This window comes from Ascaphus truei, chromosome 2, assembly GCF_040206685.1.
Source record: "Ascaphus truei isolate aAscTru1 chromosome 2, aAscTru1.hap1, whole genome shotgun sequence".
NCBI classification, from domain to species: Eukaryota; Metazoa; Chordata; class Amphibia; order Anura; family Ascaphidae; genus Ascaphus; species Ascaphus truei.
The window spans coordinates 461,777,551-461,921,729 of record NC_134484.1 but is presented as its reverse complement, the minus strand read 5'-3'; the positions used below and the strand labels follow the sequence as shown (position 1 = coordinate 461,921,729).

Here is a 144,179-nt window from a genome sequence, read left to right as displayed (position 1 = left end):
GGCAAAAAATATGAATCATTAAATAAGAAATGATGTGAAAGTATAAATCTAATACAGCACAACATACTGTACAGTACCTATACAGTATACACAGTACATACAATTTTTACAGTGGTACAATAGAGAAATAACTTACTCTGGGGGTGTTCTGACTCATTTGATTCCACTATCCTTTATGAAAGTTGCAGATGCATTGATTTTGGGTCGTTAACTTGGAAGAACCGGGGACCAGATGGGAAGTGCTCTGAAATGTAAGGCTTTATCCATGGTACTTGGTGATATAATAAAACATTGTATACTGGTAATATGGCAAAAAGGACACACACGCCAATATAGAGTTACAGTACACAGCACAAAAACAGAAGTGATAACATTAGATCCTGGGAAGAATCTTGAGATTGCCCCCCACACATGAACCTTTAGTGGATGCTTAGATATTGACTGCACTTATTCCCTCACCTGCTGTCTCTGTAAGTTTCCATACACCTTAGATTGTAAACTCTCTAGGGCAGGGAATTCCTTTCCTATTCCCTGACTTTGCTGTGTGTATTGTATTATTATAATTCCCTGTAATGTATTGTCTTTTCAAAGTGCCGAGTACACTGTCAGCTTAACTCAGGATATAATTTTCCCGATTGACTTACCCTGTGGCTACTTTACACTGTGATGGAGTGATTCCCCTTCTCCTTAAGTCATAACATAACATGCCTTGTAGCTGGAAATTTCTCGTTTCTGCTGTACAAACTGCTCTAACATATAAAAAGATGCATTCCACCTGGTTCTTTCTATCAATAGGTATTGGTTTTGCTTTTTAGGTCTTGCTTTTTCTGATGACCGGACAACTTATGGGTCTGTTGCAGGGCGTTCAGCTTTCTGCATGCTGTGGCAGGATGATGGAAGTAGCCACAAATCCACTGCCATCCACTCCTGTACTGTCCTGTCCAGTCATGCCTTAATAAAACACTGTATCAAGTTGATGTGTGTGAAACCTGGAAAGTGCATGATCTGTAGTCACCTAATGTTGGTGATGTTATCATCCTTGGGGAAGTGCAAGGTGCGCAATACATTTTTAATAGATTTTTCTCGTTTGTCCAAATGATTGACATCAGTATGTAACGTTGCTGACAGCAACCAGGATACGGACCCGCAGGGCAGAGGTAGGGAGTGATACACTGACCTTGGCCTGGGATCTGAGGCCTGGGATGCAGGTATAGTATAAGGAACAATAACTTTTAACTTTTAGAATGGAAAGCAGTAGTTGAAGGAGTTGGTTCTTATCCCCATTACAGCATGACATCTTAGATACTTTCTCAATCCCTTGTTACTTCTAGTCGTTTTGATGACCATTCTATTGAACAACTAACTATCTTTCCAAGCCTTGTTAAATACTATTGTAGGTGATGCAATCAGAGGTAAAACAAGTAAAGGCTTTTATTCAGCCAAAACAGGGTACCAGCAACATACAGCTTTTCCAAAATACAGTCCAGCACAAGAGTGTGTGTGTGTGTGTGTGTGTGTGTGTGTGTGTGTGTGTGTGTGTGTGTGTGTGTGTGTGTGTGTGTGTGTGTGTGTGTGTGTGTGTGTGTGTGTGTGTGTGTGTGTGTGTGTGTGTATATGTATATGCATACACAAAGTGGGTTTCCCTTTTGCCTGTCAGGGACCCAGACCTGAGATTTGCACATAACCTCAGCAGCTCAACTTTCTTCTCCCAGAAGCAGACAGCGGGCTCTGGCTGGCTTGGCTTGACAGACTTCCCCTGTGCTCGTTAATCACCTGCTTTTACCAGGTATGTGTTAACCCCTCGCTGTCAGAGGTACAACAGCCTTGGCTGGTAATAGGCTTACCCCTCCAACAAATATCAACACATTCAAAAAAATAATATAATTGTTTAATAGTATAAACTTTTTATTCCATTTGATGTAATACTTTTCTATACTGTACATACAGATGTAGCAGCCCTCACTGTTCCCTCGGTTGTGATTAGCATACTACATATTGTGATATTCTGCAGCAACATTTGCATTGAATCCTGTAACTCTGATATTCTGAGTTATAATGTTATTTTCCGGGGAAACAATGCCATTTGCTTTATCTGTACCATTTCATATGATGTTATCCAATTTAATATACCTTGAGATAAGAAACGACAATGGGTCAATAGAGATTATCAGGTGGCAGCTATTGAATTCTATCTCTTAACTTTCATTTGCTAACTTGTAAACATTTTGTAAATTATACTGCACAACCTTAATTTAGTAAAACCATTCTTCACCATTTGCAAGAAATGTTAATGTCTTTGGCAAGATCATACTACTCTATAATTCATAATAAAAAATCAAGTAATCAGGAAACCAATCAGTTCTACAGTAATGAGGAACACGACGTTGCTGCCATGGATCGGACCTTCTACATGTTCCCTGTGGTCAGCTGTTTAATGACAATGCTCGGCTTCTTTCTATATACCGTAAATGCTATATATATATATATATATATATATATATATATATATATATATATATATATATATATATATATATATATATATATATATATATATATATATATATATATATATATAAACCTTGTTAAAAAATGGTTTTGAAGCAAAAGGTGACACTGTGTGCCCATTTGCATGTCATTTCCCAGAATCCCTTGCTGCAGTGGAAGTGCTGTGTGCTGGGTGATAATGGTGAAAGGCGGGGTTGCAGACCTGCCAAAAGACATGCAAATGAGCATACAGGAATATTTGCTATATGCTTTGCTGTGGAGGGTTTGTGTCACTTTTTTTACTCACCATAACTTAACTAAGTATGGTAAACCCCATCCTCATTGCTTCATTGCATAGCTAGTTAATCAACCCCACACAGAGGAGACCCATGAAGGTCGAAACAGCTGTCTGTGGGTGGGTTTTCTGGCTATGCATCTTAACCCTGGCTGTGCTTAAAGCTGTGACCATGCAGCAAGCTTAAGCCTATAGGGAACCATGTATAAAATGGTTATTGAGGCAAAAAGTGACACTGTGTGCTCATTTGCATGTCATTTCCCAGAATCCCTTGCTGCAGTGGAAGTGCTGTGTGCTGGGTGATAATGGTGAAAGGCAGGGTTGCAGACCTGCCTAAGACATGCAAATGAGCATGCAGGATTATTTGATATATATATATATTGATATATATCAAATAATCCTGCATCCTCATTTGCATGTCTTAGGCAGAAGACTGCAGAAGGCAGAAGGCAGTTGGCACACTACTACCCAGGCAAAAACAGACGCTTATCCCATATGAATAGAACAATATGTATATTTAGGGGTCCAGAAAAACCCCTATGAAGGTCCCTCTGGGTGACCGAAAAGTTGGTTGCAGTGCCCCGTGATTCAATACAGTTTTTTGTCTGAAGACTACATGCAGTGTGCTGTCTTTTTTTTTGCTGGACCCCAATCTGGTAAATATACATTTTATATTTATATAGCAAATGGAAATGTAAACCCACCATAACTTAACTAAGTATATATACCGTATATAATATATATATATATAGTGATACCATCACTGTCCTCCAGGTGCTGGAATAGGGCAGCTATGAGACATTCCAGCGGACATGGAATTAATTTCCCCTGAATACGCTACTCTCAGCTGCAGCTAATCAGCCTGATCTGAAGGAATAGGGAAGTGTTTTGAGGCAGAAAGAGAGAGAGAGAGAGAGAGAGAGAGAGACTGCTGTCCCAGAGAAGGGGACAGAGAAGAGTTCTCTCCAGCAAGGAAAGCTGGCACAGCCCCCTAGGCCTGCTGAACTGTGGTCACGAAGCCTGCTGGGACTGCCTGGGTTGTTAATCCCAGGAAAAATAAGGAAGGGCGAGACTGTGCTGAAGCAGGGAATGTCCAGTCCATAGTAATGGAACTACATAGCAGAAATTCTCTGAGTTCTCGTAGGGCCAAGCTTCCCTAGGAAGGACACGAGACCATGCTGAAGCGGGGAAGTCTGCTCCAAACCCTGGACTAACAGATAAGCAAAACCCTTTATTGCTCTGTTCAGAGACTTTATATGATCAGCCATAATAGTACCTGTTTGGTGTGGACCATCTTAGCTGTCCATCCATGTAGTAAGGGTTGAAGCTGAATGTGTAGTTAGTCTCCTAAGAGGAGTAGGAGTTTATTTTATGATTTCATTTTGGCTTAAAGGGACGGTGGGCCTGTTAGTGTATTATTTATCCCTGGACATAAACACCATATAGAGAAAAGCTACGTTTCGTGCCTTAATCTGGGACTAAAAGATGCTACAACGTGGTGTGGGCATCACTATATATATATATATATATATATATATATATATATATATATATATATATATAAACAAAAAGAACGAAGCGCCAGCTCCATTGCATAATACTATAAAAATAGGAGGAATCTTTAATGAAACAGAGAACGGTCACCAGGACCTATACTCACATAGTGGGTAAAAACACAATCAATTGAGACAATCTGTAACCAGCAGCAGGTCAGCACAGATGGATATAGCAGACAGCTTGCCAGGACCAATAGGTAATGAAGTAAATGTTTGATAGGGGAAGTGAGATTATTGGATGCGCAAATTACAGATTGCAATTGTATATGGATAAAGAAGTCTGAGTATGCTGCCACCATGTATTAGATTTACACATGAACCCACAAATGTATGCAGAATAAAGGACAAGGGGCGCAGTTCTAGATTATGAATATTATAAATTAAAAAAATTATTAAAAAATAAGTAGTCCTGATAGTACTTATTTCTACATATTTCCAATCCAATTGTACTCTTCCTATGTGATTATTTATAATATTCATAATCTAGAACTGCGCCCCTTGTCCTTTATTCTGTATACATTTGTGGGTTCATGTGTAAACCTAATACATGGTGGCAGCATACTCAGACTTCTTTATCCATATACAATTGCAATCTGTAATTTTCGCGTCCAATTATCTCACATTATATATATACATACATAAGCATTTATGGTATATATTAATATATATAAAAACATACAGTATATATCTCTCTGTATACATACATATATATATATATATATATGTATATATATACGTGTGTGTGTGTGTGTGTGTGTGTGTGTGTGTGTGTGTGTGTGTGTGTGTGTGTGTGTGTGTGTGTGTGTGTGTGTGTGTGTGTGTGTGTGTGTGTGTGTGTGTAAAAGAAAACATAAAAATGGCCACACTCCCTAAGAAGACAGCTCTGTGCATGTAATGGGTTTTGATAGAAAACTGTACACGATCACCTAGGAGGTCATAATACCAGCACCGGACTCATAATGGTGATAAAAAAAATGCGTGTTATTTATTCCATATAACACCTGACAGCCCCTATCATGTGTTATATGGAATAATAAACACATTTATTGACCTTTCATGCCCCAGGTCCTTATTGATCTTTTTCTGCCTCGGCCCAACACTGTTTCATTGGCAGAACAAAAATCCTGGGTGCTCCATATGTTTTGAAGAGTATCATTTTTTTGCGGGTGGCTTCTTTGCTGCAGGCTTGGCATCCCCTGCTCCCTTCGTCCCAGCCTTGGTGCCCCCTGCTGCCTTTTCTTGGCCAGCTTCTTTCCCACTCTTCTTCCCAGTCCCATGTTTACCAGAAGCATCCTTTTCCCCATCTTTCTTTTTCGCTCCCTCTTGGCCGTCCTTTGCTTGTCCTTTGCCTTTGCCATCCTTACCTTCCCCTTTCACATTTTTGCCATCACCTTTTTCTTCTTTTCCCTCCCCCTTGTTTTTCTCGCCTTCTTTTTTCTTGCTCCCTTTTGCACCTTCTTTTTTTGCGTCTTCTCCATCCACTTTCCCAGATACTGTAGACACTTCTTTTTTCTTAGGTTCTGCCTTCTGAGCTGTAGATATATTTAAAAAAAATATATATATATATATTACTGTAGTTATTACATTAACAAATAATTATACCTCATATATTGCTCTACTTGTAGATTTTCTACAAACACGGTGGTTATGCAAAACGAAGAACAGATTTCAAATGATTACAACCCTTTTGGGATTTTTTATCAGAAAGGATCATTCCTGAGAAGGTGCAGTGAGAGAATAGGACTTTTTTTTTATCAAAGCATAGGGGTGTTTGGAAGGAACTCAACCCACAAATAGGTGAACTGAAGTCCAACACTTTAAAAATTATACCACTTCTTATGAGTTTTCTCTATTTGATGATTTGAAATGTTCTCAAACCGCAAATTATACATAATATACTGTACAGAGTACTGTACTGTACCATACTTAATTATACCCCGTAAATACAGCAAGACATACAGTAGTTACAAATAGTAACTTACCAACGATAGTAGGAATAGCAGGGTGTTTCCTCTGTTTAAATAAGTGAAGAAAGGGAAAATAAAAAGTCCAAAAGATGGCAAAAGTGTAAAATTGTTTATATTTCAATAAAGACCAGATCTGTAAGTATTACACTTCAAGCAGAGCATTACAAAACCTTATCACAAAGGAGTAATCCCAGCACCAAGTGCTTTGTGATAAGGTTTTACAGCAGTCTGTTTGTGAGTGTAATACTTATAGTAATTGATCTTTATTGAAAAATAAATGTTTTTGTGTTTCTTGGTTTCACTTCCCATATTCAGATTGAAGCCCCCATATGAAGAGGCAGCAGACCCATATGAGTTACCTGGACACCAAGAATCTTTAGTGCCTTAACTACAAACAGCACGCAGAATACTATAGGAGTGGACAGGATGAAGTAGCGATCTCTCTTAATCACGTTCTCTGATTCCTAAGTACTCTATCACGTGTATACAGTGGGACAGTAAATAATTTTTTCTCATTTATATTGAAGACTTTAATTAATGTTTTGGGCTCTTTTTCTGAAAACCCTTGTTTTATAATGTGAACGCTTGATCTTTTCTAGAGATGGACAATCCAGTCAAAGTCCGTGTCCCGGAATTCTGCGGATTGTTTAGACCAAATCCATCCCCCACCAAAATGTGCCTGCGGATAGGGTACAAAACGCCCCATTGAATACAATACACACGTGTTTTTAATGAATACAAACTTGAATTTTGTATTCAACCCAAAATGGGGAGAGAGACAGACTTTCAATTTATTTGTGTCTCCGTTTGTATATATATCCCCCTAAAACCTCCCTCTAAATAAATTAGGGAGGCAAGCGTATGCTGCAAAAGGAGACCACCTGAGGTACCCGGCTATGGTGATATGCAAATAGATATGCAAAGTATATTTAAATGAGTCCTATCCCATCCCACACTTCCTAAAATAATTTCCATTGTTCCACTGCTCACTGCTCACACATGTAGCTAATCCAGATATTAGCATATCTCATAGCTATCTCAGGTGTGCTCCACCAGGAACTACAAAGTGCTACATGATAGATATGCAGAATGGTTGCTACGGTATAACAGAACAGGGACACAAATATTCACTGTGACATCTTACAGAGCGCCAGGCACATACTGAATTGAAATACTTTAAAACAAATAAAGTTCTACAAACGGCACAAAGTGATTCCAAATGCTTCCCACAGCACATAAGGTGTTATGGGGTTAACAAGTCTAAGGAACCTTATGAGGAATGGGGTATGGTGTCAGACCCAACAGGATCAGAAGTTGAATCCACACAACCTCTTTTAGTCATGATAACAGCTCTAACAGTGTTAGCTAAACCAGATGATGACTAGCACCACTGTCACAGTATACTTAGTTTCGAGCTCTACTTCTCCTTTAGTGATCATACCTGTACAAAGCACTTCACCCTCTTCTGGGATCGAGAACCATATATAATTAGCAGTCTTCTGCTATGAGACACCTTCTGGTGCAGGGAGACACCTTACAGTCCATTTATTTGACTTGGTTGTAATGTATTCCAGCGCCACAGGTGCTTTATGGCAGAACACTGCATAGTAAATATGGCCCACTGTCTGTATCCTTTATAAGTGTAACGGCTGGACCCCCCTTGTCTGACCCACCCAATCTCACATTGGCCCGTGTGGTCTAACCGGTCCCCATTACAAGGTCGTGTGTGGTGGTGCACCTGCTAGTAACAGGACTCCTGAGTCTCCCGCTTGATGGTATTAGGGGATGTCATCAGGACAGGTAGCTGAGGTAGTGGTTACGAGTCCAACTTACTTCATGTGCAGCGCCTCCACCTCATCAGGATCTATGCTTCCGCAGGGAGATGGTCCTGGTGAGGAACTCCTTCTCGGTGGTGACTGCCACTGCTGAGTAACTTCACACTCACACAGTGAACATGACATCTTTATTGTAGGTTGGGATGTAGCAGACTGCCCCATGCAGCTGCCGGCTCTAGCCGCACATCTCTCTGTGCTGTCCCTTTGCCAGGTACGCCCTCCCGTATTGAAGTGGGATTCCCTTTCTCCTAGGGAGATCACCACTGCGCCAGGTCCCTGGACACAGTGTGGCTTAGACAGACTTGATTGGTCACTCCGCTACCGCTAGTTACTGCACTAGGGTCACAAAAGTATTCCTCCAATCCTTTATGCCGTAGCATACATTTTACCAGCTGCTTCACACAACTGCTGGCTAACACTTGCAACTACTTTGCCACTACACTAACTGACAGTGTTGTGCCCTTTATACCTCAGGGGGCAGGCGCATCTCTGATGTCACTATCCAGGGACTCAGAGCATACAGCCACTCCCTTCCTTACACAGGGCACCACACCAGGGTGTGAGGGTAAACCTCCATAACTACTGTTGGCAGGCCTGTACTCACCAGGACTTACTGCCAACAGGGAAGATGTATGCAGTCATTATTATGCATGGCTACATAAGATTAGAAGTACTAATTCAAGTCACAAGCTTGAGTTGTAACTTTGTTATATTACTTTCTCTCTGCATCTGTTTTATTTGCTGTGCTTCCCCTAGTTTTTAATTGTGTGTGTCAGAACCTGTCTTTATTTAATCTCGCCTGATCTCAATAACTCATAGCCTACTCAGTATATATTATTATTTTGTGCTTGAAGTCCATTCAAGGTTACAATCTACAAAATAGATATCCATGGGAGGTATGCTAGTGTAGCCAGGCTCCCCAGACTCACTCTATTGAATATGTGTTGGAAGGTTGCAGCCGTGCAGGGAGCGCTCTGGCATACTGGAGGCTCCGCAGTATCAGAACGCGATCAGGGCGCCGCCATGTTTAATGCTCGCGCAGGCGCACCCAGTCGCGAAGGTGGCTAGGAAGCAGAGGTCATGCATGCGCGGCCACAGGTTGCAAAGCCCGCGAAGGAGGGACGGCTCCTATAGGGTGGAGCGTTCGGGACTACGAGTCCCAGTAGGCACAGTGAGACCATGTGATGCCAGGCAGCCTATAGGGTGGACAGGATATTGGGAGGAAGGTTAAAGAGTGGTACAAGGGAAGCACGTTGGGAGAACGGAGCGAGAGGAAGAAGGCTCAGGCCCTTCGAGCCTGCAGGTTACACAGCATAGGTAGCAGTCTGTATTCACAAGGAAACAGGGCTACATTTGGAGGTGCTGCTGAGATCTTAGACCTGGGGTGCCCCTTTTATGCACACACACCGCGACCTGTGCACAATGACTCTCCCCTCGCGTCAGTGTGTACGCGACTGGGCGCGGCAAATGCAAACACCCGCCTGCCGCGTGGTGGTTGTAAGTCAAGTACCTATGGCCTTACCCTTAGAGACATTACAAACGGCCCTACGACAATTACCACGATTTGCCAAGACCCTCCTGGTGGACGTTCTTATAGACCAAGACGCCAAGTGGAACATCTTGCTAGTTGATTGTCGCCGAGATTTTGTGGTACTCGAGCCCTCTGTCCCCCAATACCTGCAACTCCCCAACTCCCCTCCCGGCGGAAGCCCCTTTGTCTACCCACTCCGGGACATACCCCCTGAGGGGCTGGGCGATGACCGCCATACTCCCACCTCCGCTCGTTACTCGGCAAGTGAAGCGGGTAGCTGTCGGTCGAATTTCAGTTACCAAGGGTCCAGTTTGTCTGAGGAAGCTGGACTGTGCAGGGAGATGCTACAGAAATTTAATGAAAAGGTAGGCCAGCTAACCGCCCCCCCCCCCCAGTTTGGCACCGCTAGTGGAAGCCCTCTCTGGCCACCCACTCCCAAAATTACCGGAAGCTAAAGGCCTTCTCCGGGACCCTCCCCGTTCCCACAGGGGAAGATGGGATAGACCCATGGAAGGAACACACATGGGGTGTCATGGAAGAATGGTCTTGTACTGACACGGTAAAACGCCAACGCATCAGGGAATGCCTGAGGCCTCCAGCGTCCACTCTGGTTAGCATTCATCGAGAGCAATATCCGGATTTGACCTCTCGAATGATGGTCGAATTCTTGACTGAGGCTTATGGCGAAACCGAGGATGATGGAGCCCTGTGGGACAAATATTATGCCATCAATCAAAAGGACGGAGAAGACTTATCCGCCTACATCCATCGGGTACAGATAGCATTAGGCCCCTTACTTCACCACAAGTATGTTATGGCTTCTCAAATGGATGAGTACCTCCGTAAACAATATCTGCGAGGGTCCAGCCCCAACCATCCCATTGCCAACATGATCCGCGATAACCTCACGCGGGGGAGCCCCCCCTCGTTCCCCAAATTGTTACAGCAAGTCAAGGCTTCATTCTCCGCAGAAAATAAAAGGAACCGTCACTCCCAAGAGTAAGTGAGTTAGTGAGAAGAAGGAAGACCCTCCGGATAAACCCAGGACCGAGCGGTCGAAGTACTCCGGGCGAACCTCGCCTCCTTACAACCGCTGCACCCCGCCGCGGGACCTGTCCTGTTGTAAATGTGGGAAGAAAGGGCACATATCATATGATTGCCGGATGGGAGAACCTCGGGACCGGAGCCCCTCCCCCAAGAAGTTCACGCCTAACGCCATGGTCTGTGGAGTCTACACCGCCAACAAAGAAGCCGGAGCGGCACCAACTCTAACCGGACCCCGGGAGGTCACTGATCCAGACCTGACCCCTAACCAAGGTGGTGAATGTCCCCTGGACTGGAACAATCGGGTGGGACCAGTGGCTCTTATACGTGTACTGGTGGACGGCATCTACTCCTCCGCCTTACTAGACACGGGGTCCCAAGTGACCATCATATATCGAGGGTTCTATGATCAACATCTTCAGAATAGGCCACTGAAGTCGGCCGAACACATCAAAGTGAGGGGGCTGAGCAATAAAGACTACACCTGTCAAGAGAGAGGGGATTTGGCCTGGGATTAACGGGGTTACACCCCATTTGGCCACCCCCTACTCTAATCTGGGAAGCAAGGGGTTAACTGGACTGGGGTCCAGTAATGTGGTTTTTACTTTGCTTCAGCATCCTAATGTATATTCCCCTATAAAAATGTATTGTTTCTGTTCCAGTGTTGCACCAACACATACACTGGGATTGATGCAGGAGGCTTAAGGGGTTAATGAGCTACAGTTTAGGAAAATACAAATATGTGTGGTGTCTTTTCAGAAATATCTGGGCTTCAACAGGCTTGATTGAAGTTGGGTGTGAAAAGTACAGAGGGGGTTTAGTGTACAGTATGTTAATACCTAAATTGCAGGCCAAGGGTATATTGCTGTTAGAGACAGCTAGGACCCAGTCTGGAGCATTGGGTTTGAAATATAGAACCTGTGACAAACGTTCCCTAGACAGGGGGTCCAGCTTCAACGCCTTTCTTGACAAGGTGTTTTATGGGGGTCAGGGGTGCGGTTACAGAAGGCGATATCAGAATGAGTGACCTTATTAAATATAAGAATAACATGAGATGTCCTCAGCTGAGCATGCTAAAAATTACATATGTGTAACCAGGGGACCGAGCCGCAAATAACGATTACAGACACATGATGTCTAGCAGGTCCTAAGAGACAGATATTAATATCTCTCTTAATTTTAGTATTACACGGTAATATTTAGTCTCATTGGGAGCGTCATGCGTGCCGGAATGTATTAATATGTCTCGCGTGCCAGTAAGTATTACTGAACTGAAGTTATGAAGTTACTTAGATAGGAAAAGCAGTTTTTTAAACATCCTTGGGTGGGAGGAGTTTTACTCTGGGGAAAACTGTCAACCTCACCACTGATTTATGAGAGGGGCTGGGTTTAGGTTGTGTTCAATGGGAAATAATTGTATAAGAACCAGGCTCAGCCTATGGCTATTGTCTTTCGTGTCTTGTGTCATCCTGAGATTGCTGTATGAACTGCTAATCAAGATTTTCTGATTATTTCATCATTCCAACTTTAAGTAAGTGCAAATTTTGTTTGTTATTTGTATATCTCATGTGTTCACCTTTTTCAAGGAATAAATTATATTTTATCATATCTAAGCCTCGTTCAGTTCAACCCACTTATATTTTTGGTGTGTATTATTAATTAGCCTGTCACAAAGTTACCGTCACAACCCCATCAATGGTATCGTGACGGTGTCCCTGGAGATTCAGCAGCTCAACACCGGGAAGTCACATCGCATGAACGTGGACGCCCTCGTATGTCCGGAGCAAAAGATCTACCTAAGTACCCCATCATTCTGGGAACTAATGCGGACATTGTGCAAGCTGTTATCCGGGCCTACTTGCAAGAAACGAACGAATTACCCATGTCCAGTCTCCAACTGCAGCTTGTCAAGGTGGACCAGGACCCTTCCCCATCGGTCCCCGAAGACTATGGGCTGTTGTTCTGCGGCAGAGCGGGTTAACCAAGATTCCGCCTTGGGCAATACAGAGGATGCCAGCCTGGTGCGCGTATGCTGAACGAGCAGACACGGAACAGCTCTTTTCACTGGAGAGTACGCCAGAGGAAGATGCTAACAGAGGATACCGGTTAGTGCCTGAATTTCGGGATTGGCCGGTCGCCATCCCCACGTTGCATCTATGTAATGATCCAGAATCTACCACCCTTCACCATGGCCATAGATGCGGAACAAAGAATAGGGAGGATCTACCCGGTCAGTTCAGTAGACGAGGCGGTCCAAGTCAATGCCACCCGAACTGAATGCCCCTCGGCAGGGCTGGATTTCGAATTCAGCTCATCTGGGGTGCCCGAAGAATGGAAGGAGCGATTGAGGGTTCAATTGGAAGGCAGGCGAGATGTCTTCTCTACTGGAGAAATGGATGTGGGGTGCAGTCGCAGTGCCCAGCACACTATCCGAATGAATGATATGACTCCCTTCCGGGAGCGCTCCCGGCGAATCGCCCCTAGGGAGATCGATGATGTACGGGCCGTGCTTCAAGAGATGGAGGAGGCCGGGATCGTCACGGAATCAAGAAGCCCCTACGCCTCACCCATCGTGGTGGTGAGGAAGAAGAATGGGACAGTGAGATTATGTGTGGATTACAGGACTCTGAACAATCGTACGGTTCCTGACCAGTATAACCTTCCCCGCATAGAGGAAATCCTGAATGCCCTCAATGGGAGCAAATGGTTCAATGTGTTGGATCTCCGGTCTGGGTATTACCAGGTACCCATGAGCCCCGAGGATCAAGAGAAGACTGCTTTTATTTGTCCACTGTAGTTCTACCAATTCACTCACATGCCCCAAGGCATTTGTGGGGCGCCGGCCACATTCCAGCGGCTAATAGAGAAAACCTTAGGGGACTTGAACCCCTGAGAATGTCTAGTGTATTTGGACGACATCATCGTCTTTGGCCGAACACTAGAGGAACATGAGACCCGGCTCCTGAAGGTGCTCGACCGATTAGCCCGAGAGGGGCTCAAGTTATCTTTGGATAAATGCCGATTTTGTAGGATGTCTGTGACCTACGTGGGACACATCGTGTCTGCGGAAGGAATAGCCACTGATCCAGCTAAAATAGAAGCCATAGTAAGCTGGCCCTGACCCGATAACGTGGTGGAATTGCGCTCTTTCTTGGGGTTCTGCTGCTACTATCGCAGATTTGTGGAGGGATATCCTCGTCGGGCCAAAGCCCTCAACAGTCTTCTCAAAATATATCCCGAAGACACAGGGCGAAAGGCTACTCCCGCCCGACAGACTTTCGGGGACAAATGGACTCCAGAGTGTGAACAGGCTTTCCTGGACTTGAAGTGGAGTCTGACGGCGGCTCCGGTGTTAGCCTATGCCGACCCCGAACAACCTTATATCCTACATGTGGATGCTAGTCTCAGTGGACTAGGAGCGGTACTGCATCAGAAACATCCAGAAGGATTACGACCTGTGGCCTACATCAGCCTGCAGTCTGACGGCCAGTGAACAGAACTATCCAGTACATAAGCTCGAGTTCCTCGCCCTGAAGTGGGCCATCGTGGATAAACTCCATGACTACCTCTATGGGACCTCGTTCGAGGTGCGCACCGACAATAATTCCCTCACCTATATCATGACTTCAGCTAAGCTCGATGCGGCGGGAAATCGTTGGCTAGCAGCACTCTTCAATTACAATTTCACCTTGAAATACAAACCGGGTCCCCTGAATGTAGGGGCCGATGCCCTATCTAGACGACCGGGGCTGGTTGCAACCCCCAACGACGATCAATGGGAAGAAATCCCTGGACCGGGGATGCGAGCTCTGTGCTGCACCGCAGCCATAGTGAATGATCAAGTAGCCTTCTCCGAATTAAGAGTGGCGGATTCTTTAGGGTGCGAGTCCAAAGCCATCCCGGAAGCCTATAGGGATCCCAGTGGCATGCACATCAATCCTGACAATATCATAGCCTGGAAAGACATGGTGCATTATCAAGTTTGTGACCCGATAGCTGGCGCCATCCGCCATGCTCTTCAGAAAAACCCGTCCAGATCTACTCAAACATGCCCCTGTGGGGGGCATCCTGATGCGAGAGGCAGATAAATTTGAGTTGCGGGACATATTATTATACCGGTTTGTGGAATATCATAACCATCCAAGTAGGCGGCAGCTGGTCCTACCTAAAATGTTACAATATCTGGTGTTGCGATCCCTACATGATGAACATGGTAATTTGGGAGTTGACAAAACTTTTGGACTGGTGCGAGACCGTTTCTTCTGGCCCAGAATGAGAGAGGCAGTGGAGCTTCATTGTCGGAGGTGCAGACGATGCATTCAACGTAAAACGCTACCCACCAGGGCCGCCCCAATGGGCCATTTGAAAAGCACGGGTTCCATGGACTTAGTATGCATGGACTTCCTATGTATTGAACCAGATAGCCAGGGAATCTGCAATGTGCTGGTTATCACCGATCATTATACGAGATATGCGCAAGCCTTTCCGACAAAAGACCAAAAAGCCATTACCGTAGCCAAGGTGCTCTGGGAAAAATACTTCATACATTATGGGCTTCCTCGCCGATTACATTCTGACCAGGGCAGAGACTTTGAAAGCAAACTAATAAGGGAATTACTAAAGATCTTGCACATTACCAAATCTCGAACCACCCCGTACCACCCTGAAGGGGATGCATTGCCTGAACGGTTCAATCGCACTCTACTGGACATGCTGGGCACTTTGACGGGGGTGCAAAAGACAGAGTGGAGTTGACATGTGGAAACGCTAGTACACGCTTACAACTGTACCAGACATGAATCTACCGGATTCTCGCCCTACTTCCTGATGTTCGGAAGAGAGACCCGACTGCCAGTAGACATACGGCTGAGGGTCTCCACTGATGGAGTTCATAATGCCACTCACTTCAAATATGTGCAGAGACTACAAGAGAAACTGCAACAGGCCTATCAGCAAGCGGAAAGATCTACAGAAAAACTGAATGCTGGTAACAAGAGATGCTATGACCACAAGGTCAAACATCGTGACATCCAGCCGGGGGATGCGGTACTTCTTCGCAACTTGGGAGTACCGGGAAAACATAAGTTGGCCGACCGGTGGAGAGGAGTTTATGAGGTAGAATCACAGATGCCTGGCCTTCCGGTCTATCGTATCAAGGACTCAGAGGGTCGGGTGAAGGTATGGCATAGAAACCATTTGCTTCCTATTGCGCAAGTAGGGGAGGAGGAAGCGGAGTTACTAGCTACTTCATTGGATGGACAGACGCCCCAGGGTGGCACAGAAACCGACAATAATATGAATTTCGAAGACCCTGAGGAGGGAACCTCTCAAAGGGGCCCTCAGCAGCGAGCATCTCCCGGTGGAGCTATGGGTAAAGGGCATGGTGAGCAAACGTCCGATACGGTGGTGCTGGAAAATTCTACGTTGTACCCGCAAAGTCCCTGTTTTGTGCCTTTCAATGATCAGGCAGAAACTGTAACTCCCCCAAGGGAAGAGGCCGAGCCTCAGGACTGTGACAGTCATTCTCCCGAGGGAGTGACTGACGAACAATTAAGAAGAAGTCAGAGAGTTGGGCAGCCTCCAATGAGGATGACCTATGATCAGTTCAGGGCACCGCATTATAAGGCTCAGTGGGCTCGCCACCGAGTAAAGTCAGTTATCGTGATGTTCAGCAAGATGTATAACCTTATATAGAGTGGTATATGTGTCGTTACGTATTCATGCATTTTTATTATATAAATCGTTGTACCAGTTGATGTTAGTAGTCCAAGCGGGGGCGTTGGAGTCCACAGGGGGGAGGATGTAGCCAGGCTCCCCAGACTCACTCTATTGTATATGTGTTGGAAGGTTGCAGCCGTGCAGGGAGCGCTCCGGCGTACTGGAGGCTCCGCAGTATCAGAACGCGATCAGGGCGCCGCCATGTTTAATGCTCGCGCAGGCGCGGCGGCTCGTGGAGGTGGCTAGGAAGCAGAGGTCGCGCATGCGCGGCCACAGGTTGCAAAGCCCACGAAGGAGGGACGGCTCCTATAGGGTGGAGCGTTCAGGACTACGAGTCCCAGTAGGCATAGCGAGACCAGTTAGGCCCTGAGTCCCCGTAGAGTGGAGCAGATATAGGGACCGGCCAGAGTCAGGTTACAGATCCCCTTACTTTGCATCGGACTGTTCCTACAGTGACAGTGGCATATTCCACCTGGCGTAGAGGTCTGGGCTCAGACCTCTGCTGCTGTTGCTTCAGTCATCCGGGTGGGATCGCCCCAGACAGTGGTTCCTGTGGTCAGCAGTCATCGGATCCTTTGTGAAGTTCCTTGGCAGGCCCGGGCACCGGAGTGCCCGGCAGGTAACCAACAAGTGCACCAATTATATCACCTATTCATACAGGACATAGTGGCTGCGCAGTCACAAATACATATATCTTACTTGAGGGTGGGGGACATACGGAGTGTGGTTACTGGACACGGGGTGGGATCACCCGGTGGAGGTGGGAGCGTCCTGTGCGACGCAGTAGATAGTGTCTCCTCTAGGGAGGGACACCGGTTGATATATATATATTGCTTATGGTAACTATAGTAAAGTCATTGGTTGTTTTACATGCTGTGTATGTGTGGAGTGAAATACAATTGTCCTGCGAGGAACCACTCCCCCTCTGGTGGGAGCCATCGCAGGTGGAGGTGCTGCACTAAGTACGAGGTTGCTCTATTATTACGCGTACCCCAGGCTCTCCATGGCGGAGGCAAAGGCCCTGCGAGCCTGCAGGTTATACAGCATAGGTAGCAGTCTATATTCACAAGGAAACAGGGCTACACTAGTAGTAGACAGAGTGCACTATTAGCAACCAGCTACTTTACAGTAGCTCACACTGCTAGAACTGCAGCCTAGAAAAGCAGATGTTGTGAGTTCTAATGTTGTTGAATCTGACATCGTTCCAATCATTAGGTTGGTGCCTTAGGCTTATGAACTCTATATAGTTGGTATGGCAAACCTTTTAGGAAGTGTGGGATGGGACTCATTTAAATATACTTTGCATAGCCATTAGCATAACTCCCAGTCGAGTATCGCTGGTGTGCTCCTTTTTCAGCACAGGCGTAAGGATCGGGGAATCACACCGCCCTCCCCACTCACTTCCGCTCCTCGCTCCCGTCTTCCCCGTTCCTGCCGCTGGTAGGGATGCCGCTCCTTCGGGGACCGCTCCATGCGAGGCTCGCGTGCGAGCACCCCTCTCCAGGCTTTATGCCTCTACTTCTGTCTCACGTTCTCGTGCCGACATTGGGGTGCACAGCACGCGTTCGGCGCACATAGGTCCCTCCTCCTCAGAACTTATCAGGAATCCTCATCCCACCTGATTCCTGCTCCAGATTCACCAACCACGTCACTCGCTACTTACGCACCTCCACGCTGCAGGTTCCTCATTGGTTGCTTGCTCCTACTTATGCTCAGCTGCCCCACTGGCAAATTGGCTGAGCATAATTATATGTTCTATTGTGTTCATTGCTTCCTAGCCTCGCAGTCTTGTCTTGCCCTCTTGTTCGCAGCTCTCTTTTATTGACCTGGCTTGTTTTAGACTCCGCTCTTCTGTACTCCTGACCCCGGCTATCTACGACAATCCGCACCTCTTCAACCCTGACCTCGGCATCCGTACAATGACTATTCTCTACTCTCCAACCCGGACCCCGGCTAATAGTACTTGCAATGATCCGTACCTCTCCAACCCAGACCCCAGCAAGTATATAGACTAACCGTACCTATCCAACCCAGACCATGACAAACCTACACTCAAGACACGCCCACGCGGCTGTGGGTGGTGTTTATATCCATCCCCACCTCGGCCCGGAGGGCACGCCTTGTTAGTGGTGAGCACATCGTGACAACAGGCATGTCTACCTAATTTATTTGGAGGGACGATTGAGGGCCCACAACTCTGAGACTCTTGAGATTGGTCCTAAGAGTTTTTGTTTCATTCCGGAAGATGTGGGTATCCCCGTGAGTATAGTCATTTGCACAGAGAAGTGGAATAGTGGTATGTAAGATAAATTAGGCAAGCAGCGGAAAGAGCAGTTAGGAATTAGAATGAATGATACAATCATATACACAATTAGTGAATGTCATACAGCTTTTGATGTTATCTTTGAAGTAACAATGGCAGCAACACAGATCAAAAAATATTAGAATGACACTAGATACAGCATGGTCATTCTTACACCTGGCAAACTGAGAAACTGACTCATTAACATGTTTTCAGGAAAAAGATTCGGCGCACCTCAATAAAACAAGACACAGAACAAAGAAAAATAGTGAAGCCCGTTCAAAAAAGCTTTCAAGCAAATGCCATGGGTGAGATATGCACTTACATGCAAGTGCCTGTGTCCAGGCACTTAAAGGTATCTTTGCTCCTTCTCACTCCTTCTCCACAGCAATAGACAGGAAATAACTGACAGGCAAAACGGAGCTCCTTCTTAAAATAGTGCTTTTATAAAGCTATTTTCATAAAGGTATTTTCTCACAAGAATACAGAGTATACATCAATAAAAAGAGAACCAGTCTGTGTGTGTTTCTTCCCCCTCAGTCACCACAACTCCGCACGCCGTTCCAGCCAGCGTCCCATGTCACTTCCGGTTCTTGGGTGCCACACAGTATCCGGTTCGCCGTCACCCTACGCGTTTCGAAGGAGGGTTCTTCTTCCTCAGGGGTTTTATTTGAGGAGCACTGAATCTTTTTTCCTGAAAACATCATCGTTGGAACTGGGAACAGTTTCTTTATTCATGCAGCACATTAGATTTATTATGGTACATGTTGTTTAGACCTTATCAATATTTGTTTTTAGCGCATCCTAGATTTTCTTGAAATATTAACATGTAACCTAATGTATTGAGACAGAGAAATAATGTATAGAATATATTTTTTAAATAAATGCATCAAACAATGAGCTTCATATTTTGAATGTGACTGAATTGTATTCCTACAGTACTTGCCATATGCAGCTTTTTTTTTTTAATTTAATGGTATTATGGTATATATAGTGGTATATATAATGTTTGCTGGTTGTGTCCTGATTTCACCTCCACGCTTTGTAAGATGTGATGCACATCATTAGAAGTAAAGCTTGTTCCTTGAGACTGAATACTATGAATGGGATATGAAATAATCTACAGTATGTGAATGCTACCGTATGTAACCAATGTGCTATTAGTTAACAATATGATAACAATATATATATATATATTTTTTTAACATAACTTTGAACAATGCTACTAATGCTATACAGTACATTGTTTTGCTTAAATCCTAAAGGAGTTGAGTCATTCTCTTTAGAACACAATGACATTGGAAGTAATTGCTCTATTATCTTTCTGGGAAGTAAAGACATATAATTTTAGGTTGGGATTTGGTGCAGGCTTTGGAAATCTGGGCAGCGTGCACATTTTGTATGCAAACGAAGACACATTTTAAGTTTTTTGTGGTTTTTTTTAAGTAACACATTTAAAGCTATAACAGACAAATGGGGGGAAACATGAACACAAAACTCTTGCTTCAGCCTAATTGGTAACAGACAGGTGCAGAGAAGAGTAAACACCTTCTAAATACACACATGAGAAAGACCCTTCTATAGTTGCGGTCAGTCAACCAAATCTTTGAAGTTACACTAATAGCATGAATATAATTTACATATTGGTAACAATATCTACTTGAAAAGTACTGTATTATGGAATGTTAATATGAATCAAAAGTAACCCATATTCATACAAAATTGTCTGTAAACCTATAGAAAAACAGGTGTGTAATTGGTACAGTATATTATCGCTGGAATTAAAAGCAATTCTTTATTTCAAAATACATACAATAAAATTATTTATAAAATATTATACCAGGAAGTAATACAGTGAGAGTTACCTCCCATTTTCAAGTATGTCCTGAGCACAGAGTTATGATGACAGATACATGGTTACAAATACAAAGTTACATTGAGTGAGTAGGGTTATACATTATGTAAATAAAGTGGCGGACACTAAGTTGCTGTGGCTATTATTTATACAGTGCTGTGCTGTTATAATACAGTGATTTTAAAAGAAGTTCACCCCAGGGGGTAGTATTCTGTCCTGAACTTCCTGGGGCTCTGAAAACTTTGCAAAACAATTGTAGCAATAAAATGATAAAATCAATAGGTGGTTGATTTGTGTGTTTTTGTTCAAGGAATCCCCTCACTACATCGATACCCTCAGTGTGTGGAATAATGGTATATAAACTGGTGACGTCCATTGTCCCCAGTAAAATCTTTGTACGTCACCAGTTTATATACCATTATCCCACACACTGAGGGTATCGATGTAGTGAGGGGATTCCTTGAACAAAAACACACAAATCAACCATCTATTCATTTGATAATTTTATTGCTACATTTTGTGTTGCATAAAAATTATTTCAAGTATGAAAACAATTATTACTTGCAAATCAACGGGACAGCAATGGGGAGTAATGTAGCACCCTCATATGCCAATCTGTATATGCCTGATTTTGAAAACAGGTACATTTACAACACTGTATATTATCAAAAGATACTATTTTATTGTCGGCACATCGATGATTTGTTCATCATCTGGGAAGGTACTGATGATGAACTCATTGATTTTTTACCTAAATGGAACAAATTCCCACACCTGTGCGCTTCACAAAAAACTGGAGCGATAAGCAAATTTCCTTTTTGGATGTCCTGATATCCTTTGATGGACAGGTATTACATACTGACCTGTATAGGAAACCCACAGACAGGAATTCTACGCTGTGGGGATCCAGTTTCCATCCAGTGTCTCTAAAAAATATGCTGCCTTACTCTCAAAAGATAAGGGCAACACGGGTGGTTGATAGACCCTAAAAACTGGATGAGATTAAAACAAGATTCCTTCAGCGTGGATATAAAAAGTCGAATATAGACAGGGCCTTTCAAAAAGAGCCTAGGGACAATCCTAACAGGGATAATGTTTAAAGAATCAACATAGTGAGTAAATTTACCAAAGCCAGCAGATTTATAATAGGTAGTATCAATAGGCATTGGGGGCTTCTACAACAGGATGAAGTATTAAATATGGTATGTAGAGAGAGACCAAGGTTTGCATGCTAAAGGGGCCGTAACTTCAAGGACATCCTGATGTCTGCTGATGATAAAAAACATTACCAGACATCACACTTTCTTCAGTCAAAACCAGGTTGTTATAAGTGCTATGGGTGTACTATATGTAATAGTCTTAATACTGGGGATGAGTTTCGTCACCCGAGAAGTGGGCATAAATACAAGATCAATCAGAGAATCACAAGCACCTCTACCAATGTAATTTATACTATTAAATGCCCTTGTGGGCTTGTATACGTTGGTAAGACTAATAGGATGTTGAAAACACGTTTTATTGAACACCATAGCAAAATTAACGCCAAGAAAGAGGAGACTGCACTGTTTAGGCACTGTACAGAATTTCACCATACAGTGTCCTCATTGAAAGTGAAGAGTATCGATCAGGTACAAAAGACGTTCTCTGGGTCAGAAAAAGACACTGCCCTTTTAAAGAGAAGAGTTATGGACATTTACGCTTGATACCGTATATCCTAGGGGCCTTAATGACTACATCTCCCTGAATAGCTTCCTCAACACTTGATAAATAATGTAGACATCTGATTTAATCTTAGGAGGCTGTGTGATATTAATGATCTTGTGATGCTGCTGTTGCTGCTGACCTTCTTCTCATTATGTCTCCCAAATGTAAGAATCTGTAACTCTTCTTTTCATTTTGCCTTTGTTTTTCACCAACACCTGCACTCCTTTCTGTTATATACTTAGGGAGTGTGTGAGTGTCACTGTGTGTGTTGTAATTCCGGACTCTCACTTTGTTTTTTTTCTCCCGTTTCTTATGCACTACTACATGTCCACTGCCCACTACCTTCAAAGATTCTAAATAAGACACCAAAAGGACAATATTGGGTCTTTTATTACACATGTCTTATGCCAGGACAATTCGTGTACATATTCCCATGACAACGGGCACGTAATAACTATCATGGACTTCGCGGGACAGACGGGCCAATCGGAGACTGAGGATGACGTCACTATGAAGGAAGAGGGACCCGGGTGTGCGCTCGCGCAAGCGCCTGGATGGGATACCAAGATCTCCAGCTGCAGTAGCACTGAGAGAGGACAGGACCAATCGGGAGGCATGTCGGCCCAATGATGACGTCAGTCAGAAGCGACGAGGGCCCGGATGTGCGTGCGCATGCGCATTAGACTGAGAGACCATCGTGGGAGAGACCGGACGATTTTAAAGTAATTTCACCTGGGTTGGGGGCTATAAATAGTGGACATTATGTATTGTGTATTATATCTTCACCTGAGAAAGACCACTTTTGTTTGTTGAAACGTTGTGCTATTAGTTAATACATTCTTTGAAAATCTGCAGTGCCCTGTACCTTCAATTATTTGCTGACTTTGGAGTTTTTTCACTGACAGGGACTCCCCCTGGACCAGGAGCACCGGTAACAGCAAGTATCTATCATTTAGCTTGTGGTGTGCAGCATTATATATTGTATTTTGCTCTGTAAACTTTGACGGGCAGATAAACTCATCCCCTTCTTTCATGCAATGATGGAGTTACATAGTTACATAGTTACATAGTAGATGAGGTTGAAAAAAGACTTCCGTCCATCAAGTTCAACCTATGCTATATTTAGATAACAGATACTTTATTCTAGATCTATACTTACTTATTGATCCAGAGGAAGGCAAACAAAAAACCCCATTTAGGGGAAAAATTAATTCCTTCCTGACTCCATGAATTGGCAATCGGATTAATCCCTGGATCAACATCCTTCCCATGTATACTTATTTGGTATATCCCTGTATACCTTTCCCATCTAAAAAGATGTCCAACCTTTTTTGAACAAATCTATTGTATCTGCCATCACAGTCTCTATGGGTAATGAATTCCACATTGTAACTGCCCTTACTGTAAAGAACCATTTCCTTTGTTGCTGGTGAAATTTCCTTTCCTCCAACCTTAAGGGATGACCCCGAGTCCTTTGTACTGCCCGTGGGATGAATAGTTCTTTTGAAAGCTCCTTGTATTGTCCCTGAATATATTTGTATATAGTATATAGTCTTCCCTGAATATATTTGTATATAGTATATAGTCTTCTTTAAATTTCTGACTATATTTATTTACAGGAGCAAACAAACAGATATGAAGGGAAAAATGTTCCAATAAGGAAAAACATACTGTAAATCACAGGCTGCCAGAGCTGAGGGTACATACTGCCACAGCACTGATCAAGATGGGAGAGCCGGAATCACTTCCCGGAAGAGGGAAGAGAATTAAGATAACCAAGACCCCGGTGGGGAGGGGGAGGAGTAGTTGCTGATGGCAACAAGCTGATAGACAGCACTAGGGATAAGATACAGGGGGAACGAATTGGGGCAACTGCAAGAACATAAAAACACAGAGCTGGAGACAGAACCGGCAGACTAAGACCTGTGCTTGTTGCACATTGCAACCTTTTGAAGAACAGTGTCTAAACTTTATGGACAGCAAGGCCATAGTATTTGGTTTCCAGACTGTGAACTAAGGGTAGCTGATTGGCCCCTTCTCTAACATTTAACATTATATTACTGATTGGGCTCCTTTATGTTATTTTAGGGCACCCACAATTAATTGACAATTGCGCTAGCTGCAAATTGCAACAAAGTTTTGCACAGTGATAGATGGCCAAAAATGAAGTCAAATAACAGCAATTGTAGACACCAGTGATTGATCCTGCAGGTTGTCTCACAGCAACTAGTACATACAAAGTGCTGTTAAAATGAGACAAAAATACACAATTAGTAGTCTTATCAATCTGGAGAAGTCCAGTCGCCATTAGTTGTTACACTCTTGTAACATAATTGCAATTATATTTAGCTCATTGTGAGGTTAACAATTTATCCTCTTGACTGGCTGAGATCTTAGCAAGTTATTGCTTATCTCTGTACCATCACAAAGTTAGCAATTGCTCATTAGTTTTGATACATATAAAAGGGGGGGAAATGAAACCCTAAGGGCCTCATTCTGTAAGCGTCGATAAGGCTGTTTTTATTTAGTGAAGTGTGTTTTTTTGGAGTTTGGTTATGTTTTATTATTGTGTCTTGTGTATTAATGTATTGTGATTAGGGTGCCCATTGAGTGCTATAGAGGCTTATCATTCCCATATTATTATTATTATTATTATATGGGTATGATGTACCACTATACTACTCAATGGGTACAGGGTGGGTATAGTCAGTCCGGGGTGGGTGCTTAGGCCTCCCGGGTTTGTATCGGGTCAGGGTGGTTAACCCCTTAATGACTATAGTGGTTAGTAACCGCTAAGGTGATTAAGGGGTTAGGGGCCCTTTGAATGTCTTTATTATATATATGCTTTCTTGCTACGGAGGACAGAGGGACCTGCTGTTGTGGTAAGAATAACTGTATTTATTTACTTTATTTATGTATGCTAATGCAGTGTTTAATAATGGGCAAATAATCTATTATCCACATCTGGATAATAGTTATTTTGCCCATTACTATACTGTATGGGTTTGGCCGGAGGGGGGGGCGTGTATTGATGTTTATTAAAATGTTTTTTAATATTAATTTATTTCATAGTGTAGATGTGCAGGGGGTCTCCGGAGCTGAACCGCATTGGTTTTATGTCCGGGACCCCCTGCTTCCCGAGATACAAGCCCCTTTATGGGGTGCCGGTATCCCTCTGTATTGAAATGTCCCGCGTCACGTGACCGGTGAGGGTAATAACAATAGCAGGGATATTGCAGCCTACACTGCATTCTCTGGAAGAGAAGATTGGTGCAACAATGACAATAAAGCAGTATTTCCATTGTACAGAAGATATAAATAAAAATCCCCATTGTGACACAATGAGTCACAGACGCTGGTGTTATTGATTGCCCACCACAGTAATGCAATCATGATTCAGTCACCGTAAATACAGCATTTATTTTCTAGGATTAACAATGCTAATAATGTATTACAATATCTCTGTTATACTGTACATCAGCAGACATAAAGTTCATATACTTTCATTCCACGCTATATTATTAAATGTGACTGTACCAATCAATTGTTGTAGTTCAATGTTGTTGTTACTGGAGCAGGTGTCACTTGAAAGGGAAATCTATGAGTTTTTGATATCTACAATATAATAATTATAATGGTTTGTTCTTGCATAGTTTATTTTGCAGACACAGTCTGAGGCACAGGGAGATAAGCTGACTTGCCCAAAGTCAGAAAGAGCCGGGAATTGAACCAGGTCCTCGGCGTCGCACTCAGTGCCAGTATCTTTACTCACTGAGCCCCTCCTTCCCTCAGTTGTTTTTGTGTTTATAGCTTGGCTGTGAGTGCTCATTTGCATGTCATTACCCAGAATCCCATACAGTGCTTCCATTGCAGCCAGGGATTCTGGGAAATGACATGCACATGAGCACAGAAGCAAAAGGTGACACTGTATGCTCATTTGCCCCATCATTACCCATAACCCCTTGCTGCAGTGGAAGCCATGTATGCTGAGAGATATAATGGGAAAGGACAGTATTGCAGACCTCTCTGAGGCATGAGAATGTGCTCACATGTGATATTTTTATTTGCTGTACAGTTTATGATTTATGGATATGTGTATACCATTACTGATATATTTTCCTTTACTTTATCATGTAAAAACCAGCTAAACTTTTGGAGATCTGTCTCCAGTCACTCGTTTCCATAGCCAACCGTCTTTGAGGGAACCCTTTACACAGCCCGGCATTGAAGTGTTACCTTGGGGATGCGGAAGTTTAAAAATCATAAAGGCCATTGACTTTCTGGTGTATCTATCCCCTGAGTTAAATTATTTTTAAACTATGGACAAGTAAGTCCTTTTACCACTCATAGCTATTTTTAGATTGATATTTGCACATACTTCTTAATAGACTAATTTAGTTTGGCAAAAACAGATATTCCTTTGCACATTAGCCAATAATATCGAAAACAAGGGACAATTCAGTCAAGTGTTTCACAAGCTTTTAATAGTATTGGTACGGTATGGAACTTGGGCCATATCAGAACATTTGCACTGAGCAACTGATATATACAGTATAACAAAAATCCTTTCAAGTACATTGGGCTGTTGGAAAATTGCTGAAAGGATATAAAACATTGATATTTATCTTTATACACATTTTAACCTCGGTCTGGTTTTCTCCATTATATCACCTTTGAAAACGTAATATGTATCTTCTCAAAACTGAGGACGTTACTGTGATACGGGGAAAAACTCAGCAATAACATCACCATTTTCTGGAAAGTTGATACTGTATATACATTTTGCTTAGTTTGACCTCAATATGACTATATAAGTGTATCAAAGGAAATACACTAAAGAGTCCCTTTTAGTACTGCTGCGGCCAAGTTTATTCGAGCATTTGCCCGTTCTTGGCCGCAGCAGTAGCCTGGCGCGCGCCCGAGAGTGACGGGCGCGCGCCGAAGCAGCGGAAGAGCGCCCTCCGATCGGGGCGCTCTCCCTACCGCTGCCGGGTCCGCCGGGTCCCCCGTAACCCCCTGCCGCTGTCCCGCGATCGCGGGACACCAGGGCTCCCTCGGGGAGCCCCTGGACGCGCGTGCAGGGGGCGCACGCTCCCGAAGACGCGTGACCGCGCGTCTATGACGCGCGGCACGCCGAGGGGCGGCCACTAGCAAGCCGGGAAATCTCCCGGCTTGCGGTACCGGCCACACTCGAATAAAGTGTGTCGGTACTGTAGGCGCACCGCAGACCTTTATGTAATAAACGGTCAGGGGTGAGATAAATAAATTGTGTGCTTTTATTTAATAAATCGTGGTGTAGTTAAAACAGTATACATTTTGGTTGAATATACTGAGTTAAAAAATAGATGTCTGAGGTCTATTTGTAGTCTACCAAACGTCTCCTTTGGCTCTTAAGTAATTATCTAGTTCGTTGTGGTGTCATATACACAGTAGTCAGATCACTGATTTTATTATCTGTTATTAGGCTCTCTGTTGTGACTGTTGGGGTATGTTTGTAACTCCCGATGTCCCTGCCCACCACCCTGGTGCCTATTGTATATAGGAACCAAACACCTATTTTGCATACAGATAAAAGGTGCTACATAGTTAGTCAGGGGTTATGTACAGGGTCCCCTTCGTGAGCGGGTCAGGTTTGGGGTATGGGTGATCTTCACTTCGTTTTGAGTGTTGGGGTATATTTTTTATAGAGACTCTGGTTGCGCATGCGTCAGCAGGGGCTGTGTTACTGCCAGCCTGTGTGTATATCCCAACTGGGGGCTGGCTGCGCATGCGTGAGAGCGGAGCTGTGTTGCTGCTCGAATCTTGTTCGTGAGTAGCAGACTTCTACTCTGATATTACTAGGTGAAGATAGTTACAGCATGATTTTGATACACATTGGGTGAACGACGCGCAGGTCCTAGATGTTTCTTTATTGTTAGTTGAAATTCAGACTGCGCATGCGTCAGAAACAAGCTGTATCCTTGCCAGCGCCTCGGTGTTGTAATTATAAAAGTTACTATGGTGCTCTTAAGTAAGTAGGAGCCGGGTGGCGCCGTATATTTGGGCTGGATTGAATATTACAGCACTCTTGGGACACTGGCTGCGTGTATATAAGGACAAGATTTTATTGTTGGTTGAGATTCCGACTGCGCATGCGTTAAAGCGGGACTGTATTATTGCCAGTGCTTTGCTGTTATAGTTGTAGAAATTACTGTAGTGCTCTTGAATGCGCAGGAGCCGAGTGGCGCTGTGTATTTCGGCTGAATAGTATTTTGCTGCACACTTGGGAAACTGGCTGCGTGTATGTGAGGACAAGGTAGTGTACCACGTGATGTTCAAAACATCCCGTTCCTGGGGAGATCTGTCAGTCTGTGTGTGTTTCCTGAACCTCCTGCAGCATATACAGAGCATAGCTCAAACTTATACTTCAAAACTTCTAATTATCTATGTTGTTACACCCATTTAAAGAGGTGTTAGCACCGCCATAGGGCAGTGCATTTTGGGGCGAAACTCCGTACTGTCAGCCCCTTCGGGGGAAACACACACAGACTGACAGATCTCCCCAGGAACGGGATGTTTTGAACATCACGTGGTACACTACCTTGTCCTCACATACACGCAGTCAGTGTCCCAAGTGTGCAGCAAAATACTATTCAGCCGAAATACACAGCGCCACTCGGCTCCTGCGCATTCAAGAGCACTACAGTAATTTCTACAACTATAACAGCAAAGCACTGGCAATAATACAGTCCCGCTTTAACGCATGCGCAGTCGGAATCTCAACCAACAATAAAATCTTGTCCTCACATACACGCAGCCAGTGTCCCAAGAGTGCTGTAATATTCAATCCAGCCCAAATATACGGCGCCACCCGGCTCCTACTTACTTAAGAGCACCATAGTAACTTTTATAATTACAACACCGAGGCGCTGGCAAGGATACAGCTTGTTTCTGACGCATGCGCAGTCTGAATTTCAACTAACAATAAAGAAACATCTAGGACCTGCGCGTCGTTCACCCAATGTGTATCAAAATCACGCTGTAACTATCTTCACCTAGTAATATCAGAGTAGAAGTCTGCTACTCACGAACAAGATTCGAGCAGCAACACAGCTCCGCTCTCACGCATGCGCAGCCAGCCCCCAGTTGGGATATACACACAGGCTGGCAGTAACACAGCCCCTGCTGACGCATGCGCAACCAGAGTCTCTATAACAAATATACCCCAACACTCAAAACGAAGTGAAGATCACCCATACCCCAAACCTGACCCGCTCATGAAGGGGACCCTGTACATAACCCCTGACTAACTATGTAGCACCTTTTATCTGTATGCAAAATAGGTGTTTGGTTCCTATATACAATAGGCACCAGGGTGGTGGGCAGGGACATCGGGAGTTACAAACATACCCCAACAGTCACAACAGAGAGCCTAATAACAGATAATAAAATCAGTGATCTGACTACTGTGTATATGACACCACAACGAACTAGATAATTACTTAAGAGCCAAAGAAGACGTTTGGTAGACTACAAATAGACCTCAGACGTCTATTTTTTAACTCAGTATATTCAACCAAAATGTATACTGTTTTAACTACACCACGATTTATTAAATAAAAGCACACAATTTATTTATCTCACCCCTGACCGTTTATTACATAAAGGTCTGCGGTGCGCCTACTAAAAGGGACTCTTTAGTGTATTTCCTTTGATACACTTATATAGTCATCTTTGACCTATCCCTAGGCAGCACGCTTCCTCCATCAAGGGGTATCAGAGCGAGGTTTCCTTCTATAGTATTTGACCTCAAAATGTTTTAGAAATATCACAATGGGGTGTGATAGTAATATTCCCATTACTCAACTTACTTAGAACAAGAACGTTCCCCACTTTTGCAATGTTGAACTTGTATCTAGCAAACAGGAATACAGTAGCTAAAGTAAATGTGGATTGCCAGCTCGTGTAGCCATTAAACATGGGCTGTTAAAATCCGTTTTGCAGAATTTCCCGAGCTTTTCATTCAAAATGAGTTCTGCCGTGTAAAATCCATCGCCAGATTGTTCCAGTTTCAATCCATGCATTAATTAATAAAAATAAATAAAAGTGCCATCTGATCAGTGCAATCCGCTGGTGGATTTTACCAATCCAATCCGTGGATTCCGCAATCCGCTGGTGGATTTTACCAATCCAATCCGTGGATTCCGCAATCCGCTGGTGGATTTTAAGAATCGGCGTGCGGATTGCTGAATCTGCGGATTGGATTCTTAAAATCCACCAGCGGATTGCGGAGTCCGCTAATTGGATTATAGGTGGCTAAAAAAAAAATCCGAAAAAGACGAATCGCCCTTTTTGAGATTGATTGGCGGAAATCCGCGGACCAAAGGAACCGGCCGATAAACGGCTGATCCAAATCCACCCCCCAAAATGCGCCCATCTCTAATAGCATTATGTAGAGATCGGCAAATTTGTTAACATTTTATGTTTCAATTTTTTTTTATTGTTTTAGAGAGACATAACAAATATATAGTCTTGGAATACATGTGATGTTTTAACAGTGTCACTTGTCCATACAACAAAGGTCATTAACAGTTCGTCATCATTACTGAAATAAAATAGTTGCTATAACACGGTTTTTGAATAAGTGTGGTCTGTCTTCTTATTTCCGGTTGTGTTAGGGAAGCAGCCGCTTCCATAGGCGTCTCTCATGGGCTTAACAAAGGAAAGAGAAGAACGGAGAAAAGAAGAAAAAGAAGGGTGGGAGGGGTGGAAGGGGGAGGGGTAGGACGAGCCCATTTGTCTGGTCTTTCTGTATTTATTTCTATGGGGTCCCTAGTTTCCTGGCCATATTTCCCAAATTTTGTGAAATTTGTCAGTTTTCTGGTTCAACTGTGCTGTGAGGAGCTCCATCATCTTTATTTCCCTTAGTCTCCGTAGGACCGTCTGCCTAGAAGGCGCATTCACCTTTTTCCAGGCAGCCGCAATAACACAGCGGGCAGCTGTCATTACATGAGTTATCATCTTACTTTCTGCCGTTCCTAATTCATCTATTGGTTTGGCCAGCACCATGGTCAGCGGTTCCACCTCAACCTCCACCCCTAAGTACTCTCTGATCAATGTTTGTATCATGACCCAGAATTCCTGAATTTTTGGGCAACTCCACCAAATATGAACCATATCTCATTTTTGCCCGCATCCCCTCCAGCACAAATCCGGGGACCCGGGGAAGATCTAAGCCAGCCTGCTCGGGGTTAGGTACCAATGAAATAGAATTTTATAAATATTCTCTTTGATAGTGGTACAGATTGACGTTTTTGCAGCTACCTCCCAAATGTCCTCCCAGTCTTCTCTATCGATCTCTGTATTCAAATCTTCTGCCCATTTGATCATATAGCTATGTTGGGAACAACCCGCTGATCGCGCCAGGCCCAGATATATCTCTGAAATCAGCCCTTTACAGTAGTATCCTTTCCTACACAGTCTTTCAAAATGTGTTAAATCTTTGAATGCCGAATCTTTGGAGACTGATTGCAGGTAGTGCCTGATTTGTTAACATTTTAATACACACCTGCTTAAGGAAGCGTATGTGTAGCTCTGTGGCTGATAATTAACACCTCTTACATAAGTGAATGTAGAAAAAAAGGACAGTGCGCTTCTAGAACTGGGTCACACATGCAAAAGAGGCACTAATTAAGCCTCTATATTCCCCATACTATATATGTGCAAGTGAACATAAGTGCAAATATAAAATAGATATGACCTTAAATGGAGGTGCAGTAGTTAGCGTCTGCAGCCCTTGTAAGGGGTGGCTCAGCACCCCTAGAACTAAGGAAATGAAACCAAAAACACAGCGCACCACGCTAATAGTGAAGTATGAAATATACAAATATATATTAAGAAATTAAAGGTTCTGCGTACATCAAATAAGAATAAAACAGGCAATCAATGTGGCATGGTAAGGGTTACCTCACGCTGGAACTGAGGACCGCAGATCAGAGTCTCAGCAACGCGCTTGCTTCTCATCAGCAGTGGAATCGTCCAGTGAAACAGCATCCACAGGCCTCCGTAAGATCGAACGTAGGTCGCGGCTATTCTCCATACAACAGCATGGGTAAGAACCGATGGTGAAGTCCCAAGGTAAAGTCCAGGTGAAGTCCCAAGGTAAAGTCCAGGACACTCGCCGTACTCCTCGCTTCACACAACGCTGCCGGCGCTTCCGGTTGTGTGACTCAGGCACACCGGTCACTTGCTGATGATGTGACTCCCGCAAGACCTTCTCCACAGAGGCTGGGTGTCAGTCAAAATGAGCGCAGTGTGACGGGAACGGGATAGCAAGCTCACATGGGGAGAAGCACAGATATAGCAAATATACAGCTACTTGGCATTAATCCCAAAACGCGTATGGAGAATAGCCCCGACCTACGTTCGATCTTATGGAGGCCTGTGGATGCTGTTTCACTGGACGATTCCGCTGTTGATGAGAAGCAAGCGAGTTGCTGAGACTCTGATCTGCGGTCCTCAGTTCCAGCGTGAGGTAACCCTTACCATGCCACATTGATTGCCTGTTTTATTCTTATTTGATGTACGCAGAACGTTTAATTTTTTAATATATATTTTTATATTTCATACTTCACTATTAGCGTTGTGTGCTATGTTTTTTGTTTCATTACCTCGTAAATAAACCTTGGCCCCTTGCAGATGTGCTTACAAAAACGCCCTCCTACTGTCTCTGTACGTTCTTCCTACCTACCAATTGTTGCAATATTGTAAGCTCTTCGGAGCAGGGACTCCTTTTCCTAAATGTTACTTTTACTGTACTGTATGTCTGAAGCAATTCTCCCCTTTATGTGTTATTTATATTATTTGTTATTTATAAGATTGTCACGTGTATTACTGCTGTGAAGCGCTATGTACATTAATGGCGCTATATAAATAAAGACATACTGTACATACATACCTACCTACATACATACATACATACATACATACATACATACATTTGCAGGTTTTCTTTCTCCAATTTAAAAAAAAATTCTTGAATGTTTAAAAATATTTTTGAATATCTTTTTTTTTTTTTTTAAATGATATTCTTTACAGTTTCCAACCCTTTTTAATTATTCTCCGATTTTCACATTTTTGGTGGCGTGGTTTTTCTAATTTGTTAATATTCTCCAAAGTTGTATTTCTTTTCCAAATTGTTTTATATTCTCAGCAAATAAAAGCATCACTTGTGAGCACATTGCAATTTGTCAGACAGGTCTGCAACCAGATATCCCCTATTATCTCTTTGCATACATTGCTTCCTCTGCAGCCAGGGATTCTGGGAAATTACATGCAAATAAGCACACAGTGTCACTTTTTGCTTCTGTGCTCATTTGCGTATCATTACCCAGAATCCCTGGCTGCAGAGGAAGCACTGTATGTAAGAGATCATGGGGAAAGGCAGGGTTGTAGACCTGTCAGAGACGTGTCAATGTGCTCACAAGTGATGTTTTTATTGGTTGTATACTGTACGGTGGAGGGTTGTTGTCACTCTTAGTCATTACATAACTCATTTTATATACTTCGAATTTTACCTGTTAGGTTTGTTTTGCAATTTTTTTCATTTTTTTTACCAATTTTTAATATTTTCTTGCGATTTTAAAGAACCACTCCAAGCAACATTATTTATTTGTATTTTTTAAATGGGTATGAAGCTGTGGAGGGGGTGGGTCTCTGAAGACGGACCACGTTAATTTCAGCTCTGGGAACCCCCTTCTTCCCGAGATACTAACCTCCATAGGGATGCCGGTATCTCTCTGCAGTTTAAAGCTTCTGGTCACGCGAGCCAATAAAAAGCCATAAGGGATGATGTCACAGCTTTCTACCTCTAGTCGCCCACATCACGCGGGACATCTAGGCCGCCATTTCTATATCCTCAACTAGCCCAGGCTGAGCTGCTACCGGCACCCCCTTTCGAGGTAACTTTCTCGGGAAGCGAAGGCGGAAATCGTTTTTCCATCATTAGTTAAAAATCCAAATGGCAAAACCAAAACATGATACATCTTTAAAACCACAACCAAAACACGACAAACGTTTGGAACCAAAACACCAGCAAACATGCTGAGATAATAATTGATACAGTCATCGTAGCTTAGCATTGTGAATAAAATGCATTATTATCCTATGTTATGCAGTATTTACTTTTCACACGACCCATATGGTATATTCAGCTCTTTATCTGAAAGTACAGTCTCATTGAGACCCATGGCACTAACACAATTGACCTGCATTTTGTTACTTTTGTATCACCGCACTTTACAGATAACTGTTGCACAAACCAAAATTTGTTTGGGAATATAATAATTGCATCAGACAAATTATTCATATTTATATACAAATGAAACATATACTTTATTTGTGACTGTATTTGTTAATATTACATAGATTGATGCCTTGACATGCAGAAGCCGAGTTTATGCAAATTTATGGTCCCTGTTTTTTGGAAGTGGATTCCCAAAACATTGAGGTCACGTGATTGTGACGTCGCTGCTACCGGAGACGGAAGCGGTGGAGACCTCGTAGGAGTGTGGAACCGATCTTCCATGGAACATTAGTAATAAAAGGCCAATCTATAGCCACTATGTTATGAGGTGCACGGAGTACATCTTAAGGCACCCAAAGGGGGAAGTAGAATAAACGTTATAATAAATAGTTTTTATGACAAACTCAGCGAGTATGTTTTGCTTATTTAACGCCCTCATTGGAACCCTTTGTAGGCACTTTCTACTTTATTATGTTGTGTCAGAGGCACAGATTCTGACATTTACCTATATTATGTTGATGCTTGTATACCAGATAGATGACCTGTTTGGAACCCAAAAAATTGGTCATTTTATTTCAATAAACAATATAATTTGCTGCTTTATACTTATGCCTGCTTTCTTATATTTTGATTATTCACCTATTGACATGGGGATGATTTAATGGCAGAATGTTTTAATATTTTTGTATTCTCACTAAATGGGGCATTTTGGGGGTAAGTAATAATAATTTGCTATATCGTGCTCACATCATATGTTGGTATGATTCCCTCTCCGAATGGTGCTAGAGCCACTAGGACATAAAATTACTTGCCTAAGGTCATAAGGAATGCTATCACTGGGATAGATTTGAAGTGGGTTCACTGGTATCAAAGGCAGTGTTCTTACCAATAAGCTACTGCTTCAGCCTTACATACAGTATGGTTATCAACCTATTAGAATGAATGGACCACCTATGAGTCTTGATACTATTATTTTCTTCTGTAAAATGGAAAGGGAACTACACTGTTCACCTGCACAATGAACCTAATATTTTAGTGGTTTATAGGACACACAAAAAAATACTTTTTTACAACGATAAGCGAGTTCAAGGTTTCCCCTACTAGTCTGTACTAAACAAATCAATGTTGTATGCCTGAAAATAAAAATGAACCTTTTATAACTGTAGCTGTTTATTCTAACCCTCTTCCATATTTATAGCAAAAAAAATAGCAACCATATTTTTGTTACAAAGGTTTACCTTGGCTAAACAAGTTATGCGTTCAGACTTGAACGATTTTAGCATTTCTTCCAAATAGTTTTTGGCCAAAAGGAATGAAATAAATGTTAAAAATAGATTTCTTTTCACACAGTACTCGTAACATGGGTTAAATAGTAGAGGAACGGCACTGTGAGCATAATAAAAAGCTGCTTGGAATTCTTCCAATGGGCACTTTCTGTTTCATTACTTGCCAAATGGTGTAATATTTAGGCATAAATCTATCTCAAACTGTAACAGTTTCAAGTGCAAGTGGATTCTTGTATACAGGAAGCTTTTTTACAATCACTAAAATGAATGTGTTCCTTGTGGAAAATTAGTTACTATTGGGCATTTCTGGAATAGTGCACTTTACATAAGACAATGCAAGGCTTCCCCAATTATTATTCTTACGTATGGGCACAGTTGTGGGTTTCCAACAGATTTAGCGTTCGAGTCATGGTTTGCAATATATTTTCGAATGCAAGAAAACTTCAAGTCAAGGACAGAAAAAGGCTCGTTCTTGGACTTTTGTTTGTTTCTTTGTTTGTTGTGTTTTACATTTTTCTTGTTTTTTCGTTCAGTTTTTTTTTGTCTTTAATAAACTGGGGGAGCTTTTGAGTTTGCAAACGAAAAAACTGCAATTCTGCAAAATGTTTGCAAAAATGTGGTGTTTATTGCGTCATTTTATAAAGAAACAAAACAAATCAAGTTTTGGCAAAACCAAAATGAAAACATAAGTGAAAGTGCCCACCCATAATTATTCTGAGCAATTGCCACTATTAAATATGACTAAATATGTGGGTATACTTTTATCAAAGTGTTACATACAGTAGTAGATGAGGTCAAAAAAAGATATTTCTCCAACCAAATGTTACATTTAGTCAACTGTGATACTCATCTTATATGATATTGATCTGAGAGGGGATATGATAACTATATACAAATATATTCGGGGACAGTTCAAGGAGCTTTTAAAAAAACTATTCATCCCAAGAGCAGTACAAACAGCATGGGGTCATCCCTTAAGGTTGGAGGAAAGGAGATTTCACCAGCAACAAAGGAAAGGGCAGTTAAAATGTGGAATTCCTTATCCATGGAGACTGTGATGGCAGATACAGTAGATTTGTTCAAAAAAAGGTTGGACATCTTTTTAAAAAGGAAAAGTATACAGGGATATACCAAATAAGTAAACATGGGAAGAATGTTGATCCAGGGTACTCCCGCTTACAGTTCTCGGGGCTGCAAGAGCTGTAGCTGCAGTGCAGCCGCACGGGAGCAGTGGAAATTGCAGTACTGAAGACAGTAAGCATTGCAGTAAGTGTTGCTACATCTGTACAATAGATATCATTAAGAAAAGGTTAAACATATTTTTAGAAAGGAAAGGTATACAGGGATATACCAAATAAGTAAACATGGGAAGGATGTTGATCCAGGGAGATATCTGATTGCTAATTCTTGGAGTCAGGAAGGAATTAATTTTTCCCCTTATGAGATATCATTGGGTAATATGTCACTGAGGTTTTTTTTTTTTTTGCCTTTCTTTGGATCAATATACTGTAAGTACAAATATAGGATAAAGTATCTGTCGTCTAAATTTTTCATAGGTTGAACTTCATGGACGCACGTCTTTATTCAACCTCATCTACTATGTAACTATGTAACAGCATATTAATCCAGAGGAAGGCAAACTAAAAACCCCAGTTAAACATTATCCAATTATGTCTCATTAGGGGAAAATGTTATTCCTTCCTGACACCAATAATGGCAATCAGATTTCTCCCTGGATCAACATCTCCCATATGTTCCCGTATTTAGTATATCCCAGTATACTTCTCCTTTCTGAAAATATGTCTAACCTTTACTTAAAGATGTCTATTGTACAGATGTAGCAACACTTACTGTCTCCAGTGCCGCAATTTCCACTGTTACCGTGCAGCTGCACTGCAGCTACATTTCTTGCGGCCCCGAGGACAGTAAGCGGTCCAGGAGGATTCACTCTGTGGAGTTCCATGCTTCTGAGAGGGACCCCAGAGCGGTAATCCTTTAGAGCCATCTGTAGGGAGAGAAATACTGATACCTTCCAGATTAGCTGCGTAGCCGCCAGCAGCCGTGTCCACGTCTCAGTGTTACATGTCCTGTCCATCCCCTTATGATGATGTGGATGACCATAAATGGCTCTATAGCATCCCACTCATGACGTAGACACCCATATAAGGGCATCCGCATCATCCAGGGAAAGGTATTACAAGCTTGCATCTTACCAGGGACATAGCTCCAGGCTGAGAGATAAAGACACGGCTGTAGGCGGCTGTGCAGTTCATCTGGAAGGTGATTACCGGTATTCTCTCTCCCGTTCAAGTGAAGCATTAATGCTGTGGGTGTTCCATGTAAAAGCATGGACCCTCAAAGCATTATTCCTTTTGGTTTTCGTGCTACTCTTGTGGCTGTGGGTTTCAACATTTTTCTTCATGGCCACAAGGCCAGTAAGTTTTGCCACATCTGTATCTGACATCACAGTCACCTTTGGTGGTAAATTCTACATTTTAAATGCCCTTATTGTAAAGACCCTTTTCCCTGCTGCTAAAATAATCTCCTCTCATCCACGATTCTGTCATATCAAGCATTTTTGATATCCAGAAATCCACCCTGTTCCATAAAGAATTGCTTCCTCACATTTCTCCTGATCCCCCCCCCCTTCCATGAATAAGTGCTTTGTCATAATTCCCCTGAGCTTCCTACCCTGTTCCATACAAAAGTGCTTCCTCGTATTTCTCCTGAGCCTCCCACCCAGTTCCATGAAGAAGTGCTTCCTCGTATTTCTCCTGAGCTTCCTACCCTGTTCCCTGAAGAAGTGCTTCCTCGTATTTCTCCTGAGGCCCCCACCCAGTTCCATGTAGAAGTGTTTCCTCGTATTTCCCCTGAGCCTCCCACCCCATTCCATGAATAAGTGCTTCGTCGTATTTCCCCATATCTTTCAACCCTGTTCCATGAAGAAGTTCTTCCTCGTATATCCCGAGCCGCCCACTCTGTTCCATTAAGAAGTACTTCCTCTAATTTCCCCTGAACCTTCCACACTGTTCAGTGAAGAAGTCCTTCCTCGTATTTCCCCTGAACCTCCCACCCTGTTCCATGAAGAAGTGCTTCCTCAAATTTTTCCTGAGCTTCCTCCCGTGTTCCATGAAGAAGTGCTTCCTCATATTTCTACTTAGCCTTTCACCCTTTTCCATGAAGAAGTGCTTCATCATATTTCACCTGAACTTCCCATCCTGTTCCATGAAGAAGTGCTTCCTCATATTTCTACTTAGCCTTTCACCCTGTTCCATGAAGGAGCGCTTCCTCGTATTTCCCCTGAACCTCCCATCATGTTCCATGAAGAAGTGCTTCCTCATATTTCTCCTAAGCTTCCCACCCTGTTCCAAGAAGAAGTGCTTCCTCATATTTCCCCTGAACCTCCCATCCTGTTCCATGAAGAAGTGCTTCCTCATATTTCTACTGAGCCTTTCACCCTGTTCCATGAAGAAGTGCTTTCTCATATTCTTCCGGAGCCTCACACCCTGTTCCATGAAGAAGTGCTTCCTTGTATTTCCCCATATCTTTCAACCCTGTTCCATGGAGATGATCTTCCTCGTATATCCCGAGCCTCCCACTCTGTTTCATGAAGAAGTGCTTCATCATATTTCCCCTGATTCTTTCACCCTGTTCCATGAAGAAGTGCTTCCTCATATTTCTCCTGAGCCTCCCACCCTGTTCCATGAAGAAGTGCTTCCTTGTATTTCCCCTGAGCCTCCCACCCTGTTCCATGAAGAAGTGCTTCATCATATTTCTCCTGAGCTTCCCACCCTGTTCCATGAAGAAGTGCTTCCTCGTATTTCCCCATATCTTTCAACCCTGTTCCATGAAGAAGTTCTTCCTCGTATATCCCGAGCCCCCCACTCTGTTCCATTAAGAAGTACTTCCTCTAATTTCCCCTGAACCTTCCACCCTGTTCCATGAAGAAGTGCTTCCTCAAATTTTTCCTGAGCTTCCTCCCGTGTTCCATGAAGAAGTGCTTCCTCATATTTCTACTTAGCCTTTCACCCTTTTCCATGAAGAAGTGCTTCATCATATTTCACCTGAACTTCCCATCCTGTTCCATGAAGAAGTGCTTCCTCATATTTCTACTTAGCCTTTCACCCTGTTCCATGAAGGAGCGCTTCCTCGTATTTCCCCTGAACCTCCCATCATGTTCCATGAAGAAGTGCTTCCTCATATTTCTCCTAAGCTTCCCACCCTGTTCCAAGAAGAAGTGCTTCCTCATATTTCCCCTGAACCTCCCATCCTGTTCCATGAAGAAGTGCTTCCTCATATTTCTACTGAGCCTTTCACCCTGTTCCATGAAGAAGTGCTTCCTCATATTCCTCCGGTGCCTCACACCCTGTTCCATGAAGAAGTGCTTCCTTGTATTTCCCCATATCTTTCAACCCTGTTCCATGGAGATGATCTTCCTCGTATATCCCGAGCCTCCCACTCTGTTTCATGAAGAAGTGCTTCATCATATTTCCCCTGATTCTTTCACCCTGTTCCATGAAGAAGTGCTTCCTCATATTTCTCCTGAGCCTCCCACCCTGTTCCATGAAGAAGTGCTTCCTCATATTTCTCCTGAGCCTCCCACCCTGTTCCATGAAGAAGTGCTTCCTCATATTTCTCCTGAGCTTCCCACCCTGTTCCATGAAGAAGTGCTTCCTCGTATTTCCACTGAGCCTCCCACCCTGTTCCATGGAGAAGTGCTTCCTCGTATTTCCCATGAGCCTTACACCCTGTTCTATAAAGAAGTGCTTCCTCATATTTCTCCGGAGCCTCCCATCCTGTTCCATAAAAAGTGCTTCCTTGTATTTCAACAAAAAACAAACAAACATGCCCAAACCTACTTCTAATATGACAAAAATACACAGTGCAATACCTATATATTCTCTTGAAAAAGGGTGATTTAGTTCAACCCTTTGGCCAAAGTGTCTTAAGCTTACTGCCACTTCAAGGCATGACCGTTAGCAGGTCCTAACACTCCCTGAGTTAAAATACTTATTTACCTCTATAATTAGGGGAAGAATGATCAGCATTGGATCAGCAAATTGTGTTTATTAGTGTTAGGACCTGCTAACGGTCATGCCTTGAAGTGACAGAAGCTTAAGACGCTTTGGCCAAAGGGTTGAACTAAATTACCCTTTTTCAAGAGAATATATAGTTATTGCTCTGTTGTGTATATGTGTGTTTATTTCCTCCTATTTCTCCTGTGCCTCCCACCCTGTTCCATGAAGAAGTGCATCTCCTTATTTCTCCTGTGCCTATAACCCTGTTCCATGAAGAAGTGCTTCCTCGTATTTCTCCTGAGCCTCCCACCCTCCAGCTTCAGAGTATGTCTTGCTCTAGTACTTTCTCTGAAATATGCTTTCCTACTGTACCTACTGTAGTTGAAGCTCTTTATACAGTATATTTGAACATTTTAATCATATAATGTATCTCCTCTCCCTTTTCTCCTCCAAGTTGTACATAATGAAGTCCTCTAGTCTTCCTTGATAAGTGTTATGATGTAGATCATGCACCATTTGTGTATTCTTCAAATGTTTTTCTTTCTCGGAGGGAAGGTGTGTAGTTTAAAACATGTTGACACCAGCATTCTATTTATTTCTCTGTAGAGCTATATTAGACACAATAGGTATAATAGTGTTTGAGCTCATGCATAAGTGCACATATATACACAGGCTCATAGATGCGTTCATTCTTGCATACACAAACATGCATACATATACTGTATGCATACATATATGCATGCAGACATCCACACATACTGTACATGTAATGAAACCCCTCGTTGTGTATGTACTTACACTTGCCCGTGTGAGTAATGTGATATTACTAGCATTATTCACTCTAAACCTCCCCTGGCTGATCCCCTGCTACATTGCGAAAGTATTTTGTTTAATCTTTTGCTCCCTATACATTGTGTATATGATATTGGGAGGATCCGAGGACCATCTGGACAAGGATTGCCATAGAAGAGTCAAAAGCAAAGACAAGTAAAGATAAAGACAAGACAAGATAAAGATGAGTAAAGACAAGTAAAGATACCTTTTGTTGTGTATTTACTTACACATGGCCGTGTGAGTTTAAGATCTTATATTTGTGCTATTACCTCACCCCCACTGGTCGAGATTGCATATATATTCATATTTATTATTATTCATTATCTAATCCCTTGCTCCCCCTTTTATGTGTTTTTTCTATACTGTATATGTAGTAAGAAATACATGACAGCCATACACCAATAGAGGCCGGGAATCTGACTCTCCTGTCAGCTGCATGCACAGACAGCCAGCTATGGGACATTGAGTCTTCCTAGTCCAACGACGATTGGTGAGAATGTTGGCCCTTCTTGGAGACTTGGCTAGTCTGGACTTTAAGAGCTCATCTGGACTTTTCTGAGTAGCCAGTATGTCAGTCCAAGACTGTGTTATCTGAATGGTTTAAGCTGCTTCCTGTCATAGTACAATAAACACCCTCAGCACAGATCCACTGGGGTCTGTTACTGACTTATGGAGGCATTGCTCTGAGTTAATGCCTTGTTAAGTGTTAATGTGCATCTTCAAAGCTCACTAACGCAGTGTTAAGTGCTGCTTTTGAACTGGAAGAGCATTGTGTTAACACTGTATTGTCATCATAACGCTGTGCCCGGTAAATACTTGAAAAAGACAGGTAACTCTTAGTGTACTATTTCCTGGTAAAACATTTTATAAATAAATAATGACCGTTTGTGCTAATAATATGCAAAAGAGGTGTTCCCCCTAACAACGCAAAGCCACACACATTTGGGACTATACAAAAATAAGATCTCTCTCTGTCTCCACCTATGTGTAAACACAGTGAAGGGACCTACGTTAGTGGAAGCTAACGCAATGCTATGCTAGCTTACCATAGCATTAAGCCTATGCTAATGAGATCATATATGTCGTTTTTTGGGTTATATGTTAACCTCATTGGAACGTAACGCATATGATTTTATACGGAACGTTATTAGCACAGAGTTACCAGACCAATGTGGACCTGGGCCCCATTGCTCTGCAGAGCAAAATGACATCACATAAGTGGGAGGATCTAAACAAAGTTTAACACCTTCCAAGTTTCAGGCAACAACATGAACAATCTTATACATTTCAGTATTTCAATATAATTGTAGCCAGGTACCCTCCGGTCTCCCCGCGCTCCCGGTTTCCCCCTCTCCTTACCCTCAGATATGTGGGGATGTGCTGATTGGGCGACGGAGTCGCCGGTGGCTCCCGCCGCAGGGTGCCGCCATGTTGGGCGTGCACGCTCATGAGTGCAGAGTCGCGCATGCACAGGAAGCAGCGATTGAAAGCTAGGGGTCCTTGCTAGCTCAAGCATGCATAGGGCACCCCGTGGCAGCCATTAGAGTTGCGCATGCGCAGTGTCCTGTGCGCATGCGGTCCCAATGGTAATTGTGCAGCAGAGAGACTACAACTCCCATGATGCTCAGGGAGAAGCTGCCAGGTGACCCACGATAGCCAATGGGATGGCTGGATTTCTTCTAAAGGAAGGAAAGACTGTTGCCTGCTAGGACAGGAAACGGACAGTCAAGACCTGGACCCCGTAGGCGCGGTTGGTCCACGGAGCAGTGCTCCAGGGACTAGGCCAGAGGTTAATCCACCAGGGCCCAGTTAGTTCCCTGAGCCACTGTAGAAGTGTTGTATGTGCATGATAGGGAAAGGCCTTATGAAAGGTAACATTCCATATTGCAATAGAGAGAGAAAGACATGCTGCAGGACATTGCCTGAATGTCAGGGCAGCTTAATAGCTGAAAGGAGATCTGGACTTCATAGCAGAGACGGTTCTATAAGGATCATCCGGCTGGGGATCCCTCCTCAAAGGAGTCAGAAGGCAAGAGTTATTCCTGCAAGGAGCAGTGCGCTGCGTAGCAGGATCACGTTGCGGATTATCCTGGTCAGGACTATGACCAGGAAGGTATATTAAGTGCACCACCAGGCCCCAACACAGGGAAGCGCTATCCCTCACACGTACACTATTGTTTGTGTACTCTTAGGGGTAAAGCGCCCAAGCACATTGCTACAGAAAGGACTGATAGTATTGCAATGATTGACACGTGGGGTGGTACCTGATGAACCTGATGATATAATGCTATTCATGCAGGGGGATGCAATGATGTCATGATAATTATGCAGAAGTTATAGTATATGCTTAGTAAATACTGTTCTTATCCACTGTGTATGTATTTACTGTATATGTTGGTTCTGGTGAGGGAACACTGCCACCACGTTAGGATCCCTCACCAGTGGAGGCACTGCACCGTGTAAAAGTATACCCCAGGCTCCCAGTGGCGGAGGTTCAGGCCTCCTGTTAGCCTCACAGGTGATAGCAGCACGCGTAGTTGTAGTACCCCCGGGGTACCAGGGCTACATAATATTTTAAGATTCTTATACAGTAAGCTGAACTTTTTTTAAGGCATCGATCAAGAAGATGTTACCCAATATCAATGTCAGAGCTGCTTAAAGGCCCTGCTGGCCAATAGGAAGCTGCACCGGATGATGTCACAGCTTCCTATTGGCCCGCGGGAGCTTTGAACGTCGCCATTATATGAACCTCAGCTAGCCTAGCCAGAGCGGCTACCGGAACCCCCTACGGAGGGTCTGTACCTCAGGACGCAGGGGGTTCCGGAGCTGAAATTAATGAGACCCCCTGCTTCAATGCTATTTTTTTTTATCATAAAAACTCCACTTGGATTGCTGCTTTAAAGATATTAAACACTATAAACTAATTACCATGTGCAACAAATTGCATCACCTAAGAGTTTGAACATAATTCAATAAGGTTGATTTACCATTTGAATCTCTATGACATGTCTATAAATTTTAATAGTCGAGATTTATAAACAGTAGCTGAATATTCTGTAACTGATAAATTATATCTGAGCCATTGCTGTATCATAAATGTGATATTATGATTTCACCGCTATGTATTTAAACTAGCAATCACCAAACACTTTATTGTTATAGAATTGGTATTGTGAGATTCTAAGTAGATGCACCATTCTATTCTTGGCAAAAGCAAAGGAGATTGGTGGGACAGCGGAGCCCGTAAAAAATCGAAAACTCACTGGATTGTTGAAAAAATAAAAAAATAAAAAGATTACTGCTCCTTGAGAAAGCGCCTTTTGGCGTGAAACTCGTGGAAGGAGATTTGTGTTTTGTTCGTCGTTTGTTTTGTGTTTTTTAGCATGTAATTAATACATCTTTTTTATTTTTTCAATAATCCGGTGAGTTTCCGTTTTTTTACGGGCTCCGCTGTCCCACCAATCTCCTGTGTTTTTGCTGTACAATCCTTTTGATTGAAGTGACGGGCAGAGGCTATACTGGTCCGCTGCATCTTACTCTTGCTTCAACACTGAACGCTGAAGCCAAGCCAGTTGGATCGGAGACGGTGCACCATATGGAGTAGGAAAAATTCCTCACCGTGAAAATGGGAAACACAGGGAAGAAACTTCCAAGTTTGGTCTTGACTCAGAGGTAAAATATTTACTCTCCTCAGATTACCTACACTGGTCGTCTATGTTCCTCCCTGAATGCTCATCTTTTCTCTCCGCTATTCAACATATTTGGCCATCTCCATTTCTCTACAAACGGATCTGGCAGTATTTTTATCCTCCAGACAGTACCCGACATTAATGCCCATTTGTAAAAATTGGACATTGTATGTCATTATTTATATAGCGCCATTAATGTACATAGCGCTTAATGTTATAATAGCAATATCAGTGCCTGCCCTGGCGCTCGAACCGGCTTTGACTATATCTGCATACTATTTTTAGGTACAATCACCCCGTTTCCTAAGATATTTATTGTTTTATGTGCCGTGTTGCTGATCCCTTTTCGGAAATCAATATGGCTACTTCCTAAGCTTCACTCCAGTGGACCAATGAGAAGCAGAAATGTCATCAAAATATGACATCGCTGCTTCCTATTGGATGCCCCGCTAGCAATAATTATACTGGCTATTAAAAATGTGAATATATGAGGATATGGGGGTGTCTCCGGGTCGAAGAATAGCATAGTTCAGCTGCAGGGCCCCTTTAGTTCTTATTATGCAAAAAATAAATACGTTTTAAAAATGGGAGGATTTCTGCTTTAAACACATTAATTCACAACAAAAAAAAAGTGCTGATTGCAAAGTTTGTTCCTGATTCATTTACTGTATACATGTAGAACTTTGGCATAATGTGAGTGCCATTGCAATCTTACTCTTAGAAATGTAACCATACAAGTCCCTATCATTTAGTTAAATAATAATCGCTAGCCCACATTTATATATAGTGCTTTTTTGACTACTATATGTCTCACTATTAAATTAACGTCCAAAATCACAGATTTCAATAGTGTGGTTGCAGCCGCGGGCAAGTACTGCAAAATGTGGTGTATATTAGAATGGCTTTTCATGTAACCTAATTTATCCCTATAAATTCAGTACTATTTAAGAAAATTATGTGTTATGACCTTTAAAAATGTAGTCTACATATTTATATATTGAACCCTTTCACTATTTCAGGGACAGGAACCCATGACAAACCAATGCATTGCCAATCCCTCGGTAAAGGAAGGTGTTGAAGTATTTATTGGGTACATGTACTGTAGCAGTACGACCCTAACTTAATCTCAGGTTTGGCAGCAGTTAAACCCCCAGGGTTACTTAAAAATGTATCAGTCTAAAAACAGTATCCTGTGCACACTCTTTTAGATTTAGGAAGAAGGGGGCCCAGTGAGAAAAGACACTGACTGTAAGCAATGGCACTGAATTTGAATCAGGGGAACCTGGTGTCAGCTCCTTGTGACCTTAGGTAAGTCACTTTATCTCAGGCAACACAATCATAGATTGTTAGCTCGCCTAGGAAGAGACAGTGTCTGTAACATTCCTATGTGCTGCGTACAGTGCTATACTGTCATTGTGACGTGCTTCAAGTCCCACTGGGAGAAAAGAGCTATGTGAAATAAAGTTGTTATTATTATAGTTAAAAGTGAAAACATTTTTAACTTTACAGTAGTTTGGGAACATGGCAAATCTGTAACTTAGGGGGAATTTGTTGCGTTTGCTTTTATGGCCTGGATTCCCAAAGCTCTGACCAGGGATAATGGATGGCAATCCGACATTAAGTGCCGTTCACTTGAATAGCAGTTAATGGCAATTGTGCTCCAATAACCCTTGTCAGTGCCTTGGGAATCACCCTTTATTTGTTGAATATGTCTGCAATATAAACTTAAGTACAAACAGACACTCCCCCATTACTTTCCTCTCCCATCTTTATTGCTCTGTAATAGAGGCAGGGTGGGCTACGTGAGATGCAAACTTGGTTGACAAATCGCCAGAACACCTCCCTACTCCCTAGTGACTTTCTCAGCAGCTATGTATTAAAGGTACAGATGTAGCCAGCCTCATTGTACCCGCCGCTGTGGTAATCAGCGGAATCCTGTTCCATTTGGAAGAACGGCTCAGCCTGTCCTCGGAGCTGTGGGCGTTTTGCGTGTTATGCCGCAGGACAGCAAATCTAGCTGCATCTGGGTATTTATTGTAGGTATCTACAGGGTGGGCATGTGCAGGGCCCCTGCACTAGGCCAGAGACCCCTTAGGCCCAACTCACACTTAGATTGTGGCTGTGCTAGGGACTTGCCCTTAGATAGGGACATTGCCCACTTAGCACCCCAGTTCAGGGATGCAGCCAGGACACGGCTGCGGACTGGTGATCCGGTGACACCATACTAGTGACTACCTGCAAAGGTGATACACTCCACGCGGGAGGGCACCCCACGTGGAGTCGGACGTCGTCTGACAACCGCCGTCGCTGGATCCAAGGATCCTATCCTTCTGGGTGGCGTTACCGGGTGTCGGAGCACCCGGCAGGTAGTACAAGTGCACCAACTAAAAACACGTTAGTGGGGGCAGCGCTGTCTCACACATTTGGGTGGGAGTTGCTACTCATGGGCACCAGGGTGGTTGGGTGCCCGAGGGCCCCTCAGGACTTTGTCGGACTATATCGCAAATGTGTGGACACTGGGTTGGTGGTTACCTGAGGGCACGGTCATGGGTGACCGGTTGTGGGGAGATGTGTATATATATTTTCAGTATTCTTTTGCATGCAGTAAAACTGTTATACGTACCAGCGTGTGTTATATTGTATGGGGTTCCTGTAACGGTGTTATCCCACATAGTAGGATCCTGTACAGGTGGAGGCGCTACTGATTCCCTACTCAGACACACCCCAGGCTCTGAGCAGCGGAGGATCCGGCCTCCTGTGAGCTGCAGGTAAAGCAGCACATACACCATAACCGCCATATCCTTCAGGGGGTGGGGGAACATGCGCTACACACTGCTACCCGCTCCTTGAGACCTGGTCTCCCGCAGCTCTGCTGATCTGGATTCCCGGGCATTTACCTCTGGTGAGCAATACTATTAAGACGTTCTTTGACTTTCCCCCTGGACACGCTACCAAACCTGATACCCTCTTCCCAGCCAGCGTCCTAAGTGCACACAAATACCCAGAGTATGCAGAGCCTCCTTCATCCCAATGCTGGTATGTAAGGGGTAACAGTCTCTGCATTTCTTTTTAATGACTTGCTGCAGCTGGTTTTAGAACTTCTCCACTTTGCTTAAATCTCTACATCAGCGCGGTTAATGAGGCATTATGCAAACTATCTTGCAAAACAATGTCGAGCTTGTCACGGTGACACATAAAAAGTGAGAAGTTAGATCATTTCCTTCAGGCTTATAGCGAAGGATGAGATTACAATCAAAACTGGAAAATAATTTTGCCGTAAAAAGTGAATTAATCACCATTTAATGGAACCTGCTGTTACCAGCTTCTTTGATAGCATCAGTGTGGAATATCGTTTGTATAACGGAGATCAATTCCCTAGGAGGGGGTGTATTTCTCTCGGGGGGGTCAGGTACTAGGGGTTATTGAGCTTGGAAGATGAACAGTAAATCTTAAGTAGCAAAAGACCATATCTACTATAAATTGCTCTTAATTCTAGTCCTGGAGGAAAATCACTTAATTTGCATTGCAATTTAGATGCTCCTGGCTTACATGTGAGCAGAGTGCAAAATCTGGTCTAAAAATGAGAAACCCCCTAATAATTAGCTATACACGTGACTCCCAATGTGGGTTGCAGTTTGCTATGGTAACAAATTTCTTTTTTTATTTAGAGAATGTGGCAGATACAATATCACATAATAAGTACAAAAAGCATTGGCAAATATGTTATGGCAATTTGTTTAAAACAAGACAAAAGATGGTAGAACGTGCTAAAATGTTCCGGTTTGTGTCCATTAATTTGATTTGCATTTCCATACCTCTATTAATCCTTTGCTGCAACACATCCCAATGTATTATATCTGTCTTGTACTGCTCCTATTTGCACTCCCCAAATGACAGCGTGTCAAGATAGTTACAAAATACTAATGATGTACCGGATACCCGGAAATTACCCGGTCACATTTAAAGTACCCAGAAATTACCCGGAACCGGCCCATGGCGCTGGGACCCGGTGCCGGGTATTTCTGTCCTGCTCTGTTCCCTCTGTCCTCCACTTGGAGAACAGCAGGAGCAGAGCAGCAGAAGAGACTTACCTGCAGCCGGCGGTGGAGGGTGAGGAGGACCACGGCTACATCCTGGTGGCGGCGGGAGCAGAGGAAGACATCCTTCAGCCGGTGAAGTCTTCCAACTTCCAGTGCCCGTCGCTGCTACAGTGCAGCTCTTCCCCAGCTGTCCTCTAGTAAGGCTCCTGCTCCGGTCACATGTTCCTATGCTCCCACTGCCAACAGCTGAAGGATGTCTTCCTCTGCTCCCACCGACACCAGGATGTCACCGTGGTCCTCCTCACCCTTCGCCGCCGGCTGCCGACCGCTGCAGGATGTCACCGTAATCCTCCTCACCCTCCGCCGCCGGCTGCAGTTACATCAAAACTACCTGGCCGAGTAATTTTATTTTTTTTCTCGGGTACCCGGTACCGGTTACCTGGTCATTTTTTTAAACCAGTACACCCCTACAACACACTTGTATAAATGACAGTGTCTTCCAACATCAATTTTATGGCAAACATGCTTTGATAAATAAACATTGCATTCCTCTACAGACAATGCATACAGACACAGCTACATCGTGTAAAAGAGGATGCAAGAGAAAGTTGACACTTTGATAGTAATTTTTAAAATAGTCTACATCGCTAAGGACCAGATCAACAGAGGTCGGTTAAGTCGGGTCTCATAATGTTCATTATTAAAAACAGTACTGGATGTGAGTTTCCCTGAGTTTAACTCTTATACACAAAGCTAATTCTATGCAAAAACAACAGCCAGTGTTTATCTCATTAGCATAGTCTTACATCATGTTACATGACCACAATCTTGCATTAACATCACATAACATGGCTTTATGCATACTGTATCTTAACTAGAGGTGGTGTTACTCCCATACTGAAATATGGGTTTTGTTAGAAAATGGCAGAGGAGTGTGTGAGAGACGACTATTTTTGTACAGTATCAAGTGACCTGCACACCTCCTCAAAAACTCCTTTACTGTATATAACATGTGGAGAGATACCTGTGAACTAAACAGCACACCTCAGATGCTGTGTGTTCGTTTGCATGTCATTTCCCAGAATCCCTGACTGCAGTGTAAGCACTAAAAGATAATGGGGGAAAGCAGGTTGCAGACCTGTCAAAGACATGTGAATATGCTCGCAAGTGATATTTTTCTTTGCTGAGATACCTGGAAAATATACAAATGTAGAATATTCAAAGTACATTCAAGTGATTTAAATGAGCATATTTCCCAGGTATTTTAGGTGTGGTCCCTTTTTTCACAGGTATCTCTCCACGTGTTGTATAGAGGAGGGTTTGGGGGGGTATATAAGTCACTTGGTACTTGGATAGGCATTGTTAGGGGGAACGCCTTTTTAGCATATAATTAGCACCAACAGGAGTTATGCTTAATGAGATGCCCTTTCTCACATGGCAACTGAAAGTTATTGAGCTTGGAAGATGCACGGTAACGCTTTATGAGGTGTTAACCTAGGTTAGCCTCTTCTAAGTCATTTAACAGATCTCTGTGTATCTGGACTTTACGTTCCCAGCTTGTGACTGCTAGTGATCTGTGGGGAGTGGTTGATTATAAGTAACTTTTGGGAGGTACTAGTTTTGTGTTTCACAGTGGTCTCCTCACAATACCCCAGCAAGGTCGGATTTTAGAAATAACCAATGAATTACAAAGCCCACATTCTCCCTTATTTTAGATGTAAATATGACACAGCATCGCGTTGCCACGGCAACGTGATGTCACATGGCGCCAAAATTGCCATGGTAATGTGACGTTGCAGCATCATTTGACGCTGGAGGAGGAGGGTGGCACAAAGGAGAAGGTAAGAACTGTACAAGGGCCCCACGCTCTACCCAGGCAATCAGTGGGGAAGAGAGTGGGGCCTGTATATGGGGGAAAAGGTGGAGATTTGGCGCCCCAAAATGTTACCGTCTTAGGCCCAGGCCGGTCGGGCCTAATGGAAAATACGTCACTGGACACACGTCACATGTTCATGAAATGTAAACGTTCCTACATCTGAATCCATCACATTTTCCTGGTGTTGTGTGCGACAAAAACCTTCTCCCTATATTCTTCCCCATAATAACGATATTAGTGCGATGGAAAACATTTCATTGAAAGTGTTCTTCAATTTGGTGTAGTTACAAGCTATAATACATCTGTTTAGCTGTGCCTCCAGGCACACTTTATATACAGTTCGAATCGTGTTTGGAAATACATTTCAGAATTGACAACCATCCTATATCCTTATGGACTAGACCAAAAAAAAATGTATAAAGAAAAACCAATAGGAAACGCACAAATTATTTTCAATTGATGAACAGGTATTTTCTGTAGTTGTGTTTGAAGAAATCTGTAAACAAGTTCCTCTACATTGAACATGGCAACCAAGATGTAATAATGTTATACTGTGTGCAGCACACCAAATTCACCGCTGTATTTGGAAGATACTAGAAGGTTTAGTGAATACAGAGAAAGGGAATAATATGAATAAGACCCAAAAAGAAGATTTTTTGAGAGTGTGAAAGCAGAGTAACTGGTGCAGTCTCTAGTTCCCATGAAGAGCCATTTCATCTTCTTCTCTTAAAACAGGCAGGGACCTGTGTGGTCTAGACTGGACATGACCAGAAAGGGTTTGCAGACTGTCAGAAGATCCTAGAGTATAGAAGCAAGAAAAGGCAAGCAGAAATAGTCGTTAGAGGAGACAGGGAAAATATGGAGGGGAAAATACAGATGGAAATACAGAGGGAAAATAAGACGATGACAGAATCTTTGAGAGATCTATCACCCTCAGGCAAAGCAAATCAAGTAAATAATCAAATTCTTCTCTCTGATTAAAGTTCTGGGGATTCCCTGATTTCTAACCGGATAGAAGGATTTCTGTATTCACTTTGTTCGCAGGCTGTAATTTTATAATGAGATGTGTGAAATTGTACAAAGATTTAAGGGGGTTATTGAATATCCACCAATATAGCTGTTTGCAGCCAAAAATATTCAGCCCAAAACAGCCACTTGCAGTAGGTAGATACAGAATAAGTCCCTAAATGGTTTATTTTTACCACTACTTTTCATTCTAGAACAGTATATCATAGATATAAACATTTCAAAAAGTGCAAACGCTCCCTAAATCCTTACGTCAGGTATGTTCAGATTACTGTAACTACAGGCACTGTTTCTCCCCTTGAAGATCCTAAATCCTGATCCCAATGTTCTCCTTAATACACCTTATTGTTTGCTAATCAAGTCAGCTAATATAGTCTCGAAGGTCATAAAAGTTCAACTGTAGTTTCTTTGTTCTGTACTGTATTGTGCAAAAATCAAAATGGGACGCAAAAATATAACAGAATTTATCACATAAAATAAATATAATTATCACCCATCATTAGACCTTGTGAAAGTGCTCTGCTACCTTACCAATTTCCTCCCTTTTACCCACTTGGTACTGCATTGCGTGTGCAATGTTGTTACCATTTAACAAGCTCTATACTGTTATGGATCCAGCTTCAAAAGAGTATCTACATTAGCTAGAGCATCTAATGAAAGGATTTATGTTGCCTGTGTAATTAAGTTCCTATGTGGCTCCAGCTAATCTATCTATAATGCATGTGTTATGCGTATTAATGAAAGGAATGAGTTAAAGCAGCGGGGGAGCAAGATTATTCGGGGGGGGCACAGCGGTTGCAGAGGCCCCGCACTCTTCCCCCAAGGCATTTAAATGAATGCCGGGGGATCGCGTGAGGCCACTGCAACTTCACTTACCTTCTCTTCGGCAACGCGTCACCGTGACATGTCATTTGACGCCGCGGGGTCATGTGACGTCACGTTGGCATGACAACGTGACGTCACGTGACCCTGCGACGTCATTTGACGCCGGGAGCCAGAGAGGAGGGGGGGGGGAGGGGGGGGAGGGGGGGGAGGGGGAGGGAGGGGTGGGGGAGGGGGGGGCACTAGCAGGAAAGATTGCGCAGCGTTGAGTTAAAGTTCACCCTGGATATTTCTAACATTTGAGTTCTAAATAGGGTGGCGATGCGGTCGCGGCAAAACAGCTGCTATCAAATGTCAGACTATAGTGGCTTGCTTCCTTTTTCAAGGTGGTACACAAAGCACAACTATATGGTGTAGTACCCTTCATTAGCATATAGAAATAATCCATATTATAGGCTAAAGCAGTAAAATCCCCCCCCCCCAAGAGCCGATCTGAATGATGGCTTTTAGGGTTTTTTTCATGGATCCCACCAAGGCATTACCTATTGTATTTGCAAAATACGCCGATTAAAGTAGGCCCCAGTTCTAACTGCTGACATTAGGGCATTCTATTAATTCGGAGAAATGAAACTGACCACAACTGCAATAGTGATTTTCCAAAGGGAAAAAATACCCTGGCAAATAAAAATTAGAATATCTCCATATATAGATCTCATGGTTCAGATGTTATTAAAAAATAGATGTCAAAATAAAAAAAAAATGAATAGGAGAGATTCCTGCTATAAATGTGAGCACTGTGTAAGTGAATGAGGGTTGAATGAAACCCACATCAAAGTGAAATCACACAGCACTGCAGTGTCACAGCCATATTCCTTGTAAGTTTCAAGTCTAGACTGATACACACTTGTCCTGGAACAGGATTGTGTTTTTTTTCACTACTCTCTGGATGCCAATACACTGAAATTATGCCCTAAAATTAGTTGTGCATTTTCCCCTGTAATGTTATTCCTGTCCCTGTTCAGTGTAACATTGCAACTAATGTATCCTTCCCTCCCTGGTTTGTCTGTTGTCTAGTGACTACAGCACAGACCCCTGTAAGTTTCTCCCAGAAACCCTGTTGTAAAGTTAGTCCTGCGTGTACAGACAAGCTCACTTCCTTTTGGATCCAGCAGTCTGTGAGTACATATATCTTACTGCCTCTCCCATACAAGGCATTCTTAATTTACCTCTCCCCACATAAGCCACTCACTCAAAGTTCCCCTCATCTGTTGTTATTGTTTGTTTTGCAATAAAAGAACAGAAAGAAAGAAGGACTCAGTGTGCATCTAAAGGGAGTGAGTTAACCTGCCTGACCCTACCTCATAGTTACAAGGGGCTAGAGCAGGGGTGCACAAACTTTTTCTCCTGCGCCCCCCTGCCTTGTGTCCCCCAGTGCTGGTGCTCCCCCCCCCCCCCCCTTTGCTAAGTGCAGCATCAAAATGACATGCAGGGTCATGTGACATCACGTGACCAGCGGCATCATTTGACGCCATCAAGCCGCATGACCCCACGGCATCATTTGATGTTGTGTTGCCATGGAGATGCGTCCAGACGCCAGCTGAATCGCGGTAAGTTGGTGTTGCAGAGGCCTCATGTGATCCTCCGGCATTTAATTTTAATACCTTAGGGAAGAGCGCGGGGCCTCTGCAACTGCCCGTGCCACTCCAGAACAATCTCCCGCCCCCCAGTTTGCGCACCCCTTGGCTAGAGGGCCAGAACAACACTACTGTGTTCCAGAGTACAGTATTAACTTTTATGACACTACATATTAAACAACTCTGTACTCCATTATTAGAAAAATAAAAACAACTTTCTTTAAATGGGGTTAAAGTTGCATATGCAATACTGTGTAGGCCTCCTGCTTGGGCGTTACAAGGTATACATATTTACTATATGTGCGTTACTAGCGAAACATACAGTAAATTAATCATGGAGTGCTCAGTGTGTCCTAGAACTTCAGCACATACACATTACTTTATTTAGTAACACATATTTCCCAAAACTAGTAAGAGAAATTGGGCTGAAGAGTTCATAAAGTACATAAGGTGTTACCTCCAGGGATATCCGTCAGCTCGTTTAATGGTGGAACACTTTCCAGTTTGTCGGCATATTCCTTCCCTGCCTGGCGTTGGGCATATCGAGCTTCAATCTCCTTTTTTGTCCTCGGGATCCGGCATTTGAAGATGCAGCACAAGGTGATGACTTTATGAGAGCACATTCACAAATGAAAAAAAAGAAAAGAAAATTGACATATTAGTTCCCAGGTTCAAACAAAGGAGTTACCCCAAAAATCCAGAATTTTAATTTGCAGAAAACAAATGATATTTGAAAATGGTACGACATAAAAACAGGAATTGAATGTCGATATGGTATTCATTTAATGCCATTTTTTTGCAGAGTAAGTGCAGATGTGCAAATGTTATCATCTCTATAATTGTGGAATAAAGCAAGAAATGATGCAGTAAATATTGCATGATATAAGGAGAGTGAAAAAGAAATTATCATGCGTGGCGCTCTAAAATAATTAGTGCATCAACCGTAGGTGAATCTGATAAATATCAGTGCAATAGTGCTCGTGAAAATAATATCAAAATGATACTGTAAATACAAACAGATTATTGAATGCTGCTGTGATCCAGTGTTGGATTGCTTTCTCAATCTCGTAGAATGTTGAAAAGTTTGTGGTCGTTAGGAAGTGCAAACATATGTGGAAAAAAGAATAAATATCTAATAGTGCAATATTGTCAAAGAAACCAGCTATGGTGAAACGCGTGGAGTGACTTTTACACAGTCGACCGGAAATCCTAGGATCCCGCTGACGCAGCATCCGGAATCCTTGAGACGGAACCGCGAGGCGTGCGTTTGGCAGAGGGAAACGATCCAAGGAAAGCAAGAACTGCCCTTACCTGCAGCCGGTGTCGATTGTGTGATCAAACTGCCTGTATTTTCCTTTTACCATGTGAGTGTATACCATCATATACCTACTTGTATATAAAGCATTACAGTCTGCACTATGTCCGGTTCTCTTGACATTTTATGAAGGGTACTAGTGGACACATCGACTCTGGTGCCATCTTCCACCATACTGCAGTCTGTGAATCATCACCTAAAGATACCATTACGTGCACCTATATCTCCTCACATTTGTGAGTATCCGTCGTATAGAACCTAAGAAGAATTGAATTACATCTGCATTTGACAATATTGCACTATTAGATATTTATTCTTTTTTTTTACATATGTTTGCGCTTCCCAACGACCACAAACTTTTCAACATGATATAAGGAGACAATGGATGCGTTAGCGTAGTTTTCGCCTCACGTTAATGGTCTCAATAAAGTCTGCAACATCTATATTGTTGAAATTGAAATATTTAAGTGTTTTGTGCTAGATTCAACAATATATTATTGTTAATTTAAACAACAACTGTACGTTATAAAGTAGTATTTATAAGAAATAAAATAGAGTGCTGTGTGGCGGTTTATGAACAAAATTTAATTCGCATACAGATGTCTTTAGGCGATTTGGACAGTTAAAAATGTGGGCACTTGCTCCTGAAACCACCATAATTCTCCCTTCACACAAAATGTTACTGGTTAACATCCAACTGTTTAAGACATTCAATTCTCGAATGTTTACCCATTTGATTTGCCCAGATCTTCCAGACCCTGAAATATGGATTTTGATGTGGAGAGACAGCTCAGCTCAAAACCCAGCACACCTGAGATACCTGAGAGATATGCTAATAGGAGGCATTACAATATATTATTATCATATCTCTGAGGTACCTCAGGTGTGCTCTTTTCTGATATACAGTACAGATGTAGCCAGACTTATATCCAACCTGCCCCGCGCATGTGCTGGTGAACCGTGGACCACACGTGGAGTGTTCACAGCCAAGTGCAGAGCAGGGAGGCATTCCCCATCGTATTAGAACAGTGGGTTCCCTGCTTCTGAATGGGACTCCCGCTGAGTTAATCATACCAGGCCACATTAGTCTGAAAGAGATGGGTATCGAGAGCTGACAGAATCGATCCCTCTCTGCACATCTGTAACAGGCGATCGCACTGCTTTTATTTTATTTTTGTTACATAGTATTGTACAGTAGCAGGGAGTTTCCGGAGCTGATCCGCATTCATTTCAGGTATCATCTTTACGAACCTGAAACCAAGGCGATAAGGACATACATTGACGAGAGTCTGAAGCAGGGTTTCATTTGTAAGTCCTGTTCTCCTGCTAATGTAGGTTTCTTCTTTGTGGCAAAGAAGGACGAGTCATTAAGGCCTTGTATTGATTACCGGGGTTTGAATTCGATTACTATCAAGAACTGGTACCCTCTCCCTCTGATCACTGAACTTTTTGACAGTCTGCGTGGGGCAACTGTTTTTACCAAACTCAAAGAGGTGCTTATAACCTTATAAGGGTAAGACAGGATGACAAGTGGAAAACTGCTTTCAACACACGCGATGGACACTATGAGTATGCCCTTCGGTTTATGTAATGCACCCGCAATCTTTCACTGTGTACTTTATTTTGGGTTCTATCAGTATTGAGCACTTCTTTTTCACAAAGTTTTTTTCTTCACATTTATATAGTATAATTAGTATACACTGTGTTATTTATCACAATAATATCATTGCACTAATACTATCACTTTATTTATGTCATCGTTCTTTTCAGATCACAGATAAAGGCACCTCCTATATGTGGAGTGAATCTAACACTTCCTTCTTTTAACCTGTACAAGAGTTGATTCTACCTTCCCCAGAAAGTGGTGCACCTAGTCCCTCAAACACTGGTCAAATACAGAGAGAGATTGTGTTCTATTAATTGCCTAATTCCATTGAACATGTGCTACAGCATTTATGACGTCTTGTATCTCCAGAGCAGGAATAAAACTGTAACAAACGCCTACACCAGGTTTATCAAATAAATAAAATTCCATTAGTAGACATTTTCGAGTCTCCATCAGAAAATCAATATACTGCAAAATAAGACAATCGTATAACATTTCTATCCATCAAATGCTGGCTCACTTTGAAAAATGGGGGTAGGGGGCTGGGGGAAAGCAATTACAGTAGTTCTAGTCAATTTCAGAAAAGTTTGCAGAGACTTAAATCTTTATTTATTTAGTTCACCGGCTGGTAATGGCTTTACTTAAAGTCTGTTCCTTTTTTATTTCTTCATATAAAAAATGTAGCAAAATCTAATCATTTGTAAATAATGGTAATTTAAGTCAGGGAAACTGAGGCCTCATATCCACTTGGACGACCTGCTGTAAATACTGTATACAGTAGTAATGGTGGTAAGGCATCTTTGAGATGAGAAAAAACTAAAAACATATAATGACCCCATGTTTCTAATTGCAATGGTTTCATGTTATTTTTCACAAATTGCTTAACATTTAGCACCAATCTGTTTCTTCGTATCTCCTAACCCTCTTCGCTAAACTAACAGTAACATTAGGTCAACACGAAAATTATTAGTAATGTAGTACTCTTGTTTTTATAAGTTGAGCTTTAAATATGATGCAAACAGGTAATATATATCCTCATGCATCTCTTATCGCTCTCGAATAAACTAAACAGAAACACTACAGAACTGTAGTTTGGCCAAGAAATGAATGAGTCATCTAATGAGTTCAGTACACTGTATGTACAAGAGTAACATGAAAGATGGAGCAAACTGAAAATAAAACATACAGGACACCTACAAGCTCATATTAAACCCACAAAATAACCACACATATATATAAGCATATAAGTGTCACAGAGGAGTGCTACTGAGCATGCAATATATATTTAAAACCAGAGACAGAACATAAAACACAGACAGAGCTCAGTGCACATCCAGTGAAACCTATACACGGTACAGTGCCAAAATATATATGTATAGATATCTATTAAATAAAATGGTCTTTTAGTTTAACATTTTGGCTAAATTGTTGTAAGCCCCTGAGCCACTACACGGCAGACCACATCTCAAGGGTCCCTTACACTAATATACATTCTTAATAACCTGTGCATTACCAAGAAGAATGATTTATAATAAATCTGTCAAAATTAGTTGCATAGTTCTAAGTCTGATTGAAGCTTTTATTAACCTGTACATTACCAGGAAAAGCACTCTGTATTAGATTTGTCACAATCACACTGCAAGCAAGCAAGTTCCCCCGAGAGTGGAGATGCTATGGAGTGAGCTTTTAACCATTTAAATGTGGGAGGGGGTGAGCTTCAATTAGGTAGGAGGTTGCCACCCTTGAGATGTGGTCTGCCGTGTAGTGGCTCAGGGGCTTACAACAATTTGGCCAAAATGTTAAACTAAAAGACCATTTTATTTAATAGATATCTATACATATATATACATATATATTTAGGCACTGTACCGTGTATAGGTTTCACTGGATGTGCACTGAGCTCTGACTGTGTTTTATGTTCTGTCTCTGGTTTTAAGCAAACTGAAAATAGCAATCTCTTTCCACTTTTCCCTCTTGGGTAAAGTATATCACAGGGCCACTAAGTCACCCCCAAAATTAATACATCAGTAAATTGGGTGTATGTAACCCCCTCCACCCCCCCTCTGTTGGATTTGATAGAAGTAATGCCAGGGGTTAATAAGAGAGGAGATGCTAGCCCCGCTCAGTAGTGACACAGAGGTGCTGTGTCATAGGGGGTACATAAGTTAGTACAACTGGAGATACCTATTAGGTTAGGAAGTCCTCCTCCTCCTTTACACCCTATTTCAGGTTCTGGAGGAGCCTTTTTTCTACGGAGCCTGAGGAAGCCCAAGAAGGGCGAAACGCGTTGCTACGATCCCTGAGTACTTTTGTCTAACTTGAGCCACCGTCAGAAGCAGGAAGCAGGAGCACAGCACACCATCCGGACGCGGAGAGCTAGCTGCGCACTTGAGTATCCTGCACGAACTTTCTCTGATGTATTGGCTCTTTTAATCATATCCAACTCTTAGCCGCTTTGGACTAAGTGTGATTAATTGTTTTTTAGTTGTTTTCTGAGACGTTTTCCTGCTGGTGTTTAATAAAGATCAGGACTTTTCCATCCTTTCAACTTTGTGCACCATTGTGTGGCTCAGGGAACATTTGAGTGGTTGCAACACTCAGCTGAAGGTCTTTGGTATTTGGAACACCACGGAGGGGAAAAGATACCTATCATAGCCCTTACTCACATATGGCCATGTGAGTTTTATTACCTTACTCACACATCTACTCACCTCCTGTCCTTTCGCCCCCCTCTTTTTCCCTATTTTATAGTGTGGAAATTAGGAAGGGCGCTTTGACAGCCCTGGAGTGAGGTGTAATAAAAGATACCTCCCCCCAGAGATCACTCACGCTTGCCCGTGTGAGTGTACGCAGTATATCTCTGCGCTTTATGATTCAAATACAACCGTCTATGTCATAAGTATATTCTGCTTTATCCCTGACGTGTTTGTCTTTATCTCATTTTCACTCCGAGGACGACATTACAAGCTATCCCTACAGAGAAGACCAGAAAAGTTCCACTTCAGACCAGCGGAGAAGTCAAGTACAAGTGGAAGAAAAACAGAAGGTACAACAGCAAGAGTAAAGATACCTTGATGTGAAAGCATTTACACAAGGCCGTGTAAGTGTTTATGTTATTTTACATTTTATTTCACATCACAGTCATTAACCACCATATTATAGATATATTTTTTTCAGTTCCTCAACCTGTGCTCCCCCTTTTTTGTTCGTTTTTCTGGAGGGAAATCGCTTGATCAGGAATTTTAACTTGTAAAGCAAACTACAAACTCATGCTGTATGTCAATAAACTCTATCAGCTGTATGGGCACCTTATTTCCCTGACAAAGTCACGTGCTGACGAAATGCATTGGACCCGGATGTTCAGATGTATTACATTAAAAAAAAAATACATTATTGGAGTCATATTGATTATTTTTTTTAAAGCTTGATTTTTTTACTGAAGTTATTTGGGGGGTACAGAAAGAAAAATGGGATGCGGGGGAGGGGTACAGAAATCAGAAAGATGGGTGGGGGAGGGGAGAGTGGGGGGGAGGGGAGAGGGGCGGGGTCCATTCATATTACACACATTACAAAGCATGGATTACATAAGTTACATGTCTGACCTTTTCCCTAGAGCACTAGATATGGACCTCTCTCAGAAGATCGAGGTTGTCTCTTAACATCGTGTAGTGGGGCAGTTTGTAATGGCCCGATTCGCCCAGTGGTCCTGGGGCATCCTAGTTTTAATGTCTCCTCCTGGAACATGTTCCCATGGACTAGACTGGACATTATCCTACGCCGGTCTGTACATATCAGGCTCTCTGTATCCCCGCCTTCTAGGAGAATTATAGCAAGATTGACCTGGAAGCTACACCCTGTAATCACGCTGAGAGGATGCAGGGCTCCAAGACATTAAGTAATTCACTGCAAGAATCATTTGCAAAGCTCAGGAGCTTCTTCATGTGGCATATGAAGCTAAGTCTGTTTTTTATTTTAGATAGGGGGGGGATTCCTGACTGCTTCCATATTGCAGTGCGGAGGAACCAGGCGCTTACCTTAAGTATCAGGGTTTCAGAAAAGCGATGTAACCAATGATTGTGGTTAATTCCTATTGATGTATGGTATTTCTTGCGATCCCTTCTGCTACCACCCCTTGAAAAGGGATGATCCAAAGCCCTTTGGAAACGTTGAGACAAAACAGAGTAGGGGGAGCAAGGGATAAGTAAAAGCACAGATGGAACAGATATTGTTGAGCAGTATACTACAGTTGGTATACCACAGTTTAAACCCAGTGGGGGGGGGGTGGTGGGTTGGAATGGTAAATGAATAATCAATAGACGTAAGCTGTATGGTAAATGCTTACACGGCCTTGTGTAAACACCATCCCAAGTTGGTATCTTTGTAATGGATGGTGCCCCTTCTGCAACGAAGTGCAGGGGGGGAACTAGGTAACAATAAATATCAATAAGTACTCACACGGCCCAGTGTGAGTAAAGGTGCAGGGCAGATGTCTTTAAGGTAAACACCTATGACCCCCGTCAGGGGTATTTCTGGGGTGCTGCGCACTCTCCTGCTGGCAGGCAGGAAGTTCAATGCGGGTCTTTTGCTTAATCTTCCCGTTCTGGGTTCCTTCCCCTCCCCGTTTCAGTAGGGGGCGTGGGTGAGGCAAAAATGATATAGAGGGATCAATATTGCTTTTAAAAACATAAAAGTTTATTAGACATAAAATAGGATCCGCAAAAATGAACTCACATAGTATATACAGTTTCCTGGTGCGCTCCCGTGGCTGTGGTTGGCAGTGGTCCCGGCCGCTCTCTACTCCGCGTCCGGAGTCGGAATAGGTGGCTGTTCCTGGCGCGGCTGTGACTGCAAACTGACTTCCTCAGCTACGGAAGCCCCAAAGTTCCAAACTTGATCACTGAATTAGAGCAACGCGTTTCGCCGATTGGACGGCTTCCTCAGGCTCATTCAATGTTTTTAAAAGCAATATTGATCCCTCTATATCATTTTTGCCTCACCCACGCCCCCTACTGAAACGGGGAGGGGAAGGAACCCAGAACGGGAAGATTAAGCAAAAGATTAAGCAAAAGACCCGATTATTATTATTGATTATTCATTTACCATTCCAACCCACCACCCCCCCCCCCCCCCACTGGGTTTAAACTGTGGTATACCAACTGTAGTATACTGCTCAACAATATCTGTTCCATCTGTGCTTTTACTTATCCCTTGCCCCCCCTACTCTGTTTTGCTTCCATATTGCAGCCAATTCGCAATCTTGTCGCCGTAGAGATGTGGGACACAAGCCTTTTCTCCTGCCTAGATAAAGTGTCAGACGGTCTGTTTAGTAGAAAGTCCAGATCTACAGTAAGTCTACTTGCAGGATTTCCTGGATCCATAGTCTCACATTATGCCATAGAGCAGATACCTTCGAGCAGGCCCACCACAAGGGCAGTCTGGGGTAGCCTGGGATAAACCTGGATAACATCAAGGGTGTTAGGTACCACTTCATCAGTACTTTGTATGCATTTTCCCTGATTACCGTGGAGATGGAGCACTTAACTACTGCTAAGAGAATATCGTCCCACGCTGCCCACATTGGTCTTGAAGTAAGAAGCTAAATCTTCCCCCACCTTAGCTCGGGTACTTTTAAGAGGGACTCATTCAGTCTCCATTGAGAATATAGCGGGCGGGTAATTAAGCCTGAGCACTGGACTTCTACTGGGGCATGGTCCGACCAGGAGAACACGTGTATTTTGGCCTGCGAGATTCTGGGAGATTTTGCGAGATTCTGCGAGATTTTGTTAGGGCAAAAGTATAGTTGATTTGAGAATAAGAGCCGTGTGGCGGAGAAAAGAATGTGAACTCTTTGGCCAAAGTGAACAGTTCCTGGTGGACGTTTTCATTAAACAAGGCTCAATGGGGGTGTTTGGGGGGGGGGGGAAAGGGCATGACATTACCTGCTCTGGGATCTTAGGCCTGTGACTCGGCTTGCCATCTGTGGGGGGAGGGCTGGCAGTGTGTGTCCTAGGGGGGCTTCCTAAATGTAAGTAGCTATAATCTGCCACTGACCCTCCACTGAGCTAAAAGCTGTGGCTATTAGTTCTTCTTATTCCACCTCTTATGTCAATGATCGGATCACTATTGTATTTCCCTAGGGGGTTTATGCACTCTTAGCCCAAGCCTCCCTCCCCCTGCACCTTGAATATATATATATTCCACCCCCCCCCCCCCGCGATCACTACCCCCCACAGACTATATGCAATATATTGAGAAAAAACATCAATGTTGAGGTCTCTGATAGGAGAGGGGTACAGTTCCTCCGGCCTTCTCCCCGCCCCCTCCCCACGTCCCGAGAGGAACGCGAGGAGAGGCCTCTTACTCAACAGGCTTGGGTCTCCACAAAGGGACCCGGTGTGGTCCGGTGGGGACCGCACGAGGGGTACACCGGGCCGATGGGCAATGGGGGAAGCCAGGAGAAAGAGTCCAGGGTCACCAACCCCATGTGGGGAAAAAAAATCAAGAGTCAGGCCGGATTGGGCTGGCCCCGAGGTATTCACGCTCAAGGTACTCACGTGGGCCCAGATAGCAAGGCCGCTTCCTGCTCCTGCGTGGTTCAGGCCTTTTTCTGTTGGGCTCTCGTGGAGCTCGCATTTTCCCAGATCTGGGTGAGCTTGCCTCCTCCGCCGCGGCTCCCGGATACAGGCCCTCCAGGAACGTGGGGCCTCCCGCCGGTTCTTTCAGCGTATGAGCCTTGCCCCCCCAGATCACCAGGAGGCGAAAGGGGAAGGCTCATCTGTATCTGAAGCCTCGGTCCCTCAGCACCCCCATCACTGGACTTAGGGCTCTTCTCCTTGTGAGGGTGGTCAGGGATAGGTCCTGGTAGATCTTGAGCTGGATGCCCTCAAAGGTAAGTTTCCCAGTTCCTCTTACCGCTGAGTGGAAGGCATCTTTCACTTTGAAAAAATGGAAGAGAATGATGACGGGGCTCCGATGGTCCTGGGCAAGGCCTGAGAGCCTGATGGCAGAGATCTAGAAGTAGATCGGCTTCCCTCCTCTCCGACAGCATGACCGCCAGCCATCTTGAGATGAAAGCTTCCGGCCCCAACTCAGACTGGCCCCTCACTCTTAAGTTGGCCCCTCACTCTTAAGTTGTTCCGCCGCTAGCGATTCTCCATGTCCTCGTGCTGGTGGGACAGGTCATCCATGCAGTTTCCTAATTCTTTAGTCACTTTCACCCTCTTGGTTCCTAATCATTTCATCTAGTTTTTTTTTCCATCGTGTCGGTTCTCTCCTCCAGTGTGGACACTTCCTTCTTCACCTCACCGATCTCGTTCTTTAGGAGCGCACTCAGGTACCCATAGAGTTCTAAGAAGTCTTGCTAGATATGGACCTCTCTCAGAAGATCGAAGTTGTCTCTTAACATCGTGTAGTGGGGCAGTTTGTAATGGCCCGATTCGCCCAGTGGTCCTGGGGCATCCTAGTTTTAACGTCTCCTCCTGGAACATGTTCCCATGGACTAGACTGGACATTACCCTACGCCGGTCTGTACATATCAGGCTCTCTGTATCCCCGCCTTCTAGGAGAATTATAGCAAGATTGACCTGGAAGCTACACCCTGTAATCACGCTGAGAGGATGCAGGGCTCCAAGACATTAAGTAATTCACTGCAAGAATCATTTGCAAAGCTCAGGAGCTTCTTCATGTGGCATATGAAGCTCAGTCTGTTTTTTATTTTAGATAGGGGGGGGATTCCTGACTGCTTCCATATTGCAGCCAATTCGCAATCTTGTCGCCGTAGAGATGTGGGACACAAGCCTTTTCTCCTGCCTAGATAAAGTGTCAGACGGTCTGTTTAGTAGAAAGTCCAGATCTACAGTAAGTCTACTTGCAGGATTTCCTGGATCCATAGTCTCACATTATGCCATAGAGCAGATACCTTCGAGCAGGCCCACCACAAGGGCAGTCTGGGGTAGCCTGGGATAAACCTGGATAACATCAAGGGTGTTAGGTACCACTTCATCAGTACTTTGTATGCATTTTCCCTGATTACCGTGGAGATGGAGCACTTAACTACTGCTAAGAGAATATCGTCCCACGCTGCCCACATTGGTCTTGAAGTAAGAAGCTAAATCTTCCCCCACCTTAGCTCGGGTACTTTTAAGAGGGACTCATTCAGTCTCCATTGAGAATATAGCGGGCGGGTAATTAAGCCTGAGCACTGGACTTCTACTGGGGCATGGTCCGACCAGGAGAACACGTGTATTTTGGCCTGCGAGATTCTGGGAGATTTTGCGAGATTCTGCGAGATTTTGTTAGGGCAAAAGTATAGTTGATTTGAGAATAAGAGCCGTGTGGCGGAGAAAAGAATGTGAACTCTTTGGCCAAAGTGAACAGTTCCTGGTGGACGTTTTCATTAAACAAGGCTCAATGGGGGTGTTTGGGGGGGGGGGGGAAAGGGCATGACATTACCTGCTCTGGGATCTTAGGCCTGTGACTCGGCTTGCCATCTGTGGGGGGAGGGCTGGCAGTGTGTGTCCTAGGGGGGCTTCCTAAATGTAAGTAGCTATAATCTGCCACTGACCCTCCACTGAGCTAAAAGCTGTGGCTATTAGTTCTTCTTATTCCACCTCTTATGTCAATGATCGGATCACTATTGTATTTCCCTAGGGGGTTTATGCACTCTTAGCCCAAGCCTCCCTCCCCCTGCACCTTGAATATATATATATTCCACCCCCCCCCCCCCGCGATCACTACCCCCCACAGACTATATGCAATATATTGAGAAAAAACATCAATGTTGAGGTCTCTGATAGGAGAGGGGTACAGTTCCTCCGGCCTTCTCCCCGCCCCCTCCCCACGTCCCGAGAGGAACGCGAGGAGAGGCCTCTTACTCAACAGGCTTGGGTCTCCACAAAGGGACCCGGTGTGGTCCGGTGGGGACCGCACGAGGGGTACACCGGGCCGATGGGCAATGGGGGAAGCCAGGAGAAAGAGTCCAGGGTCACCAACCCCATGTGGGGAAAAAAAATCAAGAGTCAGGCCGGATTGGGCTGGCCCCGAGGTATTCACGCTCAAGGTACTCACGTGGGCCCAGATAGCAAGGCCGCTTCCTGCTCCTGCGTGGTTCAGGCCTTTTTCTGTTGGGCTCTCGTGGAGCTCGCATTTTCCCAGATCTGGGTGAGCTTGCCTCCTCCGCCGCGGCTCCCGGATACAGGCCCTCCAGGAACGTGGGGCCTCCCGCCGGTTCTTTCAGCGTATGAGCCTTGCCCCCCCAGATCACCAGGAGGCGAAAGGGGAAGGCTCATCTGTATCTGAAGCCTCGGTCCCTCAGCACCCCCATCACTGGACTTAGGGCTCTTCTCCTTGTGAGGGTGGTCAGGGATAGGTCCTGGTAGATCTTGAGCTGGATGCCCTCAAAGGTAAGTTTCCCAGTTCCTCTTACCGCTGAGTGGAAGGCATCTTTCACTTTGAAAAAATGGAAGAGAATGATGACGGGGCTCCGATGGTCCTGGGCAAGGCCTGAGAGCCTGATGGCAGAGATCTAGAAGTAGATCGGCTTCCCTCCTCTCCGACAGCATGACCGCCAGCCATCTTGAGATGAAAGCTTCCGGCCCCAACTCAGACTGGCCCCTCACTCTTAAGTTGGCCCCTCACTCTTAAGTTGTTCCGCCGCTAGCGATTCTCCATGTCCTCGTGCTGGTGGGACAGGTCATCCATGCAGTTTCCTAATTCTTTAGTCACTTTCACCCTCTTGGTTCCTAATCATTTCATCTAGTTTTTTTTTCCATCGTGTCGGTTCTCTCCTCCAGTGTGGACACTTCCTTCTTCACCTCACCGATCTCGTTCTTTAGGAGCGCACTCAGGTACCCATAGAGTTCTAAGAAGTCTTGCTAGATATGGACCTCTCTCAGAAGATCGAAGTTGTCTCTTAACATCGTGTAGTGGGGCAGTTTGTAATGGCCCGATTCGCCCAGTGGTCCTGGGGCATCCTAGTTTTAACGTCTCCTCCTGGAACATGTTCCCATGGACTAGACTGGACATTACCCTACGCCGGTCTGTACATATCAGGCTCTCTGTATCCCCGCCTTCTAGGAGAATTATAGCAAGATTGACCTGGAAGCTACACCCTGTAATCACGCTGAGAGGATGCAGGGCTCCAAGACATTAAGTAATTCACTGCAAGAATCATTTGCAAAGCTCAGGAGCTTCTTCATGTGGCATATGAAGCTCAGTCTGTTTTTTATTTTAGATAGGGGGGGGATTCCTGACTGCTTCCATATTGCAGCCAATTCGCAATCTTGTCGCCGTAGAGATGTGGGACACAAGCCTTTTCTCCTGCCTAGATAAAGTGTCAGACGGTCTGTTTAGTAGAAAGTCCAGATCTACAGTAAGTCTACTTGCAGGATTTCCTGGATCCATAGTCTCACATTATGCCATAGAGCAGATACCTTCGAGCAGGCCCACCACAAGGGCAGTCTGGGGTAGCCTGGGATAAACCTGGATAACATCAAGGGTGTTAGGTACCACTTCATCAGTACTTTGTATGCATTTTCCCTGATTACCGTGGAGATGGAGCACTTAACTACTGCTAAGAGAATATCGTCCCACGCTGCCCACATTGGTCTTGAAGTAAGAAGCTAAATCTTCCCCCACCTTAGCTCGGGTACTTTTAAGAGGGACTCATTCAGTCTCCATTGAGAATATAGCGGGCGGGTAATTAAGCCTGAGCACTGGACTTCTACTGGGGCATGGTCCGACCAGGAGAACACGTGTATTTTGGCCTGCGAGATTCTGGGGATTAGTCTTGTTAGGGCAAAAGTATAGTTGATTTGAGAATAAGAGCCGAGTGGCGGAGAAAAGAATGTGAACTCTTTGGCCAAAGTGAACAGTTCCTGGGGACGTTTTCATTAAACAAGGCTCAATGGGGTGCTAGGGGGGGGGGAGGGAAGGGCATGACATTACCTGCTCTGGGATCTTAGGCCTGTGACTCGGCTTGCCATCTGTGGGGGGAGGGCTGGCAGCGTGTGTCCTAGGGGGGCCTCCTAAATGTAAGTAGCTATAATCTGCCACCGACCCTCCACTGAGCTAAAATCTGTGGCTATTAGTTCTTCTTATTCCACCTCTTATGTCAATGATCGGATCACTATTGTATTTCCCTAGGGGGTTTATGCACTCTTAGCCCAAGCCTCCCTCCCCCTGCACCTTGAAAATATATATATTCCACCCCCCCCCCCCCGCGATCACTACCCCCCACAGACTATATGCAATATATTGAGAAAAAACATCAATGTTGAGGTCTCTGGTTAGGAGAGGGGTACAGTTCCTCCGGCCTTCTCCCCGCCCCCTCCCCACATCCCGAGAGGAATGCAAGGAGAGGCCTCTTACTCAACAGGCTCGGGTCTCCACAGAGGGACCCGGTGTGGTCCGGTGGGGACCGCACGAGGGGTACACCGGGCCGATGGGCAATGGGGGAAGCCAGGAGAAAGAGTCCGGGGTCACCAACCCCATGTGGGGAAAAAAAATCAAGAGTCAGGCCGGATTGGGCTGGCCCCGAGGTATTCACGCTCAAGGTACTCACGTGGGCCCAGATAGCTAGGCCGCTTCCTGCTCCTGCGCGGTTCAGGCCTTTTTCTGTTGGGCTCTCGTGGAGCTCGCATTCTCCCAGATCTGGGTGAGCTTGCCTCCTCCGCCGCGGCTCCCGGATCCAGGCCCTCCAGGAATGTGGGGCCTCCCGCTGGGTCTTTCAGCGTATGAGCCTTGCCCCCCCAGATCACCAGGAGGCGAAAGGGGAAGGCTCATCTGTATCTGAAGCCTCGGTCCCTCAGCACCCCCATCACTGGACTTAGGGCTCTTCTCCTTGTGAGGGTGGTCAGGGATAGGTCCTGGTAGATCTTGAGCTGGATGCCCTCAAAGGTAAGTTTCCCAGTTCCTCTTACCGCTGAGTCGAAGGCATCTTTCACTTTGAAAAAATGGAAGAGAATGATGACGGGGCTCCGATGGTCCTGGGCAAGGCCTGAGAGCCTGATGGCAGAGATCTAGAAGTAGATCGGCTTCCCTCCTCTCCGGCAGCATGACCGCCAGCCATCTTGAGATGAAAGCTTCCGGCCCCAACTCAGACTGGCCCCTCACTCTTAAGTTGGCCCCTCACTCTTAAGTTGTTCCGCCGCTAGCGATTCTCCATGTCCTCGTGCTGGTGGGACAGGTTATCCATGCAGTTTCCTAATTCTTTAGTCACTTTCACCCTCTTGGTTCCTAATCATTTCATCTAGTTTTTTTTTCCATCGTGTCGGTTCTCTCCTCCAGTGTGGACACTTCCTTCTTCACCTCACCGATCTCGTTCTTTAGGAGCGCACTCAGGTTCCCATAGAGTTCTAAGAAGTCTTGCTCGGTGACTTGGGTGTAGTTTGGGAGCTCCGGCAAACCATGGGGATCCTGCTCCGTGTCCGAGCCGCTGTCAGGGGCAGGCTCCGTGGCCCGCACAACGCGGGAGTCCCCCTGCCTCTGGAAATAGGTGTCCAGGACACTCGGGGTGTTTTTTTTTGTGAGGTGGTTGTTTTGGAGCCATCCTACTTTGTTAAGGGTAGAGTTTGAGTAATTTGGTTCAGTTTTGGTTATGCAGTTGTGCTTAATATCGCTTTTAAGTTCCTGTTGGAGCGGAACACAGCCTTTATGCGACCATCAGCGCCAGGATCCGCACATGAGCCCTGTTATATTGATTTTTTTATCAACATGATCATTTAGATTTTCTTATGATTTTACTGTACTTGTTTCTTCAAATGAAATTGTAGATACACTAAAGCCACACACACACACACACACACACACACACACACACACACACACACACACACACACACACACACACACACACACACACACACACACACACACACTGCAGCCCCCTTCAATAAACACAGACTCTGCAGCCACCCTTTATACCCACAAAGCAAACACTGCAGACACACACACTTCAATAAAATACATTTTGCTGACCTTCCCCCTCTACAACCTCAAAACACACACTGCAGACACAGTTTAATAATGACCTTGAGGTCAGCATAGAGAGAAAAGTCTCCATCTTTGCTGATGACACTAAATTGTGTAAGGTAGTAGAATCACAGCAGGATGTCATTTCTCTCCAGGAATTGGATAGACTGGAAACTTGGGCAGATAAATAACAGATGAGGTTTAATAACGATAAATGTAAGGTTATGCATTTGGGAAATAAGAATAATCAAGAAATTTACATATTAAATGGGGCAAAAGTAGGTCAATCCTTGATGGAGAAAGATTTAGGAGTGCTTGTAGACAGCAGGTTTAGCAACAGTGCCCAAAGTCGTGTAGTAGTAGCTGCAAAGGCAAACAAGATCCTATCTTGCATTAAACACGATATGGATGAAAGGGAAAGAAGCATAATTATGCCCCTGTATAAAGCAGAGGTGTTCAAACATTTTAGTCTGTGCCCCCCTGCCTGCTCTCCCCCAATGCTCACGCCCCCCTTCCTGCTCCTCTCTTACTTTTTGTCCGGCATCATCTGACGTCATCATGGAAAGAGCGTGAACCTCTAAGCACTGTGCCCCCCCCCAGAACATTTTGTGCCCCCAGTTTGTGCACCCCTGGTTTAAGGCAACACCTTGTATTTTGGAGTACAGTTTTGGGCACCACTCCATATAAATACATTATGGAACTAGATATATTTTCATACCATTACTCAAAAACAGCAAGCTTGACCCTACCTGTCTTTCTAACTATCGACCTGTCTCCCTCCTGCCTTTTGCCTGTAAACTCCTTGAACGTCTTGTATTCTCTCGCTTGCTCCATTTTCTCAACACCTATTCTCTCCTAGACCCTCTACAATCTGACTTCCGCACTGCTCACTCCACGGAAACAGCCCTCACTAAAATAACTGACGACCTCCATGCTGCCAAAGACAGAGGTCATTACACTCTGCTCATATTACTTGACCTCTCTGCAGCATTTCACACCGTGGACCACCCTCTTCTCCTTCACATTCTCCAAACTCTTGGTATTCGGAGCAAAGCTCTATCCTGGATCTCATCCTACCTCTCCCATCATACTTTCAGTGTCTCTTCTGTTAATACCTCCTCCTCTATTGATCTCTCTGTGGGGGTTCCACAGGTCTCTGTCCTGGGACCTCTTCTCTTTTCTCTGTACACACTCTCTCTAGGTGACCTAATAACATATTTTGGGTTTAATTATCACCTCTATGCTGACGACACACAAATATACTTTTCAACACCCGACCTTACACCTGCTGTACAAACCAAAGTTTCTGAATGTCTCTCTGCTATATCATCCTGGATGGCCCTTCGCCACCTTAAACTCAACATGGCTAAAACAGAGCTCCTCATACTACCTCCCAAACCTGGCCCTACTACCTGCTTCCAAATTACTGTTGGAACTACGATCATTCACCCAATAGCCCAAGCACGCTGCCTAGGGGTCACACTCGACTCCGCTCTCACATTCGCCCCTCACATTCGAAACATTTCTAAAACCTGTCGCTTTTTCCTCCGCAATATAACAAGGATACGCCTTTTCCTCTGTTGTTCGACTGCTAAAACTCTGACTCAGGCCCTCATTCTCTCCCGTCTTGATTACTGTAACCTCCTGCTGTCCGGCCTTCCTGCCTCTCACCTGTCTTCCCTACAATCTATCCTAAACGCTGCTGCCAGAATCAATCTACTCTTTCCTAGTCCTGTCTCAGCATCTCCCCTCATGAAATCCCTCTCCTGGCTTCCGATCAAATCCCGCATCTCACACTCTATTCTTCTCCTCACTTTTAAAGCTTTACACTCTTCTGCCCCTCCTTACATCTCAGCCCTAATTTCTCATTATGCACCATCCCGACTCTTGCGTTCTTCTCAAGGATGTCTTCTTTCTACCCCCTTTGTATCTAAAGCCCTCTCCCGCCTTAAACCCTTTTAACTGACTGCCCCACACCTCTGGAATGCCCTTCCCCTCAGTACCCGACTAGCACCCTCTCTATCCACCTTTAAGACCCACCTTAAGACACACTTGCTTAAAGAAGCATATGAATAGCACTGTGGATAATCCTGGACACATGATACATAAAGCTTGGCCCCCTGCAGACGCACTTACCAGAACTCCCTCCTACTGTCTCTGTACGTTCTCCCTACCTACCAATTAGACTGTAAGCTCCTCAGGGCAGGGACCTCCTCTTCCTTAATGTTACTTTTATGTCTAAAGCACTTATTCCCATGCTCTGTTATTTATTTAATTACCACATGTATTACTACTGTGAAGCGCTATGTACATTAATGGCGCTATATAAATAAAGATATACAATACAATACAATTTTTAAAACCTTTTAACTGATTGGCTGGCAAAGCCACCCAATCAGTGAAATACGACATCTGGTTGGTCACAGACGAACCAGAAAAGAAAAGGTTTTAAAACTAAACCAAAATAAAACAGAAGCCAGTGAACTGTAACTAAAAATAAAGTGCACTGAAGGAGGAGGTGTCATTGAATAGAAATTAGATGGATACCGAGCAGAGCACCCCGCTTACGGCCCACTGGAACTAGAAAAAGTACAGAGAAGAGCCACCAAATAAATACTGTGGTTGAAAAATCTGATTTATAAGGAGAGGCTAGCTAAATTAGACTTATTTACATTAGAAAAGAGGCGTGTAAGAGGGGATATGATAACTATATACAAATATATTCAGGCTTTCAAAATATTTATTTATCCCACAGGCAGTACAAAGGACTCGGGGTCATCCCTTAAGGTTGGAGGAAAGGAGATTTCACCAGCAACAAAGGAACGGGTTCTTTACAGTAAGGGCAGTTACAGTGTGGAATTCATTACCCATGGAGACTGTGATGGCAGATACAATAGATTTGTTCAAAAAAGGTTGGACATCTTTTTAGAAAGGAAAGGTATACAGTGATATATAAATATATTAATTTAATTAACATCTACCCTGTATATTTGTTTGATTGGGACCTTTCTATCAAATTAAGCTATCCGCTATTGATCTTTATTTAACAACTACCTGGTGTGGGCTGAATAGGCAGACCCCTCCTTTAATTGTTAGTCAAGTGAATGTGTGTTAGAGTATTTAAGTAACTCTATCTTGGCTGTGAGCCATATATGGCTGTGTCATACAGGAACTTTTCTTAAAACAGTCAACTTCAGGTCAGCAACAGGACAGGTTTCCATGAGTTACATAGGCACTTTCACTCAGCTTTCCTCAACAATGAGATTTGTAGGTCGGTCAGCTCTTTTGCAAGCCTTTTTCTACTGCCTAGCACAGAGCTGGAACCTTCTTCCTGCAATTCCTAGCAGTTCTACCCAGGTCTCTTCCCTGAGCAGGATTCCTTTCTAGTGCAGTGTCTCTAAGGCCCCTCCCCATAATGGGAGACTGGGAAATGTGGTTTACCCTTTTACTGAGCTACTGAGGAGAGCCCCAGAGATACTCTGTGGGGAAATCCGATCTGATCTAAATATCCAGATCCCAAATATTTATAACCTTTGTCCCCACCCCTGTTGCTGGCCAGGAAAAGAGAAGGTTACATAATTAAGTCATCTCCTAAAGGGTTGACTTTTCCAGCATAATCTAGAAGAACAGAAACTGGCCAATCACTGATCTAAGTGATGTGCAACACAAGATTGGTTACTTCAAATTAGATACTTGAAATAAGTTACTTACCATTCGCTACAACTAGAGCCTGTAAAGGATTTAACCCCTCAACTCCCTGTAGGGACCAGAAGACTCACTAAGAATATTCCAGCATACCCCACGGTTGCTACATACCAAAAAAGTAAACATGGGAAGGTTGTTGATCCAGGGAGAAATCGTATTGCCAATATTTGGAGTCAGGAAGGAATTTATTTTCCCTCTTATGAGATATCATTAGATGATACATCGCTGGGGTTTTTTGTTTGCCTTCCTCGGGATCAATATACTGTAAGTACAGATATAGGATAAGTATCTGTCGTCTAAATTTAGCATAGGTTGAACTTGGACACTATTGACAAGTATTTGTATATACTGTAAGTGCATCATTTGCTATCGGATTTTGTTTCAGAAATTCAATCTAAAAGGCTGAAACAAGCTACATTTTGTTTTACAAAATGTGTTATATTATTTTCATTAAAACGAAACTATTAATTTGTGCAAATTCTGCATCAACTTGCTCTTCTAAACAAGAAATGGTTTGAATTTGGACATGTTGTTATGCTGCCATCTAGTGGCAAAGCATCACACATTATACGTGCTAGAACATTTTAGCACTTTGGACAGGGTTAAAGTATTCCTGATTTCTGACTATCTCTAGCCTCGTATCTGCATCTCGAGACCTAAAGCCATGAGATTTGGCCAGCAAAACTAGTGCCTCTAGGCACTTAGCTATTGCGACCGCCTCCTTGCTGCTGTCCCTTGCCTCCTTCTGAACCACGGACGTCACCAACGTCATGAAACATTGAGATGTCGTGTGCCGTCACGTTGGTGACGTCCGCTGCGTCATTTGGCGCTGTGGTTCAGAAGGAGGAAAGGGGCAACAGGTAAGGAGGCGGCCGCAACAGCTATGTGACTTCCTATCAGGCCCGAGAGCGCAGCAAAAGTATATGTGGGCGGACATTTTTGCCACCCCAAAATTTTGCCACCCTCGGCCATGGCCTCATGGGCCTAATGGAAAATGCGCCCTGGATTTGGGGGTTTAGTACCAGTAGGGAATGTTTCAATGACCTGCTTTTGTTCAGTGAAACGGACTGCAGTCTATGAAACTGCTGTTAAGAAAATCAGTGTCTCTAAAATAGAGAGACTCTCAGAAAAATCAGACAGACGATTGTCCTGTGTATACACATATAATACAGTTCCCCCCCAACCCCCCCTCTCTGGAGATGTTCTACTGGTTACTGCTTTTTGTGGTGTGGTCATACCTATTAGTGTCCAGGAGAGGTGAGTGGTCCGCGATGGTGTGGGGAACAGGACAGGCTTTTGATGATCTTGATGTTCAACTCGGGGTGTCAGCGCCTCCAGCCCAGTGGGCTCCAAGATTTCCAGAGTCAGTCCCCCACTAGGGCTGATTCCATCCATATCTCTACCCAAATAGACTGAAGGGAGTAGTCAAACACTCACTGCTGATGGGGCTAGCAGTGGTTCTGAGGGTGCCGGCGACGCCATCTTCCTGACGTCATCACTCAATGACAGTCTCGTGAGACCACCAGGCAGGCTCGAATTCGGCGGTGACTGGTGGACTTTTTGCTAACAACTATGCATTTCTCTTCACTTTTCTTCTGGCACCATCCATAGACATAGATGGAGTGGACCAACCAATCCCTCGAGCAATTCATTTGGTGCTTCATCTCTGACACCCAGGACAATTGGTCGGACCTCCTGCCCTGGGCTGAGTTCTCCCACAACAACCTACGAAATGAGTCGACACAGAACTCACCTTTCTTCACCAACTATGGATTCCATCCTTCAGCTCTTCTTACTACTGGTTCCAGTACTGGGGGACAAGCAGCAGAAAATAGGGTTCAGCAACTTCAGGAGTCCTGGGGAAGGATTCAGGACAACCTCAAAAAAGCAATGTCCATGCAGAAGAGACAGGAAGATCAGCATTGTCGCAATATTCCCACATAACCCAGGCCAGAAGGTATGGCTTTCTACAAAAAATATCCGTTTGAAGGCACCCACCGCTAAATTGGCACCTAGGTTCATTGGCCCATTTTCTATTATCGAAAAAATAAATCCAGTGGCCTATCGCCTACGGTTGTCAGCGTAGATGAGGATTCCTTCCATTTGTCACACATCCCTGTTCAAACCCTTCATTCAGGGTCCCCAGTCGCCTGCTCCAGCGCCACCCCCTCAGCCTCTGCTGGTTGAAGGACAGCAAGAGTTTGAAGTGCAGTCAGTCCTGGATTCTAGAATTTTCAGGGGAAAACTCCAGTATCTAGTCCATTGGAAGGGCTTTGGCCACGAAGAACGCTCATGGATCCCTCGAGATCAATTACATGCCTCTAGGCTCACTCGGGCCTTTCATCTGAGGTTCCCTTCTAAACCATCCCTGGGACGCCTGGAGGTTGCCCCTGAAGGGGGGGTTACTGTCAGGATAAGGCTCAGGCCCCGCCTCCTTGAGGCATCCCGCGACGTCACGGGTGATGCGCGTCAGCTACAACCTGCTTTCCTTCCTGCTAATCATAGCCTAAAAGGACTATAATAATATGTGCAACACAGTATTGTTATTATGAGCGCTACACTGGATAGGAGTAATAGTTTTTAAGTTCTGTTCTACTGAAAGTTATTGTAGTTGTTGGGATCCTCACAAGGATGATATGTGCCAATACGTTCAATCAATTTTTTTTTGCATTGTGTGACCAGCGAGTCAGTGATCAGCTGCCAGTTACTACTATTACAGGACAAATTTAATAAGCGTGAGTCAGTGCTGCTTTAATGGGTGCTACATTTTGGAGTATTAGCTTCTGTGTCTCTTCTATTGAAAGTTGTTCAAGTTGACTGTATCCAAAAAGGGTAAGTGTTGTATGTTTATGTAACGGTCAGACCCCCACCCAATCTCATATTGGCCCCTGTGGGTGTAATCTGCTCCCAATTACATGTATGTGTGTTGTGGTGCACCTGCTGGCTACAGGACTCCTGAGTCTCCCGCGGGTTGATAATGGAGAATATCACCATGACAGGCGTCTGAGGTAGTGTTCTGAGTCCTACTCACATTCGGTACAGCGCCTCCACCCCATCAGGATCCCTATGACAGCAGGGAGGAGTATCTGACAGGGAACTCCTTGGTGCATCTTCCTGGGGAATAACTCCAAACTCACTCAGGAAGGATCTCTTGAACCAGGGCATCTTTAATAGCATGTTATATGGCAGACTGCCTATCATAGCGGTCGTACTTAGCCGCTCATTTCTTTGAGGTACTCCATGCAGAAGGTTCCTCCTCTCTTAATTGAGTTGCTCTCCACTTCTCCCCTAAGGGAGACCACCAGCTGTGCCAGGTCCCTGGACACAGTGTGTAATCAGCTTGCACTTGACTCTCTGACAGACAGACTTGAACTGCTGCAGACACTTCACTCAGGAACATAAGACATGACCTAGACTAACTTAGACCTGACTAACTTTAGGCAGTGCTGTGTAATATATAGACTCCAGAAAGACCCACCTCTATGTCACTAACAGTGGACACAAAGCATTTTGTCACTTCCTTTGCTACATATGACACTTCACCAGGGTTTGAGGGCAAACCTCCATGATAGTTACTGGCAAACCTGCCTTCTTTCCAGGATTACTGACAGCATGAGAGAGATCTGTACACCAATTTTAAAACTAGGCTACAATCTCCCCGTGGTGGAACCCAACGACCCGGCTGGGATCTAAATTTGCAGAACCTTCCTTCAGGTAGCACTGCAACACACATCAATTTATGTTAGAATAGAAATACATTATCACAGAACACATAATTTTTACATCAGAAACATAATCACATAACAGCTACATCCTGACCTGCAAGACTGTACTGCTCCTAAGGAGAATCTAATTTAGTAATAATGCCTAGGGTCTGGTTTCTGCACCTGGCAACCTTCACTGTAATGCTGTAAGATCTGGGCGGCCCATTCTCTGGCCTACACTCCATCTTATGAATGAAGATGTTGCGCCCAACACTCCATACCCTCATAAGGTAAGATATCCTCTCCTCAGTTTTGTACGGTGCGTGACCACCTGATTTGGACATAATGTAATCCTCAACAGTCTCCCTCAACCACGTATCCCTGTTATCCTCGATCTCTTGCCTGAGAGGTTCAGGCACATACGGATATTCCAAACCATGAGACCTTTTGTATCTGGCTACTATTGCTCTCTCAGCCCTGCTGATGCGGATAAGTTTCTTATTACCTGCCCTGCCTGGCAGCACCCATGACAATGGTTCTTCAGAAGCAACCACATCATAAAGTATGGACGACCCTCGTGGAGTAACTAGGCCCTTCTGAATATCATACCACATTTTCCTTAATTCTTCTAGGCGCTCCTCATCTGAGTACTCACCCTCATCCCACCAGTGGTCAACGATGTCACTCCTTATTAATATGAATCGCGTACGATCCAACCAGGCCTCATACCCCTCAAACATAGGAGCCCACCATCTGGTTTCTTTCTCCACTGCCTGCTCTTTTACTGCCACTGTTATCTCACTTTCCCCCGGTTCTCCCCCAGAAGACACTCCCAATGTCCCTGTGGACCTAGAGGCTGACCCTAAGTGTTTCGGTCTACATCTTACATTGGCATTGCAATCAATCGAATTCGTTTTGGACGACACCCCAGAGGCAATCATTTCCCTCCCCGATCCCTCATCGGAAGTAAAACAATCCCCCCAGTCAATATTTGACCAAGTCCGTTCCTCGGAAGTATCTCATGACTCCCCAGACAACCCTTGGCTCGATAGGGACCCGGATGAGGAGGTGACAGGGACAGGGGTTTGGGCCATGGGTGAGGGCAGAACAAAAGGGGACTTGTACTGGCGATGCGGCATCACTATCTGCAATTTGACAATACCTCAACCGGTACCAGCGGGTTGCAGGTCAGGCTCCCCCGTCTCCTGGTTCCCAGGCTTCCGCAGGGCCTGCCAGCTCTTGCTCTTCTCTCCTCCAGACGACCTGGTACAGCACGGCGGTCCCGAGGGCACGGCCATCTTCCAACCGGTTCCGCTGTGTCCGCCGGAAGTGACATCATCGATCTCGCGGGACTCAGTACCGCCATCTTGGGTTGGGTTCCCCACCGGAACCTCTTCCTCCAGAACGACATCCGCCACCGGAAGTGATGGTTCCTCCTGCTGCTCCGCTCGGGCCTTGGCTGGGCCTTCCTTCGCCGTCGCCTCCATCGGCACCTGTGGAGGGTAAGGGGGTGTCTCACTGCTCCATCGGCTTGTGATGGGATCTCCCTCTCCTTTCACGCTGCAAGTCGCCACAGCCGTAGGACTCGTCCGCTCCGGTCGCATCAGCGCAGGTGATCGCGGTACATTGGGACTCGGTTCCGCCACGTCGCAGGTAAGTGCTGGTTCTTTTTCCACACCGCTGTAGTGGCCTGCCGGAAGGCGCATCACCACCGATGTGGGGCTTGCTTGCTCCTCGTCCGACGCTGGTAGTGGTACTTCCGCAGGGGACCGACAGCGAGGTTCCGGGTTCTCGCTGTGGTTGTAGGCCCCAACTTCTTTCTCCTCCGTAGCTATCATCAGCAACGATCCCCATTCTCCGGGATCAGCTTTCTCCATTTTTACCTTGGGCGAGGCTCCAGACTTCAGCTTGGCTGTCTCTCCACCCGCCTCCACGGTATGCCCAGGCACAAAGGGCTGCACGGCCCACAGATAATATATGCCACATTGGGGACACCTTGCAGTGGTACTGGCTTCTCCGTCTGGCAATCTGCACTGCATGCACAGGCATCGCAATGTCTCCGTGTCCCCAGCCTTTACTACCAGGAAGCCTCCTGGCAATGAATAGGGGTGCACTGCAATGTCCATCTCGTTCTCAGTCGTACTGGTTAAAGGAGACACTTTGCACAGTGGTCTCGCCTGTTCACCAGCTCCTCTAAACTGAAGGGCAGGAAGCGCACATCCAGCTCCTCCCTCAGCCAACTCGGTACGTAATTGGCAGATACAGGGACCCCTCCCCTTGGTAGATATTTAGGGAGGGTCCCACAGGTTCACTTGATGACCCATGATTGGCTCTGAGCCTGTCACAGTCCAGGAGGGCGCGGCCACAGCTTTCACGCCACTTCCCCCAACAGGGTGGGGTTCTTTATTTCGCGCCAATCCCAGCCAACTCCTTGCATGATTTGCAGAATTTTCTTCAATCGGCCCACGCGGTCTCCCAGGGAAGCGGGAACCGCCATCTTGGTTTGCACGGCCATTCACATAAGCAACTGAGGTAGATACTTGTCTGTTGATCACCGTCTGGCAATCAGGTTCCCCGTCCACTCCGCACATAACAACAATGTCCTCAACACTGTCCTCCAGGGTAGCACCCCGGGATCCTATGCAGGACAAAAACGGCGCAGCCACGGCCTTGGCGCCACTCCATAAAAAAACTAGCCAAAGTCACTTCGGTAGTCTGTTCTTCTGTGGTACACACACCACGTGCGATCTCTCCATCAGACTCTGGCCGCCATCTTAGATTCTCCGCACCGCATGTATCCCATGTATGTCTGACTCATGATACTACCTCAGGCTAGGCTCACTCTCTCTGTGTATGCTGTGTCTACCTTCCTCCAGTATGTGCTCTGTGGTAAGTGTTCTGGTTACTGGCTAGAGTACTCTGGCTTCTCCCATGTAGTACTAGGGCGTCAACCTACTGTTGGCTATCACTAACGCAAATCCATCTCAGGAATTCCTGACCCAGGTTAACCAGGCTATCCCCTCAGTCATCCTAGGACTAGCTGCCTCAAGGTGACCTGAAGAGCTATAGCCTGTCTCCAGACCCACTTTACTCCTCTCAGGGCCCTCGGGTGTGCTTTGTGAGCGTTTTAACACTCCTGACTACCCCTAGGTTCCCGTCCCATCCACAGCACTGACTGGCAGCATACACTCTCCCTGTTTCCCAGTGTGCCTAGCAAAAGCCTGTCCTGTTGATAGGTATCTCAGCAGCGCCTCCAAAAATGTAACGTCAGACCCCCACCCAATCTCATATTGGCCCCTGTGGGTGTAATCTGCTCCCAATTACATGTATGTGTATTGTGGTGCACCTGCTGGCTACAGGACTCCTGAGTCTCCCGCGGGTTGGTAATGGGGAATATCACCATGACAGGCGTCTGAGGTAGTGTTCTGAGTCCTACTCACATTCGGTACAGCGCCTCCACCCCATCAGGATCCCTACGGCAGCAGGGAGGAGTATTTGACAGGGAACTCCTTGGTGCATCTTCCTGGGGAATAACTCCAAACTCACTCAGGAAGGATCTCTTGAACCAGGGCATCTTTAATAGCATGTTATATGGCAGACTGCCCATCATAGCGGTCGTACTTAGCTGCTCATTTCTTTGAGGTACTCAATGCAGAAGGTTCCTCCTCTCTTAATTGAGTTGCTCTCCACCTCTCCCCTAAGGGAGACCACCAGCTGTGCCAGGTCCCTGGACACAGTGTGTAATCAGCTTGCACTTGACTCTCTGACAGACAGACTTGAACTGCTGCAGACACTTCACTCAGGAACATAAGACATGACCTAGACTAACTTAGAACTGACTAACTTTAGGCAGTGCTGTGTAATATATAGACTCCAGAAAGACCAACCTCTATGTCACTAACAATGGACACAAAGCATGTTGTCACTTCATTTGCTACATATGACACTTCACCAGGGTTTGAGGGCAAACCTCCATGATAGTTACTGGCAACCCTGCCTTCTTACTAGGATTACTGCCAGCATGAGAGAGATCTCTACACCAATTTTACACATGACTACATTTATATCTTCACATTAATCTAACTATCAATGGATCTCTGGAACAAACTGCAGATATATGGTGCTGCTATGCGCGCTACACTTGATGGAAGTATTAGCGTCTGTGTCTTTTTCTATTAAAAGCTGCTCTAATTGATTGGATCCTAAACAAAGGAAGATATGTAACACACAAAAATAAAAATACTGCGCCCAAATAAAATAAATTACTACAGTATAACAAAGTACCTTAGCAATATGCAAATATTGTGGGTGGTGGAGGTATAGCTAAAGTAATGAGTGCTGCACCACTACATAAAATAACAATATAAATAGCGGAATGGACAAAACAGACAACCCAACATATAAAACAAGGAAGGGTGGACAAGGGAAAGGGGATGGGAACAGGATAGGCACCATAGGATATAAACCAATAATCAGAAGGTGTTTGCCGATGATAAAATAAAATACATGCAACTTCAGGAAACCCCTACAGCCCCAGGAACAACCTCCTTCCTCAGCAACTAAAATACAGGGGGACAGCGCGGCTGCCATAGTGCAGAAATGTGTATAACGTTTAATAAAAATATTTAAAACGAAATGTGGATTACGGAGGAACCTCTGGCACTACTGCGCACGTGCGGAGGGAGCTTGGTGCGGACGTGCACTCCCACGCCCGATATGGGTGGCAGGAAGGAGCTCTTACTACACAGGACTCTGCAAGCTGTTCCGGTGTCTCCAACGAACCCACGGTGACATCGGTGTACCGTATTTTATGTCCTATGCGCAATTTCTATTTTTATCTTGTGAGTGGCCGTAATCCACATTCTGTTTAAATATTTTTATTAAAAGTAAGACACATTTATGTACTATGGGAGCCGCACTGTCCCTCTTTTTTGGGGGGATTTTAGTTGCAAAGGAAGATATGTGTTTATAACTTCAATCCAATTCCCAGTACTGTATGAACAGTGAGGCCGTGATCAGTGATCACGTGATCGTGTTTTGTTACAGGACAATGTTTTGTTACAGGACAATGTTATGTTGGTGCAATCTAGTGTTGCTACAGAAATGCTATTTTGGACTGTGATATTAGTTTCTGTGTTTCTCCTATTGAAAGTCGTTCTAGTTAATTGTACCCATAAGACAATGATGTATGCTTATAACTTCACATCAATCAAACCACCAGTGGATACCAGAACCATCTGCTATTATTTATGTACCGACAATTTCATTACTTACAAACACTATTAAAGGACACTAAAGGATACACTTTTTTTCCATAAAAACGAAGATATGAACTCTACGATGACACTTTCAAATTGATTAAATGGCAAATTCCCATCATCAAGACTTACAACAGTGCTGCACTATTTGAAGTTAATCTAAACCTATAATTGAACCAATAAGTATTTTGCTATTAATCAAGTAACCAGTCTACCTTCAGCAAGTATTTAAAGTGACTCACTATAGTCTCATGCTGAACTGACAATCATATACATCATTAAATTACCATTCAGTATAGCTCTGGATCTTTTTATCATTTTTAAATTAATTTTTGAGTGTAACAAGTTCAAAATAAAGGTTTTAAATATACAATTTTGATACAGTATATTTTTTCAAAAGTGTCTTTTCTTTGTCTCAATTAGTGTCTCTAATTAGGGAGTAGTCAGTGTCTGTTAATCCACCTATAATGTATACCCACTCCCTAAACTGTCCATGTATTATCCTCTTTTAAAATATGTACCACAAATAATGGCTGTCTGAACTTACCAATACTGCCATTAAGTGAATTACAGGGTATACATTACAAATAAGTTTATCATTATTGGAAGGGTGCACCCATTTAAAGGGATTTTCTTTATATTGCTATGTCTTATGTTCAATATTCAAGTACTCTTAATCTACTGATACAATTATTGTAACTCTTACATCAGCTTTTTCCTAATGTGCTGTGGAGAATCCACTCAGACAATGACCCTAAAAGTTCTCATGATTTCGTTATTGTCCAAATATACGTGTAGCCCTCATACCTCCACCCTAGTGAGATTGAGGTGGGTAGGTGTATCTGACTACTTATCAGTGTGGTGCTGTTTGGCAACCAGGAGGGCTGAGCTTCCGCCACGGGGAACCTGGGGTATGTACTTACACTCGGTGCAGCGCCTCCACTGATGAGGGATCCCAACGTGGTGGGAGTGTGCCCTCACCAGAACAACCATACAGTAAATACACACAATGTGAATGAACAGTATTTACTGAGCATGAACGATAACTTAAATGAAACTCTCTTTGCATAACATCAATACATCAATACATCATACGAATAACAGTGCATCACCCTGAATGCATACCATCCAATCAGCCCACATGTCCATCATCACATCACCCTCAGTCCCTTTGATAATAATGTGCTTGGGCACTTTATCCCTTGAGTGTCCACAACAATAAGGTGAGTGTGAGGGATAGCGCTTCCCTGTGTTGGGGCCCGGTGGTGCACTTATTATACTACCTCCCTGATCACTGCTCTTGATCAGGATAATCCTTGGAACTCAGCAACGCCGCACAGTGATCCCACGTCGCACTGCGCTGCTCCTGGCAGAGATGAATCCGCCGTCTGACTCCACAGGGGAGGGGTTCCCGGCCGGAATGATCCTTTACCACAGTCTCTGCTATGGAATCTGATACTCTTTCTGCACTCAGGCTGCACGGGCATTCAGGCACTGTCCTGCCGCATGTCTCTCTCTCTGATTATAGTGAAGGAGGGCAGTCCCTATAACATACAGTATTCCTCTACAGTGTCTCAGGAGACTAACTGGGTCCCGGGGGTATACCTCTACCCTAGTCCCTGTATGCAGAAGATCTCTTGCTGTAGATACTGTCTGATCCCAGACTCTGGAAGTTCACCACGTGCAACTGGCACTGGTGATATCACATACACTGTGTAACTTAGAAAGCAACCCCCCTTCTTCCTATGAGGGGCCTTTCCCTGACATGTTGCAACTAGCTATCCTGCTCAGCTAAAGTGGAAGCAGCCCTACTTTGGGTCTGTCCCTAGCTGCAGTAACACACTGGTGACTCAGGGTAATCTGGGGCCTGGGGAGGGTATACTCTGGCCTAATGCATGGGTCCCTGCCCTGCACACCTACCTCCTCCCCTGTCTGCTTCCCCACCCTGACTGACTTCCTTCCTGCCAGCCTGCTAATATCCATAACTAAATCCTCCCCTTAATAGGAGGATCCCTCAGCCCTATTGGCTAAGATAAAACACCTGACGGCCTGCTGCTATACCTCCTGGGAAGTGTAGTTCCCAAGGAGGCTCCTGCCTATGGAGACCGCATGGGCGCCTCTCTAATGGCCGCCTCTCTTGTACTACCTGCGCCATCCTAATGGTCGCCGCGCCACTTCCCTGCGCATGCGCAACCTCTGGAGGGCCTTCCTGCCTCTCTGCCTTCTCCTGCGCTTGCTCTGCCACCTCTAAGATGGCCGCCGTACTCATCCGCAAATGCGCAAGGGATCGCGCATACGCGGTCAAGTCCAACATGGCGGCGCCCGCCCGGATGGCGGCACCAACGAGTGGAGAGCCGCTGCAGCCTCCCTGCGCCTCCTGCTGCTGGCTATCTCGCCGCACCGCCCTAGCTAGTCCCGCGGCACCTGCGTTTACGCCAGGGGAAGCGCTGGGAAGCGTACCATAGCCGGGGACCCGCGCTGGTAAGGGGACCAGGGCTATACACGTATCCATCACCAGCACTCACAGTGTGTACAATAAATTATAGAGGAACACAGAGTATTCAGATTTAAAACAGATGTGATGTGTGACATTTTATTAGTACCACAATTATCCACGGGCTAACTTTTTTCTCTCCCAACTACATGGAAATATCTTGACACAACACACATTGATACACATCAGTAAAAACTCAAAGGTTTGGAAGCTCTAATACTGCTAATTCTTTGTTGGTCCACAAATGCTCTGGTGGTAAGTTGATTTCATTGGTTTCCTCCTACGTGTTTGCACATGGAATACAATCTGTTAGATTTCCCCTTAATAAATTGCTACATGTTTAAATCCCCTTGTATTTTTCTCACTGGCACATTAACGGGCAGAGTTTTTATCCTACTGTGGTATCTTATTTTCAGTGAGCATGTGTACATCATTAATTGTAAACTATCCCTTTAAACCATTACATTTGCTTGTAAACGCAAAGCATATGGTGCAGCTTCCTACGCAGGTTATCTACACTAAATCTCCCCACATTGTCCGCAGGATGAATGACATTTCCGTATACGGCATACAGTATATATTGGAGTTTACTCTGGGGTCTGCTTATCAAACGCAGGGCAAAACTGCTACAGAAGACAGCACTACATTTACAGAACGAAATAAAATTAATCCCTGCTGCTTTCAATGTAACCATCTTCTTTAATAAAGCTGCCCTATTTCTTGTATCAAGGAGAGTTTGGCAAACAACATTTCTTTTGAAATGAATAATATTTCATTTATAGTTTTTTTTTTTTTTTTTAAGAAATCCTGAAAGAATACATTAAATAAAATTAATAAAGCCCAATCCTCTGTTTATAGGTGTAGAGTATATTCCACCTCCTCCCATTCCTGTCTAAGGCTACGGCCCCAGTGTCTGCGCTGCACGCGCGTCTGCGAGGCTGGCGGCGCATGTAGCCGAGTCCCCCGGTCTGCAGTGAGCTACAGGGGGGCATGACGGGGGCGCGGCCGTGACATCACCTGGCAAGCTCGCCCTCATTGGCTGAACCGCCGGGGGCATGGCCTAGCGCTCCGTCGAGACTCCTGAACTCAATTTTCTTGAGAGCAGGAGTTTCTGTCAGCGCAGCGCGACGGCCCCCCCATTGTGGGGCGGCTCTTGTCCTTGCAGCGTCCGCCACAGCAGTAGCCAACAGGGACCTGGCCCAACCCTTCTTTCCCTCTATTCCTTTTCAATACATTGGTTCCTCATTTTTCCACAATATTTCTAAGCTGAGCCTTAAGCCCAACTTGACAAAAAAAAGACTAAGAACCATAGTTGCTAAATGTTACTAATGCATAAGACACCATTTCTGAATAGGAGAGGTAAATAAGCACACACATTGTTATATCTACATATCACTATATTTGTCTTTACTATTGTAGTGATAGTTATCCGTTCGCTATTAGTTCTTTCTAGTTGCAAAATAGCTGGCACTTTCTGTACTGTAGGTCTGCGGTCCCAGTCACTGCCACAGCGCACAGTGCGGCGTGCGCTGTGCGTGTATGCACCGCCCCTCAATGGGGCTGGGCCCAGTAGTCACCTTCACGCTGAAGGTGCAGCTGCGTCGTACTGCAAGGTTTTTTAAACTCAATGAAATTGAGTTTAAAACTTGCGATGGAGGCGTGGCCACGCCCCCACCGGCGGTTCACCCAATGAGGGCGAACCAGAAGCGTGACGTAATGGGCACGCCCCCGCAAATCCCCGACCACGCCCCCTCCTGTCGCAAGCTCCCTCTCTCCCCTCAGACCGCAGATCGCGGTTAGCGCTGTGCACGCGCCGCCCCCCCCGCCGGGCGCGCGTGTCACAGACATGACTGGGACCGCAGCCTAACTCTAATTCTGCTGGCCTCTCTTCTAGTGCATGTTGTTGCACTTCAGTACAACACTGGACTGGGAAAACTAAAGTCATAAAAATGGTATCAATATGAGAGGCTGGTAACGCAGGTAGGGATGAGTAGTATATGTTGGTTAGATCAGAGAGATATGGAGACATAGTACAATAACAGACCTATTATTTGGGGGAAAGAAAAATACAGTTTTGAGAGAATGATCTTCCACTAGAAATCTTGATATTGATTAGGAGGTGTGGCCCAAATGCACAACTACTAGGACTCAAATCCCGCAGTATTGTAAAGAATAGTGTGCACAGTACGTTTGATTATTTTCATACATATCTTTATAAGAGTCTTTGCATCGAGCTGTTATCTCTGTGCTTAATAATGTTCTAAACTGACAAACAACTTACTGGGATTTTTTTATTGTTGAACCTTTAGCTAATACTTCACCCCCAGTGGACTGTATGTGTCGGCATCCAGGTTGGCAATTGATTGATTATTACTAATAGGCAAGAATATGTCTTAGACATCATTGAGCCCCGGAAGACAACTTCAGTTGAATGGGCCATAAGTTGTCTTCCGGAACTGATGTTGTCTTATAGAAGAGCATTGCTTATTAAATTTAGGCTGAAAGGCCCAATATATCTCTAAACCCTGTTGTTAACACAGTTAAAAAATCTAGTGATCCTCTTCAAATGATTACAGTAGATCAGTATTTGTAGGTGAATAATAATTCCACTTACTGACTCCTAAAACAAAGATGGAAAAAACCCCAATAACCTGCCAGAGCCGAAGCCCCCAGAATACGACTGTCTCCGATGTCACTGGATCTGGCTTCTTTTTGGGAGGTTCTGTGGGTGCCTAAAAGGAGAAATAAAGGATTTCATTCATGGTAATGCTTTAAAGGGAAATGAATTACAGTAGTATTTGTGTCTAGAGTTCTATAGTCAACAGAGATGTGAAAAAGTTGCAGAGATATGAAACTTCTCCAAAAAATGCCAACCAGTAATGCAGTATAATACAGTATCTTACTGAAAAAGCACCTAGGCACCAGCTTTCAAGAAAATTACACAAAATGTTGCTGGATATTGATGAACAATAGTGAATGTTTGAGAGTATTTGATTAAAAACAAATATATGCATGGTGCCACAGTTATGCTTTGATAGATATAAAGTCGTTCTCCTCCGACTGAGGGAATCAGAGGGGTTAAAACCCGACCCTAGTGACGTTAATAAGTGATTGAGGCTGCAAGGAGAGGGCAAAAGATGGAAGACTTAGACCAAAAAGATAAAAGAGAACCTCCCCCCGCCCCCCCTACCCTCTACCCCCTTCAGGGATTTTGACGGGTTGTGATCATTGGGTATTGTTTGTTGATTTTGAAAAATGAGATGAGATGTAATGTTATCTGTATAATTTGTGTAAGCCCAATAAAACTTTAAGTTACAAAAAAATATATATACACATACATATACACATCAAAAATTACTGTAAGCATTTTTTGGACATACAAATCAACTAGCAGCCATTGATTAAATGCTCTGCTCACTCAGACGTTTCTTTAAAAACATTCTCAAACACAACAGGCACAGATTTGCCCCTCTCCAGTAGTAACATAGGGTACATCTTTACTTAGGTTGGCAATTTGAGCGGAGCGCTGTTTGTCTCGTGAACATGAAAGAAAAAATATATAATAGTGCAGATGGTATAAACAAATGAAGTCTCAAAATAACTCTGCAATGGTGGTACTCACAATTGACAATGTCAATATAAGGCGTATCAGAGACACTTCTCTCTCTGATAGGAGCCCTTTAATGGATTCCCCCTCAGAGTGGTGTTTTGATAGCGTGTCAGGAAGCTTGTTTGTGGTCAGGTTTTAACTCCCAAGATTTATGTAGAAGAAAAGAGAGAACGCACAATGGTATAGTATAGTCTAAATAATGTATTAGCAGCAATGAACAAACATATGCATGATGCACTCACATTTCCAATATGCTATGCGTTCGAGGGAGAGGACAGCTGTAGTAGGAGAGTGCCGGTGTCTCCAGGAGCGGCGGAGCACTTCCGCGTGCGTCACGTGTATCCGCGTCACGTCCTGTGACGTCTCGGGTCGGGGCGGAAGAAGCTGCCCTGTGTGTCCGTCTCCGTGCCAGCACCTAGCTCCAATGTTCTCCCCAGCTCAGTCACCTCCCACAGCAGATCGATTCTACGCGTTTCGCTGTGGCTTCTTCAGGAATCGGACAGGACGTGACGCGGATACACGTGACGCACGCGGAAGTGCTCCGCCGCTCCTGGAGACACCGGCACTCTCCTACTACAGCTGTCCTCTCCCTCGAACGCATAGCATATTGGAAATGTGAGTGCATCATGCATATGTTTGTTCATTGCTGCTAATACATTATTTAGACTATACTATACCATTGTGCGTTCTCTCTTTTCTTCTACATAAATCTTGGGAGTTAAAACCTGACCACAAACAAGCTTCCTGACACGCTATCAAAACACCACTCTGAGGGGGAATCCATTAAAGGGCTCCTATCAGAGAGAGAAGTGTCTCTGATACGCCTTATATTGACATTGTCAATTGTGAGTACCACCATTGCAGAGTTATTTTGAGACTTCATTTGTTTATACCATCTGCACTATTATATATTTTTTCTTTCATGTTCACGAGACAAACAGCGCTCCGCTCAAATTGCCAACCTACCAAAGATCTACCTGGACCTGGACAGTCCGTTCAAAGGGTGTAGAGCTGCTTTTCATTTGTTGTATTTCACATCACTATTATATTCACTTTATATTGGTGGAGGTCATTTATCATATTATATGATATATATTTAAAATATACACATCACTGTCACTTGCACTGTATAGACATTATATTTTTTCACTTTAGTTTAAGAAGCGCCCGGTTTTTATTCTTGTTTCTGTACATCTTTACTTACTCTGCAATAATAAAGAAAACACATTTAGAATATAGAAATGACCCAAAGACATAGCGTTGCCCTGATCCTTTATCAAAATAAGAGAGTACCTGCAGCACTCACAAACAAACAGCTGTGACACTAACAGAGGTCAAACACAAAGAAATGTAATGCAAAGAGAGCAAACAAATCTCATAAACAGAGCATATTACACAGGGCACTGACAAGATGCGACTACAAATGTTTGGGTAGCTGCATCCTGTCAGTGCCCTGTGCAATAAGCTCTGTTTATGAGATTTGCTTGCTCTCTTTGCATTGAGTTGCTGTGTTTGACCTCTATTAGTGTCACAGCTGTTTGTGAGTGCTGCAGGTGCTCTCTTATTTTTGTATCTATCTAGGGTTTAGGGAGACCCTTATACCTGCGTGCACCACTCTTTTTGCTAAAATACAGTACTAGCTGATATACCCGGCGTTGCCCGGCATTGAATTCTCCCGCTCCCCCCCTCTCTCCGCTCCCCCTCCCGCTCAACCCCCCTTCCCCTTTCTCCCCCGTTAACAGCAATCGGGGACCCCCTGCACATGAATGTGGCCCCCGTGTTAATAGCTGGGTTCCCCCCTTCCCCCCGTTCACAGCTCCAGCCCTTCCCCCCTTCACACCTCCGTTCCCCCCCCCTCTCACATGTCCAATTCCCCCCCCCCCTTCAGAGCTCAGTAGGTGTGTGAGTGACTGGGTGGGTTGACTGAGGGACTGAGTGACTGGGTGGGTGACTGAGTTGGGTGGGTGGGTGGTTGGGTGGGTGACTGAGTGACTGGGTGGGTGGGTGACTGAGTGACTGAGTGGGTGGGTGAGTGTGACGATAGGCTGTGTCGGCCTTCCTTAATAAAGGGGGAACCCGGCTGGCTGCCCCTGAAACCATATGGTATGGGCTGAGAGTGTCAGCTCTTGTGTCCAAATGTTGGTTCTCTGTGTTTTAAAACTGCAATGTATTATGTTTGTCCTGTGATTTAAACCCAGGTTGGTGACAAAAGGCAGTGTGAATTAGCATGTGAATTACATGTGAATTAGCATTTCAATGCCCCAGCTCAGAAAGGGTTTCCCAGCCCAAATCTCCTCAATTTATTTCCCTTATAAGTATAAGGTTCCCCAGATTATATTCTGTAAGGAAGTGTACTTGATATTGTGTTTTAATGTTTACTATAAGGTTCTATACAGAAAGCACAGGCATATGGGTAATATGCTGGCTAGTTTGCATAGATTCCATAGTTCAAAGAGGAGAGGCATGGCAGAGGGGGGAAACCATTTGGTGAGCAGGATGTTGATTAAGATGTCTTTGTTCTAAGTAGACACAGCGGAGCTAGGTATAAAACGGCTCTGGATGTCAGAACTGATAAGCAAGGTTTCTATTGGCAAGTTTTGAATTTATCCCTCCTATCAGTGAATGCATCATTTCAATCCCTGCTTTAATTGGCTATTACTCTCCTCAATGATTTAGATAGGAATTCAGCCTATATAAGAGCGTGCTGTAAAAGCAGCTCTCTCTCTCTTTTTCCTGTTGGAGATCTGAAGACAAGCAGCCGCTGGCGGGCCTCTCTCCATGTGCTTCTGTGAAAGAGCTATTCACACCTGGAAGCATGGGGAGGCCTAGCCAGCAGGCTGGATTTCGGTCCAGGAGCCCAAGGTCCTATCAAGGTAAGCCTTTGCTGAACAGGCGCCTTGCAACTAGAAAAGGGTAGATCTCTTCCCCAGACCCCCGTAAGTGTGTATATTCTCTGTTTCTTGTATTTCTGTGTGTTTCCGAGGTCTTATCCGAATAAACCGCAATTTATTTTACTGCCTGTTTTGCCTTGTGAATATACGGAAAGAAAGAATCCCTTTAGTGTGGCACTAGAGAGGTTCACCCTAATTAAAACTTAAATTTTATTATACCTGATTAAAATAAATTGTTTGGAATAACCACATACAAAAAACAAACATACAATGATATTAAAAGACGGAGAGGTGTGATAGGGTGTTTAATGGAGGTATAATTATATATAAATACCTCTCTAATTAATACTTAGTGGACCCTATAGTAAGGGTGATCGCTATACTGGATATGTATAGGTATATATCAGATCCCTAGCCCAAAGCAATGGAAGGAGGGAAAGGCAGATGAATATGCTTAGCTGTTGGATGTGAGACTGAGTATATTTCTGGCTGAGTTGAAGCAGCCACTACTCACTGCACATGGTGTCATTAAATATACTTTTGTAAGCTTTATTGTGACAGGTCTAGTGTGAGGCCAGCCACATTCACTGCAGATATATAGTAGATCAACCCTAAGGTCTGGGTGCTCTTGCTGCCCACGAACGCAGTCTACGAAGCACTCAGACAGTATATCACACACACCTCACCGATGAGCCGACGTCACGTGACGGTGACGTCAGACGTACCCTACGTACGTTTCACCGTAACTGGCTTCATCGGGGGCGGGTTCCTGATGATTAGACTGTATTTTTATAGGGTCCTGTTGCTATAGCAGCAAATCACAGGGCTCCATTGATTGGATCCTTTAATAAGCCTATCGCGCGGCGTCATGCACTGACGCACCCCCCCTGTATGTAGGGGAGGAGGCTGTATTCCTCTAGTGAGCCGGTTTACTATCTAATTGGCTGCTTGGGAAACCCCATAGCCAATCGCGCGGCTCACTGTTTGTTGCTGTTTTGCCTTGTGACTGATCCCTTAAAAATAAATGTGTATTGGGCCTGGTCTCCCGTGACAGGCTTATTTTCTGGTGGCAGCTGGTGGGATCATAGGGCTTTGCACTATAACTTCCTGCGGGGAATTATAGGACAAAGTGAGCTTGTGGATTGCAAGCTCTCAAACCAAGTAGTTTCGGAAAACACGCTATACAAAGCAGGGAATCACACTGTTCAGTGTCACTTAGGTTTTTAGTGCCTGAAAGGAGAAGATGTGGTCCCCAACAGGAAGGTATGTGTCCTGGGATCATGCATCTGTGATTGGCCGGTGTGAGAAGTATGGGTTGCCTACCCACGGCAGACCCATGGCAGTCCTATGCCAGGACTTGGAGTGGCATGAAGCCCGCGGGGCTGACTGCACTCCTGGGGTAGTGGTCCTAGCCACTACCGGCGGGACAGTGAGCCCGGAGAGCGAGCCCCTCAAGAGTGTCTTGGAGGGGGACCTCAACCCTCCTGTGGCTCCCCCTGAAGCCGTTCTTACCACGGTATGCAAACTGCTAACACTCTATGACCGGTTGCGTCCGAACGCGATGGTAAAGCAGAGGATGCAGTTCTGCCCAGTAGTAGAGCGCATTGCGGGACGCATTGCCCTCCTCCCACCTGGGGAGAGGGCTGGAGCAACCTGGGCCGTGGTACTGAGCGCCCAGGCGGCAGATGGTGTGTCCATGGGGGCACAGTCCCAGAAGCGGGTCGTAACCCCCGCAGGAGTGCCAGTGAATCAGGCACTCCCCAGAGCTGACACTCTCCTCCGGGAGAGTTAGCTGAAGGCCAAGGTGGCAGAGGGAGTGATCAGCCACGCTGATGCTGGGGATCTTGTCTCCCTGAAAGCCACTGTACTGGCTGAGGATGGTGCCACCCCGGCACCATGCCTCGTGGTCCCCGGAAGGGCGACCGGTGCTGCGTCCACCCAGATGGTGGAGGGCTGTGTGTCCCACAAGACACAGCCCGAGCAGCAGGTCCAGAACTCCGCAGGTGTGCCGGTGGAGCTAGTGCCATCGGTAGTTGCACCCCCTCTAGTCTCAGAGCAGGGGAGGGAGCAGCTTAGCGCCAAGGGAGTTGCTGGAGAGGGCAGCTGCACTGAGTCCAGTGATGCTGCCCGCAGGAAAGCCACCGTACTGGCTGAGGATGGTGCCACCCCGGCACCATGCCTCGTGGTCCCCGGAAGGGCGACCGGTGCTGCATCCACCCAGATGGTGGGGGGCTGTGTGTCCCACAAGACACAGCCCAAGCAGCAGGTCCAGAACTCCGCAGGTGTGCCGGTGGAGCTAGTGCCATCGGTGGTTGCACCCCCTCTAGTCTCAGAGCAGGGGAGGGAGCAGCTTAGCACCAAGGGAGTTGCTGGAGAGGGCATCTGCACTGAGTCCAGTGATGCTGCCCGAAGGAAAGCCTCTGTGCAGGCTGAGGGTACCACTCTGGTGCCCTGCCTTGGGTCCACCCCAGTGGTGGAGGACTGTGTGCCGGCATGGGCACAGTCAGAGAAGTGGGTCTTAACCCCCGCAGGAGGGCCGGTGAATCGGGCACTCCCAAGAGCTGACACTCTAGTATCAGAGAGTCAGCTGAGAACAAAAGGAGCCGAGGGAGAAATCAGCCGCGCTGACGCCGGAGAGTGTATCCCCATGAAAGCCACCGTGCTGGCTGAGGAGGGCCCCACCCTGGGGCCCTGCCTCATGTCCACCCCAGTGGTGGAGGGCTGTGTGCCGGCATGGGCACAGTCCGAGAAGTGGGTCTTAACCCCCACGGGTGCGCCTGTGAGCCGGGTAGTCCCAGGAGCTGACACTCTAGTCCCAGAGTGTCAGTTGAGTGCCAATGTGGCTGAGGGAGAGATCAGCCATGCTGATGCTGGGGATCGTGCCTCCCTGCAAGCCACCATGATGGAGGAGGATGGTGCCACGCGGGTGCCCTGCCTCATGGCCGCCAAAATGGCGACCAGCTGTGTGCCAGCATGGCCACAGGCAGAGAAGCGGGTCCCAACCCCCGCCGGTGTGCCAGTGACTCAGGCACTCCCCAGAGCTGACACTCTATTCCCAGAGTGTCAAGTGAACACCGATGTGGCTGAGGGAGAGATCAGCCAAGCTGATGCTGGGGATCGTGCCTCCCTGCAAGCCACCATGATGGCGAAGGATGGTGCCACGCGGGTGCCATGCCTCATGGCCACCAAAATGGCGACCAACTGTGTGCCAGCATGGCCACAGGCAGAGAAGCGGGTAGTGACCCCCGCTGCAATTCCTGGTGCCCCCCGATCCAGTAACCCCAGTCTGGGGCAACGTTCCCCAGCTACAGAGAAGACGACCGGTGAGATGCTGTCCCCTGAACTCAAGCAGCCAGCAGCCGTGCAGCAGCTACAGGAAAAGACACAGTCAGCGATCCCTGCAGCCCCTGCCAGCGACACAGCTATGGAGCTTCCAGATGAGCAGCAGTCTACCGCCATCAGGCAGGAGGACCAACCGGTCCACAAAGATTTGTTTTTGCATCCAGGGGTCCCAGGCAATCGGCAGGCGATCGGCCTGGGGGTCCCCTGCAACAAGGTACTTCCTGGGCAGCCTGATAGGGTCTGGCCCAGGCACCGGTTCCCAGAGACAGGGGGACCGGTGATGGTACATAAAGAGGATGCTCTTGTGACCGCAGTCACAGAGAGCCACAGTTGGGCAGTTGCCCAGGCAGAGGTGCAGTCGTCACCGATGCCCACCAAATTTGTTTATGCTCCCCAACATTTGGAGCCCACATGCATGGAGGACCTCGAAGGGACCAGGCAGGTAAGTCAGACCATGCCCGACCAGTGTCCCCATGTGTATAATGTTCCCCACTGTGACCTTTTTTCTGACTGTGTGACAGACAGGGAACTACCGGAGCTCAGTGAGTGGTACCAGGAGATGGTGCAGGCAGATGCTGATTTGCCTGCAGACCATAATAGGCGTTTTGCCTGGGTACCAGCCCCTGGGTCTCCTGCTAGTTCAGAGACAGCAAGGGGCCAGATAGTGGTTCCTTGGAGGTTTAGGGCAGGCTCCGTGGAGCAAGGGGAGACCAGCTCCCCAGCTCGCAGCTCCCCAGCTCGCAGCTCCCCTCTGGGAGTGGAAGCGAGAGGCGTTAGGGAGACCGAGGGTCCCTGCTAAGGGTGAGCCAAGCAGGACCCAGTGTACTGATCGCCCGGTAGACCCCGGGGGTCAGCAGCCCCACCATCAGACTGAGTACAGTGTCTTGATGGAGAGGGAACGGATAGAGAGGGAGGTCAGGGACATACAAGGGTACTATAGGGATTTAGTGACCCACTACAGTGTTCTAACTGACCCCCAGACTAAGGTGATTGACCAGAGGGCAGTGGTGCTGGCAGCCTGGTTCCCAGAATGTGGAGCAGCATTTCAATGTCTGCAGCGGATCCTTGCCCTGTTGAACTTGAACTATGGAGGCAAGGGGTCCAATCATGCTGAAGGACTTAACCAGCCAAATGGACTCCGTTTCTTCCTGGCAACCTCAATTTTTTCAGGCTCAGCAAGCTACCTGATGATGGTGACTGTCCTGGCGCCTTCATAATTGAGGGGGGAGGTGTAACGATAGGCTGTGTCGGCCTTCCTTAATAAAGGGGGAACCCGGCTGGCTGCCCCTGAAACCATATGGTATGGGCTGAGAGTGTCAGCTCTTGTGTCCAAATGTTGGTTCTCTGTGTTTTAAAACTGCAATGTATTATGTTTGTCCTGTGATTTAAACCCAGGTTGGTGACAAAAGGCAGTGTGAATTAGCATGTGAATTACATGTGAATTAGCATTTCAATGCCCCAGCTCAGAAAGGGTTTCCCAGCCCAAATCTCCTCAATTTATTTCCCTTATAAGTATAAGGTTCCCCAGATTATATTCTGCAAGGAAGTGTACTTGATATTGTGTTTTAATGTTTACTATAAGGTTCTATACAGAAAGCACAGGCATATGGGTAATATGCTGGCTAATTTGCATAGATTCCATAGTTCAAAGAGGAGAGGAATGGCAGAGGGGGGAAACCATTTGGTGAGCAGGATGTTGATTAAGATGTGTTTGTTCTAAGTAGACACAGCGGAGCCAGGTATAAAACGGCTCTGGATGTCAGAACTGATAAGCAAGGTTTCTATTGGCAAGTTTTGAATTTATCCCTCCTATCAGTGAATGCATCATTTCAATCCCTGCTTTAATTGGCTATTACTCTCCTCAATGATTTAGATAGGAATTCAGCCTATATAAGAGCGTGCTGTAAAAGCAGCTCTCTCTCTCTTTTTCCTGTTGGAGATCTGAAGACAAGCAGCCGCTGGCGGGCCTCTCTCCATGTGCTTCTGTGAAAGAGCTATTCACACCTGGAAGCATGGGGAGGCCTAGCCAGCAGGCTGGATTTCGGTCCAGGAGCCCAAGGTCCTATCAAGGTAAGCCTTTGCTGAACAGGCGCCTTGCAACTAGAAAAGGGTAGATCTCTTCCCCAGACCCCCGTAAGTGTGTATATTCTCTGTTTCTTGTATTTCTGTGTGTTTCCGAGGTCTTATCCGAATAAACCGCAATTTATTTTACTGCCTGTTTTGCCTTGTGACTGATCCCTTAAATATAAATGTGTATTGGGCCTGGTCTCCCGTGACAGTGAGTGGGTGGGTGAGTGAGTTGAGTGGGTGGGTCAGTGGGTTGGTGGGTGAGTGACTGAGTGACTGGGTGGGTGGGTGAGTGACTGGGTTGAGTGACCTCGGGTGAGTGACTGAGTGTCTGGGTGGGTGGGTGGGTGAGTGACTGTGTGGGTGGGTGAGTGACTGAGTGACTGAGTGGGTGGGTGACTGAGTGACTGAGTGACTGAGTGGGTGGGTGAGTTGAGTGGGTGGGTCAGTGGGTTGGTGGGTGAGTGACTGAGTGACTGGGTGGGTGGGTGGGTGAGTGACTGGGTTGAGTGACCTCGGGTGAGTGACTGAGTGTCTAGGTGGGTGAGTGACTGAGTGACTGTGTGGGTGGGTGAGTGACTGAGTGACTGGGTGGGTGAGTGACTGAGTGACTGAGTGACTGGGTGGGTGAGTGACTGAGTGACTGAGTGACTGGGTGGGTGAGTGACTGAGTGACTGGGTTGAGTGACTGAGTGACTTTGAGTGAGTGACTTGAGTGACTGGGTGGGTGGATGAGTGACTGGGTGGGTGAGTGACTGGGTGGGTGGGTGAGTGACTGGGTGGGTGGGTGAGTGACTGGGCTGAGTGACTGGGTTGACTGAGTGACTGGGTGGGTGGGTGAGTGACTCAGTGACTGGGTTGAGTGACTGAGTGACTGGGTGGGTGGGTAAGTGACTGAGTGACACTGGGTCGGTGGGTGAGTGACTGAGTGACTGGGTGGATGGGTTGAGTGACTGGGTGGGTGAGTGAGTGACTGGGTGGGTGGGTGAGTGACTGGGTGGGTGGGTGGGGGTTAAGTGACTGAGTGACTGGATGGGTGGGTGAGTGACTGGGTGGGTTGACTGAGTGACTGGGTGGGTGAGTGACTGAGTGACTGGGTGGGTGGGTGAGTGACTGAGTGACTGGGTGACTTGAGTGACTGAGTGACTGGGTGGGTGGGTGAGTGACTGAGTGACTGGGTGGGTGGGTGGGTGGGTGAGTGACTGAGTGACTGGGTGGGTGGGTGGGTGGGTGAGTGAGTGACTGAGTGACTGGGTGGGTTTGGGTGAGTGACTGAGTGACTGGGTGGGTGGGTGGGCATGGGTGGGTCAGTGACTGTGTGGGTGGGTGGGTGGTTGAGTGACTGGGTGGGTGGGTGGGATTTGGGTGAGTGACTGAGTGACTGGGTGGGTGGGTGAGTGACTGAGTGACTGGGTGGGTGGGTGGGGTTCGGGTTGAGTGACTGAGTGACTGGGTGGGTGACTGAGTGACTGGGTGGGTGGGTGACTGAGTGACTGGGTGGGTGGGTGAGTGACTGGGTGGGTGGGTGAGTGACTGGGTGGGTGGGTGACTGAGTGACTGGGTGGGTGGGTGGTTGGGTGAGTGACTGAGTAACTGGGTGAGTGACTGAGTAACTGGGTGGGTGGTAGGTGAGTGACTGAGTGACTGGGTGGGTGAGTGACTGAGTGACTTGAGTGACTGAGTGACTGGGTGGGTGGGTGGTGGGTGGGTGGTGGGTGGGTAGGTGAGTGAGTGACTGAGTGACTTTGAGTGACTGGGTGGGTGGGTGAGTGACTGAGTGACTGGGTGGGTGGGTGAGTGACTGAGTGACTGGGTGGGTGGGTGAGTGACTGAGTGACTGGGTGGGTGAGAGACTGAGTGACTTGAGTGACTGAGTGACTGGGTGGGTGGGTGAGTGACTGGGTGGGTTGACTGAGTGACTGGGTGGGTGAGTGACTGAGTGACTGGGTGGCTGGGTGAGTGACTGAGTGACTGGGTGGGTGGGTGGGTGGGTGGGTGGGTGAGTGACTGAGTGACTGGGTGACTTGAGTGACTGAGTGACTGGGTGGGTGGGTGAGTGACTGAGTGACTGGGTGGGTGGTGGGTGAGTGACTGAGTGACTGGGTGGGTGAGTGAGTGACTGAGTGACTGGGTGGGTTTGGGTGAGTGACTGAGTGACTGGGTGGGTGGGCATGGGTGGGTGAGTGACTGTGTGGGTGGGTGGGTGGTTGAGTGACTGGGTGGGTGGGTGGGATTTGGGTGAGTGACTGAGTGACTGGGTGGGTGGGTGAGTGACTGAGTGACTGGGTGGGTGGGTGGGGTTCGGGTTGAGTGACTGAGTGACTGGGTGGGTGACTGAGTGACTGGGTGGGTGGGTGACTGAGTGACTGAGTGACTGGGTGGGTGGGTGAGTGACTGGGTGGGTGGGTGAGTGACTGGGTGGGTGGGTGACTGAGTGACTGGGTGGGTGGGTGGTTGGGTGAGTGACTGAGTAACTGGGTGAGTGACTGAGTAACTGGGTGGGTGGTAGGTGAGTGACTGAGTGACTGGGTGGGTGAGTGACTGAGTGACTTGAGTGACTGAGTGACTGGGTGGGTGGGTGGTGGGTGGGTGGTGGGTGGGTAGGTGAGTGAGTGACTGAGTGACTTTGAGTGACTGGGTGGGTGGGTGAGTGACTGAGTGACTGGGTGGGTGGGTGAGTGACTGAGTGACTGGGTGGGTGGGTGAGTGACTGAGTGACTGGGTGGGTGAGAGACTGAGTGACTTGAGTGACTGAGTGACTGGGTGGGTGGGTGAGTGAGTGACTGAGTGACTGGGCGGGTGGGTGGGTGAGTGACTGAGTGACTTGGTGGGTGGGTGGGTGAGTGACTGAGTGACTGGGTGGCTGGGTGGGTGAGTGACTGAGTGACCTTGGGTGGGTGAGTGACTGGGTGTCTGGGTGGGTGACTGAGTGACTGGGTGGGTGGGTGAGTGACTGAGTGACTGGGTGGGTGGGTGCTTGACTGAGTGACCCTCAACTGAGTGACTGGGTGGGTGGGTGACTGAGTGACTGGGTGGGTGGGTGACTGAGTGACTGGGTGTTGGGTGAGTGACTGAGTGACTGGGTGGGTGAGTGAGTGACTGGGTGGGTGGGTGAGTGACTGAGTGACTGAGTGACTGAGTGACTGGGTGACCTTGGGTTAGTGACTTGGGTTAGTGAGTGACTGAGTGACTGGGTGGGTGGGTGAGTGACTGGGTGGGTGGGTGAGTGACTGAGTGACTGGGTGGGTGACTGAGTGACAGGGTGGGTGAGTGACTGAGTGACTGGGTGGGTGACTGAGTGACTGGGTGGGTGAGTGGGTGGGTGAGTGGGTGGGTGGGTGAGTGGGTGGGTGAGTGACTGGGTTTGAGTGACCTCGGGTGAGTGACTGAGTGACTGGGTGAGTGTTAGCTTTCCCCCCCTGCATCTCTTCCCCACCCCTGCATCTCTTATTCCCCCCCCCCCCAACCCCCTGCATGCCTGCCCCCCTTCATGCTATCCCCAGAGGCACCAGGTGTGAGGCACGGTGAGGTGGCCGTGGCAGCCGCAGCTGCTGGGAGGGGGGAGGACGGCGGCATGGGGGCTGTGAGGCGGGCGTGGCAACCGCAGTACTCGTCCGCCTGCTCAATCACTCACCCGTCTGGCCGCTCCCACGTGCATGTGAGGCGGGAGGCAGCGTGTTGTGGCCGCTCCCCCGCTGTGTCCCGGGCGCTCGCGCCGCTCCCCCGCTGACTGTAGCGGCGCCGGTGTGTGAGCTTGGGGGGGAGGAGTGTGTGTGTGTGTGTGTGTGTGTGTGTGTGTGTGTGTGTGTGTGTGTGTGTGTGTGTGTGTGTGTGTGTGTGTGTGTGTGTGTGTGTGTGTGTGTGTGTGTGACCTTTGGCCCGTCACTCCGCCTCAGGCCAATGACAGGTGTGCGGGGGCGGGTGGCCAAGGGAGCAATCTCATTGGCCTGAGGCACAGGACAACCAGGCACGCATACAACACTTTCAGAAATATATAGATAGACTAGCTGAGAGCCCCGGCGTTGCCCGGGATGTTTGTGGTGTGGGGGTGGCATTTGGGTGGGGAGTGGTCCACGCGGCCCATGGCAGTGTGCGGTGGTACTGCTGCTGTGGCTGTACTGATGGTGATTGTATCGGTGTGCTGATTTGGGAGGGTTCGTTGCTGATGTGGGGGTGTGGATGTGGGGGTGCGGATGTGGGGGTGCCGATGGGGAGGTGCGAAGGTGCCAATGTGTGGGTGCTGATGGTGTTGATGGGGGCTGGGAATGGTGGGGAGCCGAGAATGCCAGTGTGCTGGGGGGGGGTGGGTGGGGGCATGGGATACCGGTGTGCTGATGTGGTGGTGCTGGGGATAGTGTATGTGTGTGTATACGTGTGTGTGTGTATATATACACACGTGTGTGTGTATACATGTGTGTATACATGTTTGTGTGTGTGTGTGTATACATGTTTGTTTGTATACATTGTGTATGTGTACGTGTGTTTGCACCGGGGGAGCGGGTGAGCACCGGGAGAGAGGGTGCTCCGGGGGAGCGGGTGAGCACCGGGAGAGAGGGTGCTCTGGGAGGGGGGGGGAGGGGGGGAGCACCGGGGGAGAGGGTGCTCCGGGAGAGCGGGTGATGTTGAGGTCCCGCGGAGTGGTGATAGGGGGTAGTTCCGTTGTTGCGGGCCAGCGGCCAGGAAAGGGGGGGGGGCGGACAGAGGGTGAGGAGGGGGGTGAGGGGCTCCGGAGCAGCATCGTGCTGTGGATGTTCGGGTGAGGGGGGTGGGGTAGTTTTGGGTGTGCTCCGGGGATGTTCGGGTGAGGGGGGGGGGTGTGATGGAGCATCGTGCGTTGTATGTTCAGCAGCGTGCGTTTGCTGTTGGTGTGAGGGGGGGGGGGGTGATGGAGCATCGTGCGTTGTATGTTTGGGTGAGGGGGGTTGGTGATGGGCTGCAGTAGCGGGAGAGCTGTGGCGTGCGTTTGTAGTGTGCATGAGGTTGGGGGGGGTGATGGTGGAGGGGGGTGCATGAGGTTGAGGGGGGTGGTGGTGGAGGGGGGTGCATGAGGTTGGGGGGGTGGTGGTGGAGGGGGGTGTTTGTAAGAGGCAGTGCGGTGAGTGTTAGGTGCTTAGAAGCATTCCCAAAGGTCACTGAGGGGTGGGACAATGTGGCAGTGGTGTTGGCCAAAGGCCAATGAGAGTCAGTGAGGGGTGGGACAGTGGGGTGAGGGGTGGGACAGTGTGGCAGTGGTGTTGGCCAAAGGCCAATGAGAGTCAGTGAGGGGTGGGACAGTGGGGTGAGGGGTGGGACAGTGTGGCAGTGGTGTTGGCCGAAGGCCAATGAGAGTCAGTGAGGGGTGGGACAGTGTGGTGAGGGGTGGGACAGTGTTGAGGTGGAGTGACAGGCCAAAGGTGCAATGCGATTGGCCCTAGGGACACAGGGCATGCAGACAAACATACAGACATTTCAGAAATATATAGTAGCTATACACACCACACATACATATATACACACCACACATATATATATATATATATATATATACACACACACACCACACATACACACACATATATACATATATACACACACACACACCCCCTGCAGCCCGTTTGTCACACACACACACACACACACACAACACACACACACCCTGCAGCCCGTTTTTCACACACACCCTGCAGCCCGTTTTTCACACACACACACACACACACACACACACACACACACACACACACACACACACACACCCCCTGCAGCCCGTTTTTCACACACACACACACACACACACACACACACACACACACACACACACACACCACACACACACCCTGCAGCCCGTTTTTCACACACACCCTGCAGCCCGTTTTTCTCTCACACACACACACACACACACACACACACACCCTGCAGCCCGTTTTTCACACACACCCTGCAGCCCGTTTTTCACACACACACACACACACACACACACACACACACACACACACACACACACACACACACACAGACACACACACAGACACACACACACACACACACACACACACACACACACCTTGGTGCTGTCTGGTGGCGCCGGGCAGGCTGCAGCCCCATTGGATGGGAGCGGTCACGTGACCGCTCCTCTGCTTCCCCTCAGAGGTTTTTTTTTTTTTTTTTTTTTAATGAGCTAGCAGCCCTTGTTTCCCGCTGCTGGCGGCCCTGATCGCGGCGCCCCTCTAGCCAAGCCGCGGCGCACCAGGGCGCCGCGGCGCACAGTTTGGGAAACACTGCTGTACCTGATTCGGCAGTCTGTGGTAGCAGACGTGAAGGTTTTGATAGCTGTGAAGCGTGGCCCCAGAGCGTTCCCAAAACTCAGTGAGGGGTGGGACAGTGTGGAAGTATTAGGGCATTGGTGTTGGACGCAGGCCAATGAGAGGTGTGCGGGGGCGGGCATTGGACGCAGGCCAATGAGAGTCAGTGAGGGGTGGGACGCAGGCCAATGAGAGGTGTGCGGGGGCGGGCATTGGACGCAGGCCAATGAGAGTCAGTGAGGGGTGGGACAGTGTGGCATTGGTGTTGGACGTAGGCCAATGAGAGGTGTGCGGGGGCGGGCATGGCCTGAGCAGGAGTGACAGGCCCAAGGTCCAATGCGATTGACCCTTGGGACGCAGACATACAGTGATTTCACAAATATATAGTAGATGTAGTAGTGCTGATTGACTCTAGATTCTGTGTTTATCCTTTATAATCTTACTGCTAATTACTACAATCTAGAAAATAAAAGGGTTATCCAACCAGCCACCTAAACATATGTAACAAACTTTCAACAAACGGAAGCACCAAAAGAAACTCACCGGGAAAGTGACTAGTGGTGGGCGGACCTGTCAAAATCCAATCCATGGACTTCCTGCTCTGGTTTATTAAAATCCAATCCACGGACTTCCTGCTCTGGTTTATTAAAATCCAATCCATGGACTTTCTGCTCTGGTTTATTAAAAGCCAATCCCTGGACTTTCTGTTTTGGTTTTGTTAAAATCCAATCTGCACACGGAAATCTGAAGGCGGATTGGGCACTAAAAGATCCGCCCAAATACATTGGGATCCGTTACAGACGGATTTCGTGGAATTCACCATCGGATTTTATCTTAAATTTGTTTTTTTACAAATCTTGATTGGTTTGCGGATTAAAAATATGATTGATTTATGCGGGAGGCAAATACCTATTTTACTAGAGTCTCATGATCCCCCAAACCTGCCTCCAAATAACATAGGGAGATACACCTGTGGAAACAAAAGAGCACACCTCAGATACCTGGGAGATATGAACAGTATATTTAAATGGCTCACAGCCCACACTTCCTAAAAGGATTTCCATAAGAACTATATTAACAAGCCTAAGGCACCTTGTTAGGAATGGGGTAAACTGGTGTCAGCTCTAGGAGTGTGAACAAAACCAGCACACAATTGAGCTGCTCACTGCTGCTCACTGCTGCTCACTGCTGCTCACTGCTGCTCACTGCTACTCACTGCTACTCACTGCTACTCACTGCTACTCACTGCTACTCACTGCTCATCTATAGCACTCTCCCCTGGCTTCCTTTAAAAGCAGGCCGGTTCCACTTCCTGGTTGCCCATTCAATGTTCCTTGTGCACTAAACTGAGCACACCTGAGATACTTGCGAGATATGCAAATAGCTGGATTTGAAACAGGTGTATCTGTACAGAAACAGCATCCTAAGGGTTAACATCTAGGATTGCTTGTAATGTATTCTGTCAGCCCTGCCTTTTGCAATGTTTATTGCCCTGTACAATGGACTTTTATAGCACAGCTGAATTCATTCAGAACCTCTTCAGCCCACATCTGCGTTGCCCCAAAGGTGGCAGCCAAAGGATGCCCCTTCCTTCACTTCCTGCTATTTTACTTCGGTGGCTGCGGGCACCAAAGCTGTTAGACTGTGGGCTCTGCACTCAGTTTGTGTGTGTGTATGTATAATTTTAGTTATATTGGTCTAATGCTAACAGTGTTTGCAGCGCTTTACAAAATGACAATTCAAGGCAATAAGGTAGAAACAATGAGGATAAAAACAATAGGTAAATTACAACATAAGGCATAAACAAACATTACAAAACCAAAGAAAGAGCAAAAATGCAAGCAGAGGAAACTGGCAGCAAGAAACACAGACCGGACACATCAATGTCCATTAAACGAGTTAATATCGCGCCAAGTAAAAAAAAAAATACTACATCTTATTACTGCAATTTTATAATGGAACAAGTCAAGATTCCGGTAATAATTTTCCGGCTGTGATATTTCCCCCAAAGTCGGGATATGGGAATTAACGCAACTGTTAATAATGCGTTAATTACAGCATCGTGATCGCTTTAATAATATTTCTATCATAGGCTTCTGTAATAACTATTATGGGCTAAAGCTGGTAAATTCCAGGCATTATTGAAATCCCTGCTCTCTGATTGGTTAAAATCCCGGGCATTATCCAATCCAATTTTCAGCCAATCAGCTTTCAGGTTTCATTCACAAAGGGAACAAAAGCGCAGACGCACATAGTGAAGTGTGTTAAAAATAAATATATATATTAGAAGGGTAAGATATCTGCGTACATCAGATTAAAGAATAGTAAGCATTTCATGTACAATGACATGTGTTACCCGGCACCACACAGCCACCACTGGATCAGTAGATGTCCACTTTTCTTTCTTTGGGGAGGTAATTGCATAGGAACACACCGCCACGGCACTCGTAACGCCCTCCGCTTGTCTCTCTAAGTCCGGGTGAGACGCCTTCAGAAGTCAGGGCCGTTGGAGCCGCCGCCGGACTTGTTCGTCAAAAGTCCCGTATGCGTGTTGCGACCGGCCGTAAAGTGAGGATGGCCGTAAAGTGAGGGATTACGTCACTCCGATTATGCCACAAAATCACAAAGTCTCAGAAATTGCTTCGGCACGCAGACTGTGATATAGAATATCAAATGGGCTAAATAATTTATCCAGCGCGTTTCGTAGCATGATCTACTTCATCAGGGGTAATTTGGTTAATAAATTCACGGATATAAATACCCTAAAGCCACACTTGATAGGTCAAAATGGAAAAGCACACCGCACCAATCTTTGTTTAAGTTAACAAAGTCACACATATGTGTGAATAATTAAGACCCAGATCTTGTTACAGGGTTAACCTCTGTGCTCTCAATTTAACCCCATCAAGTGAGGCTAGGATAACATTTAAAAATACACTTTTAATTGAACAATTACACATAATTGAAAAAACAATACACAGCTCTCGTGAGTGGAGGCTCAGGCCTCTGTGTCTAACACAGGGGAGCGCCAGCTTTTTCAGCTGCGCCCCCCCTTGCTCCCCCTTGCTCTCTCGCACCACTCACCTTGCTCGGCGGCGTCAAATGACGCCACGGGGATCACGTGACCACGTTGCCATGGAGATGGACATGTGACGTCACTCCGCATGGCACCATGGCATCATTTGATGCCGAGTTGCCATGGTAACGCGTCCCTGCAGCTCTTCAGAATCCCGGTCAGTTAGTTGCAGAGGCCTCACGCGATCCCCCGGCATTTAATTTAAATACCTGGGGGAAGAGCGGGGGACCTCTGCAACTGCCCACGCCCCCCCAGACAAATCTCCCACCACCCCTGGGGGGGGCCGCCATCCCAACTATGCGCACCGCTGGTCTAACAGGTAGCACCAGTGACCGTAATTACCGCTATTTCCCTTAGGGATAGGGAAAGAGTGTTACAACAATTCCCAACATTTCTATTGTGTTCTAGTTACAAATGTGGAGCTTGGCTGACATCTACTGGCAGAACAAGGAAACACGTGCAGTGATGGCAAATGTACACTACCTATAATGTTCAAAATACTATCATGAACTTAAACTTGGTAAATGTGTTCTCATTAAAGTCTTACCCATTGAAAGGCAGTGTCACCCATTCTCTACATCTGTAGCTTTATTGTCTTAAATAGAGTTTGAGCTCCATTCTGTATTGCAGGTAGTGTCCCATGAAGAACTACTGTCAGTTCTGAATAATTATAGTACCTATAGCGCAGGGGTGTTCAACTCCACTCCTCAAGCCCCCCACCCCAACATATCAGGTTTTAAGGATATCCCAGCTTCAGCACAGGTGGCTCAATCAGAGGAGCAGCCGAAGACTGAGCCCTCTGATTGAACCACCTTTGTGGCATCAGAGACTGATTGAGCCACCTGTGCTAAAGATGGGATACCCTGAAAACCTGACCTGTTGGGGGGGGGGGGCTTGAGGACTGGCGTTGAGCGCCCCCTGCTGTCGAGTATGGCTCATGGCAGTAAAGGCATCTTACGGCCAATTCAAATGTTTTTAAATGTCATAACATTTTCAATTGTTCCAATTTACAGTGACCGCTCTGAATTTACGATGATTGCCAAACTTCGTTTTGCCACCCCAATAAAAATGTACTTAATTATCAATTAACCGGATCTATTCACACTTCCATCCTCCCAAAGCACCAATTAGTTAAGGTAGAGATAAGGACAGTGCAGTCTGCCACCACCTTCAGGTGCAAGATTAACAAACATTTCCAAGGTAAACGTCTCCAAGTTATTTATTAATACTTATCTTTACTGATATAATTTTTTTTTTTTTTTTTTTAAAGAATCCAAAAAGTAAATTATTTTGTTTTTACATATAAAACATTTCAAAGCCATGCCTTCAATCAGGTCCTATGCGGGACTGCACCTTCAACCACATTGTTTGTACAGCAGCTAAGGAGAGACGCCAAGATGAATAAAAGTGTTCTCTTGCAATTCTCTAGTGATTCCCTTCCTCAAGGGACAAGCGGGAAATACGGTGCAACCGCTTATTGCACAGTATGTCTTTTGTGCCTCCCTCCCAATGTAACATTTTACAGAGGTTTACAAACCTTGGAAACATGACTTCAGGTCACACATACAAAGATAAGCACTGTTGCAATGGGAGTTTTTGGCTCACGGGTTCTGGCTGGCAAGTAAAGTGTCTTCTAACCATTAGAAACATCATGTAAATATTACAGGGTAAAAAAAAACAAGCAACATAAAAAGTTGGTCTTCTGTCCTTTCATTGCGTTGTAAAGAAAAACTAAAATAATAAAGAAATACTAAGGAGTAATAACCGAAATAGTAAACTGACATGCAGTAATTCTGGATAAGACTATCACATACTGCACCGACACACTTTATTCGAGCAAATACCCAGTATGTACCTGGCAGATACCTGGAATGCGCCGCTCCTCACCTCTGACAAGCCCCGTTGCGTTTGCCTTCCCAGCCTGGGTTCATGCCTGGCTGACGGGCGGCTGATCTGTTAAATGATAATGATTAGGATTTAATAGGCTGCAATGCTTTGCGTGTCTACCAGATGGCATAAATTCATGAATTGTAATGCAGTATATATATATATACTGTGCAGTATTGCAGCCAGCGGGAATAAAATGCTTCAATCCCTGCTTGGAAAATAACCCAATGCACTCGGGCAGAAAACAGTCACAAACCTCAATACACTCGGGTATACCCGAATTCGTGGGACTAGCCGAGCTCGAATAAAGTGTGTCGCCAGTGTACACTAACTGCACCCAATTTAATAAGCTGCTCAGCTGTCTCCCCTGTGCTGGAGAAGGGGGTTGTCCCATGACTTGCCCACGCCTCGAGCTGGACACCTCTCACATTCCCAATAAAGACACCATACAACTTCTTGGGAGAAATTAACGGTCGCAGCTTTATTTCTTACAAAAGATAAAGATCTCATATTTATCCCCAACTAGGGACTTGGACAGATTGCTCCCCTCACATCTACCAGAGCTCAAGGGATACCCTCCGCTCGTGCTCATCTATCCATTCAGTACCTTTGTCTGAATGCACAGAGCCCCCATCGGAAGGTCACTACCACACTAACCGAGCCTAGTCTGGAATGGTACCACCTTCAACAAATTCCACCTGGAAGGCCAGCACCATTACAGCCGCTGAGCCTGGAATGGTACCGTATTCCCCAATTAAAATAATTTCTAGTTCTGCAACCTCCCTATAGGAGCCAATACTGACTGAGTCCTCCTCCCAGAGTAACATTTCTCCTGCCAACACATACCCCAAATTGCGAGAAAAACAAAGCAGAGTCCCGATCTTCCCTTCCAATGCCGACATCGCTCATGCCTAAAAACTGGGTGGGTGGTTGGGACTTCGCTTTAGTAGATCCTAGAATCCAATTGGCTGTAGTACCATGTGATGGCAGACATTTTGTTTTAAGGATGTAACAAACCTCCCTTGAAGATGACATCACATCCTTAAAAAAAAAACTCACATGGTACAGAATCCAATCGGATTGTTGCTGTACCGTCTGAACCTCAAATGTGACATCACAGGCCTTATATAAGACCTGTCCTGTCTCATTCGAGCTTAAAAAGACGACGAGGCAACATCCGAGGCGAGGTTGGTGTATGCTCACTGAGCACAGCTGTGGCTTGAACCAGATGATCCACTCTTCCCCTCCATCTCAAGGACGCTGTCATGTGGAGTTTGACGCTGAAAGACCGGGAGCGGGTGCATTCCCTAACCGGAGCAGATCTGTCCGTAACGGGCAGCAGACGTTCGTTTGGAGTGACGATCAGAGGCGAAGCCTAACCTGAGACCAAAAATCACCTTACAACATACTTGGAACCGGACAATTTGTCCTCCTACGCCGAGAGTGGGTGCCTTCCCTATCGGTGTTATTTCCAGCTGGAGTACGGACACTTTTTCACCTTGCCTTACTTAAAGGCAATTCCTACAGAGAGCAGTTCTTGATTAATACGGGACTATCTGGTAACACTGTATCGTTCTATAGCTGTATTGTTGCCTTGTCCACACTGTTACCTGTTTGTTTTTTTCTATGTCTTTGCTCTACCTAGCACTGTATCCATTTCAAGTGCTTTTTAACTTGTATTCATTGTATGATCAATTGATTTTTATATGTTCTACTAAAATGTAATATGTAATTTTTTTTGCGCTGCTATTTCTTTTATTATTTCCTTGCCCTTGATGTTTTCAACCTTCATTTTCTACCAGCAGCATTCTTTCACATTATAACTAGCGTTTGTTATATTGTCTCAATAACATTGGACATAGACACTATTAGTTCTGAGCGCACCTTTATTCTCTTTTTGGCATTTTCCTACCTCACGGTTTGAGAGGGTTTCAGATTCTTTCTGAATACAAATAACAAACCGTTCAATGGGAACATGCCAAACTTTGCGAAATAGAAGTAAACTCATCTAAGTTACTAGAATAGGCCCGGTTATTGCACGGTTTTGCCCGATCTGGACATGCCCTAGCTACATCACAGTAATTTTCAAAGTTTGATGCAAAGGCCACAATGTGTTTTGTCATCTATAATGGTGGTACAGTATATGTTAAGAGTGCTAGACCAGATAGAAATGGATGAGGGATGGATGGGGGTGTTGCATCTTACACCACATCTCAGCAATCCTCAATAGCATGGAACTGCTTCTGTCACACGGGAGCTCTGATTTCTGGAGTATTCTGTGATGGTATGTTGATGGTTTCTTCTGTAAGTTGCAAACACGTTCTAGTGTGATTTGTGTTCATTTTGCAGCAAATTTGTGCTTAATTGAATCAGTAGGCAGTGCTCTCTTGTTAAGTGTCATAAAGCAGGACCCCGCTTATCCGGTGAAATTGTTAATTCATATTTACCAATGGATTCTCCGCAAGTGCGGTATATGCCAACAGATAGCAGCCTACAGAACAGACCTGGGGAAATGTTCCAGATGCTCAAATAAATATTGGGACAGATCTCTTGTGTTCAAAACAGAGAGTATTTTAATAAATAGAAAGTGATACTCTAAACTAGGGGTTCTCAGCTCCAGACCCCCCAACAGGTCAGGTTATTAGGATATCCCACTTCAGCATCGGTGGCCCAATCAGTGGCTCAGTCTCCTATAACTACTTGTTGGGGGGTGCGGTGAGGGGGGGTCTTGAGGACTGGAGTTGAGAACCCCTGCTCTAAAGTAAAAGTAAATGCCGAGTTAATACAAGGAATTTCGTAGGTTGGAAGTGTCTCCAGTACATTTCAGAGCAGAATGGTTTGTGGCGCCATCAATAGAGATTGATCATTTAAAACAAATGATGTTACTGTACCAGTATGAATACTGTATGCTGTGGTGCGAGGAGTGTTTTCTGGAAACATTGCAGCTACACAGTTCCTATGTCCTCTAAGGTTTCCATATGAAACGCATGAAGTGTTTACACACAATGTTGACTTTATTTTCCTTACAAATGTAACGTTAACTTGCCCTTTAAGACTTGGGTTTGACCTTGAAGTCTGCAAGCAGAAAGATGTGATCATAGTGGCATAACATCTACAATCCGTTGTGTTATTATTTGGCTGCGGTGAGGCTGGGCAGTGAGCTACTCTAGCAATTTGTACATTATTTGAATTGGCCTCCTGAAGCCTAACGAAACAGGTGGTGCTTTTTCTTTCTTGAGTGGCACATTGATACAACAGTTTGGCTCAGAATGCAGCCATAATACTATTCATGGGAAATAACTGAGTCGTATCTGTTATAAGTTTAGTGACATGCATTATTCATGGTGATTTATGGAGAATGCAACATCAGTTTGACACATTTTGCAACAAACTCAAGTGTGTTTTTGTCTTTACTAGAAAATAAGTAAAAAACACAAAAAAACATGATAATAAATCGGGTTTAGCAAGAATCCATCACCAACGATATATGGAAACTTTCATATTAATACAAATGTTGCACTTAGCAGAAAATAAATTTAAATAAAAATGAAACTATTAAAAATCCATTATTAATAAATTAATTCATATTTTTAAATAACATTTCAAAGTTACTTTGTAAACCCGTTATTATTGATTTCTCTGTGTGCTGACCATGATATTTCTTTATGTTCCTTTACACAGACTTCTCAACCGTCATTTTTTCTAAAAATCCTGAACCAGGCAAAATGTGCCCTTCTTTTTAATGATGAAAGGTCCATTTGGGACATGAAATGTTGTTGTCTTTCCACTGTTCTTGGCTGCCACATTAAATGGAGAATTGCATTATGAACGTGTGAGTACAGATCTGCTTTGTATATCTGTCTTAGAGGAGACCTGCACTATGAAGAATGTGTTTGTCTATGTTGTGCTGGCTGCACACGCAGGATTCTCCTCGCCTGATAAACAGTGATGAATTTATGGTGCTCAAGTACATGAAACTATATATTGTTGAAAGGAGAAAAGGCTAACTGGGGAATAATCAATGCTGATAATTAGTACAGACCTATGATGGGGCTCTAGTCACCCTGAAGGTAGGGGTAGGTGCATGAAACACCCTCCTTTACCTCATTGGGCTGGCCTCAGGTAAAGTACTCACAGTAATAAAGCCTCCAGTTGCTATCTCCAGCGGCGTGCAGCTGTATCCTGGTGAGGGAAGTCCAAAGTGGTGTGTGTGCAGCGCACAGCCAAGAAAGGGATGAGGAGCAGGTCTGGCAAAAAATCTTTATTTGGGTTCCATAAAAACGGGGGTTTTTATGGAACCCAAATAAAGATTTTTGCCAGACCTGCTCCTCATCCCTTTCTTGGCTGTGCGCTGCACACACACCACTTTGGACTTCTCCTCGCCTGAAACTGTTTCCCCGCACTCTGGAACTGTACCCTTCCTTTTAATGAAAATGTTTCCAAAGTCCGTAAAAAGAATTTGCTATCAAGTCATTGTGGGTGTCACATGACCCAAGACTCAGGTCACACTCACATTACCCTTTACAAGCTGCCATTTTTGCTCAATTCTAGCAAAAACTTGTGAAACACTCAACAAGCCAAACTATATTACCATCATGGATATTATGGATATTATAATTGTGACTGGTGGTTGCAATGCTGTACACATGCAGGTGGCTTTTTGGGGTCTACATAAGTTGCTGAAAGGGCAAATTTTACAATAAAAGGAGTATGATCCCTCCCACCCATATGGTACATATGGTACATTCAAGACATACACTCAACAAGCCATGTACTCTACTACCAATATGGTTATTATGTTTGTGGTTAGTAGCAGTAATGTAATATTACAACAAATAATACCACTGGCAAGTTAGCCGCTGGCAATAAGGATGATGATGAGGAGGAGAACGGGTGTTAGTGGTTAACACTAGTTGATACTGGTAGTGGTAATAACATCTATTCCATGGGCAGTAGGATGGCACTTGTGGCCACCTGCAACGAATTGTAGTCAGTTAGCTGCAGCAGCAGCTTAAGTTGTGTCAGTCAGACTCTCACTTCTGACTTTCTCTTACTAGATCACCTGCAGCTGTGGCAGCAGCGCATAAAAACACAGTTCTAAGTACACGTGTAATATTAACATTTCTTCAAGGCAGTAAGTGCAAATAAAAGGAGCATGTCCATGCACCCTTCCTCCCAGCCTTACATTACAAAATTGTATGGTTAGGACGTAAACTCAACAATCCAAGTACTGAAGTAACAATATAATTGTGTGTGTGGCTGGTGGCCACGCTGTGCGACTACTGCTGACAAGTTTGGGCCTCCCATAGAATGTAGAAAAAGAAAATTAAATGATGTCACTGGGAAATTAGAAAGATGGGAAGCAATAAGGATAATGCTGATGAGGACGATGGAGGTGGTGTTGGTGGACTGCTGGAAGACACTAGTATACGGTGGTGGTAATATGCTAGGGGTGGGACGGCACTGGGTGCATCAGAACTTCCACACGCACACCCAATGGGCGGTACGTCATGTACACTTTGTGCACTAGTCCACATGTCTGTTGTGAAGTGCACACTCTTACTTTGTTAACTATCAAGAACAATTGAAAGTTATTTCCATACTTCTCATGAAATCTACACTCTGCTCAAGCTTACTGAAGGCTTTCTTAATGAAAACAGGTAGGTTCGTAAAATGTCCCAGGTCTGCAGACTGAGTAAAAACAGGACTATTTGTCCACTTCAGTACCTCTACCACAGTCCCTTCTGTCTTCCCCACTATCACCACTACTTTTAGTTAGGTCAGGGGTGCGCAAACTGGGGGGCGGTAGATTTTTCTGGGGAGGCGCGGGCGGTTGCTGAGGCCCCACGCTCTTCCCCAAGGCATTTAAATGAAATGCCGGGGGATTGCGTGAGGCCTCTGCAACTCTGAATTTACCGTGATTTAGACGCTCTGTAACATGCCGCCATGGCAACGCGCCATCAAATGACGCTGTGGGTCATGTGATGTGACATCACATGACCCCGCAGCGTCATTTGATGCAGCACCAAGACAGAGGGGGGGGAGGGCGCGATCACCGTAGCAGCCAAGACAGGGGGCGCAGCAGCAAACGTTTGTACTACCCTAAGTTAGGTATTGGAACATTATTCTTGAAATTAATTTTCAAATTGTGCCGAGGAATAGATACTGAAGAAACTAGTTTGTGATATATATCAATATAATATTTTACATTGATAGCAATTACAGACTTTCAGGGCTAGGAGTTAAACGTTACTGCAAGGTAGGTATAAAGGAGGAGACCATGTAAATGTCAATTTAGTTTTAAGTGTAAAGTGAATGATGTACAGATCTATATTTGCCAGGTCACATATAAAGAAATCATTAAATTAAATCCAGATTTGAAGTGATCCTCTAAATCTCCTAACTCAATTTGTCAGTACTGCTCTGTTCTCTTTGCTGAGATGGGGAAATTGCTAGCTTTCTAAGCAAGTGAAAATAAAATATTACATGAAACTATGGAATTGAAGCAAAACACTCAATGAGGTATATGAAATGTACCTTATTCAACTGAAATTATGTTATTTGAAACCTTTCACATTACGGTTAAACTTTTCCAGATCCAAAAACAAGTTACACCAGTAATGGTAAAATCGTTTGTTTGACAAGACTAAAACAACATTATATTGCTTTTAGTCTAATTATTTTGGAGAAATTGAATTTACTTCCCCTTTACTGTATGTTTATAGTTAATTCAAGAACCGTCTATAACACAAAGACATCACATTAGCTTTGTAGTTGTACAAATAAGGCAAGAATTGATATAACAGGTTATTTTGGGAATGCAAGATTTCTTTCCACTATTAGTACAGTATGTAATTATATTTCCTTGCATCAATCCATTAGAAAGGACTCTGTATGAGCTGGCATTTCCGTGTAGTGTGTGTCCATAGGCAAACACTGTCAGCTACAATATGCAGAAGTGGACATTATTATTCTATCCTTTCTGTAAATATTTGAACATAAGTATGTAACAGCAAAGCGATGCCGTTTACGGGGGTTATGTATTAAGCTTATAAATAGTAGTCCAAGTAAAGGTTCACTCATGGTAACAGGTTTCAAAACGCCACGGGTACAAAGCCACAGTAGGCCCGCTGGACGCGGAACCCCCGGTGTCATAGAATTAGAAAAAGAGCGCCCCCATCTGCCAAAGATCACACATTTATTGCACAAGGATCAACGTTTTCATCTTTGTCAAGATATTGACAAAGGTTCGCGAGCAGACCCGAACGTTGATCCTTGTGCAATAAATGTATGATTTTTGACAGACCATTGGAGCGCCTTTCTTTCTATTTCTTAAGCTTATAAATGGCGTATGTGTCAAGATTTGTTTTCAATTATTTTTAGCATCATCAGAAAAGGATATGGAGAACCATTATACTGAGTAACACGAGTTAGATATAGTACAAGATGCACAGGTAGGGCTGCCAGGTGTCCGGTATTGAACCGGACTGCCCTGTATTTGGACAGTGTCCAGTAAAAAATTAGAGGTAATACTGGACATGTGTATGTGTATACCGGTATCATCTCTCTGGACATGTATGTGTATACCGGTATTACCTCTCTGGATGTGTATGTGTATACCGGTATTACCTCTCTGGACATAGTGACCGGACCAGCTTGGGGTGCTGCAGGATTATCCAGAGCAGGGCTGTTGCTAGGAGGCTGGGCAGCTTCCTCCATCCTGATTGGCTGCATTACCCAGCAGCAGCCAATCAGGAGGAGTCAGGAGCCTGGGGGTGGGGCCAAGGAGAGGAGGAAACAGCATGGAGCAGAGAGAGGAGTGTGTGTGTGCGTGTTTTGAGTGTGTCACACCTTTCACCACTGTGCCCAGTATTTTTGGAGAAGCCGCCTGGCCACCCTCTGCACAGGATATGCGAATACGCCCCTAATAAAGTCCTGCTGATTGATCGCTGTCACAATCTAATTTTCATTTTTTCATATTTTTGTGACAAATTCAAAATCCAAAACTGATCAAGTCCCCGAATGGACAAAACCTGAAAATCGTTCGAGCTGAAACCAAGAGCAGAATGAAAGTGCACGCTCTTCATCTATTAGAATGGACGAGGCCCTGTGCTGTTGTGCAATCACGAAGGTCAAACCAATGTCACATTTAGATAAACAGCTACCCGGAAAGAGTGTTGTACTGTTTCCTTCTCAGAAAGGATGTAATGATACAACAATTATACATGTAATGAGAGATAATCACCACTCAAGTTAAAACATATTTAAAAAGTACTGAATTTCTCTAAAAGAAAAATATGTAATGGGCAAATCAGGTTGAATAGAATACTAACAAATGCAAATAACCCCTTGTTTGTTGGGAAATTCAAGAGTAGCCTCCGTTAAGATATACTTTCTTGGTTTTAAAATAAAATAAGAGACTGGGGCTGGGAGTCATGAAACCCCACTAAACTGAAGGTAATATCGCACCCATACAAAAAATATGTTGCTCACTTTAACCGCAATGTTATGGCTTAAATCATCAACATTGCGGTAGAAATTGACTGAGTGTGATACACAATTATTATTTTATTTATTTAGAAAATGTTTTACCAGGAAAAATATGTCCTGGGCAAAGCGTTATGACAATACATGTGTGAATTAAATTAACAGCGGCAACATATTCAATGTACAGACATTTCAAGGACAGTTAGAGATAATATACTGTGTGATTATGGGCGCATGTAGCAGTTACAGACCAGGTTAAAATGGTGCTAAAAGAGCTAGAATAGGCTTAAAATGTGTTGTGTTACAAGACTTTACTCAACCCAGTAACCGAGCAGCTTTAAGAGCAACGAATGGCAGCAAATGAGGGGAGGCTAGCTAAATTAGATTTATTGACATTAGAAAAGAGGCGTCTATGGCTGCGCTTATAGCGACGGCGACGCGACCGTCGCGTCAAAACAAATGCATTGTCACCGTTGTCGGCGCTTATAGTGAACGCGACAAAGCGACAGAGCGACAGTGCTACCAAAAATCTGGTAGTCACTGATATTTTATTTTTTTGGCGATGGTCTCCCTTTGCGGCCAATCAGGAGCTTCTCCGTCCCTCTGCTCTCCCCCTTTTCTGACGTCACTGGCCTTGTAGCCAGCGACGTCGCCTAAAATTGAAATGTAACATTCGCAATGGCGACGGGTGACGTCATCGGTCGAGTCGCCGTCACCGGCACTACAAGTGCGGCCTAAGAAGGGATATGATAAGTATATACAAATATATTCTGGGACAGCACAATGAGCTTTCAAGAGAACTATTTATCCCAAGGACAGTACAAAGGACTCTGGGTCATCCCTTAAGGTTGGAGGAAAGGCGATTTCACCAGCAACAAAGGAAAGAGTTCTTTACAATAAGGGCAGTTAAAATGTGGAATTCATTACCCATGGAGACTGTGATGGCAGATACAATAGATTTGTTCAAAAAAGGTTGGACATCTTTTTAGATAGGAAAGGTATACAGGGATATACCAAATAAGTAAACATGGGAAGGATGTTGATCCAGGGAGTAATCTGATTGCCAATTCTTGGAGTTAGGAAGGAATTTATTTGTCACCTTATGAGATATCATTGGATGATATGACACTGGGGTTTTTTGTTTGTCTTCCTCTGGATCAGTAATTAGGTATAGATATAGGATAAAGTATCTGTTGTCTAAATTTAGCATAGGTTGAACTTGATGGACCCATGTCTTTTTTCAACCTCATCTATTATGTAACTATGTAACTATGTAAGGTTGCCGGGGCCAACGACTGCCTTATCACATCCATCACTCATCCAAACCGAGGCTCCACAAATCTGGGCCCCTTTGCTTCTGCCTCTGGTACCATCCTCTGGAATAACTCCACCTTGGAATGAGATAATGCATCAGCCATGTTATTCTCCAACCCCTGGACATGCTTAGCCCAAAAAGAAATGTTCCTCGAAAGACAGAGGAACACTAATCTTCTCAGCAGAAACACCACTAGGGGAGAGATAACCATCAACCTGTTAACAACCTTTACCCGCTCCCGCATGTATTCTGTCATGAACAACACCATTATGTTGTGCAGCAACCCCTCCCCCCCCCCTAATTCTACTACCACCACTACCAAAAAAAAGTCCAAAAGGTCAAATTCTTAACCAATCCTTCTTTGACCCACACCCATGACCTCGAGTGAAAAAATGCTCCAGAACCTCCACGGCCAGCCGCATCCGTAAAATGTTGTAGAAAGCTGTTTGACACTTCGAGCTCCGGCTATAAAGTCCATCCATTGAATGAGTCCAGAAAATGTGCCATCCAACCAGATCATCGCATAGGGCTTTTGGTATCCTAATGAAATTATGACGTTGTGTTTGTTTGTTTGTTTTTACTGCTGCTGAAGCCAAGGCCAACCGATAAATAAAAACCTTTTCCATTGGCAAGACCCTACAAGCAAAAGCCAGATGCCCCAACAGAGACTGAAGTTGCCTCACTGTTATCTTTTTGGCTGACCTCGCCCTTTCAATCTTCCCTCGCAATTCTACCAGCTTGTTCGTAGCTAATCTACAGTACATACCATCTCCACAGTGTCGATCTGAATTCCTAGGAAGGACACATCACATCTCTCACACACACACATACAGTACCCAGCATCTCACAAACACACATACAGTACCCAGCATCTCACACACACAGCATTTCACACATAAATACACCCAGCATCTCACACATACACACCCAGCATCTCACACATACTCACACCCAGCATCTCACACATACACACACCCAGCATCTCACACATACACACCCATCATCTCAAACATACACACCCAGCATCTCACACCTACACACAACCAGCATCTCACACATACACACACCCAGCATCTCACACATACACACCCATCATCTCACATACACACCCAGCATCTCACACCTACACACCCAGCATCTCACACATACACACACAGCATCTCAAACATACACACACAGCATCTCACACATACACACACCCAGCATCTCACACATACACACCCAGCATCTCACACATACTCACACCCAGCATCTCAACCATACACACACCCAGCATCTCAACCATACACACACCCAGCATCTCACACATACACACACCTAGCATCTAACCCATACACACACCCAGCATCTCACACATAAACACACCCATCATCTCACATACACACCCAGCATCTCACCCCTACACACCCAGCATCTCACACATTCTCACACCCAGCATCTCACACATACTCAGACCCAGCATCTCACCCATACACACACCCAGCATCTCACACATAAACACACCCAGCATCTCACCCATACACCCACCAAGCATCTCACACATAAACACACCCAGCATCTCACCCAATCTGTGAAAATGTTAGTTCACAGACCTTTTTTTCAAATTTGGGAAAGATTAGAACAAACGTGAACGTGTTGCAAATAGTTTTGTTTGCTAATTCGTGAACATTATTCTACAAACAAAGATCTCCCCAAAAATTCATTTCCGTGGCGATTTTGAGTTTTGGCAAAAAATGGGCCCATCGCTATTGAATATTGAATATCTAGTTTTTATCTACGGAGGTAAAATATAAATTTAATTTGCTGATCGGGCGGTGTAGCAGATTTATAGTATGAGGCATAATATACAGATGTAACGGTATTTCTGAACCGGCCTGACCCACCCAATCTCACATTGGCCCCTGTGGTCTAACCGGTCCCCATTACAGTGTGGTAGTGTCTGGTGGTGCACCTGTTGGCAACAGGACTCCTGAGTCTCCCGCATGATGGTGTGTGGGGAGGACCCGTCCAGACAGGCAGCTGAGGTAGTGTGCTGAGTCTCACCTAGTTCCAGGGCAGCGCCTCCACCTCATCAGGGTCCCTGCGTCCGCATGGGGATGATCCTGTTGAGGAACTCCTCCGTGGTGCTCCTCTCTGTACATTCACTCCACACATGTACACGAGAGGGTTTGTGATTGAGAACATCTTTATTGTCTGAGTGGGCTAGCTGCCCCTCACAGTAGATATCTAGCTGCTCATGTCCAGTCAGTGCCTCCCTTTAAAAGGTGTATCTCTCCTTAGATAGGGATTCCCTATCCCCGCAGGGATCACTGCCCTGTGCCAGGTCCCTGGACACAGTCTCCTCTTCAGTTACTATAACATAACTAGAACTCTCAGTAACTCAGGCTAGTACTAGAACTTGAACTCCTGCCAGAACTCCTCCTCCACTTATCAGAACTGGACGCAGATCTAACTTTAGACTCAGTGCTGTGCCTTATGTACACTCTGGAAGCTGACACACCTCTGACATCACTAACCATGGAGTCAGAGCATGTGACTACTTCCATCCATACACAGGGCACCCCACCAGGGTGTGAGGGCAAACCTCCATAATTACTGCTGGCATGCCCACAACTTACCAGGCCTTACTGTCAGCAGGAGAGATGACTGTAGCCATTTTACATGACCGCTACACAGAATTAGAGAGAAACGCACATCACTCAAGTCAGCTAATAGACCCCACAGTACAGTATGCATGCAAAATGATTTCCTACTTTCCAATCTGATAACTGAACTTCTAAAGTCTGAGGAAACTGTGAATCTGAAAGGGGTAGAAAAGATATGCTGTAACAACTTACAATGGAGCCAGGCATTATGTGCCAAGGCTTAAAGCTCAGGCTAGTCACTGTAATTATGCTTCATTATGCCTATTGGTTTTTCAACTGAGCAGATGGCTTTGGAAATTAAACAACTTTCATAATTAATAGATGCAGATTAAGACTGCAGAAAGCTCCTATTGTAGACATGCTAGAGAATAGCCTTTAGAATACGTAGCAACGGAGATGCAGGCACCTGTTCTTCTGTGAAAATGATATGCATGAGACATCTTTATGTAACCCTGTTTCCCCCCTCCTCCGGGAAATACACTGATTACTACCTTCGTGTGGTGCTGAAGCATACCTGCTGTTCCAGGAGAGCTGTGTGGCCGCGATTGTAAAGGGCAATAGGACAGGCTTTTGGGGTGGTCTTTAGTTCTTTACTCATTGGTACAGCGCCTCCAGCCGTGATGGGATCCTAGGGGTAGGATATCAGCTCCCATCACTGCATTCAGTCTCCCTCCTGCCCAGTAACTGACACCCAGGCAGAGTCTTGGTGAACAAGCAGCTTTATTTCTCCTTCTGCACAGATTCACTTTACAGAATATTCTCTGCAGTTTCAGGACCTCTAAATGGTGCTCGCCCGGTATCATGGGCTCAATCTTGGTGGTGGTCTCTATGCCAGCCGGCCTAGAGTGAGCATGCTTTCCCCGCAATGGGGAAGACTGATAGCTCCTCCCTTACTCCTTAAGGAGCAGAGAAAGACTCTCTAACTTTTAGCTACTCCCCTTGGAAAACTCTGGAAGGGGCGGGCTCATGGACTATACCCACATCCAAAGGGATGTACACAGGCCATGAGTCACCACCAACCTTCCTTCACTTTCAAGGGAAGCAAAAGGGGGTCACTGGCCCATAGATTAACCTGTTACTGCCTGGAATTTAACAGGGCTTATATAACAGATACATTATGTGGAGAAAGACAGGTACTATGGAACATACCATGTTACAGTACACTTAATATGATTGCAAAGAAAGTCAGGAGGTTGTGGCACTATTTCCAACTGCAAAATGCTGCTAGAATAGGTCTACACACCCTGTGCCCCGCTATGCCTGGCCTTAAAAGATCAACGCTGGGAGTCCCATTTGTTCCCTCGACGTCTGCAATTCAGGCCAGCTCTGACAGTGAGCTGGATCAGCCTTTGAGCTCTGCACACGTTACAGAGAAACCTCATGGACACATACAGTACTCTGGCTTCCTATATAAACCAGCAACATCCCCTTCCTATTGCCAAATCAATATGTCTCTGCCATTATATCCAGCATTGTTGTGTGCGCCATCAGACCTTCCTGAATTTCCACTTGCCTGACAATTCTCCTGATATCCGCCTGCCCTAAACATGGCCTGCCTGACTATATTATTGCTTGCCCTCTGACCTTAGCCTGCTGTGACCTTAGCCTGCTCTGACCTTAGCCTGCTCTGACCTTAGCCTGCTCTGACCTCAGCCTGCTCTGATCTCAGCCTGCTCTGACCTCAGCCTGCTCTGACCTCAGCCTGCTCTGACCTCAGCCTGCATGACCTTCGCTTCTCCCTCGCCCTTTGTACTGTATTTACTGATTCTGCGCTGCAAGTACTCTGGACGCCCAGCCTGTCTCTACGGCCACGCTCAAGGGTCAATCCAGTCCTGCCTGCTCCAGCAATCAGGAAACACCCTTCGTTTTGAGTCTTAAATCATTGGTGCTTAACACTATTGCCCATTTCAAGTTTCTCTCCCCTTTAGTTAAATATTTCTTCTCTCCCCAATTCTCCCACTATTTCTCCATACAGTACATAGTTTTCCATATCCCCTTTACTTTCACCCCCTCTCTTCTCTCCTTCCTTTTCCTTTCTTCTCCTTTCTTCTCAACCCTTTTCATATTCATGCATTTCCCTTCCCCTGTTCCTTTCTCCATTCTAATATTTGTATTTCCTTTCCCCCTTTTTCTACTCCCGTTTCTGCTTCTTCAGCCTATTCCCCACATCCCTTTAATCCCAAATACCTTTCTCCTACTTAATCCCAGTATTCTTTTCATACTATTGCAAATGCCCACCTTTACTCTACTACCCCTCCTCACCATAACCCTTCACTCCATCTTTTCACGTTATTTCCGCTACTCCCTACCACCCATTTATTCTGTATGCCCAAGAGAGGCAGTCGGATGGTTACTTCAGATAAATGGAATATTCCACGACTTCTTCCGGCTTTCCTTTTTGGAATTGTTTCTTGAGTAACAACATTTCCTTACAAGTTCAGTCATGAAATGACTCCCTGAGCTGAATGAATTGTCTCCATTTTGGTCACATCTCCTGCCAAAAATAATGCATAGAACAGTCACAGAAGTAATTCCACTTAAATTGATGATGTTGTTGTGAATACTTTGTAGGGTGTGCTATGAACTTATTAGCGAAACGCAACCCGAACTACAAACATGAACCTCATTCTGAGAGTTCCCCTATAGCCCCACCCTCTCCCAACACTGCCCACAATTTTCAATGTGTCCCAGTGTCTGAAGGGGAAACTACACACATTTCCTCATCAACAATATACAGAGCAATTATACGCAGATCTCTTTCTATTATCTGCAATTATCTTGGCCAATTAGTGGCTTTTGGTCTAATACCATTACATTACATTGTTGAGTAAACTGCTTGTTTTACAGATACACCTGACCTTTCGCTACTCACTGCTAGTATACTAACCGATCCCTGATACCAATCATTGACATTTGATTTGGTAGCACAATCTGACCTCTCTCTCTGTTCTCTGCTAGTATAGAAACCAACCGCTGCCAATCGGCTTCACATTTTTATTCATGCTTTATGATGTTTTTGTTTTGTTTTTTACAATTTATCTGCTAATTTTGAGTTTTTACCATACTTTAATAATAAGCCAAAACTGAAAACAAACAAATTGAGTTTTTGCAAAACCAAAATCCAAAATCAAAACACAGAATTAAAAAAAATAAAAGCAACACCAAAACCTAAACCTCAGTGCAAGTGCCCACCCTTATTATATACAGCAAGCTGTGTTAGGAGTCTAAACATTATGTAATTATAGTGCACTCTTCCGTCTCCGATAAGCTAATGCAATTGCATGCAAGTTATTGCATCATTAACTACAGTATTCGTTACAGTGCTCCTCCTTATTCTGAATTGGGGGAATGTCAGAAAACACAAAGAGATAAAGCTGCTAGCACACAGACAAAAGATATATATATATATATATATATATATATATATATATATATATATATATATATATATAGGGCTTAAATCGAGGTTGCCTGCTTTACAAGCAATAACATTTGCCACTGTAATAATCCTTCTCCTGTTATGGGTTGGAAAAGTGATGGATTAGAGATGATAATACTTTGGAAATTTTTTAGAAAAATATACTGCATTAGAGAAAAAAAAGACATATATATATATATATATATATATATATATATATATATATATATATATAAAAGACCTGAAGAAGAGAGGATAACTCTCGAAAACTTGTCCTATGACATAAATTGTTAGTCCAATAAAAAAGGTATCACCTAATACTGAAGAACTCATTTATTCTGCACTATCGCAACTGGACTAACACGGCTATTTTCTGCTTTATATATATATATATATATATATATATATATATATATATATATATATATATATAGTTAGGAAGACACAAAAAGAGAAAAAAAGAGGGTCTGTTGAAAGCACTCAAAAGTAATGTGAAAATACAAAATGGATTTTATTAGCAACACAGAAAACAAAAGTTAAAACATACCTAAACACATACACAATGAAAACTACTGATCAAAGAAATACAAAATACACATAGATAAACCCAAAATATGTGACAGTTAATAAGCATGAATATAGTAATGCAAATCCAGAGGAAAGAAATTTCCCCTAGAGATGCAAGGAGGATCGGCCGATCATCAATGAAAAATAATGCAAATAACCAATATTACCAAAGTCTACACAGAACCCAGATCTAAACAGAGAATCAGAACAGAATTAAATAATACTGTAAATAAGTACCCTGAATGCTGTACAGCCTAATGATGACAGCTACAACCTGGCAAACATACTGTAATAACCCAGGAAAAAACAATGAGAGAATATCTAGGAAATGCAGAGACTGGGTCCACCATAAATATACAAGAGAGAGAACATGTATAAATAACTCCCTAACGCCAGAGCTAGATGTAACCAATGTAAGCTAAGGCAAACAGAGTGTGTAGTAGCCAAAAGGTTCCGTGAAACATAATGCTGTCCAGATACTTGCTATATTACTGCACAGGGCATCCAAAGGAGAGGGGAGGTCCAGAACGAAAGTTAATATGAGGCAATGCGAGCCCCCGGCACCCCACTCCCAAAATAAGGCAGGCAGCAGTCACGCTGACAGAATAGAGCAGCATCAGCAGTTAAAGTCCAAATGGAACAGCAGTCAGCACAGAGCAACAGCGGGCCACAGAAAAGTGAGTGGTATGGATGCTCCGACGGCCGTTTCGCCGTAAGGCTTCCTCCGGGAGCATGCCACACCAATCAATTTTTCAAATATATTAATACTAACAATTTTAATCTTAAATTTATATCAAATTTTAGTAGAACCAATGTGGAATTTTTAGACCTTGTTATTTATATTGAAGAAAATACTATATTGACCAAAAAAAAAATTAAATCAGTGGACAGCAACAACTATATATTAAACAGTAGCTGCCATCACCCAAGGTGGATCTCTAATGTTCCTCAGGATCAATTTATGAGGATCAAAAGAAATTGCACTAAAACAGAAACCTATGAGGAACAATCAGAATTATTGAAAAGCAAATTTATAGAAAAAAAGTATAGCCAAACAAGTATTAGAGAGGCTAAATTAAAAACAGACACATTTGACAGACGACTTCTAATAAAACCTCCTATTAATTCTAAAACAAACAAAAATATAGACTTTACGACCACTTTTGTGACACAATATAATAGAGAAGCCAACAAACTTATAAAGGCTCTGAACAAACACTGGCATATTTTGCAGAATGACCCTTTTTTGGGAAGTGTATTACCAGTGAGGCCGAATATTGTATTTACTAAAGCAAAGAATTTAAAACAGAAATTAGCGCCCAGTGTTCTCAAAATTAATAAAGAGAGCACACAAGAAACGAACTGGTTAAAAAGCCCGAAAGGTTTCTATTCATGTGGTAACTGTAAAGTCTGTTACTTTTGTTGTAAAGGGGTGAAAGATATTTTCAAGTCTAATATCACAAATGATGAATTTAAAATCAAACAATTCATCAATTGTAATACAAATTTTGTCATTTATTTATTGGAATGTACCTGCGGCTTCCATTATATAGGACAAACTACTCGTGCTTTGAAAGTCAGAGCATTGGAACATATAGGAAACATAAGGAGAAAGGTAGACACACACACAGTGTTCCAAAACATTTTAATCTTTTTCATGCGTCCAATCCAAAAGATTTAACTATCAAAGGTATTGAACATGTCCCCCCTAATTGGAGAGGGGGTGATCGTGCAAAAGAATTAATAGACCTTTTGGATTCACCGCTTAAAAACGTTAAGTCCGGCAGGTTTAAATGCGATATAGAGATTAGTGTTTTTATTTGACTGTGTGTGTTTTCTATTTCTATTTCTATTTTTATTAAGTAATAGATGTTCCGGTGTTAATAATATAATATAGAATGTAATACAGACTCCATCGCGTAAGCTTTGAGGGATATATATATATATATTTTATATGTATTTTATATGTATTTTAATTAACAGCATTATTTTATAAAATATTTTATATATCTATTTTATATATCTAGTTATTTTATAGTATATATATATATATATATATATATATATATATGTGTGTTTATTATAGGTGTTATGTTCTATATGTAGTACTAATGTTGAATTTTTTCTCTTATCTCCCCCACTTTTTTCCTTTATTCCCTTTCTTTATACACTCATATATATATATTTATTTATATTTTTTCGAGTGTCATAACCCCTTATATGTAATACTAGCTATATACTAGTATCTTCTAAAGTACCTAAACCCTTAAAAGAAAATCATTAGTTATTGATAAGTATGGAGGAAATAGTAGTCCCGCCCATTGGCCAATCACAACTGTAATACTCCAACCAATGAGAAGCCGTGAATCATTCCCTCATCCAATCATAACCCTATAGGGGTATATATATACTCATATCTATGACGCAACAGATTGAACTCCTGACGAAGCTTGGAGACAAGCGAAACGCGTAGAGTTGAACTGCAGTAGTCTACGAGTGTATCCAGCACCCCCCTGACCCGTGGGTTCCAATTCTGCGATTGATCGCAACCAGAAGTGATGTAACGGACTAACCGGAAGTGACGCGATGCGATCTTGGGAGCGGGGCTGACGGTGAACACGAGAGCTGCGCATCTTTATTTTTATGTGTCTATGCACATAGTGCAAAATGTGAGTGCAATACTTATTGCCCTGAAATATATATATACATTGAACATGCAATGTTGCACTAAGTGTGTCATCTCTTTCATTGAGGGCCTATCCTGCTGAAGCCTGATACTTCATATCGAGCAAGCCTTCCATACAACATATACTGTACACTGCTGGTATTCTATTGAAAAATTATGGTGACACCTACGCTCCCCACAAGCTTCTTTCTACAATCAACAACAGGAGGAATTGGATCTTCTCCTTGAGGGTTGAGCTGCGAAGTTCACTAATTTATTTAATCACTATTCACAATATTTACACATTTATTTATACGCACTTTTTTATAAAAGGTTTAATTATAATATTGCACCTCTATTAGAAGCGCCTCACAAATTTTTTTTTGCACTTAGCACAGAGCAACAGCGGGCCACAGAAAAGTGAGTGGTATGGATGCTCCGATGGCCATTTGTAAGGAATCCGCTCCGCAGTTTACTGGTTGCCTTACCTTGCAGACGTGTGCAGTCCTGGAGCACCTCTCTTGATGTTTGCTGCAGCCTGGATTCACTCACCAAAGCTATACACACTCCCTCTGGTATCTACTGCAGCTGTGCAGCCTATCACTGCAACCTAGACTTGCATTCATTCATTGGAGCAGTACCTTCACACCCCCCTCCGGGGATTGGCCCGCTGGCCTTTAAGTATTGTCTTCCCATAATGCTCCCTGCCGAGCATAGTCCTTCCTGGATGTCACTATCTGTTCTGCCACATGCCCTCGCTTGTTCCTGTCTCTCATGCTGAAGCGGAGTATTCTCCTTGTTGTCTGCAGCTCCAGGTTTCCTAAGGCCGGCTGCTATATTCACGCAGCGGTCTGCTCCAGTCTCCTGTGTTGTAGCTGAGTACTCTTCTTGTTCACTTCAGCTCCTTGTTTCCTGTGACCGGCTGCTATATTCACGCAGCGGTCCACTCCTGTTCTCCTGTGCTGAAGCAGGGGTTTTCGTCCCTGCGTCCCTCAGCCTCCTGGATTCCTGCACTGAAGCGGATGTTTCGTCCCTGCGTTCTTCAGTCTCCTGGATTCCTGCACTGAAGCGGAGGTTTCCCTGTGTATCTTCAGCTTCCTGGTTCCTGGGGCCTACTCTTTCCCTAATCTAGAGAGGCCGTGTCCTGGTTCCTGCGCTGAGACAGAGGATTCCCTAGCCCGCTCAGGACTCTTGCGCTGTAGCACTGGTGCACCCGTGCAGCAAAGCGGTGTGCTACTCTGGTCTGCCTACCGTCTCCTGTGACCAGTACCATGGGCCATGGTCGTCGCTCGCGCAGAGGCCAACCCCGCGCTCCTAAGCTGAAGCGGGGCTCTCCTGACTACCTGTTGCCGAACTCTTGCCTGAACAATGTTTATCCTGATGTCTCCTGTCCTGACCCTGGCTTCTACAACGACGACGCTGTCTTCTCCAATCCTGATCCTGCGACATATGACTATGAACTGCGCAATCCGGATCAGCCTGCGCGGTCTCAGGTCGGTGCTTTTACAACCCCACCTCAGCCTCGCGGTCCGGTCCTGGTTTGTGGCGAGCAGAACCCTGACACCATTTCGCCGTAAGGCTTCATCCAGGAGCATGCCACACCACCCTGAGGAAGGTCACGTTCCAGGGACCGAAACGTTGGATGTATTGTGCCATGCTTTGTTAATACAGCTTTATTTCTCAAACCCCAGAGTGGGGTCTCCTGTTTTCGTGGATTCAAACACGGTATAGTTACCTTGTATAAATATACACAGTATATATATATATATATATATATATATATATTTATACAGTGGTCGACAAATCACCAAAAAATCTACTCGCCACCTAGTACCACATGTGTGCTGCTTGGGCCAATAGGAGCTCACCACGATGTTAAATCCACTCGCCTGGGGCATGCAAATGTATAGGTTTGTCGAACACTGTATATATATATATATATATATATATATATATATATATATATATATATATATATATATATATATATATATGAAAAAGAAGAAAAAAAAACAGACGCACACCTAGTGCATTAACGTGCAGTACCAGAGTTTATGGGCAAATGACGGCCTCAATCAGACCACGCCCTACGTGTTGTTGGAAGTGATACATTGGTTCCCGTGTCTCCCGCGATATTGCTACTGGCATACAGACTTTCTAACTGCTGGTTCCCAGAGGGACTCCTTATACAGAACACCTAACTGGAGGGTCTCTATTTCCGGCTATCCGGTCACACGAAGGAGGGCCACGGGAGGACGCTGCTGCCTCGAGCCGGACGGAGAGGACCGCGTTGCTGGCACATGAGAGCCAATCTCATACATGCTTTTTATTACAGTACTCTTGTGAGTGGGCATTTGCTTGATTTTATGTTCCATAAACTATATGTTATTACGTTAATGCACTAGGTGTGCGCCTGTTTTTTTTCTTCTTTTTCCCAGATTTGGTCAGGGATTGGTGATCCCTTTGAAACAGGCTGCAAACACCTGGATGCTATTGACATTGGAACAGGACTTTGTTTTTTTCAGAGGTTTTTAAAGGTTTTTTTCATTCATTCATTTTTTAAAGAATTTTTATTTAGTGTATTCATACATTTTTTATATTTTTTATTATAATTATTTACATTTTTCATCTTTATTAAATAGTATTGTGTTTAATTAATTCATTTCTACTTTATCTTATCTCTTTTGAGATCACACGTTCTTAGTATTGTTATTAGCCATCATCACACCGCCCCACTAGACACATTCATGGTAGGGTTAATTAGTTTTTCAATATATTAGCTTTTGTTCAGGGTATATTAGAGGCGCTACTTCATTGTTTTCTGTTTTTTTTTTGGTTTATATATATATATATATATTTACACATACATATACAAACATACACACACACACATACACACATATAAATTCATTTTTATTCTAACAAAAAAAGCAGAATTAAACACACATTTATTGTGCTAAAGTGCCCTCTGTAGCACATATGGCAAAAGTGGGGGGGGGGGGTTGTACCTTGAACTTTTTAAATATGTGAACAAAAAGACGTCTTTCACGAGTGAATATGTCTGTATGTTATTATGTGTGATTGACTAAAGATGGGACAATTAGTCAAAATCCGATCCATGCACGAATATCCAAAGGCAGATTGGACAGTTACAAATTCAGGTGGATTCTCGAGGGGAGAGAGAAGGGAGAGAGAGGGGAGAGAGGGGAGAGAGAGGGGAAAGAGAGGCCTACGTAGAAGAACCTAAAGTATTTTAGTAGAGTCCCAAGTACTATATACTGTATATCCCCTCAAACAACGCAGAGAGACACCTTTGCTCAAAAAGGAGCACACCTGTGAGACATGCTAATAGGATATGCAAAGTATATTTAAATGACTCACACCCCACGTTACGAAAAGATTTTCACAAGGCCTATCCTGACAAGCTAGGTCCTAAGGCACCTTGTGAGGAAAGTGGTACTGTCAGACACCCAGGGTCAGAAGCCTCAACCTCAGCTATTAAAGAAAGCCACTCCAGCAGTGAGATAAACCCGCTGATGGGCAGCTCTATTGTTGCAGTATACTTTTGAGTTCTGCTCCTCACACCTGTATCTAGTATATATGGTGTATACAGGTGGACGCCCCACCTGGCTTCCTTCCTATACTGTGCATATGCTACTGTATTAGCATATCTCCCAGGGGTGCTGACAGGCAGGACGTGAAAACAATCTGCTTTTAAAGGAAAGCCAGGGGAGTGTTCAAGAGTATAATTAGCTACAGGATTGAGCAGTAGAGCTCAAAAGTATGCAGAGACAGTGGAGCTATCCAGGAGCTGACTTAGTTCACTGCTAGAGCTGTTGCCTTGAATAGCAGAGATTGTTGGGTTCTGATCCTGTTGAACCTGACAGCACCCCCTTCCTCACAAGGTGGCATAAGGACCTGGCTTGTCAGTATAGGTCTTACAGAAAACGTTTAGGTGTGGGTGGGGAGTCATTTAAATATACTTTGCATCCATATTTCAGGGTCTTGAGTTTTTAATGTGGTAACAATGTTTTCTGGCTATGCTGAAAAGTGATGTAATACAGCAGGCATAAACCTATAGGGCTCCATGTTAAAATGGATTAGAAGATAAAGGTGACACTGTATGCTAGGAGATAACGGTGAAAGGCAGCGCTGCAGACCTGTCTGATACATGTGAATGTGCTGACAAGTGGGATTTTAATTGGCTGAACATTCGCAAGCAAATTCCATATGAACATTTCGGATTTTTTCATTTTTAAATGTGAATCTATTTGCGGATTTTCAGTGATAGAAAAAAAAAATATTCAAATGCCACCAATATGGAGAAAAGTTCATATGTACAATACGGTGTTGTGTGTGATGTTGCAATTGAGATATAAATGTGCTACATAATAGGACTACATACAAACAAACTAAGCATTTCATACTAAAGTGTGAGTTCAACAATAACAATATATGTCCTATTGCTCCAACATTTTGTCCAATCTATCCAATACAATAGCAAAACTCAGCAATGCACACATCTTGTGTTGCTCTGACCATATACAATGTGTATAATATGATGGCAAAAATAAATCATATACTGTATATGAGCCAGCTAGAAAACTCCACTGAAGTGACATTGGTACTCTATGGGGCAATAGCCTATAGCAGCTTCTTTACTGAACTACACTAGTAATACAGTAGAGGCATGAAAAAGCTCCTATCAAAATTATGACTGGCAATTGTATACACTTCCTCCGTAAGTAGAAAGTACATGCAGATCGCTCCATGTTCCTACAGAGGAAAATGAAACACAGTGCTAATCAACACAAATACTCTTCAGTAGAGATAGACGCATTTTTGGGGCGGATCTAGATCCGCGGCGGATCTTCCGGTTCCTTTGGTCCGCGGATTTCAGCGGATAAATCTCAAAAAGGGCGACTCGCATTTTGGGTTTTTTTAATTATTATTACCAATACACTCCGCGGATTACGCAGCCCGTGGACGGATCTGTAGGATCCGATCTGCGGATTCAGTTATCCGTTGGTGGATTGTTAAGAATCCGCCAATGGATCGCTGAATCCGCAGATAGGATTCTTCTGATCTGGGTTGAGTTGTATCCAATGGAGGATTAATTGATGAATCTGCACGGATTAAAACCGACCAAATCCGATTTTACACCGCCAAATGAAATTTGGGGGGATAATGGGAGAAAATCCGGATTTGGACGGATTCGCCCATATTTACACTACACAGTCAGTAGTGCCAGCAACACAATAGTTACAAATGATATCAACAAAACACTTTTGATATAGATTATTGTGGATTAAATATTTGATATAAGATTGTATAAGACTGTAGTCATTGCTTTGTCTGAAGAAAAATGATCATTCCTTTAATTGGAACATACTGTATAATGTACACTGTGTCATGCAGCACAAATACAAATTACAGCCCAAATATAGGACAGGGTGAAAACATGCTGCTAATAAGGGATTTATATAAGCCTTTTATAAATATAACAAGAAACTCCCCCCCCCCCCACCCCCCCTCAATAGGCAGGTATTCAGGATAACCCAGCTTCAGCACAGGTGGCTCAATCAGAGGCTCAGTCAAATACTGAGCTTCTGATTGAGCAACCGGTGCTGAAGCAGGGACTGATTGAGCCACCTTTGCTGAAGCAGGGATATCTTGAAAACCTGCCTTGTTGGGGGAGCTTGAGGACTGGAGTTGAGCACCCCTGATATAGTCATCAACATTGAAAGAACATGCTAGATACCACAAACGGGCTATTGCCTGCACTGGTCCCCAAGTAACATCTATAGACAGGGAGGCATCTGATGTCACTAGTTACTAAACAGCACCCAACCTAAGTGGCCCCTGAATCAATAGGGGTGGTACTGTACCTCTTACCTCTACTAGCTGGCATTGTGCAGATCTGATGGACACGGATAGGAAAAAGATGAAACTCCTTAGATGTGGAAAGAGAAGCTCGAAATGCTGATCCCACGTCATCTTATTTCCTCTGTTTAATAACAGCCTCTCTCCCTCTCTGGTCACTTAGAAAGGACAAAGCAGGCCAGTTGATTGATAGCCAGCTAGCCACTGACAGTTCCCTTGCACAGTATCTGGCCGCACAACTTCCTGCAGCCTTGCTTTCTAGTCCAGCAGTCACAGAGTTAGATGCTTCCCTGGAGAATCATTAATTAATTACACTGGTGTCATTTTACACTCACTGCTAGGGAGCAGGGGGTGGGGACATTCTCAATGCTGAGTATACATCTCAGATGTGAAACATTCATTGGGGAAAAAAATCATCCAATATAAACCTGGAAAGAACGAGTGTTAAATCCGACCCTCTTCGAGGCTTTTTGACAAGATTAATTCATTCTTCTCCCAGTACAAATTTCTATTATTTCTGAATTGTTTCAGCGGTGTAAAGTCCATGGACGGGTTGTTCCTGTTTCAATCCGTGTGGATTAATCCCAAACCGCCATTGGATACAATCCGCGCGTATTTTTTTTTTTTTTTTCCAAACAATTTTATTAGGCTTTCAGTTAGACATACAGTGGTATTGTGCTAAAACGCCTAACATTTTCCAATCCACAGTTTTTTTTCCGGGGGGGGGGAGCAGAAAGACAACCGCCGTTGTCCGTAGAAAAAGGGGGGGGAAGCCTTCAGAGAGGGAAGGCAGAAGGGAGGGGATTGAGAGGGTGGGGGGGAGGGGGTGGGGAGGGGGGAATGGGGTGTGGGGGGGGGTGCCCATCTGACTGTCTGGGTGTATGGGCTATATAGCATTGGTTGATCGTCTATGGAGGGGTGTCCGGGCTTTGGGGCGCAGGGGTTGGCTGTCTGGCCCTAGTATTGGATGACCATGGGTCCCAGATTTCCTCGTAAGCCGGCAGTTTTTGTCGAACGATGGCGGTGAGCCGTTCCATGATCATCACCTCGTCGACTCTTTTTCTAATCGTTCCCAGTGCCGGCGTTGTTGTTTTCCTCCAGGAGGCCGCAATACAGCAACGAGCCGCAGTAAAAATGAAGGATATCAATTTCCTGACTGGTCGGACAATGTCTTTCAGTGGTGCTGCCAGCAGGTAGGTCAGTGGTTCGATAGGCACTTCCAGGTCGGTGACCTCTTTTATTAAAATTTGGACCTTGGCCCAGTACTTTACAATTTCTGGACAGGACCACCAGATGTGGACCATGTCCCCTCTATGACCACAGCCTCTCCAACATAGATCTGAAGCCAGAGGGTAGATTTGGTTCAAACGGGCTGGGGTAAGGTACCAGCCGAACATAATTTTATAAATGTTTTCCTTTATTGTAGTACATAGGGAGGTCTCCGAGGCTGTCTCCCAGATTTCTTCCCAAGTCTCTCTGTCTATATGTATGTTCAGGTCAGCTGCCCATTTGAGCATATAGTCGTGCTCTTTTGGGGTCGAGGAGCGTTCTAATGCCCCGTATATATCTGAGATTAGACCTTTCTGGTGGGTCTTTGTCTCGCAGAGATGTTCGAACGTTGTGAGAGTGGGGTATTCTGGAGAGGGCAAGTTGTTCTAATAAAGTTTCTAATTTGAAGATATTTGAATGTGTCCAATTGTCTGATTTGATATTTGGTCCTTAATTCTTGGAAACTCAGAGGCCTCCCCAGGCTCAGAAAATCCGCAATCGCCTCTATACCCCTTGTGCGGTATTGTTCGAACAGTTTAGATCCACATCCCGGGGGGAACTTCGGATTGTTAAAAATAGGGGTCAAATGGGGAACTTCCGTGACGTCACCCGGCATGGACGGCTGTTAGAGGAGCTCCTGAAACCCGCGGGTTAAAAAGCGCAAAAACCCCTATTTAAACTCAAAATTTTCGGACGAAATTAGTCCCTTCGGATAGACAAACAGAAGGGGAATGTCAAAATCGAAAAAAGAGAACAACCAGCCTGTTTCTAAATTTTTTACACCGTCTCAACGAGGGAAGGATAGCACTATGAATCCCCAAGATGGCGGCGGACCGCATGGCGCTACCTCCCAATCTGGGAAAAAAAACCAGCCCAGCGAAAAAACCCCTACAAGCCCAGAACACACAATAACCAGGGCATATTTGGAGGAACTGATGGCTGGCATGGCTGCTACGCTTAAAACTTCCTTCCAAACGGAATTGCGAGCTGCAGTAAGCGATATTAGGAGAGAAATATCAGGGCTGACAGAAAAGACCACGACCCTGGAGAACAAGCTCTCCGAATCCCTACAAAGACAGGGTGAGGCAGAAGAAGAGATCAGTCGCCTAGGTGAAGAAATCTCCCTCCTCAAGGAGGGCATGGAGGAACAGGAAAATCGTGACCGGCGGCAGAACATTCGTGTGAGGAATGTTCCAGAGTCGGTCACGCAGGAACAGATCCGGCCTTACCTCCTGGAGCTCTTCAATATGGTCTGCGGGGAGCTGGAAGAAAAGGAGTTAGAAATGGACAGAGTCCATCGTGCGCTGGGACCCAAGTCTGATGATCCAAAACGAAGAAGGGACATCATAATAAAAATGCACAAATATACCTCCAAAGAAAAAATCATCTCAGCATGCCGAGACATGGGAGAAATAACATTTCAAAATGAGACCTTACAAGTCTACAATGACTTGTCAAAAGCAACAAGAGACCGCAGACGGGAGTTAAAGCCGCTGACTAACTTGCTCCGTGAGAAGGGAATACTGTACAGATGGGGCTTCCCGTTTAAGATCTCGGTGAACAGAAATGGAAAGTTCCTGTCCCTGAAGTACCCCGCGGACATGGCTCCTTTTGCAAAGGCCTTGGGCCTAACTCCTCCACAAGGATGGCTACCAGACAACCCGTCACCTAATGAAGCTGCAGGAGACCCGCCTCGGATATCGGAGAGGATCGCGGCCCAGCACTCCAGGGACAAGCAGTAACAGCCGCCACCGCACTCAAACAACACCCCCCCCCCTCCCTATGTGATCCCGAGGAAAAGGGGAGACCCACAGCCACATTGGAAGACACCCCATCGGACCGGAGCAGTACCTTGAGAGGAGCCGCCGACTTCCCGACCGAGACGACTCTGGACACCGCTCCCCACGCTGAACCACGTGTCACCTACTCCCGCGAGAGGACCGGAGCTGATCCCGCCGGCTGCTTTAAAATCCTGGTGCACACCCGGCCCGATCAGATGGAGCAGGAGCGCGGTCTCCCCAATCCCAATACGATGGGAGGGCCGGGCCCTTGGCCTTGCACTGCTGGACCCCGACCTCCAGTCTTTCTGGTGGCCCCGCGGTGGTATGTGCCCCCCCCCCCCTCTCTCAGGCCAGCTACCCCGAGTTTGCGGGATGGTTTTTCTTTTTTTTTTTCCTCTTTTATTGGCGTATGGAGGGGGTGGGGGGGTATGGCCCATCGGCGGGTGGGCCCGAACCGACGGGGAGCACACCGGCTCAGGCGACGAAGGACAACTATGGCCCAGGGGATCCGGTCCACTCGAGTTGACTAAAGGGACGCAAAAAAACATAAACTGAGGTTTGACGCCCTGGAGGCCGTGAGTAATGTGATAAAATGTTATGTTATGGAAGGCACCCCACGGCCCCCCCCCCCTCCCCATTTCAACCATAACCTAAGCACATAGCCCCCCTCCCGCCCCATCCTCCCCCCCCCATCCTCCCCCCCCCCCCCATGCATAATAGCAAAGAAGTGTAAACAATAAATAAAATACCCCTATGTCCCCTATCATACTTTCCCCCTCCTGGAACGACTTCCAGAGGATCACAGAGGCAATATACATAACTGGGAAACACCTGTCCTGTTGGAAGTGGGCCGCTACCCTCCCCCCCCCCCATTCACATCCCCCCCCCCATTCACATCCCCCCCCCATTCGCATCCCTCCCCCTCTCCCTCCCCCCCCCCCAGCACCCAGGAGAAACAAGGATATATAAGGAAACTAAATAAATAGGGGCTGAGTCCCAGACAATATATGGTATACCTATTGCAAAGAGGGGTAAAACAGAAGCGATATATAGAAATGTGAAATGACTGCTTTGTCAGTAAGGTTTCATCAAACCCCCCCCTCCCACTCCCCCCCCCGCCCCTCACCCCCACCCCCCACCCCCCCCACCCCCACCCCCACCCCAGTATTATATAAAAGATGAGAAGTATAGACAATAGGTGAGGTGCACCTAAGCCCTCCCTCCCCTCCTTCTCCCCCCCCTCCTCCCCCCCCCCCCCCCAGTTTTAAACAAAAGCTAAGGAGTATATACAAAGGGTGAGATGCACCTATGCCTCCCCACCCCTCCGCCCCTCTTCCCCCTCCACCTCCTCCCCCTCCTCCCCCCACCAGTATTAAACAAAAGCTAAGGAGTTCATACAACGGATGAGATGCACCTAAATCTTTCCGTGGGATAGCACTCAGAGGAAGCAAAGATAGATAAGGGAAATTAAAAGTGCCTCTACTGATCTCCAGACAGCATATAATATACTTATTGGGTAAAGTGGTACTAGTGAGGTAACGTACAGTGTCTTTATTGCTGGAAATGTCTCATCAACCCTCCCCCCCACCCCACCCCACTCCCCACCTCCCCCCCTTCACTCCCCCCCCCCCCAGATGTAACACAAAAGTTGAAAAATGTATGTAATAAATGATATGTACCTATGTCCTCCCTTGGAACAGCACCTAGAGGAAGCAAAGGCTCATAGGAAAACTAAATGTGCCTAGACTAATCTCCAGACAGTGTATAGTATACTTATTGTATAGAGTGGCACGACAGACGCAGCACACAAAAAATGTGAAATGCCCACATTGTTGAAGAAGCTCTGTCAAACCCCCCTCTCCCCACCCTCACATCCACCCACCCCCACCCCCTTCCCCTGACCCCCCCCAGCCCCCACCCCCCCCTCCCCTCACCCCCCTTCCCACTCCCCCTCCGGTATTATATAAAGTTGTGAATTAAACGTACGATCTCCAGATGATACATAGCATACTTATTGCAAAAAAGTGATAGAATAGATGCAGTATACAAAAATGTGATAAGCCCGTACTGTTAGAAAGGCTCCGTCACCCCCCCCCTCCCCAAAACCAAACCCACCCCCCCCACCCACCCCCCCCTACCCCTCCCCACCCCCCCCACCCACCCCCCCCTACCCCTCCCCAACTTCTCCCCCCCCCACCCCATCCACACCCCCCCCCCACCCCCCCCTCCAACCCCCCCTCCCCCCCCACCCCATCCACACCTCCCCCCACCCCCCCCACCCCCCCCATCCACACACACCCCCCCCCCCCCAACCCCCCCCTCCCCCCCCCCACCCCATCCCCCCCACTCAGACGTAGCAAATTCACAGAAGAAAGTGGAAACTGCTTGGGTGGAAAATCAAAATGTGCACAGTGGGACCATGATGTAATGTTATATAACAGATGCTGTACAAAAATGCGAAATGTTTAAACTGCCTGACTCACACCTTCTCCCCCCCCCTATCTCCCCTCACCTGTGGACTGAGGACCTAAGTAAAAAAAGGGGTTAAGTAATTTCTATAGAGGGTTTGGACCCCTCAGACGTCCAACGGTGGACTGACCCGGAACCACCCCAGAAGGGCTCTTATAGCCCAAATGCCGGCTGTTTTTAAAGCTGGCAAAAGTTTGTTGAGGCCTTCTCAAGGCCTCGTTATAACCTATTTCTATCAGCTGACTCTGTCCCAGCTGATCTCTGCCCTACCCCCACTGACCCTCCCCCACGCCCCCCCCATCTCAGCTTAAAATTGCCATTCCAGCCAAAAAAAATTTGCAACTCCCACACCTACAGAAATATAAGCGAGACTCAGACTCACTGAATCAGGGCCTCTCAAATGGGAAAGATGAGGCCTTACGGTACTATCTAAAAAAGAACCCAAATGGCTAGCCAAACCACAATTAAATTCACCTCACTCAACGTAAAAGGCCTCCAGAATAACCGAAAAAGGAGGCTAGCACTCCAAGATATGAAAAGATCAGGGTGGGACATCATATTTCTACAGGAGACCCACTTCACATCACAAGACCCCCCAAATTTATTCAAAAAAGTGTTCCCAATGTGTTTTTTCGCATCATTTACTAGTAAAAAAAGGGGTGTAGCTGTCCTGATCAGACAGGGCACCCCATTCAATCATATCAAAACAACTGCGGACCCAGAGGGTTGATTTCTAGTGGTATATGGCTCCTTAGCGTGCTCAGCGATCGCTCTTATCAATGTATATGCCCCAAACGAGAACCAAACCGAATTCCTAAAGAAAGTACTCGAGGGCATAGACCCGGGATATCTGTCATCGATGATAGTGGGAGGGGACCTAAACATGGTCCTCAACCCTACCGAGGACAGATCGACCACAATGAGTCCCCCCCGTACAACCCCCTCCCAGATCACAGGGAAAAGGTTTAGGGGAATCTTGAGTGAGTTCTCACTGGTGGACATCTGGAGAACCCAACATCAGGGCCAGAGAGACTATACTTTTTACTCAGCACCTCACCAGACCTACTCTCGAATAGACCACTTTCTGGCCACAAAAAATGTGGTGGCGGCAACAACTGACTCCGACATAGGACCGATCACATGGTCTGATCATGCCCCGATTACCATAACCTTGACAACACCCTTTGAAAAGACAACAAATTACTCATGGAGGTTAAATGACTCACTACTCAACCATCCTGAGATAGAAAGAGAGATCAGAGCTGCTATTCGAGACTACTTTTTTTTTAACTCAGGATCCGTCTCCTCACCAGCAATCCTGTGGGAAGCCCATAAGGCAACCATTAGAGGGAAAATCATCTCCATCGCATCCCACAGGAAAAAAGCCCGCCAAAAACTAATAAAGGAGCTCACAGATGATATCAAAACAATAGAACAAACTCATAAAGCTAACCCCTCAAAAAAAATATATAAAAAATTGACAACAGCTAGAGCAAAACTTAGACAAATCCAGCTGGAGGATGTTGAGAAAGCCCTCAAATGGACCAACCAACAATATTATGATAAAGGGAACAAAGCAGACAGACTTCTAGTGACTAAATTAAGAGGGATTCATAAACGGTCCCAAATCACGGCGATCAAGAGTAGGTCTGGTGAGATACAACATAGTGATAATAAAATAGCAGCCGAATTCACAAAATTTTACACCGAACTTTATAACTTAAGATCCAAAAAAGGCCGCCCCGAATCAGTAGCATCCGAATTAATAGCACAATACTTAGATAAATGTCAGCTCCCCACATTAACGGAGGAGGAAAACACAGTCCTCAATGCTGAGATCTCAAAAGAGGAACTGGAAGAGGCGGTCAAATCATTAAAAATCACTAAGTCTCCTGGCCCAGATGGCTTCACTAATGTCTACTATAAGAGATTCTTGCCAGTATTATCCACGCATCTCCTAAGAACATTCAACGATTTTATGGAAGGAAATCAAATCCCCACGTCAATGTCCCTGGCCACCCTGGCCATAATACACAAAGAAGGCAGGGACCCGATGCAATGTGAAAGTTACCGTCCAATCTCCCTGCTTAATTGTGATCTCAAACTATATAGCAAAATACTCGCAAATAGATTGAATCCCATTTTACCAAGATTAATAGATAAAGACCAAGTGGGATTCATAGCAGGCAGACAGGCCTCGGACAATACCCGAAAGATAACCAAAGCACTACTCCTTAGCTTGGACGCAGAGAAGGCGTTCGATAGAATAGACTGGCTATTCATGGACCATGTTATGCGCAAATTCGGCTTCAAAGACGCATATCTAGAAGGAGTCCGTAGATTATATCAAAATCCATCTGCAACAGTAAAACTACCAGGGGCAGTAACCAGAGATTCGAGATAACTAATGGAACTCGACAGGGATGCCCCCTATCTCCTCTTCTCTTTGCATTAACCATAGAACCCCTAGCAGCGGCAATAAGAACCAATAGAGACATCAAAGGAATAGAAATTGGACACAGGCAGCACAAAATATCACTATTCGCAGATTATGTCATTTTAACCCTAACGCAACCTCAAACATCCCTACCTAACCTCCAAAAAGAACTCCGAGATTTTGGAGACATATCAGGCTATAAAATCAATAACGATAAATCGGAAGCACTAAATTTAAGTCTGCCAGAGCCAGAGGTGAAACTCCTCAAATTAAACTTTAATTACCATTGGAGCTCCTCGAGTATCAAATACCTGGGAGTAAAGATAACGAGGAACTACCAATCCCTATATCAACATAATTACCCGACCCTGTTCCGGAAAATTAAACAAGACTTAGCGAAATGGGGAGGATATCAAATATCATGGATCGGGAGATGATCTCGGTTAAAATGAACATACTCCCCAGATTATTATATTATTTCCAGACGCTCCCGGTCCACATCCCTGGCTCAGAATTAAAGAATATACAAAAACTAATCTTCCACTTCATTTGCAAGGTAAGAAACCTAGAACCGCTAGAACAGTTCTCATGGCATCAAGGGGAAGAGGAGGACTTGGGGTCCCAGACATCACAAAATACTACCTAGCTACACAATTGAAACAGGTAGTAGTCTAGAATGCCAACCCAAACCAATACTGTTGGCTAGATATAGAAACATACTACGCCGGGACGCCTTCACTACCAGCTTACCTTTGGTCCCTGAACAGGGAAGACATGCAGAATAGTAAATTTAAATTAGGCCCAATGAGACACACATGGGAGACCTGGACGAGATGCAATATAAATTTAAGCTCACTTCGCCCCAATCCCAACTCATACCAATTCACAAAAATCCGAAATTCCCTCCTGGTTGTGAGCCCAGACAATTCGACCAATTCAAAGCAAAAAATATTAGAGCGATCGCTGACCTCTTGAGTATTGAGAATTCCTGAGCTATCAAAATCTACAAACCAAATATGAAATAGCAAGGTTGGACGTGTTCAAGTATCTACAAATTCGGCACTTTATTCGAACCTTATCCCCAACGTTGAAATTTCCCCCTCTCACAGTTTTGAGCGGCTCTGTCGAGAAACAGGCCACCAGAAAGGTCTTATAACACAAATTTACGCAGAATTGGAAAGGGCTATAGAAGCCCCCATACATGACTATATGCTGCATTGGGCAGCAGAATTAGGAATAGTTATAGACCGAGAGGACTGGGAAAGAATTTGGGAGAAACGCCTCAGGAACTTCCATATGTACCACAATCAAAGAAAATATATATAAAATACTGTTCCGCTGGTATCTTACCCCAGTTAGAATAAATCAAATCTACCCACAGGCGTCCGATCTATGCTGGAGAGGCTGCGGTCAAAAGGGGGACATGGCACACATTTGGTGGACATGTCCGGAAATTCAAAATACTGGGGAACCACTCAAAAATTAATAGAAGAGGTCACCGGCCTCAAGATCCCTGTTGACCCGCTGACCCTACCTGTTGGCCAGGCCCCTAGAAAATGTGGACCGACCAACAAGTAAATTAATCTCCTTCATCCTAACAGCGGCTAGATGTGCAGTGGCAGCCGCCTGGAAGAAAGTGTCTCCCCCCTCAAAACAAACGATAAAAAATAGGATACAAGAGGTAATGAATATGGAGGAAATTATCGGCCTTTCTGAAAAGATCCACGGACTCCTTTAATAAAACATGGGATCCGTGGCTAACCCATATGGCACCCCCACGCCCCTAACTTAAAAATGAAAAGTAAAAAGAACGAGTCTAGAAACTCCAATAGAAATATTCTGAGGACGCGATAAGCAACAGGTATTCCCCCTCCCCCCCCGCCCCCCCCCCTCCCCACCTTCCCCTCTCTCCCTTTCTATACTCTGACTCTCTGTTTCCATACTCGCGCCCCCCTCACAACCCAGGAGGGTCAGGGGGGCGATGGCTTTCCTCTCTCTTTCTGGTTTCTTTAACCAAAAAATGGAGAAAACTTGTATTAGGCTGTATTAACATATATGACATGTACATTGTAAAATAAGTATTTGCGTAATAAAAATCTTTGGAAAAAAAAAAAAATAGGGGTCAATTGGGAACTTTTAGTAGTAAGGCCATATTTGTATTTGCACCGTAACCACACATCCCATGTGAAGCGGGAGGCCTGAAGTTTCAGGTTGTGTGTATGTCCCTCCCCTCTGTCCA

General features: G+C 45.1%; 1 protein-coding gene across 1 annotated transcript; it reads right to left on the bottom strand.

Annotated features, from left to right (window-relative positions):
* Positions 1–49,549: 49,549 nt before the first annotated feature.
* Positions 49,550–134,227, bottom strand: TMIE (transmembrane inner ear). Its single transcript, XM_075589154.1, has 4 exons — positions 133,997–134,227; positions 88,468–88,585; positions 55,260–55,409; positions 49,550–52,118 (listed from the first exon to the last, which is right to left on the bottom strand). The coding sequence occupies exons 1-4, from the start codon at positions 134,096–134,098 to the stop codon at positions 52,012–52,014; spliced, it is 477 nt and encodes a 158-aa protein (XP_075445269.1). The 5' UTR covers positions 134,099–134,227; the 3' UTR covers positions 49,550–52,011.
* Between the last annotated feature and the right edge of the window lie 9,952 nt (positions 134,228–144,179).

What these genes read in the sequence shown, in the direction of transcription:
- TMIE (XM_075589154.1), bottom strand. Translation starts at nt 134,098, where the DNA reads ATGACGTGGGATCAGCATTTCGAGCTTCTCTTTCCACATCTAAGGAGT. An exon ending in CATCTTTGTTTTAGGAGTCA is followed by an intron (nt 55,410 to 88,467) that starts GTAAGTGGAATT and finishes GCTCTCATAAAG; the next exon opens with TCATCACCTTGTGCTGCATC. An exon ending in GCTGACGGATATCCCTGGAG is followed by an intron (nt 52,119 to 55,259) that starts GTAACACCTTAT and finishes TCTATACTCTAG; the next exon opens with GATCTTCTGACAGTCTGCAA.